The 139,283-nt window shown below is 55.2% G+C and overlaps 3 protein-coding genes across 10 annotated transcripts; all 3 read right to left on the bottom strand.

Annotated features, from left to right (window-relative positions):
• Positions 1-1,549: 1,549 nt before the first annotated feature.
• On the bottom strand, positions 1,550-11,611 carry Inpp5e (inositol polyphosphate-5-phosphatase E). Of its 2 annotated transcripts, none has more exons than XM_020181029.2 (10): positions 10,181-11,610; positions 6,916-7,039; positions 6,280-6,377; positions 5,415-5,539; positions 4,972-5,091; positions 4,590-4,697; positions 4,051-4,212; positions 3,866-3,981; positions 3,166-3,302; positions 1,550-2,709 (listed from the first exon to the last, which is right to left on the bottom strand). In XM_020181029.2, the coding sequence occupies exons 1-10, from the start codon at positions 10,972-10,974 to the stop codon at positions 2,577-2,579; spliced, it is 1,917 nt and encodes a 638-aa protein (XP_020036618.1). In that variant the 5' UTR covers positions 10,975-11,610; the 3' UTR covers positions 1,550-2,576. The 2 variants fall into 2 exon arrangements, 1 of the variants encoding a protein (XP_020036618.1); XR_012440697.1 differs by having other exon boundaries at positions 2,570-2,709; positions 3,866-3,995; positions 10,181-11,611.
• A 194-nt stretch (positions 11,612-11,805) lies between these two features.
• On the bottom strand, positions 11,806-49,026 carry Sec16a (SEC16 homolog A, endoplasmic reticulum export factor). 7 transcript variants are annotated; one of them, XM_074052846.1, is made up of 32 exons: positions 47,686-47,813; positions 40,836-43,372; positions 39,663-40,094; positions 37,343-37,479; positions 34,607-34,704; positions 33,300-33,423; positions 32,532-32,730; positions 32,260-32,407; positions 31,299-31,441; positions 30,432-30,493; positions 30,189-30,327; positions 29,581-29,826; positions 28,010-28,107; positions 27,585-27,666; positions 27,285-27,402; positions 27,004-27,115; positions 26,341-26,446; positions 25,669-25,809; positions 24,587-24,700; positions 24,137-24,320; positions 22,746-22,991; positions 22,161-22,243; positions 21,082-21,234; positions 18,666-18,743; positions 18,405-18,461; positions 18,164-18,275; positions 17,611-17,748; positions 17,294-17,388; positions 16,486-16,557; positions 15,919-15,978; positions 15,047-15,124; positions 11,806-13,278 (listed from the first exon to the last, which is right to left on the bottom strand). In XM_074052846.1, exons 2-32 carry the CDS (start codon positions 43,302-43,304, stop codon positions 13,210-13,212), a joined length of 6,393 nt encoding a protein of 2,130 aa, XP_073908947.1. In that variant the 5' UTR covers positions 43,305-43,372; positions 47,686-47,813; the 3' UTR covers positions 11,806-13,209. The 7 variants fall into 7 exon arrangements, with proteins under 7 accessions (XP_073908947.1, XP_073908943.1, XP_073908942.1 ...); XM_074052842.1 differs by lacking the exon at positions 47,686-47,813 and adding an exon at positions 48,838-49,026 and having other exon boundaries at positions 39,663-43,372; XM_074052841.1 differs by lacking the exon at positions 47,686-47,813 and adding an exon at positions 48,082-48,214 and having other exon boundaries at positions 39,663-43,372.
• An 8,726-nt stretch (positions 49,027-57,752) lies between these two features.
• On the bottom strand, positions 57,753-103,905 carry Notch1 (notch receptor 1). The gene is made up of 34 exons (XM_020183444.2): positions 103,605-103,905; positions 101,930-102,008; positions 84,718-84,980; positions 83,861-84,199; positions 81,228-81,350; positions 80,457-80,690; positions 79,927-80,082; positions 79,572-79,757; positions 79,111-79,224; positions 78,184-78,297; positions 77,673-77,906; positions 77,481-77,591; positions 76,682-76,874; positions 75,864-76,009; positions 75,504-75,617; positions 73,778-73,897; positions 73,329-73,481; positions 72,329-72,557; positions 71,575-71,776; positions 70,790-70,943; positions 70,447-70,631; positions 69,871-70,003; positions 69,315-69,572; positions 69,130-69,242; positions 67,931-68,502; positions 67,295-67,726; positions 65,984-66,132; positions 65,046-65,262; positions 64,761-64,848; positions 64,501-64,666; positions 63,759-64,054; positions 62,323-62,470; positions 62,137-62,234; positions 57,753-61,005 (listed from the first exon to the last, which is right to left on the bottom strand). The coding sequence occupies exons 1-34, from the start codon at positions 103,663-103,665 to the stop codon at positions 59,524-59,526; spliced, it is 7,662 nt and encodes a 2,553-aa protein (XP_020039033.2). The 5' UTR covers positions 103,666-103,905; the 3' UTR covers positions 57,753-59,523.
• Positions 103,906-139,283: the final 35,378 nt, after the last annotated feature.

Raw genomic sequence — 139,283 nt, forward strand, 5'->3', positions numbered from 1 at the left:
TCATTTGTTGTCCTTACTGCTAATGCCTGTTGTGTTTTTGAACACCTGGAGGCATCCACCCCCTGCCTGCTGGTTGCATCCAGTCCACTGGGGCTGGAGCACAGGCAGGCTACTACTTGTGCCTGTGTCCCACCTGCCTGCTGCAGGAGCAGGCTGTTGGGAACCTTCTGGTTACCGTGTGGGAAAGAAGTGACTGCAGCACAGAGAGCTTGAGTCTCACAGCAGATGTTGTGCAAAGGCACAGGTGCCCCAGGCAACACTGGTCGCAACTGGAGCCAGCCAGCTTCCTGAGGTGCCAGGAGGTACAGGCTCTGTCCTCAACTGCTGGGCCATTAGAATGTTCTAGAAACTGTTCTACTTACCACATATTAGTGTTTTGGATTAGCTGATGCTGATCCATGTGTCCTGTAGTTCCGCGCTGTGTGCCCCAGGCTCTGCTCTGCACAGGTCTCTCCCTGCCTTCCCTTAGCCAGGAGCCAGGCTTCCCTATAGCCCCTCCCTGCCCTCATGTCCCTCTTCTTGCCTTCCCTGGCCACACCCCTTCTGTCTTTTCTCTTTCGTAGTAGTGCATACTCCTGTGGCCTTTCCTAGTCTACCTGCCCCATCGGAAAGGACTTCCCGGGGGAGGACTGTGCTGGCCCTTTACTCTTGTTACTGCTGGTGGCCAGCACTTGTTGGATGAAGGACAAGCAACTTGTGTTTGAGAGAATGAGAGTATGAGTTTTATTGATTTATTTTGGGTTTGCGGGGGTTTTTGAGACGGTCTCACCAGGTGCCCAGGCTGGCCTCAATCCTCTAGCCTCAGCCTCCTGAGAGCTGGGGTTACGGGCCTGCGTCACCTTAAACTGACTTTCCAAGTGAGATGCCGTTTGTCTAAAATGTAATGAGTGGCTAGTATCGAGTTCATTTCACTTTTGACCCCAGGACCTTATTAGCTGTAATAAGGTCTCCCCCACTTCCATTCCCCCGCTAAGGAAAAAAAATCCTCTTGGCTCTTTTGATCTCGGGTCAAACTAAGATGCTCCATATCATCGGTCTGGACACAGTGGTCATAGTCATAGCCCACCACTGTCTTCCAAGGCTTGGGGCAGAAAATACCTAGAAAGAGTCTCGCAAACCTGACTCATTGGAACAGAGATCTTCATTTCTTTAAAATGTGGGCACAGTTTTACACCCAGACCATCTGAGTCACCGGTGTACTGAAGTGGTTGCCTCGTTTAAGGCCTCTCCCCTTTGATCAAGAGACTCCATGGCCCTGCTTCAGAGTGTACATCCCATATTTTGGAAGCTGACGTTAACAAAAGTTCACACGTGATGTGCTGGATTTGCTCCGGTTTGCTCCAGTTACCTCTCCCTTTCTGGCAAATGCCTTCTCTTGCCTTCAGCAGGAACGGCCAGGACAGGTGACCTGGGCAAGACTGGTCAGCAGCTGACAGCTGACATCAAACTGCTGCTTTTGTCTTTTACAGCCTTTTAAAATAAGAGCATCCTAAGAATAAGGTAAGCACGCAGGCTTTCTTTCCAAGATTCAATCTTTGGCCAGAAAGAGTTTAGGATTCAATATATGTATTTATTAAAAATATAAATATGAAAAATAAATAAACTTAGAAGACTGGTGAGGAAGTCCCTAGATTTCTGTACATTAAAGGCTACATTCTTCTCAAAGGGTGGGGTAAGACGCAGAAAGTGACAACGAGGTCTAAGCCCTCTTTAAGGACAGGAAGCCAGAAGGAAGTGGAAATGCCTAGCATATAGGTTGGACAACAAACACCACTGCTAACAGCCACATTCTGTGGCTGGTGTCGCAAAAGCAAGTGGTCTGAAATCCCTAAAACAAGGAGTTTCACGTGGCCAGGCCTGGCCTGTGGGGAAGGGAGGCAGGGTGGTCCTTACTCAGTTGCAGGGGTGGTGGGAGCCCATGGGACCGGGACTTAGGATCCTGAGGCCCCCTGAGCTATCAGTCTGGCAGAGGGGAGCCCAGCACATCCCTGAAGCATCTGACTTCGGCCTCTGATGGCTCCTCAGCCCCTGCGTGTCCCAGGGCAGCTGTGCTCTGAGTCCCCAGCTGATGCTTGACATCGACCCCACCCCTCCACAGACACCTGTGGGGAGGGTTCTGAGGGAGACGGGCCTCTAGGAGGCCTTGGGGCCAGACACTTGGGCTCCAGCATGGGGACATGAATATAGGAGGCTGAGGGAGAGGCTGCCAGTGCTGGCCGCAGGAAGCGAGATTGCTCCTCTCCAGAACATGGGAGCTGTTTGAGGCAGACTACTGTTGCTGCTGCATGTGACAAGGTGTGACACTGCCAGGTAGGTGCCTGTGGGGATGTGTCACAAAAAAAGGACAGGCTTGCCTAGCTACACGCAGGTGGCTTCCTTCCTCGGTCTGGACACAGTGGTCATAGCCCACCACTGTCCTGGAGGCTTCTTGGTGAGAAAACATGACAGCCCCTAGCAGCAGTTCATCAGGACCCCAAAAAGGGTGAGAAGTGCCTGAGAGCAAAAGTTGAGTCTTTCCTGCTACTTCTGGTCAAATGCCCTCCCATGCTGCCATGCCACATCCCTGTTGGACAGCTTCAGGAAACAGTACAGATAGTGCTGGAGTTCTGATTCTTCAGCGCTTGCTGTTTCTGAATTTCTTTTGAAATCCGTCTTTTAATTCCTATTAAGTACAGTTCTCGGTCAAACTTGCCAGCAGCTAGTGGAATGCTGTAGAAGGAAGAGCGTCAGCACCCACAATTACCTTCAGCTTCAGGTGGTCCCTTCACCGCACAGGACCAAGTCCAGGGGCGGGCTGCCCTCAGGCTACCTCTGTCCCTCCAGGCCGCCCCAATCCCTAGCCAGCCAGCCAGCTTCCTAGGGCCTGCTCTGGCCCAGCAGAAGAAGCCACAGCCTGGGGAGCACAGCTTGGGGTCACAGAACAGGCCTCTGCATGCAACACTAAGGGTTACGGACGTGGGCTCAGGACGGTGAGTACACACCACTCCAGGGGCTGCTGGCACCCCATCTCTACCTCTGTGTTGCAGGCAGCGTAAGGAGGCAGTGGTGTGCACCTCCACCCTCAAGCCTGTCACCCTAGGAATGTTATCCCACCCAGGGACTGGCAAGAGTCCAGGCCTGGCCCAAGGCTCAGTCAGCGCCGACGGGGAGACATGGGGGACTCACTTGTCTCGTCCTGGTTTCACTTTCACCCGGAACAGGCCGTACACAGGGCGGTGGTCAGACGTTTTGATCCCAGGGCAGGAGGAGTACTTCAAGGGGCTGATATCACCTTTTTGGCGGCTTTTGTACAAGACCCGATCCTTCAGAAGAGAAGGCGAGGCAGGAGCAGAGGTGGAGTACAGTTCTGCTGCAGGGCAAGGGCCTTTGGGCCCTCTGGGCCCAACCCAGGAAGCTCCCCACTGCCTTGCCAGCCTCTAAGAGACCTGTGTGGGTGGAGCCTGCTCTACCCAGCCCTCCGAGAGCAGCGGGGGCTGCCTTGCCCCCATGGCTACCCCAGGGTACCCAGATGGCCATGGTGTGCCCAGAGCCAGGGCTGGGAGAAGGACTCGCCAGTGCAAGTGCCTGCTGTTAGTTCCCTCCTGGAGCGTGGAGCCAGGGCGCGGAGCCGGCCTTGGCCTGGGCACGTGCAGGGCAGGTGCTGTGCCCAGCCTTTCAGGAGGCACTATCCCCAAGCACAGCGTTCAGTGAGGCAGTTGCTGGCTTCAGGCTCGGAGCATGGGCCCATGGGTGTTCCGCCCGTCACGTGCTGGAACACTGCTGGGTGTCAGCTATGGCCGACGGGAGGCCCTGCTCTGGAAACCATCCATCTGGCAGGCGGTGAGCAGCACCAGGGCCACGCAGGGGCTGGGTCGGAGGCACATACCGTGTAGGAGGGGGTCCTCTGCTTCGAGGTACTGTCGTAGGTGTCCTTTCCGATGTCGAACTTGTACGATGGGAGGAAGTGGATGTCCGGCTCCTGGAAGCCCTTGAAGATGGACCCTGCGACACAAAGGCTGGATCAGAGGGGCTCAGGTCAGCATGGGTGCTGGCTGCCCCCAAGCTGCTCACCTTTCTTCATCTCCCGGGTAAGCTGGTCGTGCCGCAGCAGCGCCTGCACGTCCACCTCCACATCCTTCTTCAGGATGGCCTCCACGGCCACACGCCCACCACTTAGGCGGAAGTTGAAGTCTCCAAACCAGAACACCTCATCAAACCGCGTGGTGACATCCGCTGCACATGGGGAAGTGTTCTGGTGCTGGCCTCCCCACACCGGCTATGGCCCCAGTGACAGGGCACAGACCACAAGACAGGGACTCCTTTGTCTGTGTTCCCATCCCTCAAGAACCTTAGCTGGGCAGTAGAGGATTTCCGGTTGTCTGAGCTAGGACTGCTGCAGACAATCCAGAAGACACCCGAGTGTCCAGGTGCACATAGCAGTCCTGATGTGGGCGGTGAGCTGACCGTGTCTCAGCTCCTTGTGGCCCTGACATCTGCACTTTTCTGATCTTGACTGTCAAAAGCCCTAAATGGTTTGCTAAGCCACCCAGAGAACAGGGAGCAGAGGACAGCACGCAGGATGGAGAGGCCGTATGAGCTGCAGCCCTCACCTGCACTGGAGCGGTAGGGGTTGGTGTCTGGCACGTTCCTGGGCAGGGCCAGGGCTTGGATGGTCCTGGTGTAGTCCAGCAGTCGCTCTGTCACCTTTCCATCTCCAGCTGTGGGGACAGAAAGGAGTGGGAGGCACCTGGAGCCTAAAGTATCTGCAGACAGCTCTTGCCCCACTGTGCTCCAACCACCAGCTGTGCAGCTGTCTGCCATGAGGCACCAGGCAGGTCTGCCCCAGAGGACAGAGAGGCCAAGCAGAGCCTGCCATATACTGAGTGACCCCGCAACCCTGAGGGACGGGCAACTATCTGCTGACAGGCCTTCAGGTGGAGAGGAAGCTGCTTCTAAGCTAATGTGTCAGGGTTCCACCTCAGAGTGACTTACAGGTGAAGTGAGAGGTGATAAAGAGGAAGGAGGTGCCAAAGAAGGTGAAGCTGACGCCCAGGGCCCCCTTGGTCTTGATCTGAGACACGATGCGCGTGGTCACGGTAGAGCACTCAACTTCTGCAGAGCGGGGAACCAGGGGTCAGCGGGCCCACGACGCGGCGGGGCTCAGGGGGTGGGGAATTAGGGACAGACTGGACTGAGAAGGCCTGCTAGGACACGGGGGTGGGGAGTGATGGGGGTGACTCGAGGGGCCCACAAGGAGGTGGGGGCAGACTCTGTGGCCCTGCTAGGACACGGGAACTCGGTGGGCCGTGAGGGCCCGACATGGGGCGGAGAGGAGGGGGTCACTGAAGGTGCCTGCTGCATGACGGTGCCGTTCACCCTCTGGCTGCACCTGGCACAGTGTGCCTGGTGGATGTGGCAGCAGTGGTGGCTCCTACCTGAGCAGAACCAGATGAGGTCTCTGCGGATGAACAGGGACATGTACAGTACCCCGTGGGCGGCCGAGGACAGCAGCACGTACCGCGGGCCTAGTGTCTCCTGCAAGCGCGTCTCCCATTCCCGCCTGCAGGGCGAAGAGAGCAGCTGGGGAGTGCAGGCCACTCCAGCTCTGCCGTCCCCAGCCAGACAGCCCCCAAAAGAGCCACTTGGAGAAACCTCACTACTTGGCCTTGTCATCTTGCGCTGAGAGGCGGGCAAGCAAAAAGGAGGCATGTCGTCAGACAGACCAGACTTTGTGGTAGGTTGCAGGCCAAGTCCTTGCTTTAATGGCACAAATGGCCCTGGTCCCCCGGCAGAAACCCTTCTGCCTGCCTGGACCCACAGGCTGGCAGGAGGGAGCCCCACCTCCATTCGGGGACCCTGGGGCAGAGCTCCTTTCCCAGAGTTCCTGCAATAGGCAGGCTGCTTCTCTCTTGACACAGATAAGGACCTCCATGAGCTCAGTGAGGGGCGCCCTGGTGCCTCTCCCCAGGGAACCAGTCAGGATGGGTCAGCAGCATCTTCCAGAGCTCAGCTGAGGGCCCTTGGGAGGGGCCAAGGGGCTTCAGGAAACACCAGTGCTGCTCTTTACTGCCTTTACGCTCTCTTAGATCAACTTTTTACAAAATTTAAAATGTCGTTCCTTTTAGATTCACCATTGGCAAAGAAACTGACTTGCATTTCACCAAGGTGTGGATACCGCCTGTCTGGCACACATGGGGTGTCAGGCTTCTCAGCTTCAGGCTCACAGGCCCATCTCCAAGCACTGTCCACGTGCAACACTGGAAAGCCCAATGCTTGCAAGGGCCTGAGCCCGTACCCTACCTGTCAGAGCAGCCCTCCTGGACCCCGATGACGTACAGGTCCTGGGTGTAGTCAGCCTCGGTGGGCAGCAGGAATTCATCCAGGCTAGGTGGGAGCTCCTGCAGAGAAGAGGCCCGGGATGGTCAAAGCTGTGAGGCTCCTCTCAGGCCAGGAAGGAGGCTGGGGGAGAGTCCCTGGCAGTTGACACAGTTGTGGTTCTGATTTCCCAGGCAGCCTCAACACAGCAGATGCCTCAGGCCTGGGCAGGCTGCCCTGCCTCAGTTTCCCTTCCTGAGCACAAGCCTGTCCCGTTAGCACCACCCCAGCCTATGGCCTAACCCTGCTGTGCACCCCAGGCTGTGCTGCATGCTCCCACATATAATGATCCCCCAGGCACATCCCTGCTGCCCCCTGGGGCGCACACAGAGGCCATTTTTGGTGGGTCTGGTCCCTCATACAGACTTGTGGCCAGGGAGGTGGAAAAGGTACCCTGCTGCCCTTCTTCACACCCAACTGCGGCTGGCAGTGGGCTTTGCTCGGGGGGGATTGGGCCTCCTGTCCCTAGGATGGGGGCCACGCAGGGATCAGGTTCCCCGAAGACACAGACTGTAGTCACCCCTGTTTCGCTGAGCCCCACCTCACTCTGGCACCTCTCACCTTCTGGCCCTGCATGTTCCAGGTGGCCACAAAGAGCACCACATTCCGGTCTGGGAAGTACCTGGCCAGCTCTTCTGCCCCCAGCAGGGCCCCACTGGCCAGGAGACTCCCCTCCATATAGCTCCTGAAAGAGAAGGGATGGAATGAGGGCCCAGCTGGGATGGTGCCGAGACGGCCCAGGAGCCTCCCGGGCAGGTGGCTGCAGAGACACTGTCTGTGGGTCTGTCCTAGAGGCCATGAGGCCAGCAATAGGGCACCTGGGCTCTAAAAGGCAACACTGTTACCCCCACAGAATGTTGGAGTCAGGGTTTCCTGAGCAAGAGTGCAGCCCAGAGACCCCCCACCACGTGTGCTCCCCCACCACGTGTGCTCCCCCACCACGACGGGACATGAAGGTGTCATTTTGGGCTGTGTCGTGGATGAGTTCCTGGAGGCCATGGAGGTGCCTTGAGCAGGGCTCAGTGGGCACAGTGCTTTCCTTCCTGGAAGGGACCTGGCTTTCCTCCAAGACTCCTGTGGGCGCAATGCCTGAGAGACCCCAGGACCGGGAGGTGGAGAAGGCTGCCTGACACCCCAAAGTTCTAACCCATGTTCACTTTTTTTTGTATGAGTGCATGTGTGGAACTAGGGATTGAACCCAGGGCCTGTTCATGCTAGGCAAGTGCTCTGTCCTGTGCCACATCCCCAACACTTTTGTTTTTGCATTTCTGAGATGTAGTCTCACTAACTTTCACCTAGGTTGGTCTTCAACTTGCAATCTGGGATTACAGGTGTGCACCACCATGCCTGGCTCCATCTTCAGATTTCAACAGATTTCAAGCACTGTCAAATTGCAGTGCAATAAATCTCGGACCCTTTCAGGACACACACTTGCCTCATCTGCCACAGAAGCTAGCAGGCTAGCCATGTAGACACTGGACATCTACACAGCTCTGTGGACCATCCAGGTTCTGTCACACTGCCTGGCTCTGCCATGCTGGCACCACGGACCACTTGGAAACCACAGCTGCAGACACTGAACTCTGAACCATGCGGTTCCCATGCACCATGAAATGTTGGAATTGTTCTGATTTTCTTCCAGCCATTTAGAAATGGAAGCTGGCCTTAGCTGGTTGCCTATACACAAACGGGCAGTGGCCAGCCCTGCCAAGTCCTGTCCCACTGGTTCCCTCGACAAACATCTGTGTGACCCCTTCTCAAGATCCTGTTTCATTCACAGTAGCTGAGATGCCAGCTCCTGTCACTGTCCCCCTCCTCATGCTCTTCCTGCAGGACACAGGGTCTGTCTGCAGGGAGTAGGGAGGAGCTGCCATAACTGCATCCTGCTTTCTGCTCTTCTTCTGCCTTGCCAGGTGTTCACTTGCTGAAGCCTCCATCTGCTTGACTGCACTGCCTGTAGGACCCTCTTCTTTCCGGAAGCCTTCCGTCCAGAACGCTGTCCCAATCTAATTCTACTCATTCTGGCCTTGACACAGGGCTAAAGCAGGTGTCTTCTGAATCAGGACCCAGGTGAAGTCCACATTGCATTTGGTTACTTTACCTTTTGTGTCTCTTTAACTCTTATGACGGCCCTATTCTCCCCTCCAGGACACCCGTTTGCTAGCTGGGAGACTACATTGTCTGCCCCATGGAATTCCCACCCCTGCCAAGGCCACTGTCCCGGGCCTGCCGATCCCAGAGACGCCAGGATGGAGGAACAGGTCCTGAGGGTGCCAGCCTGCACCACTCCCCAAGATGTCCCTGTCCCCACAGTTCCTGTGGATTCAGCACCCCCGGCAGTGCTGGGAGCCATTGGTTTTTCAGAATGGCAATGAGTGTTTTCAGAACATCCTTGTTCCCTGAGCAGAGCAGATTCTCAACTCTATTCAAGAGCACGTCTATGGTCACTTTTCCCCGATCACCTTGGTCCTCACTGGTCCTGCTGTAGAAAAAAAGCCATGGAGGTGGAATGGGGCCTGGGACACAACGAGGCTGTGCTGCAGGTGACAGAGAGCAGCTTGGGACGCCAGGGTGTGGATGGCATCTCCCTGATGCTGGACTAATGGGTACAAGTCAGCACTATGGCTGGATGGGCGTCTCCCCTCCTCATGCCTCCAACCGCCTCCACTTCTAGAAGAGGGTGGGACCCTCTGTGCTGACTCCCACACTGTGGGTTTATTGTGTGTGTACTGATTTTTACTGTGTTACTTCTCTTTACTGGGACAGGGACGCATGGAATCAGTCAGTCCAACATCAGCTAAAGGAAATCCAGAGGGTTTTTTTCTTTTGGTGGTACTGGGGATTGAACCCAGGCCCTTGAGCTTACTAGGAGGTGCTTTACCACGAAGCTATGCTCACAGCCCTTATTTATTTTTTATTCTGAGATAGGGTCTTGCCTAAGTTGTCTAGGCTGGGCTCTGGGTTGTGATGTGCTGGGATCACAGGCGTGCGCCACTAGGCTGGCCCCTGACTTAATCCTGCCATCCCAACCTGCCCTTCTTCCTGCCGATGGAAAGCAGGACTCCTCCGAAGGAGTCCAAATTATACAGTGTGTCTCCTGGAGCCACAGCTGAAGCTGAACCCTACAAAGTCCTCACACCCACACAGTGCAGCTCACCAAGCTTCCAGGAGTGGGCGACCTCCTTGGCCTCTCCCCCAAACTGCAGAAAAATCCATAATAGGCTGGATGGGCTCACGCTCCAGTCAGTCAGGGTAGAGCGAGTTCCTGCTTCATACTGATTGGAAATGACCACAGGAGACCACAGGATAAATGGAGGCCAGCCCTTTAGTCACCAGCTTGGAAGTCACTGTCCCCTTGCAGGCTGCGTCTCTCCCTAGGAAGCTGAGTGGTCAGCGTGATTAAGATGGCTGCAGGGTGAACGGCCCAGTCCTTCTGCTCGTTACATCCAGCCTCAGGGGGCACAGCCCTTCCACATCCCTCCAGGACAGAGATCCCAGAAAGCCACCCGACGCAAAACGTGGAGAGGAAAAATACGGGAGCCAGGCGCACAAAGGGTGTGGTTTCATCTGCCTACACAAGGAATGGACGGGCAGAATGATCCACCTGCAGGCCTGCCATGCCCATGGATGGCACCAAGCCACAAAGGAAAGTTCTGGAAGGATACAGAGGAAGTGGAAAGGCAAAACATCCGGGAGGAGCTGGGTGGCCCCTTTATTCTCTGTTCACACGTCTTAGACATTCTTATGAGAATTGTCACATGGTCCCAAAACAGTGACCATGGGTGACCGCTGGGTGAAGCCCGCCCCTCCCTCCAGGAGGCCCTACCTGCTCCTGACGTCCTTGGTGCGGATGGGTGCCAGGAGGCTGAAGGACGATTTGGCTGAGTGAAGGGAGTGGTTGTCACAGGCCAGGGGGCTCTGGGACCGGCCAGGGCCCAGGCTGCTGTTGGCTCGGACAAGCCTGGTCTGTATGCGGAGCTTGTGGTCAGCATACTCTGAGTCCACCTTGCTTGCTGTCCTCAGGGAGTCAGAGGCCACATTCAGGTCGATGGGGGAAGCTGAGGGTGGGTGACGCAGGCCAGGCAGCCTGGGGGAGCTCCGTGCTGGGGTAGCCTCCCTGTGCAGGAGGTCCAGCGAGGTGCTCATCACCCCAGAGAGACAGTTACTCCACAAGGATGGGCTCCCTCCCTCACTGCTTGGGGCCCTGGGGAGCTTGGGGATCTCCTGTAAGGATGTGCTCAGGCAGGGCAGGGTGTGACCGTAGGCGGTGTCCTGCATGGAGCTCCTGCAGGGGCTGGCCCCGTCCTGGGCTGCTAGGTCCTCTTGGCTGCTTTGGAAACGCCTCCTTCTCCAGCCCTTGTCATCCAGGGACAGTGCTCGTTCCAGCCTGGGCCTCATGGGGGGCTGGGGGGCGAGGGGCTTTGCCATTTTTCGTGAGTCCTGGTTGCTGGTTTTTGCTGGAATGCTGAGAGGAGGCATGGGGCTCTTTTCTGGGTCTTGACAGTGGGTGACAGGCAGGGAGCCTGTGCTTGGGACAAGGTCCTTGTCTGTGTTGGGAAGCTGTCCCTGGAGCTGCCCAGGCGCCTCCGTGTGACGCAGGCACGCTGACTTGGACGGCATAATCCGGGCCTGGCCAGCGGTCACCCACGTTGGCCCTACCCTCCAGAGAGAAGCTCCTGCCTGGGCTGCCGGCAACACAGCGACGTCAGGGATGCAAGTCAGAGGTCACCAACTGGGCGCAAAGAGAACCCGGGAGGCTCCCTTCCTGGCTTGGGGTGCTTCTTCGGGGGCAGATCCAGTGGCCGCATGGCTGGAGTCCCGGATTCCCCGGGAACGCCTGGAGGAAGTCCTAAGACCCTGCAGTTAGGGTTCTCTGGGTCTCCTCCCTGAGGTCAGCTTGCCTTCCTAAAGGATGTCCACGTACAGGTGACAACGCGCTTCCTCCTCAGATGCTGGGAAGACTGTCCCCACCCCTGGCGCGCCCAGCTTAGGGCGCTGTAGCCACACCAACCAACCCTGAGCCCCACAGAGGGCCAGGTGGCCGGTGCGCTCCGCCACCCTTGGCTCACCAGCGCCCTCCGCTCGGCCGCACACCGCCACCGGATGCCCGAGGTCCGACCTCGCTGGCCCGGGCGCTGGGGGAGGCGGGGTCGGCCTGGCCACGGAGGCCCGAGCAACGACCGCAGGCCCGCGCCGGGGTCGCCGCGTCCAGGCCCCCGCAGAGGCCGCCCAGTCGGGCTCAGCGGTCGCCCCACCTGCAATCGCGCCACCGCAGCCCGCCGGTCACCCACAGCGGCCCCTGGCGGCCGGAGGACCGCGCGACGCCGGAGAGCCCCGCCCCCCGCGCACAGGCCCCGCCCCCCGGGCAGATCAGGGCATAGAGGTCCTGCTGATCCGGGCACTAACGCACTCTCGCCCCTGAACGCACAAAGGAAACCACAGGGAAGGCACTTGAGAGCCCAAAATATTTTATTTAACAGTTTGCGTTTAGGAAAAATAGCTCCCATCTGGGAGGAAGCTTCTTCAGTCAAGTGGTTGGCAGTGGACAGAGCCAGGGCAGGGCTGGACTGGAGGGGCGAGGGTCCGGCCAGCAAGGACACTAGGAGCTGTCCACCCATAGGAGCGGGCCTTTCTCAGTGACACATGGGAACAGGTGGGTCCAAGCATACTGGTCTACAGAACATTCTGGAAACTATTTTGGGGGTCTTTCCTAGATGCAGTGAAATAAAACTGGGAAGGGCTGAGCTAATTCCACATTCTCTATTTTCTACACTTAAAATACCAAACCGTTTATGTTTCCCCAGCAGAACCTACCCAAATTATTACCTACTGATTTTCATAAATATTTAAATATCTCTTTTTCAGCCTCCTTAGATCAGCAACAGTCAGTGGAGGTGACATATGGCTGAGCCAGCAAGGGGCTGCGGAAGGTCTTGCTTGGTGTTAGAACTAACTCAGGGGCAGAGATGCCCGTTTCCAAAGTGTCTGCCAGAAACTCTTTTAAGCCACTCCCCTTCAAGACACTACCAACTCCTTAAAAGATGTCTGCAGGTGAGAGCCAGCCAGCTGGAGGGGACCACACATGCCCTTCACAGGGCCCGCTGGGCCTCGGGCTGTGCTGGCTCACGTGTCCTGAAACATGTGACAGGAGTTTCAGACCAACTGCCCAGCAGCCACCCTCAGCACTGGTTAACCAGACCAGCCGCTTCACATCAGTTCTTCAGGGTTTTGCCAGCAACTGGGCCATGATGGTCACTCTGAGCGTATGAAATCGCCCACAGTCCTTATCAAGCCATGGAAAGTGAAGTGAGGCTGCAAACATCTTCCTTACCAGAGAGACACACTCCTCAGTAACCAGACCCTCCCTCCCTGGCTGGAGAATGCAACCCCTCTGGCCCATGAACTTTTCCCAGGTCACGGGACAGGCAGTGGTGTGCACTGGCTCAAGCACTCACTCTTTCCTCTAAGTGTCCTGAAGGAACCTAGGATTAGTCTGCACAATTTCTCCTTGGGTTTGAGCAAGGCCCTGGCTTTTGAGGAGCATCTCCCTGCTATGGTCAAGCCCTGTCCAGCCTCACTCCATGCGGCATTCTCCAGTGGTTCAAAGTATTAACATCCATAAGTCATCTTAAGTGAATTTCCTGTAAAAGATTTTGAGTTAGAGTCACTCTATCCAGCATCTGAGAGGGACAGTGGAATTGATTTTGCAGTAATTCATACACATGGGTAAAAAAGGAAGGGATGCACAGTATGACCGGCTCTGAATTACTGCCATGTCCCTTTGGGGACCCCGAGACCCCTCGGCAGTCAGTCCGGTTCCTGGCAGAGAAGAGTCATGAATCCAAAACGATGATTCTAGTTCAACGTCGGGTACTTTCTCTGTCCAGTCCTCCCTGGCCGTGAGCTCCCTGAGGTGATGGAGGCCTGGAACAAAAGGAACAGCACTGACCTCCACATTTTCACCCCAGGGTGGGCAATGCCCAGTAACTCTGTGATAGGATGCATGTTTACAGGATAAATCCCAGAGACTGATAACACAAACAGGCACATTCTTTGTCAGTTTAAAGCTACAAGAACCAAGCAGTCAGCCCCCAGACCTCCCTTTAAGGTACTGAGTTTTCACCACTGTGTTTCTCAGTCAACCAGATGGCAGAGGTGTTTTTGTTTGTTTGTTGTGGTTCTGTAAGCTGTGAGCACTGAGGCTGATTCTGGAAAAGTGGCCCAGCTGAGTGCCTAGTGAGTTCAGGGATGGACAGTGGCCTGTGGCCTGCCTACTGCTCCAGGGCACAGGAGAAGCCAGGTACAAAGGAAGGCCACACACCAGCATTTACTGTTCCTTCCTCTCAAGACCTCGCTGAGATCCAAGCCCAGGTGTGTGGAATGACTACTGAACTATGGAATGGAGGAAAAAGGAGTGAAGAAAACTACCAAATCTTGAAGTGAAAAGATGGACATAGGTGTGACTGGGATGCAACAGTCCTGGGTAAGGGGTCTCACTCCATCTGCACAGGGCCAAAGCAGGGTATGCTGGCACCCCAGGAGTGAGTGAGGCCAAGCTTAGCAGGTGGCTGAGGGCAGGGTCCGCATGACAGCAGGGCTAGATGAACTTCACACTCAGAATGTCAAGATCACCCAGACCTCTTTCCTGACACAGCTCCCTCCAAATGGCAGACTATTCTCTCCCACAGGCAAGAGATTACATAAAGAAGAGACAGCAAGTCGGGCACCTGTGGTTCACGCCTATTAATCCCAGCTATTTGGGAGATTAGGAGGATCATGGTTTGAGGCCCATCCAGGCAAATAGTTCTCAAGATTCCATCTCCAAAATAACCAGCAAGCACAAACTCGGAGTTTAAATCCCAGTTCCACAAAATAAATACATAGAAGTAAAGATGGAAGGAGAGAAACCACGAAGAACATTCCATAATGGTTCCCTAGCAGAAGGGCGGGCAGGCTGGTTGGTGGGGGCACAAACATTGTCCCTGAGGACAGTAACACTCATCCAGGTATCAGGGAGAAAGGATGAGGGGGCCTGGTTTATCACAGCAGGCACCAGAAGATACTTAAAACATCTTTGATTGTGAAGAAAATTCCTGAGAATTCTACCCAGCCCAACCATCAACCCAATAACCAGGGCAACAAAGGAATTTTCAGATGTGAAAGGTCCCTACAATGTCACCACTGTGTCAAGAAGTTACTGGAAGGTGTATCACACCAAGACAAAGGGATTAACAAGAAAAGACAAAAAAGAAAGATCTAAACTAGGAGCTCCAGACTGGGAGAGCGGGTCCCTAGGTCATGGAGAGGAAAGGACCTGGGATGGGAGCCTGTGGCCAGAGACCCAAGGATAGCAGACAATGCAGAACCCAACTTGGAAAAGTCACACCTCACACACTTTCCCTATAGGAAGAAGCAAAGACACTCATTCAGGATCACTCAGTGCTAGAGCAGAAGGCCCAGGGACTGGACCCTCACAAAGCTGGCTGAGAGAACACTAAGGGGGAGAGAATGAGAGAGAGATGGCAGAGAGGGAAGAGGGACCAGCAACCCCCTCTTCACACTCCTGTAGGTGTGCAACTACGGATGAAAAAAGGAAGAGTCTGGGGAGGAGAAGAGACATTCAACGAGTAGTAGAGTCAAAAACCAGTAGGTAAGCTGGGGTCATATTTGGTCAAAAGCAAGGGCCACTCACCTGTGCCAAGTGAGCAGGGTTGTAGAAGGGTATAGCCCCGCTTGGAGGGCCCCCTGCAGAGCGGTGATCACTGGGAGCCTGTGAAGCACAGAAAGGTCATCTCAGCAAGACAGCATGACTCAGTCTTGGCTGTCCCAGCTGCAGATATGGGCCGCTCCTCAGAAAGATGCTAATGTTCCAATAGGCCACAGGAATGGGGCAGAGACATATCTGACAACACTGGATTCCATTATTGGATGGTTCACATTAGAATGGCAAAGATCAAAGCAACATGCAGATTGAAATGCTTTAAATATCACTACATGCACAGACAGCGAGCGTGGGGCACCAGGATGTCCCGTTAGTGTCAGCCCAAGCAGTGAGGAGACCTGGAGTATGTGATTAAATCCGTGTCTCAGTGTGCAGTTGATGGACTAAGCCTGGCTCCACAACACACACAGAAGATGGAGCAGTTCTTTTTCTCTCCCAGATCACCCACAGGATACAATCCAGTCACAATCCTGCTGGCTGCAAGCAGACTTCCTCAAGCCTGTCCTGCAAGAAGAAACCTGTCTTTCTAAGAGAGGTGTTCTGATCTGGGAGACACTGACATGTGGAAACCTACATACTGACGTAGCCATGTGGAAACCAACTCAGAAGAATTATTATAAAACTCTCACAGGTACTCTTAACACCAGGGCCAGTTCCACTGTCAGCATGTCCACACAGTTTAGCTTAGGAGAAGGAACAAAAGCATCTTTGTACAAAGAGGCCTGGGTAAGATAGGGGTGTGACTGGACAGTGACAAAGTGCACAGGACAAGGGACAGCACTCGCAAAGGGACACAGAGGCTACATGCCAGCCATGGAAGGAGAGCCGCCAGCCACAGGTACCTGATGGAAATGCCGGCTCACTTCCTGTGAGAGAGAGCTCATTGAGCTACAGCGCGAGAGCTACGGAACAGCAAGAACACACACAAGAGAGGACATGAAAATGGGCATGCGCAGCACTGCCCCAAGCTGCTAGGTGAGCTCCAAAAAGCTTTACGATGCCATTAGAATCAAGATCATTCATACATGAAGGAGCCGGTTAGCTAAAGGTTCCTACTTTACAAGGTTTTGTTAAGAAACAACCATTAGTCTGCGGGAGGACTGGGGGATCTGTCCAGCCCTTGGCCTACACCACCAGCTTCACCTCTTCACACCTTGAAATTAAAACACATTCATGCCACATTGAGGGGCATGAATCACCTTGACTGAGGGAGGTGATGTCACCCTCACACCCCACTTGGAGCTCCTACAATGGCAATTAAACAAGTATAATGTTCTTCCAGGAGCACGACACTTTTCAGGTGCTTTCCATTCTAAACTGCTCTTCCTACTTATTTGCATATATATTGCCAAGCCTGGGGGTGGGGTGGGGGAGGGTGGGGAACAGGATGCTTGCACAGTGCTTCCTACCTCTCCCTGAGAGCTGTCCAGTGTGGAGGGTGGAAGTTCAGGCCCAGGGGGTGGTGCTGCTGGGCTTAACTCCTGTGAGGAAACAGGCTATGTAGAGACTACCCAACCCCAAGGAATTAAATTCTTTCACGCCAGGCAGAAAAATATCACCTGCTCCTGTGGCACAGGTCGCAGACTGCTCGCAGCACCCAGACTCCTCTGTGATGTCATGTACGGGGCGTTTCCCATAGGACCCCACTGCCCTGCCTGGGGGTGCTGGGCCCCGGCAGCTCCTGGCATGGTCCACAAGGCTGTGTATGAGCCCCACAACAGCCTTCTGATTAGACCCCACTGTCATTCCCATCTCACAGAGGGAAAGTGGAGTGACTATAACGAACCAGGGAGCCAGGCTAACCCCAGGCCTGGCCCACTCCAGAGATCACGCACTGAGCTGTTCTTTATTTAGGTAAAGGTATACTTTAACTTTGTTACTACTAGACAATTTCTTTTTTAGCTTAATTGTTTTTCTGATTTTTAAAGTTGTGGTAAAATATGTATAACATAAAATATACCACCCTAACCATCACAACCATCCATCTCCAGAATGTTCCATCTTCCCAAACTGAAACTGTCCCCATGAAACACCAACTCCAGGTCTTCTCCCCAGTCACTGGAACCCACCTTGCACCTCCTGTCTGTATTACATGTCAGTTTGAAATAATTCAAGCGGAGTATTATCTGTGTGCAAACTAGAAGGAGTTGTCTGGAAAGGTGGGAGGCAGATCTTCCCTGAGAGCTCTTTCTCTTTTTCCTGCCACACTCCACCTACCTTGGATTCCAGGGCAGTCTCTGGCTTGGGCTGAGCCCCAGCTGGCGTCTGTCCCCTGCTGCTAGCCCCATCTGTAAGCTGTGCTTCCTCTGCATCTGTGAATGAGAGGGGCAGGAGGCCATCATCCTGTTCTGACCCCTGGGACATCGTCCCTCACAAAGGAGAGGTCAGAGTCTTCAAGGAAGTGCACACTAGCCTCACTCTTTGGTGCCTTGGCATGGTCACTCTTTTAGAGTGGTATTAGCCAGAGGTTTATAGACGAAGGCTGGTCATAAGCAGAGGGCAGTCATGGCCCTGCACACACACGTGCTGCCTACCTGGGGTTGGTACGAACAAGTTAGAAGGGATGGGGAGTGGGGCCAGTGGAGCAAAGAGATCCGCAGGAGCAAGAGCTGGCTCATTCCTCGGGGTCCCACTTGGGTTTAGAACGTCCACATAGCGAGCTCTGGATCCACCTAAGGGAGTGGGGGGAACCAATTCAGGTGGGCATGCCAAGTGACTTCTAGCATCTAACCTGCTCAGTTCCCACTGTATCAGAAAAGCAAGCAAGGACCCTTCAGTGTCTCCCATGGAGCAGACCTATTTGAGTTTGTGCCCATGGTGGGGATGCTAATTCTACTCCAGTCACATGAGCTGCATTTCTGACTGATGGGACACTTTTGCATCCATGGGGTCATCAATACAGATGTTAAAGAATATCTTAATGTACTGGAGAACTGGACTGTCCCCCCACAAAAGGCCTACCTCCACAAAACTCATTTTCTCCAGTACTGTGACAGATGGCTGCCCAGCACCCAATATGACTCAGCTCTGCACATGTGCAGGACTGTGCAATAGTCAGAAAATTCTGATTTCTGGTATAGCCATTACCTGCTTTTCTAGAAAACACGTTCACGGAGGCTGTGGGAGGCCCTGCAGGCCCAGTGGGAGCAGCCGGCGGAGCTCTGGGGAACGATGTTGGAGGTGGGGGTGGAGCCTTTTTCTGCAGAGGGAAAAACAGCCCTGGAAACCCAGTTCAGACTCTTCACAGGGAGGGCCAAAATGCCCAGATGTTAAGGAGCAAAACAGGCATTCCTTCCCCTTACAGCAAACACCTGAAGGCACAGTTTACCTCCTCTTCTGGCTCATTCAAATTCACCCATTGGTTTTTCTTTTCATCCCAAACAATCTGCCAAGATTTTAAAAGTAAAGAAAAAAATAAGTAGATTGAAGCTAAACAGAAATATGGTTAACGAGGCCACTTTAAAACTTCAGAGAACATCCCCATGTTCAAGTTTTGTTGTGAATCTCAACTACACTGCATGACCAACCACCAACAGGCAATCACTAAAACACCTCAGACTCCCACTGAGCCATAACTGACAATACTCACTGATTTGTTCTTGTCATCTGGCAAATAAGCTTCTGTCCTTTTTTTCCCAGGTAGCCAACGAGAGAACCAGGACTCACTCTAAACATAAAACCACCAGAAGAGTCTTGAAGACTATGCTGAGCAAAATGAGCCCAGCACAAAATTACAAAAAATACTGGGTGATTCTGCTGCAAACAGATGGTCCCCAGAGGAGGCAGATTCATAGAGACAGAAGGTAAAATGCAGGGAGGGGGTAAACATGGTGAACACAGTGTTAGTTTGGGAAGATGAAAGCATTCTGTGAATGGGCGATGACAAGTGTACAGCAAAGAGAATGCACTTAATGCTGCTGAACTATACACTTAAAATGGGTTAAAACTGCACATGCCTGTGATACTAGCTACTTGGGAGACAAAGGCAAGAGATTCATGAGTTTGAGGACAACATGGACAAAGTTAGTGAGACCCTATCTCAAAAACAAAAATAAAAGGTCTGGGGGCACAGCTCAAGTGGTAGAGTACTTGCTAGAGGTCCTGGGTTTAATCTCTAGTACTGTAAAACAAAAAAGGAGGGGGTTTAAAATGCTAAATGATATGTATATATTTTTGCAGTGCTGGGGACTGAACAAACCCTGAATCTGTTGAATGCTTGGCAAGCACTCTACCACTGAGCCACACTCTCAGCCCTACGTGTGTATCTTTAATAAACAAAACCCCAAACAATAATATGCCACCTTCATCTGAACCCTGACAACAATGCTTGGGCTCCTCCTCATGGAGTAGTACAAGGCTGGAAGTCAGTCAGGAGGCCTCAACACAAAGCCCTCTGGTCTCCTGTGTGCAGAGAACCTGGTGACAGGAAGTGCACTGCTTCATGAGCTAGCCTGCTCTACTGAAATGAAGAGCCAAGCAGTGTAGCTACAGGCACCCCCGTCCCCCAGGTCTGTCTCTCCAGAAATCTACCCAGGAGAGGTCTGTAAGTGCTGTTCACTTAAAAACTGAAGGTCTGGAGCCAGGCTCAGTAGCTTATACTTGTAATCCTAGCTACTCAGAAGGTGGAAATCAAGAGGATCACAGTTTGAAGGCCAACCCAGGCAAAAAGTTAGCGAGACCCCATCTCAACCAATAAGCTGAAGTGTGGTAGCCTTTGCCTATTAACTCAACTACACAGTAAGTGTAAACAGAAACATCACAGTCGAGACTGGCCTGGGCAGTTATATAACTGAGGGACTCTACTGGAAAAATAACTAAAGCAAAAAGGGCTGGGGTATGGCTCAAGTAGTAGAGTGCATGCCTAGCAAGTATGAGGCCCTGAGTTCAAACCCTAGTACCACAAAACAAACAAACAAAAAAACCCTGAAGGGCAATGAGCCCTGGCCCTGCATGCCCAATGCCCTGGGTTCACTGCCAGCACTGCAAAACAAACAAGTAAAATAGAAACATTGTGCTTTATCTCATAATTCACACACATTTTAATTAAATTTGTATTTACTTTCAAGATACTCGCCATAAAAGAAAAATCTGATCAACTGAGCCCTCATAAAATGCAGAACTATATTCTTTGTAGGACACCAGTTAAGAGCACATTCACTATACTTCCATCTAACCAAGGACTTGCACCCACAAGGCAAGGACTGCCGCAGATCTTTAAGGTCACCCCGTTAAAAACAGAAAGACTGGAACAAGCATGAGGCAAGGAGCAGAGATGGAAACAGCAAAGGTGCTCAGCACCGCTGCTCATCAGGGAAGCAAGCAAGCCACAGTGGAGCATCACCTCTGCTGGAGTCCAGAGTCCTGGTGAGACTCAGGGCTGGGGAAGCTGCAGTCAGCTGAAAGGCTGCTCTGTGGTTCCAAGTGCAGCTCTGCCAACTACTTAAGAATCTACATAGCCCTGTCACCCCTAAAGCTGAGCACACACCTCCCCTATGACCTACACACTCCTTTCCAAGCAGGTAAGAACGTGCCATCAAGAGATACAGATAGGAATGCTCATATGGCTTTATTTCTAATAACCTCAAACTAAGCGTAATTCAAACATCCACTATTGGGAGCAAGGGTAAACATAACTGCAGCTCATGCACACGCTCAGTTGCTATGACAGCAGGGGTGAGTGCTGCCTGACTCCTCCTGCAGTGCCTGGGACTAGTCTGACTGGGGCCATGAGGGAATATCAGGTGCCTGAGAACATCCTCACTGACCCAGGTGTGCTTATATGCATTACAAACACAAAATATTCACCTAGCTGCTAGATACCTTATCCACTTGGCTGGATGTGTACTACACTTCAAAACATTTGGCTTAATTAAAACATAAACGAACACCTTTTCCTCGCCTCCAATTTACAAGGAGAGCTGCCTCAGGAAGCTGAGCCTCCCCACCTAGTATCTGCCTTGCCTCTCTGCCCAGTTGGACAGGTGTAGTGGGGCTGGGCCCTGTACCTTCTTGGGTTCCTTGACCTCTTTTCTGACATCCTGTGCAGGTCTCTTCACTTCGGGAGCAGGTGTCAGAGATGTAGCAGGCTCTGTTGAACCCGAGCTGCTGCAATCCCATGCTGGGGGCGTCTCCAAGTCCTGTGCCTTCCTGGAGGAGCCCTGTCCCAAGGCAATACAGGAGTTGGCTCTCTTGGGGCTCCTCGTGAAGAGTTGAAGGAGGGTGAGGGAGGGGCTTCCCACCAGTGTCTCCCCAAGGTGAAGACTGTGGGGACCAGGGAGAAGGGAAATGGTGACAGCATTCTGGAGCCCTCTGGAGCCTTCCTGGGTTACTAGAGAAATGTCAGTCACTCCTAACAAGCAACTCTAGCAAGGAGTATCATGGTACTCAGAGAAACAGTGTGCACATGCACTGAGGACAAGACTGGTCACAGATAGTAGTAGCATGTATTAAAAAAACAATAGGATAGAACTCTGGGCTGAGCTGCTACTTTCACAGTTAAATCCTCACTCATGCTTTTCCAGGGACAGGATGTTTGAAATGGCAGAGCTTATAATGCAAGTCCCAAACAGTAGGAATCGCCTCCTGATGGTTCGTCCACCAAGGGCTGGGTATCTGTAAAACGAAGCTTTCAGAACGTAGCTTGTATAAAAGCGTGTGTCCCTCCCAGCTGGGAGTAAACAGAGGAGGTATCTGTAACACATACATCTGCTAAAATAAGTCACCATTTCAGTGAGACCAATAAAAATGTCACATTCTGTGGTACAAAAGGTGCAGAAGTTAGAAGTTTTTCCACTTAACAAAGTTAACTTAGGGGATTTCATTACATTTGGGTATTCTTCTCTTCAGTTAAAGGAACAGCTTTTAAACTACTGAATTCTCTTCCAATGTCTTTTCTTACCAAAGTTTTCACCAGTTCTTCATATGCTAAAGATTAAAGTGACTCTAGGAGTCCTCCCTAAGAAACAACCTAGGAAGTTATCGACCTAATCACCTTTATCACCTCCTGTAACTGAAGAGCAAGGAGTCGGGGCACCTGTTCAGTGGGCTTTACAGAAACTAGTTATAAAAAAGAGTGGGGAAGTACCAGATTAGCAAATTTTCCGCCAAAATCCTCTTCCCTTAACTCTGGAAGCGAGTTTCTGACAGGTGAATCCTGCGGCACCATTCCTGTCAAAGCAAAACAGTGACTGGATCCTGGCCCTGCTGTGGACTTACAGAAGGAAGCAGGACACTGGTGTGGCACTCAATCAAGGACCAAACCAGCTTTCTATTGGGCTCGACCACAGCTAGTGATATTTTCCTAATTAAGACTGAAAATTTTCCCAAATGTTTTCCTTTGTTCAAGCTGACAGAGTGAGGCACAGCCACACACAAGATCCACCAAACCTGACTTCCAAACAGAAGTCTGCCACCTCCGCCTGTACATCTCACAGGGACACAGAAGGACCACTTTGAGACAGACCCTGCAGATGTCTCAAGGCTGTTGTGTCATGCCTGAATAGCCGTTTATACTTCACCTCGTAACACACAGCCAAGTGACAAAAGAATTTAGCATTAGTGTTCCTACTGCAGTGAGACTCTTAACCTATTCACTCTGAAACTTCTAGAATTTTTGGAACACAAAGGTCAACTTATTTCTGCTCTTAAGACAGGACCTCAGCAAACACACCTGGGTCTTGGCTTCTGGTCTCTTGGATCAGGGGACCACTTTCCTGGAGAGCTGGTGCACCAGGTGGCAGGGCAGGTCCCAGGTGTACAGCTCCAGTGTCAGGCCTGGAGTGCTCTGGAAAGCCAAGTAAAGACCCTGGGGGTCCATAGCCAGGACCCAGCTCCTGGGGGCCCCGGGGTGGTGGCACATGAAACATTGGCACCCGGGCAAGCTGGACTGGCTGGCCATCAGGGAGCATCTGTGGAGCTGCAGAACACAGTGGAGAAGAGGAAGTCTAAGGTGACTAAGGCTCAGTGGTCATACAAAGGACAAGAACAGCACATCATAAACACATTTCTCGTAAGATATTTTGCAAAGCCATGCTTCTTTTATCAAAGGGTGGCTGAAAATGCCCCCGTCAGTAGTCTAGAGAAAAGCAGAATACTGACTTTCCAGGGGCCAAAGGCAGGATGGACACTGGTGCCCATCATTAGGTGTGACTTGGGGGTGGGGCTTCAAACTACAGAGTGGCTCAAAGACAGATCAGTGAGTGGCCACTTGGCACAGGGAATTGCTGTGCTCATAGAGCCCCTTCTCCTCTGCCAAGAGTCAAGGGAGTCACCTGGGCACTGGATGCATCATGAATGAAGCAGAGAACTGGGCACAAGGGCATGTGCCTATGGTCCTGCTACTCAGGAAACTGAGGCAGGAAGATCACTTAAATTACAAACTTGAGACCAGCTCGGGCAATGTAGTGAAACCCTTGTCTTCACAAAATAAAACAAAACAGAGTCCTGTGGGATGAACCAAGGAGGAAGAAAATCAGCACTAGGGAGAAGTCTGTGGACATGACAGGGAGGGCAAGTGGGTGGCAGGGTGGTAAGGTTGCTGGCAGCTGAGTCAGGAGTGTGGCTGGAGAGGGCAGTGCATGAAGTCAGGATCTGTGGGCTGCCATGGGCACCTGCCTTTCCTCTGGTGAAATGGGGATCCTTTCAGAGAAGGGCAGAAGCAGGTGGGCAGGAATGGTGGTTGCTCATCCAGGGAAGAACAGGACATGAGAGAGGTGTAGAACCCAACGCCTCTCGAGATGAGGATGGGGAGAAGCAGATTCAGGGTGGGGAGGGGCAGGAGTCTTTGTCGTCTGACACAGCACAGCACAGTAGCAAGGACAGCAGCTGGAGTTCAGGAACAGGGCCAGCCAGGGCAGGGGCACCAGCAATATCAACAGATGGACACCTAAAGCTCTGGTATGTGACAGGTTCACCAAAGCAGGAAGCATAGAAAGAAAGAGACCAAGGGGTCCCCCAAAACTATTCTGGTGGCACATTCAATTCTCCTGGTGCAGAACAAAAACATTCTCTGTTCAAAGGCAGATATCAGAAAGTAGGTGTGCGGGTCACTGAGTGTCCCACCTGATGGCAGGAGCTGCACACCCTGGTTCAAGGGCTCATTGCTTGACAACAGCAGGGGGTTATCAGCTCCCAGCCCCACTGGCTGACCGAGTCCTGTGCTACTCAACTGCTCCACCTCAGATCCTGGCGTGCTGGGACACTGTTGGGGGTCAGCTCCATCCTGGTTCCACAGCACGGCCCCCTCCTAAAGGAGGAGAGAGTTAAGAGACCATAGATGATGTTCTCGAAGCCCAGATCAGCCCTACATGCAGCCTTCTGTCCACTGACCCACTCACTGTCTCCAATTCAGGAGGGTGATTATACCCTCCCTGGGCAATTAGGAAATTCCTACAAAATGCACACTTCTAAAGTTACATTGGTGTAATTGAATACCTTCAGTGTGAAAACGGGCGCAAACCACCTGATCAAATGCCAAGTCCTAGGACAAGGCTATGCTGTCAAAAACCACACCTGGAGTTGCCTTTCCACATGCCGCAGCTGCACCAGCCAGGCAGGCTCCACAAAGGACTCCTCCTCTGGCTTCTCCTTCAGCTGAGGATCGAAGAGGCGTAACTGGGAAGCCATCTAGAACCCCAAAGAACAGACAACCTGTTACTTTCAGGTGACTTAAGCAAAATTGTTTCCAAATGTACCATACTCTGGAACAATGTTGAATGGAGAGAATGTTTTAATTAGCACTATGTGTTTCTTAACTGCATTTGTGTGATGCGTGCAAAACCTAAGAAGCTGGATGATCAGATAGTCTAAAGGGTAGAGCTCTCCACAGACTTATGAGCTCACAGGCACATGGGATCAGCAGAGCCCACATACCCCCTGAATATGTACCTTTGACCACCTTGTCCAAGTGCTCAGCTAACCTGGGAAGGGATGTGTTCTTTGATATGGCACTGGGAGACATGGCTGGGTACAGACGAATGAATGTGGCCTGTGTTACTGAGTACTGAAGCTGGTGACTGCAACTCGTTAATCTTTGTACTTTTGCGTAGACTAAACATTTTCATGACAACAAATTTTCTGAGGTATCACACAGGCATATTTTCGGAAATGGAACTACTGGGGTGGGAAACGCCTTGACACTTCACGCAATGGGGCCACAGCACATGGACAGTGGATTGAATGCTCTCCATATCCACCCTCAGGCAGATGGCCAAACAGCTCCATTGGATAGGCAAGAAATCAATGGGCTTGCAGCCAGGACTCACATCCAGTTGCTGACCAGCACGTGGGAGCTCTTAACCTCAGGTTAAAGCACCTCAAAATGGCTCACCTGGAGATGGGAGCCTACTCATTGTGAAACTTACTGCGAAGTTTGTGTACTGGCACAAGGTACCTGAAGAGCTCCCATGCTAACACTGCAAAACCCAAACCCATCCAAGAGTGTTTAAGTATCTTAGTTCTTCCCAGAAGTAGGTTGCAGCACCTGCTATGAGACCCATAGCACACCATCCCATCCCAAGTCCAGCAATCCTGATGCCCTCCACTTGCTTCACAGTCAGCACAGCACTAGCAGGAAAGGCATCAGGAGACCCCACCTGGACCAGCTGGCTGATGAGCACCAGAGAGTGTGCAGCTGGCTGTGCTAGGATATTCTTGGCGATCACTTCACAGTAGTGGAAAGCCTGTGTGGCAAGCCCCATCTCTGCCAGGCGGCAAGAATAGATGAATTTAAACACCTAAAACAACAAAAACAGCTTCACTGTCTTGGGGCTTTCTTTTCCCCATATTAAAAAGAGACCTTATATGCATGAATTACTCTGGTTGTCTCATTTACTACCAACACCCTCACCCCTCTGCTTGTCAACAGCAGCACTAGTCCCCATCCTCTGAGATACTTTAAGATCAAACAACTAAACTTCTAAGAAGGTTCTCCTCCCTCTGATATGACCAATGGCTCACGAATACAAGTGCCACAGTTCAGCCAAACCCTGAGACAGCCACCTCTCCTATGTACCACAAATGCTCCCTACTATCTCTATTGTGTTTTATAAACACACACATATAGAACCCTGGGGAATATCACACAGTCCTCTAAAAACAGCTGATACAAAAGTGCTCGAATTCAAGTATTTAAGTTTTAATACTGAAAATATTAACCAAAATGTTTCCCCAAGAGGATGTCTCAAAAAATCTCATTATTACTTGCGTAAGAAATTGGCACTGTTCACCCCCAACACATGAAAACCATGCCACATTCTCCCACTTACCTGGAAATTAGGTAAGGAGCAGGTCTGGGCCCCAAGGGACTGAGCATATTCGTAGGCCTCTGTCCTCTGAATCGCTTCATTGGTGGCAAACTTTAAAAATGGCAAACTGTGGAGGAAGTGAATGATGCTGACTTGGAAAGTGGCCAATCGCTGGCACCATCAGTTTTAGAGCAGTCACCCAGAAGTGAGTCCACCACATGACACTGTCGTGGACATTTCTGAATTAACAAAACAACAGGAATCTTTTCCTTTTTTTTTTTTTTCCTGCAGTACTGGGGTTTGAGCTTAGGGCTTTGCTAGGCAGGTGCTCTACCACTTAAGCCATGCCTCCAGTCCATTATGACCTTGCTTTCTTTGGTGGGATTGGGGTTTGAACTCAGGGCCTATACCTTGAGCCACTCCACCATCACTTTTTAGTGATGGGTTTTTTTTGAGACGGGGTCTCGAGAACTATTTGCCCAGGCTGGCTTTGAACCACAATCCTCCTGATCTCTGCCTCCTGAGTTGCTAGGATTTACAGGCATGAGCCACCGGCACCCGACTCTAAATCGTTTTTTTGGGCAATATGGGGATTGATCTCAGGGCCTCCTGCTCCCTAGGTAGGTACTCTGTCACTTGAGCCATGCTCCAGCCTAATCTTTTTCTTCCTAAAGGATTCCTCACCTGTGATTTGATCCAATCAGGACCAGTTTTGTCGTTTTCTTTGTATAAACCCCCAGTCCAACCTGGGCCATCAGGTAGCAGAAGTGCGCTGCATCTAAGAGGCCTTTGGAGGCTAAGGAGAGAGGAAGCAGTGCGTCTCTGTCCCTGGAGGCTCTGCTCGTCCAGGGGTGTGACCAAAGACACTTGGATGACTGAAGCAGTGGCTCTGATGGGTACTGACACAGCCAGGCTGCTGGGGTTCTCCATATGATAACCAACAGCCCACCCCACACCTTACCCACCTAGGGTATCGCCCATCGTAGCCATAGTCCTGGACTCCACATCCATATTGTTGTTCAGGTTGGACAAAACCATAGCGAGATGGGGTCTCCAATCTCCCCACTTCTCATCTCCACAACACTATAATTAGAAGAGCGCAAAACAAACCCACATCCTCAGAAGACTGTCACTTTAATTTCCTAATAGTCAAGCCTGGTAAGAAATTTTCACAAGTGCAAGAGACGCGGGTTTCAGACCTTTAATGAGAGCAAAGCCCAATAGAGTGTGGGACCTACTATGAACAGGAGAACCTGCACACTCACCGTGGATGCAGCAGGCATCCGCCCAGACATGAGCTGGTAGACCGTCTGCAAAGGGTCATTGATTGGAAGACTGTTGGCAAACCTAGGCAGACACAAGAATAAAAAGATCTAACGCTGGCTCAGTTTAAGAGAAAAAACCTAGAAGCCTAACCTCAGCCCTTGTCTTTAATGGTCAGACCAAACCATTATCCTGTGAAGGGTGAAGAATGAGGTCTCCACTAATATTTTATGGAAAATATTAAAAACTATCAGCCAATACTAATAAAAAAAAAAAAAACCCTAAAAATCCCTCAGCAGCATAACCCAAGAAAGGCCAAGTAAACCTCTGAGTCCAAGTTCAGCAGCCCTAGAGCACAACAGGACACCTGGGTGCTGCAGAGTAGCAGGCTCAGCAAGTTGGATGGGTCTGTAATAAGCTTTCTTACCTGGTCATGACACGAGCATGTGTCCGGCTATCCATCTTACTTGCAAGTAGCAGAGCGTGACCCCACAAGCCATTTTTCATGGCAGACTCCAAAGCATCCTGCAATGCATTTCAGGGTTCATGTGAATAACCCAGTGCTATAAACATATAACAAACAGACAACAATGAAAAAGAAGAAAAGGCCGATAGCAGGTTGAGAGACAGATGCTCAGAGTTTGGAGATTTAAAAAACTTCACTTTTCCTCATTCTCCCTAGTTTCAAAGTCCCTGTGGTCCTAGGGATTCACACTGCTTTTGCTGCGCACTTTGGTATAAAGTAACAACTGGGGACAAGTGGGCAGCACCATCCCCACACTGCCCCGTCTACTTCGAGGAATGCCACAAGTATCAATTCCCTAACGCAGATGACACATGAGCCTCCAGGAATATCCTCTCAACATACACAGTGCCTTTAGTTATCAATCCCTGTGCCCAAAGGTAAACACTGACAAATGCTAAAAGGTTCTGATTTCCATCAGCTGTGAAATGTCCTTGTTAAAATCCTGTTAATTGTTATGCGCTTTCACTGGGCATGGTGGAGCACTCCTGTAGTCCCAGTGAGGTGGGATGATCACTTGAGCCCAGCAGTTCAAGGCCAGCCTGTGCAACATGGGAAGACCCCATTCCCCCCCCCGCCCCAAAAAAAGCTTCCTTCCTAGCCCAGTGTGGTGGTACACACCTGTAATCATAGCACTCAGGAGGCTGAGGCAGGAGGATTACAAGTTTGAGGCCAGCATGGGCAACACAGCCAGACCTTGTCAAAAAAAGAAGCAAAAAAGAAAAAGAAAAAGAGATTTGTAGGCTGCGGGTGTCGCTCAGAGGCAGAAAGCATACTGAGCATGTGCAGTGCTCTGGAGTCAATCCCTAGAACCAACCAAACCCACGAGCTTCGTGCTCCTGTGTAGACCACAATACAGAAAGACAGAACTCTGGACCGATCAGAAACCTCTGCCACACAGAACTCCAGGGACCAGTGTGATGCAGCTCTCAGCCGCAGCACAACAGCACAGGTGGACTCCGCCCTTGCCCCAACACTCCTGTGCACTGTCTCAGCTACGATCATTCTGCCCAGAGTGAATGGCCGTGGTGCAAATGCCTGTGCAGACCTCTGCAATCTGATACCTGCCCCCACTCAGCACATCCTCCCAACTCCCAGAGCCCATCAAATTTATAGGGATGTGAACCAAGGCCTCATTTTGCAAGAACAGATTTAATCTGCCTCACACAATCTGCCCCAAGACCCTGCCATACAGCAGGGAGGAGCCATGTTCAGTACACACTCCTATTGACAAAATAACTGAAAACTGAGCTTGCTAGTTTTCAACACAGGCACAGGCACTGTTTATAAAGAAACATTACTGATACCTGTAAAGACAACAGGAAAGTTACCATTCTCCCTGAAGACAGCAAGACACAGAATGCTGGACAACATCAGACCTGCAGATGTTCTCAGGAGGAGGACTGGCCTCTTTTGAGTACCCAGCACCTGGGACAACAGGTGGACCTGTGGGTTTCATGAGTGTGAGGACTTACTTTCTTTCGGCCGTAGAGCAGAAGCTCTCGGAATCTCTCAGTTTCCTTCTCAGTCATGTTGGTGGTGGCTGACTGACTGTCTGTGAGAAATGAGAGCTGGGCCTCGCCGGACTCCTCCTTCTCCACCTGCTCCACAGCTTCATTAGTAAAATCTATTAGGTTTGCCTCATTGGGTGACTTTCCAGGAAGCCACACCGTTCTGTGGTCTCGTAACAAAAGCTCTGCGATGTCTGTCCCCACCACAGTCTACAAGGTCAACAGGGATGGGATGGAGAACAACAAAAGGCTTTAATATGAACAGGAATGCCAGCAGGATAACAAGACAGGCCCTATATGGTCAGGTATGAGTCCGGATCAGGTCTCTGCGGGTGGCACATGTTAGAACACCAAAGGCACAGAGCCTGACCCTTGTGGCTAGGGGAAAAACAGACCCACAGCCTCCCAGAACGTCTGAGACCTCTCAATTCACCCTTAATCACATTTTCCCAGGTTGCTGCTGTGATTCTGTGACAGGGCTGACACTGGCCACAACTCAGGACATAGATGGGGGCAGATCCTCAAACCAAAGGCTAACAGGGAGAACGCTCTAGAACTAAAACGGAACATACCCCATTCTGTCTGCATAACAGAATAATAAAATTCCACAGAAGACTTGCAGACTCTTTGTCAATTAAGTTTTCGTTCTGCAAACATTTGGTAGCTTTGTTCTGTGCAAAATTAATAACGTCCACTTTATGGGTGTCATCTCTGGAAGAAGAACAAGTGTTCGGTGAATGGTAGCACCTGGACTGTGAGACCAAACTCAGAAGCGCCACCATGCAAATATCAAAGGCGCCCAACAAGGAACTCACTTGCCAAGAGGTCCTGGGAATGAGCGCATCTCATCCTGCTCTGGTGTATGATGCAGCAAGGTCTGCAAGGAAAGGGCACAGACAGCAGTTTAGGTGGGCAGCCCAGGCCCCAAGTGCTGCCTACACCAGCAGACATCCTCCCTGAAACCATGCCTATCCTTTCCATATGCATAGCAAAAGTGGTACTGCCACAGTGGTTACAGAGGTTTTCAAGCTTTTAGCAGATTTGTTTGGGTCCCAATATGTGCAACAGAAAAGCCCCCTGGAGCTGCAGAGCAGGTGCTCTATCTCCACCCCAGACTCCCTCACAGCAGCCCTCTTCAATCCCTGTCCATAACTGAAAATCACTGACAAATCGCACACCCCCAAAGTCAAAAGATATGAATAAAGACAGAAAATACTTCCAGAAATGCCAAATCTAACACCCACAGCTGCTGCTAAAAAGGCTGACTTCTGGAAGAAAAACCATCCACCAAACAGAAAAACCTTCCAGGTTGAAACTTCACAGGAATAAACATTTCCTAGGGGACCAGGCACAATCTCACGCCTATAATTCCAGACACTCAGGAGACAGAGGGAGTAGGTAGGTAGCAAGACCCCATCTCAACAAATAAACCCAGCATGGTAGTATGCACTTGTGATCCCAGCTACAAGGGAAGCCATAGGTAGAAGAAACACGGTCCAAGGTCAGCCCTGGACAAAAATACATGAGACCCTATCTGAAAAATAACTAAAGCAAAAACGGGCTGGGTACACCTGCCTAACAAACACGAGGCACTGAATTCAATCCCCAGTACCACACCACCCCAAACCCTGGCCAAAAAAATACACACATGGAGTGAGGGCTGGCCAGGCCCCTGGCATTACCTCCAGGCTGTGGATTTCAACCAGTGCAGGCTGTCCTTCTGAAGGCAGGTTAGGAATCACTTTAATGAGCTGACCACCAGGGCCAAATCTGGCACAGATATGAGGCACTGAAAACTTTTCAGGAGAAGTTGGTCTTGATGGAACTGCATTTAAATAAGGAGGAAAAAAAACAATCAGTTTGTAGCTTCTTGGTAATTCTGAACTAGATTCTCAGATTTTCCTTTCCTGAGCAACCTGACCAGCTCAGCTTGACTGAAAATCACAGAGAACCGACAACAGTGACATAGTCAAGCAACTCACTCAGGAAAGTGGGACTTCAGACTGACGGTAAAGCTAGGAAAAAAGACCACTAGGAGGAAAAAAGACCACTGCTGTACCCTCTGACTTCCCTTACATTCCGACAGCCTTCCAGGAAACAACAGTACTTGCTTAAGCAAGTCAGATGGACACATGGCACAAGTCTGGGAAAAGAGTATTTCAAGAGAACTAGAAGTTTCCTCCAACTGCTCATTCACATGGCCAGTGCTAGGGACATAGAGAGGTACCACCAAGGGCCTGGCTAGGACAAGGACTGTCCTCAGAGTTAATACTTTAGTAACGCATGTGTGGACAAGCAGGCAGCTCTCAGACCAAGCCACACTGCCATCAAAGTGACAACACTGGTCTATATTGAAAAACTGCCACTCAGGCTAGTGGGGAGCCATCCTTAGGTTGCACTGAGGAGCCAAACCAGTCCCTCACAATCAAGAACTGACTCCCACAGGGCATGGTGGCACACGATTGTAATCTCAGCACTAGGGAGGCTGAGGCAGGAGGATCTTGACTTAAAGGCCCATCTGGGTTATGTGGTGAGTTCAAGGCCAGCCTGCACTATAGTGAGACCCTGTGTCAAAAACCCAAACAACAGATTCTCTTGTTCTGACCCCAGCTGGTCAGAACCCTCTGCACTGCTGAGATGTACCTTGCTCCACGGCAGGCCAGGTGCTATCCGCAGGGTAGCCATACTCTGGAAAGCCATAGGTGCCATAGGCATAATCACCGTGAACTGAGCTCGGAGGAGGTGGTTCAAAGGAACCAGCAGTTACATTCTGGCTTCTGTAAATCTGACTCTTGGGAAAGAAAGCAAGCAGGAAAAGTGAGCTCCCATGAGCATGAGGAATGCTGTTCCTACTGGAACAGAAAGTACTCGACAAAGCTGCTCACATGGCTCCTCCGCCTGCCCAACTTGCGCACCTGGTGTGAGTGGGAGCTGAGGCTGCTGCGGCGGCTGGGCAGACTATGGGCACTGCGCAGGCTCCGTGCTGAGTGCTCACTGTGGACGCTGCGCCTGTCCACTTCCTCCCCGTAAAGGTCCCTGTGGGGCTCAGTGTCGTCATCAAAGCTTCCCGTGATACGAGGGTCATACTTCCAATGGTCATCACATTTCTCAGTCCTAGAAGAAGCAAGGGCCCAAGGCAAAGAACAAGAGGCAGGAGGGCAACCCCTGGGAATGACACGCATCTACCAGGTAACTCCCAAGGCTGTAGCTGACAGTCACTGCTCACCACCACCCTCTCCATCCTGAGAAACAGTCTTCAGACTGAAGGATGTTAGTTACAGCTGACACTGTGAGCCAAGAACAAGAAACCAGACTCAAGGTTCAGACTCAGGTGATCTCAGAACAGACTTGCAGGCGCACCACCAGAGCAGTGCCTCCTCTAGGCTGTGGGCAGGACAAAGGGGACGGGACAGACAGGAAAGAGGGAGCCAGACCCAACATGCTACCAGAGCTGCTGGCTCGGCCCTCATCTGAGACCCGTTCTCTCCCCTACAGCCTGGAGCTGGAAACACTACAGGGGCCATCAGTCCTTCCTCCTTCAGACAGTAGCTGAAGTATCAGGCAGCTGCACCCCAGAAACCTGAGAAGTACAGCTCTCTACCTCCAAAGACCAGAGGGTGGATAAGCAAGTGCACAGCTTAGCTTAGTGCAGCCTCCTTCATCCTTGTGCATGTTATACCAACCTGTCGACGTAAGCAAAGTTTTCCTTCCTGTATAGGTCATGCTCAGTGTCATACCAAGACCTCCGGTCCCAGGTGCGGGCGTCCCTGTATCTAGAACTATAGTAGCGATCCCAGTGACCTGGGTCTGTAAGCATGGAACAAAGGGATCAATGTAAACCAACAAAGAAGAACCACACCATCTCCTGAAGCAGCTGCACTGACCCCAAGGGGGAAGATGCCATGACTCCCAAGAAACAGATGGCTCAGGAGGGACAAGCCTGGACCAAGTGCAGATCCTCACACTGGAGGGACAAGCTGCACCCTGCCTGTCCACAACACTCCACAGCACCCAGTCAGCTCTTCTCTCAATGTTACTGTTTTTGATTTAAAAGACTTCTATATGAAGTTCTTTTTCATATGTTTTTAATGTTTTGTTTGTGGTGCTGGGGATGGAACCCAGGGCTTCATACTTACCAGGAAGGCACTCTGCCACTGAGTTATGTCCCCAGCCCCAACTACTACATCTTAATATTTACTCCCCTAAGTTTTCCTAATATTTCTTCTTCCTAAGGGGTCCCAGAAGGCTATAAAAAATAATTTCAATATTTAAAAGGGGATATTAACATTATGCATAAACAGGAGGCATCATTTTTGGTAAGTGTGTGCAGATTTCTATTTAAAATTGTATAAATATTCAAGGAGAAAAGAGCCCCCTGGAAAGTAGAGGCTTTCCAGAGGTTCAGCCTATGTGGGCATGTCAGGAGTTGTGGGCCATGAGAACACATGGCCAGGGCAGATATAACCAGCAGGGTCCCTGAGGGACTTCCTAGCTCTTCCCAGGCCTTGGTGTGCTGCCCACACTGCATGGAAGGCAGGCATGGAGGCTGGCTGTGAAGCACTGGGAATGCCACAGATGGATGAGCAGGTGCTATTTGGCCTCAGGTGGGTTCTGAGCATGCAAACGTGACCAGTGTAACCCAAGAGCCAGCTTTTCATTTTATTTAATTTCATCAGCTCACACTTGAGTAGTCATACAGCCCCAGAACCTCTGACCATTATACTTTGTTAGAAAATCAAGACAAACACCAGTATGACAGAGACACACCACGCTATAGGTTAAGATATAATTTCTCAATGGAAATCATCAATATGATTATTCTTACATGCAAAGAATTTTCAACTACTTTGGTTCTTCAATAAAAACACAGAGACTAGTGAGGGAGTGTTCGTTGGAATCACCCAGCAGAGCATGACTTGCACACTGCTGCAAGTTCACAAGCAGTGTTGTGGACACTGCACCTACTAATGGCTGTAATTCCTGAACATACCTCCATAATCGTATCGGCCAGAGTAGTAATTTGCATAGTAATCACTCTGACTGCTCCATCCACTCTTGGAATTATAGTATCCTTCAGGATACCCTTGCCTGAAAAAAACATACAGAGCTGTTAAAAACATATTACCTATTTCTTAAAGTGTGGCAAGACATTAGCAGCACAAATTACACCCACAGCATCAGGCATTCATCAAAACACTTTGGTTGTGAAAAAACTCTTAATTAGAAGATCCAAAATCGTAACAAAGAAGATAGCATGGCATTCCCCACCATGCAGTTAGCTGAAATTTAGCTCAGAAAAATCACTATTTGAGAGGACTCAGCAATAGTGCTATATCCTATGCAAGTTTTTATATTATGCTTAGCAGAAGAAAAAAAAGCACTGAGCCTACAATCAACCTAAAATACCAATTTTAACAGCCATTAGGGGCAGACCACTAGCCATGTGTGCTGGGCATTACCTTGGGAGAGCAGGCCTTTGAGGGTGGGCCAGGCCTCCTGAGCCTGACAAGGAGTCAGCCTGCTAAATGCCTGAAAGACCTACCCATGATCTTGACTTGTACCAAAGAAAAGGTGGAATTTAGCAAAATGACCTAGTGTAAAGAGCTTCTGGTACTCTCGAGACTCTTTTTGAACTCACTTGCAAAGCAGGTGCTCTACTGCTTGAGCCACACCTCCACTCCACTTTGCTCTGGTTAGTTTGGAGATGGAGTGTGGAGAACTATTTGCCTGCGGTGGCCTCAAATCTTGATCCTCCTGATCTCAGCCTCCCAAGTAGCTAGGATTACAGGCGTGAGCTACTGGCACCTGGCTTCAAGATTCTTGAAAGTACTGAACAGCACTTAAAAGTTTCTAACAGCAAGTTTTACACAAAATCTGATTTTTACATGTGGCTTTTCTCATGCTGCTTCAGGAAATGTCAGTTGAGTCTGGGTGCTTGCCTGGCACAGCCCTTGTGAGAAAGTCCATCCACTCCTGCTGCCTACCTGGCTGCTCGGCCACAGTAACTATCTGGCCTGGCCCAAAGGCCTTGGGGTTCACCATTCCAGACCACATTTGTCTGCATGGCAGCATTTCAGAAAAACACCCAGACACAGAGCCAAATCAAGAGCACACCACCTACTCAGTTTACTTCACCAACCTTCCTGCCATTCACTGATGACACAATCACAAACTTGAAAAAAAGAGTTCTATCTTAAGCAGGTCCTGCATGACCTGACTATATTGGACACATGGAGACCACCAACACTAAGCATCATGTTAACACTAAGTGCAGGACATGTGGCTATGGGAGAACAGAGGGAGAGTAAGACTACCTTCCAGGTTGTGACAAATAAGTACCGAAGACAGCCCAACAGCTGAAGGAAGTGACAAATCACCCCTGTATAAGTTGATCTAGCCTTGCCTGGGGCCTACTCAGTGTCACACAGCCATACTGGGCCTCTTAAAGTTAATTCCCAGGTGAAGCTGCATGTAGGCAAGCAGAAGGAAACTGGAACAGTGACAAGACCTGCCTGGGAATTTTCTCACAATTAAGTCTATCTGTCTCTGTCTCTCTCAAACTCAGAGCCTCATGCATGCTAGGAAGGTGGTCCACCACTGAGCTGCAGTCCAGGTCCACGGTAAGCCTCTTGAGAGGCAAAGCCTTAGTGTCTGTGAGCTTCACAGAGTGCCCACAATGATCTGCTACGCAAACCTACACGTGGGTTCAGTGTTATGCCTTTGGAGGAAGGTAAATGGGCCAGCTAAATGGGCAAGGATGTACAGGTAGAGCATTCTGTGTTCAGATAAGCCACCAAAACTCTCAAAGAACCAGCACACAGAGCCTTCTGAAAGCAAGCATGGGTACAAAGCACTTAGGCCTGTGTGCATTAGTGACTAGGCATTTCTACACTGCTGAGCTGAAGAGTGATGTAAGCCTACTCCTGTGAGCAAACACTCCCTGGGCTCTGAGAAGTAATGACTATAGGAACTGAGGGGTCAAGAGTCCACAGTGACCATGCCTCATGCCCCACTGCTTTGGCCAACACCACCAATGGCGCTGAGTGAACATAAGATCAAAAGCAGCTTCTGGTGCTCTGAGACAAAGGTGAACTTTGACATGGCTTACAGGCTTACTCAGAGGGCACAGTGCCATGGTTCTTTCCAAATATCTCCTCCATGACCACAAAATAAGGCAGGGAGAGCAGTGGGGAGACACAGGCCAGAGATGAGTGCAGACCTTCTGGCAGAGGAAGCAGAGCCAGACCTAGAATGGAGGCTTTCAGGCCCTGTATTTGGAGCCAGTGTAACGGGTCTATCCACAGATTATGCAGTCTCTGTGTCAAGTCCTCTCAGCATCTAGAGACTGTGGAAAAGTCTGCACTGGTTAAAAATGGCCACATTTCTAAGGGCCCCAAATATACATGAGCAAACTTCCAGAACAACAGACGTACCTGGTGACAGAACAACGGTCTGTGCACTAGTTCCTTTGTGGCTCTGTATAAGGTCCGGCCTGATCAGGAGTGGGACCAAATGCTAACTGACCAGCTCTGCCGGGAATGCATGTGACAGTGTGCTTAATTCAATTTAAAACCATGATCTGTCATTTGGCCCATGCTGACAAAATATAAACATACTTTAAGTCGATTTGCGTAATTCTTTACCGACAAAGAATTTTTCCAATCACAGTTACCATCACAAATATCTGGGTACGAGAGTGAAGGACTGAATGGAATGCAGTTCCCACCTGGGTGTGGGGCGATCCGAGCAGTGACTTGCTCGGGAGCTGGGCCTCTCAGGCTCTGGGTGGCGGTAATTCTCAGAGTAAGCAGACGCTGAGCTGTCATAGGGCCTATATCGAGGATCACACAGGCCATAGATTTCCTACGGAAAGAAGGTTTGGGCAGTCAGATTCCATCATGAGCAGTAAGTCATTGAGCAGCCGGCTCTAGCTCTACACATCCCAGAGACCAGTCTCCAAAAGCAGGACTAAAGGCAGGCTTCCTTCATGCAAACAAAAACCTACATGGTGAAGTCACATGGACAGACAGGTAGGAGGGTTTTGCTCAGAAGACTGCCCAGATGGGCCCAGAAGGCCAACATATTACCAGGCAGCCACAGGGGACCATGGTGACTTCTCGAGGGCACTGTGCGTTTCTGCCTCCTGAGGGCTCCAATGTGGAGGTGCTGTATCTAAGCAATACATATGTGTCCTGCCTCAGCCACCACCTAGTTAAACAATAGGACCAGGGATCATCTGAATGGTCTCAAAGCCATCAGCAATTTCACACAAAAAAAATCATTCCTATTCTTCCTTTTTTTTTTTCTTTCTCTCTTTTTGTGGTATCGGGGTTTGAACTCAGAGCTTCACACTTGCAAGACAGGCGCTCTACTACTTGAGCCACTCTGCCAGCCCAACTTGTACCTATTCCTTTTTTTTTTTTTCAGTACTGGGGTTTGAACTCAGGGCCTACACTTTGAGCCACTCCACCAGCCCTTTATTGTAATGCTTTTTTTCGAAATAGGGTCTCACAAACTATTTGCCTGGGCTGACTTCGAACTGCCACCCTCCTGATCTCTGCCTCCTGAGTAGTTAGGATTACAGACATGAGGCACCACCGCCTGGCTCATACTTATAAGGCTTTTCAACTACATTACATAACAAATCGTGGCCTCAGCCTGTTTCTGAAGGGGGGCCCAATGGGCATGTGACAATCTGGAGAGAGGTGAGGTGATGCAGGTGTGAGCCAGAACTCATTCTTCCAAGCATAAAAGCCCCAACCCTGTCATTACCTGGCAGATACCATAAAATCATGGAAAAAGGGACTCGCTTTGACCACCACTGGATATTACAGCAACAAAAGAAATGTGCTCACACTGAAGTGTCGCCAAGCTTGGGAGTGCATGGTAGGCCTAGGGATCTCCTCACTCTGCTGTCCCCATGTCAAGCAGAGTTGAACTCCCTCCCTTATACAGAAATAAAATCTATAGCTCCTTCCTTCCAAAATAGGATTCCCAGATCTCAGGAGCAGGATATGTAACTGCTCACACATATATGAGTGACAACGTTCCAGGCCAGGAGAAAGGCACAGGCCTGTTGCCATAGGCAGCGTCTGACCTAGCCACCATAGCCCCGTTCCTAAGCTGACCTTCTTGCACAGCCCCAGGGCTGTTTTCAGGCAGCATAAGAATTTAATACCACCTGGCCCCACAAGCATTGGGGACCATGGTTTTCAAACTTTCTGTAATATAACCCTCTACCTTGGGTGATGCTGAGTCTGGGCCAGAGGTGGGAAAACCAGATAATGATCAAGGATAGACCACACTGTTTTCAAACTACTGCAGGGATAAGCAAGAGTCCAAGCTAAACAGCAGCTGTAAGCTGGCCACACTGTGAAAGAGGCAAGAAAACGACACAGCAGGGCCTCCGACCCTGCTGGGACATCGGCTCCCATTTGCGAGAAATTTATGGAATCTCACCTCTTTTCTTATTGCACATGAATAATACTGCAAACCTAATTTTTTCCTACGATATTTTTATTTCCAATGAGAGATTTAAAAGTCTCCTACAATTATCCCTGTTGTTTCTTATTGTTGGTTGGTTTTTGTGATTAAAAAATCATAAAAAAGCCAAGCATGGCAGTGCACACCTATAATTCAGCATTTGGGAGGCTGACCTGGGCTACACAGAGGGATTCTATCTCACAACAAACAACAACATAAATGTAAGAGCTCTCAAGAGGCTAAATCAGTTTCCCAAACTGTGCAACACAGGGCTGTAATTCTGCAGCAAGTGTACAGGTATTTGAAACAAGGGCCCTTTTTGTCACATAAAATTAGGGACGCTAGGTTACACAAAAATGGCACCAGTATTACAAGCAATTCAATAGGCTACCACTGATACAAACCTCTGAGGACGGACCCGTGCTCGGGACTAGGGAAGGCTCTTCTCAGGTGCACTGTGTAGGTCCAAAAATAAGTCACTCCCATGGAACACACCATGACAAAAGAAACACACTGGCCAAAGTGAGTAGAGACAGACGGCTAAACAACACTGGTACACTCACCTGGTAATAGAGGGCCATCCCAGGATCCAATAGGTACGGTGAGGGGTACTGAGATTGGTAGCCATCATACAGGGGTCTGTAATAGTAGGACCCTAAGTCCTGAAGTGGTGGGCCATATGCATTCAGAGGTGGTGGGTGAAGCCATGGCTGCTCTGACCGTGTGGCTGCATGGCTGGAGGTGGTAGATATAACTGAAGCACTGGAGGACTGAGGTGGCTGAGGCAGCAGCTGCTGGCCTGTGTCAGCTGGAGCTGGATTTGCTGGTGGTTGGGCCGAGCTGTGGGACCGTCCTTGAGTGGGTGGACTTTCTGGATTTGAAGCTTCCGGAGATGCTGCTAGGTGCACTTGTGGGAGAGAAGTCTGTGGCTGAGGAGACACCAGCTTTGGCTGGGCTCTTTCTAGGCCACAGTGGTCCTGTGCATCGTTTGTCACCTGCTGGTAGAAACGGTCTGGGTTATGCCTCCCAGACCCAGATTGTCTGGGATGATTAGCAACAGCCTGCTGAGAAGCTGTGCTGTCCGAATGGGAAGGGCTATACATTCTCCCAGGATTTTCCAAAGTTTTATTTAATGTGAAGTCTAGAGCGCCAACAATTTCCTCCTGGTTATTGGAGTGTTCTGCCTTATCACTAGTAGCTACTAAGGTACTGTTTGTGGGTGGAACTAACATCACACCTGTGCTTCCAGCAGGGCTATTAACAAACTCAGGAAGGACCTCTCCTGCATTGTGATTCTTTTGACTTTCTGGAAGAGGGTTCTTTGGAACTGGATGGGATAGCGACTGAACCAGCAAACTGGCAGGCTGGCTAGAAACCATTTCAGAAGACCCAGAACCTCTCAGGGCATTACTCTGGGCAACGCTGCTGGGCAGAGACAAGCCAGTGACAGTGCTGGCTGGGACACCAGACAAAGTTGCATGCTCTCCAGAATCACCACCAAGAGCCCAGCTGCTGTTCCTTGTAGCTTTATCCCCCACAACAGCATCTCCCCAGGACTGATTCTTCTCATCAGGATTCATTAAGGACACAGGAAGATTAGTGGGGTGAGCCAAATTATAGCTTTGATCAGGCTGGGCAATCAAGACAGACTGATTCTGTAAAGATTCAGCAGGCAGTGGGGATAGCAAACTTGCATAACCAGAACTGGCCTGTGTCAGGTCTTCCTCTTCACCCACCTCAGGAGGGTTCTCCAGGTTCTCAGAAGCACCCAGGCCATCTTGGTTCTGCAGCAGGGGGACAGAGCTTGGCTTCTGCAACTGCTGCCCAGACACCCCTCTTCCTTGAGGCTGAACATCTGATGGCTGAGGTTTTGCGGGAACATAAAGTGCAGGAGCAGCAGGGGCTAGAAGGACATTGCCACCAAAATCTGGTAGCTCATTTTGTGCCCAAAGAGTTGTTGCTGGGCTCTCACACTTAACAGCCCCCTGTGTCCTGGCTGAGGGCCTCTTTTCAGGTGTTGGGCGCACAGTATCCAAGGGTAGCCCTGCTGGATACGGAAGTGAATGCCCAGCTTCTGCAGTGGTGGTAAGTGGCAGAGGGCAGGTCTGGGGTGTGAACAGGGTCTCCATGTTGTCTGGCGGCTGTTCTAAGTTGCCTGGGGAGGTGTCAGGCAGTGCAGTAGCTGGTGTGCATTTACTCTGGTGGTCACGGGTCCCCCTCACTTCAACCACCACATTGGCGCGATCTGCCTCCACTGGTTTTACTCCAACTAAGTGGGATTTTACTGGTTCAAAAGAACTGTTTGCACTTGTCTGAAATATCCCTGTAGGTTTCGGGGGACTTGGGGTTGAGGGTTGGGACAAGCTGCTGCAGTAATTCTGACTTGCCGTAGTCTCATCTGTCTCGCCTCCCACAGGTGAAGAGTCAATTTGCTTAAAAAAACTGCCCGAGGCATCATCCTCAGGTTTTCCAACTTCTTGCTGAATAAATGTGCCCACCAATTCTTGGGGCCTGGCAGACCCTGGAGGACTTCTGTGGCTGTGGTTGCTATAGCTGGATGACACACTGTCAGATGGTGTAAGATGCAGTGGCACATCAGCAGCCTCAAGATTCAGCCCCCCACCTCTGGTGAGGCCCACAGCACTGGGCCTAGGGACAGGTGGCCCAGGAAGGGGTCCATATCGGAACTGTTCGCTTGGGGAAGAGGGGTCCAAACTCAGGGGCTCACTTGGTGGGACTTCTTGATTCTGAATAAATTCTAAGTTCTCCACATTCTCATACTGTGATCCATGAGTGTCATGAGTTCCTGTGCTGGCTGTATCACTCCACACATCACCGGCAGTGATTTTACTGGTTTGTTTATCATGCTGGATGCCTACAGACTGAGAAAGGTAAATCTGTGTACTTCCTTCCTGCTGTGCAGTCTCGTTGTTGGAGCCTTTGAGAAAGGCCTGGCAGACACCAGTAGCTCCATGTACAGGTGGGGGCAGATGGCCCAATCCAGGGCTAAAGGAGAAACTATCAAAGTCCATTCTGCCAGCAAAGCCTGCTTTTTCAGATGAAAGATTCTCCTCGTTTTCTGTCTCTTCCCCTTGGAAAAACATTGAGAGAGCTCTTGAGGCTGCTTCCAGTGGGGTCCGGCTAGTCCCTGCCCCTGGGGGATAGTGCACCTGGTTTTCTGGGCTATTTCCCTGAGTGAGGGGATTCATAAGGGCGGGGTCTGGCAAATGCTCTTTATTCACTCTTGGGTTCTGCCTGAACTCCTGGCTTGCCCACATACTCCCAATTCTGGAGTTTTGCCCAAATGTGTGTTTAGGGTGGTAGTTACTCACAAAATGGTTTCCACTTTGCAGGTGGGCTGCCTCGTTTCCTTCACCACCCACCAAGGGTACTGGAGGAGACACTAGTGGGCTGTGAGGCTCACGGCCAGGACCATGGTGCAGGTTGGATGGAGAGGGGAAATGGGAAGAGTTGGTGGCCTGGTGCCCCACACTCTGAACGGTTCCTTCTGGGCAGGACGCGTGGTGCTGATGGGAAGACTGTGGGCCTCCCTGCGCTGGCCCCCACTGACCTGGCATCTGTTCGCTAGACTGGGAAAAGAAAGGGGATACTGCTGGGGCTACCACACCATCATGTGCGGAGTGCCTCAGGGGTCTATCGGGCCCAGACCCACTCTCATGCAGATGGCCCTCATGAGATTGGTCAGGACCCACTCCTGGAATGTAGTGAGGTGGATGTGGTGGATTCTGAACTTCAGGCCCTGAACCAGAACCGACCTCGGTGCTCCTATGCATCTCAGGACCAGGCAATAATGAAGGGATGGACACAGTAGGAAATGGACTGGCATCTGTTCTAGACTGTGACACGGATCCTGGCAGAGGCTCATGGGGTCCTTGCAAACTATCCCCAGCATTTGTGTGGGGCACAGGCAAACCAGGCCACTGAGGAAACACCGGAAGGGCCGGGCCAGGCAAAACGGGAAGGCTGCTCTTGGATGAAGTACTCAACGGTGTATTTTGGAGCGAGTGTCTATTAAAAGCAAACGGATCTGTTACCGGCTGCAAGGGGCAAGTAATTGGAGCTACTGGTGCATTACTACTGGCAGGTCTCCTATAAGGACCGTTGCCCCAGAACATGCTTCGAGGATTCCCAGTCGGAGGGGGTCCAGCCATGCCAGATGGGATTGCTTGGGGTGGCGGCTGCATGTTGGATCTTTCACACAAGGAGATGCTTCTTACAGAGGAGGCAGGGAAGAGCTTTTCCTTAATTTGAGCTGCAAAAGAAAAAGAAAAGATAAACATAAAATCCGTATATTCATAGTCCTGACTGTAATAAAGAAAATTATGAAAAAAGAGACTCAATATGATGCCAAGTCATTTAAATCCTAAGGACTACCTCTCTCTGATCCTGCTACCCCAACAGAGAACTCAGTCCTTGGGAGCTGTTCTGGGAGGGAGTGGATGAAGCAAGGACACTGACAGTTTGGCCATCAGCTAGCTGAGTAGGTACAGACAGCCTGTACCCACTTCGGGATTCCCTACTCAGACTGCTCCTGGAACCTCCCCCCCACCCCCTGCCACTTCCCACATTGGTAGGGATGAGGAGCAATCTAACCACCATGCTGACACATTACCAGAAAATGCCTATTAGTTCTTTATACTTCTCTTTAAACCACCACCAAATCCAGAAAGAGCCACCTCTGCTATTAAGAAAGAAAAATTGGGGCTATGAACATGGTTCAAGTGGTTACTTGCCTATAATGCACAAAACCCAGAGTTCAAACACTAGTCTTGTGAAGAAAGAAAAGAAAAATTGCATTGGGTATGGTAGTACATCCCTGCGATCCCAGCACTGGGGAGGCAGAAACAGGAGTGTTGTGAGCGCAAGGCCATTGAACTACATAAGAAGACCCTGTCTCAAAAACACAAACAGAACTGGAGGAGTGACTCAGGTGGTAGAGCACGTGCCTAGTAAGTGTGAGTTCAAACCCTACTATTGCCAAAAAGCAAAACAAAAAACCCAACACACAAAACAACAAAAAAACACTGCATACCATACTTTTCGTATCTGCTAATTTTAAATCTGGAAAAGAAAACATATCTGTTCTTCAGTTTTCTTTCCTGAGAAGTAGTTACAAAAGCTACTAAATGCCTTTTATCTCAGCATGTAAAATGTCTTATTTTTTTGTATGTGACTGGTTTTCATCTGAAAACAGTGAAACAAAATTGCTTCTGACCCCTGGAGTTGTAGCTATGCTCAGAATAAAAATCCTAAGGAAATTTACAAGAGCTTTACAACCAGGGGACTAGCTGAATTTACACATTTCCAATGGGCAGAATGCCAATGAACCTCTACCAGAAAAGAAAGGGGCAAAACCCTCCGATCCGTTTTCTGTTGCTGTTTGTTGTTTTTCAGTAAGACAGTGAGTACCATCTTGACAAGCTAACCTGTCCTTTCAAGTTCTACACCTTGTATGTCCTTTTCTTTGCATCTGTCCTCCCCAGCACCACCCTCAAGAACAGATGTTTAGCTAATACAAGAGAAAACTAAATCAAAGGGAGAGCTCTTGGTAGGCCTCTAAAGTTTAATCCACACATCTCTGCAGATGTGTACTGTTTTCATCCTCAGAAATCTTTCTGATATTCAGGTAAAAGAAAACAGTGACAGATGTATTTTAAGTAAAGCCATTTACAAATGAAAGCTTCTAACCCCTACCTGAACACTACCCTATAAATCTATTATTCATCATTATCACTACCCACACATGCTCCTACCTATGTCAACACGGGAGACCCTTTCCAACTGGCAAGTACCCAGAAACCCACTTGACTTCAACAGAACTTTTAGAATTAGAACAATACCAGAGTTCACGTGACACCAAGCTGTCATTTTAAAAGAATGTTTGCAGCTTCACTTTACATGAACCAAAAGCAGAAGTAGCTTCCCCTCCCCTGTCTCCCCTCCCCTCCCTGTGAGCTGGGACTCTCCTCCATTTCTGCAGCCACCTGTGGAGCCACCACAGATGCAGAAATCCTGCACCCAAACACAGGATGCACAGGACTTCCAAACCCTTCTGAACCTTGGCTGCCAAGAGAAACAGGCATTCTAGGCTGTCCTACAACACAAGACCTTCAACCACTCTAAATAGTTTAAAAAAAAAAACCTAAAATAAAATAAAATAAAATACACAACACAGGCCTACAGGGTTGATTTATCAAGGTGTCACTGTGACAGCAAGACTAAGTTTCTACAGAGTGGCTCAGGACAGCCATCTCTCTTTCTGCAACAAGTCTCCACTTACAAAATGAGAGAGTATGATTTCCCCCACCCAACCCACACACCAAGGTCTCTTCCGGATTTACACTTAGGAGATTCTACTCACGGTAGATTCTGAGATGGCCTAATCCTCATCACTTTTTAAAACTGAAGTCTTATCAGAATCTAAGTTGCACAGGTTTATGTGTGAACATTTTCTTAGCAGAAACTTAAAAAATTATTTTCTCAACTCTAATGGACTAAGAATCGTTTTATAAGCAAACACTATCACTTACAAGGGAGCACTCCCAGAGCCCCACACTCAACTGAGAGCTTTTTAGCAATATACCAATTTAATGTGAACAAGCTTATGACCTGAACATTATCTTTTAATCTTCTTTAATAATAGAAAATAAACTGCTTACCATTTATCTAGGGTTATAGAAAGTTTTATTCTGTTCAGCAAGTCATCTAACTTTCAAAACTCTGTTTCAGAGACCTGCTCATCTTCTTCCAGATGCATTATTCATAAACCCAGCTCTTCAGCTCAGCTGCCTTGTACCTAACAGGAGTACTTCTGTGGGACTGGGGTATTTATTTTGGAGGTACTGGGGTTTGAACTCAGGGGGGTATTTATTCATTTCTTTTGGTGGTACTCAAGTTTGAACTCAGGGCTTTGTGCTTGGGAGACAGGCGCTCTACTGCTTCTGAGATAGGGTCTAGCTTTTTGCTAGATCCTCTTATTTTAGGCTTCCTCATCATAGCTGGAATGAGAGGCATGCACCACCATGACCAGCTTTTTTCTTCGGATTGATCTGGAACTGAGATCTTCCTGATCTCAGCCTCCCATCTAGAGTATACCACCTCACCTAGCTATTGGTTAAGATGGGGTCTTAGTACTTTTTGTTGGTGCTGGCTTTGAACCACAATCCTCCCGATCTCCCAAGTAGCTACGATTATAGGCATGAGCCAAAGGCACCCGGCTGGATGTGGGTATTTAGCGCGCGCGCGCGCACACACACACACACACACACACACACACACACACACACACTCACTCTCTCTCTCTCACTCACTCTCACTCTACACTGGCCTCTGGTGTAAGTGTAAACCAAAAGGAGCACCAAGAAATACAATCTCCTTCATGGTGACTGCTAGTTACACTCCTATCACACCTGACACAGACATGATAAATTCTACCTGTTCTGAGTTAGAATCTAAACCAAAGACACTTAGATGCTGAAGAAGGCAGTGTCAGAGGGGGTAGAGGACCCTGAACGAAGCTAAAAGTGAGGAAGACCTGCAAGGACACTCTGACATTCATGAATGATGTTTACAGAGCAAGAAGGAATCATTTGAAAATCTACACAGTATCCCAGGGTAGTCTGGAGGTTCACGGAGGTAAATGCCCTGAGGGTAGCCAAGGCACAAAACATGAACTGCAAGATACCAACATGGAAACCCTAAGTAAGGGGATGGGGTAAACAAAACAAAACAAAACAAAAAAAAACTGCAGGAAGGCTGTGTGCTGAAAGTTACAAAAGTATCACTCAAGGACAGCCGTCTGTGAATCTGCTGCTTCTTACTACCCTGTCTGGAGATGGACAATACTGATTAACACCTGCATCGCAAGTATTTGAAATGAAATCTTGAGCAGTCCACGCCCACTCTACAACCCGCTTAAAAACGTTTGTAAGTGAAGCAGCATAAACTGACTCTACGTGGATTCGATGTCTAATATCCAGACTCCTCTAGCCCTTGATACAAAGCACAGCCCTCACCTCCCTTGCGACACCCTCATCACCCTGCCAAGAAATTGCAAATGAACAACACCGCGGCTCTTGGGTTCACATGTAAATGTGTCCCATCCTCAGCCTGAAGTCTTCAAACCAACAAGGACCAAACCCCTTCAGAGCCTTAGACACACAGACGCGCTCCGCCGCCAGGAAAACCTCCTAGGCGTCCTTCGTTTTAAAGAGTTGAAGGCTTCTTCTCAGGCGTCCCCGTCCGGCCATGCTAACGCACCCGCCCAAGCGGCCGCCCGACCGGTCCACGCAGCCCAGCCCGGAGAGCGCCGGCCAGGACTGGTCGGCTCGAGTCCACGTCGGCCCGCGGCTCCCGGGACCGCCCATCAAGGCGACCCGGTCCGCGCCCCCCCCCACCACCCGTGGCGGCCAGAGTTTGTCGCTCTCACCGGCCCCAGCGGCGTCTCGGTCTGGAGACGCACCGCCCGCTCGGGGCTGGGCCCGGTACCCACCGCCCCCTTCCCGGCCCTCGGCAGCCTCGCCCCGCCGGCTGGCCTCTGCCTTCTTCCGCACGCTCGCCCCTCACCCGCGCGGCTGAGACCGGCCCCTCAGGCGCCGCGGGCAAAAGCCCACCCGGCAGCAGCGACGAACACAGACATGGCAGCACCCGCAGCCATCTTGGCACATCCGGCTCCGGTCGCCGCGCCGCCGACGTGTCCGAGACGACGTCAGCGCGCGCTCCGCCCTGTCCCCGCCCCTTTTATCTCGCCGTCGTCCAGTCTTTCACCGCCTCATTCCCTTGGCCCCGCCCCCATCTGCGCCTGTCCTTCATGCCGCATCCTTCACCACGCCCCCCTGGTCCCGCCTCTCGCCTTCATCCAGTCTTTTGCCGCCTCATCCCTTCGTCCCGCCCCCTAAGCCCCGCCTCTCGCCCGCGTCTGTCCTTCACCGCCCCACCCCCGTGGCCCCGCCCCTCACCCACCTGCCGGGGTCGGGCGCACCAGCCCCGCCACGGGACATTGCCTTGGTTACGCTGGCTCTAGCTCCCATTCTTCTAGTTTTAAACACAGGATTCTTCAATCGAGTTTGAAACACTGAAGTCAGCAGCTTCAGCCATCAAGAACGGCTATTCCGCGAAACCGAGAGTCCGAGGGGGCCTGGCTACCGGCGCGCTCCTCCCATTTTTTTCCGTTGGAGTCGGCTGGATGCCGTCGGGACGACTGCGCATGCGCCACAGTCACCAACCCCTTCACCCCACTCCCCCGCTCTTGGGCAGCCGGGCGGGTGCTAACGTCTGGTGCGCACGCGCACGCTCCGGCCCCGCGTTCGTTGCCTGGTTACGGTTTGCGGACTCCGCGGGCTCCGCCAGCGCAGTGGGGTTAGCTGAACGCACCGGGGCTGCCTTCCTTGGCGCTGGTCGGACCACACTCGGAAGCCCCAGCTTCCGGCTGCCGGGTCCGCCAGACTCCTCCTCTGCGCCAGAGGCCGCAGCCCCTGGACGGTGCGCGGGACCTGGCCGCCTCAACGTCCCCTACTGGGGGGCACCTAGATCGGAGGCAGGTAGGGACAAAGCTAGGTTGCCGAACTGGCGGTCCGCGGCCGCCCCTCCCATCGCCCGCCTGGTGCCCAGTGCCGGCCCTCGGTGAGGATCTCGGGAAGAGGTGGGTGCTGTCATCTTGTCCTCACCTCCGTGATGAGGTCGGCAGGGCGGAAGCGCCACCAGGCCCGGCACACTCACCTGTGCACCCCTGTCTGGAGGCCCAGGTCACCAACCCCTCGGCACCTTCCAGAGGTGTGCCGGCCTTCCATTCGCCCAGCGCCCGCGGCCTAGCCCGATGGCAGCTACTGCTTCAGTAGCTGAGGCCGCCCGGGGTGGGAAGCCACCTGGTTCCCGGTGCACCTGGAAGCAGGGAAGGAGGAGGGAACGTGGTGACGCTGAGCAGCCACGCAGGCAGAACTGTGGGTGCTGCGGGCGGTTTCAGCCCATCTGACGTGGCACTGTGGGCCACTACCTAAGCTAACATTTGCCTTTCAGGAGGCAGGTTCCCAGCCTGTTTCAACACAGTGGGGGCACGTGATAGACTCCACCCTGTGCCCCTAGGAGAGGCAGCAGCACCCATCCCCACTGCCTTGATCTGCTTCTTCCCCACTGTGGTCAAAGTTCTCTGAGTCAATTTGTCCCACCGGACTCCTCAACAGAGAGGTGTCACTGTCAACTTCCCCAGGTGAGGGGAAGCAGAGGTGAAACTGATGCTCTTAATCTGGGGCTCACTCCTCTCCCCCCTCCTTCTCCTCAGCTTGTATTCAGACAACCCAAGACTGGCCGGTGTCCCACCCTGGTGGCTCTAACCTAGAGAGGTCATAAGCTGCAGAAGGCAAACAGTTCTGGGTGTGAAATGCAAGGTCTCCCTACCCCAGCAGGGCAGGGATGTTAGGCAGCTGAGCTGACTACTGTCTAGTTCCTGCAGTGGCCTTAGGGCTGCTCTTTCTTCCCCTTCTCCTTTCTCCTAAGTTGAGGTGTGCATTCTCTATTCATACCCTGGCTTGCCCATCTGGCTTCCGAGCCACAGGGCTACGGCTCTGGGGTCACAGACCCTCCATTTAAGTCCCAGCCTGAACCTAGATGCTGTGCATCCTTCATTCCTTAACCTCTGAAATGGAGTTTAACTGATAAATATAGGCATGAACTGAGACCATCTGGGCAGACGGCATAGGATGATTTGACAGCAGAGCATGCAGGGGCCTGTGCCTAGGAAGTGCCTGCCCACCACAGCCATTGGTACTCCTGGTGACACCACCTTCCCTGCCTTCAGTGTTCCCTGGACTCTCCTCCCAGCCTCTTCCCTTGCTCATGCTCAGAGGCTGGACACAAATGTCTTCTGCTCCCTGCAGCCCCCTAGACGGACAGGAACCAGAACCTGGTGTGAAGCTGTGACCATGCTGAGCCGAAGTGTGCAGAGCATCCAGGACACAGGACTTTTGTACCTGGAAGCTGTGGCAGAAATCTGTCCTTCCTGTCAACACAGCACTTGGTCACATTGTGTTCTCAGTAGCTCCTGCTAACTGTGCTGTCTGGTGTGGTGGCCATTGGGCACTTGCCATATAGCTGGTCTGCACTGAGCTGGGCTCTTAATGTAACACCCACAGTGGAGTGTGAAGAACTCACAGTATTTCTTTGCTGGGTTTTTACTGCATGTTGAAATGGCAGCATTCTGGATATTTTGTATTAAAATACACCAAAGTTATTTCACCTGTTTTTTCTTTAAGTAGAAAATGTAAAATTCCATGTGTGGCTGGCTTTACATTCCTACTAGACAGTGCTGGCTTAGATGGTGTGCAGATGGGGTTGGAGGGTGGGGTTCCTGCTTGACATTCCCAGCCTCATAGTCTCCTAGACTCAAGCTTGAAAGGGTGGAGGCTGCCACATGGAGCCAGGAGGCCGAGGCAGGCTTCCCAAGGAGTGCTGGAAGGGGACAGCAGGGAAAGCTGGGCCTCTGCCCCTCCCTCTCCTGGCACAAAGTTGCAGCACCAAGTGTGCTTCGTGGTGTGTGCCTGCTTTGTGCCTGGTGTTGTGCTCAGCCCCTGCCTCAAACCCTTATCCCGACACCAAGGCTGAGGGTGAGAGGAGAGGGAGGGGTAGCCTCCAGATGCAAGACAGCATCAACTAAGTGGTTTAGGCCAAAACATGTTGGGTCCAGGGGTGGAAAGGCAGGTGGTGGTCATGCCTCATGCTGGGCCTCCTCTAAGGGCCTTCTGGAACTGTCACTAGGCCACCCTGTCACATTATTGTACTGCCATCAGCCTCATGGTGGCTGACCATCCTACACTCTGCATCTCCAGCATCTTGAAGCAGGCTTGGTCATTGGCAGGTCTCAGAATGTTTTTCTTGAATTATGAAGGCAAGTACTAACCATATAAAGCCATATGTAAGCAAAAGGGACAGAGTAGAAAGCATAAAGCAGACATTGATCTCACACCAGCCCAGGGCCACTGGCCATCAGAAGCACAGGGAAAACAGCCTGGAATCCCTTAGCTGTAGTGGGGCTGGAAAAAGCAGGGAGATCTCCTTCCTAACATGGCAACAACAGCTTGCTGAGCCTCTTCTTTTTGCCAGATACTGCTGGGGCTGAGCTGGGGCTGGGGGACTGGCAGGCCCAGCCTCTGGCCCTGGGGGTAGGGTGTGCACAAGACATCTGTGGATGTAGGGGGTGGGGGCATCATGAGGTACTTCACAGAGGAGGCGCTGAATTAGTCTGTGTGGAGCTTCTGCAAGGCCAGTGGGGTGGGGCTCTGCTGAGCACTTTATATGAGATATCTGGAAGAAAGGGGGGCTTCTGGGAGATTTGCAGCCAGGAATGATTCAGTTCAGCCTGCCGCACTGAGAGTTCAGGCTCTCTGGTGATGTGTTAGAAAGCCAGGGCCCAACACAACAAGGGGATTGGACTTTGAGCACATGATAAAAGCACACAAGGGAAGGGTGAGGATAGGTAAGACACCTAAAAAACTAGCTAGCATTTGTTGCCCTTAATGCAGAGAAACTAAAGCAGATACCATAAAAGCAACTGAGGCCAATAGGAGAAGGGGACCAGGAACTAGAGAAAAGGTTAGATCAAAAAGAATGAACCTAGAAGGTAACACCCACGCACAGGAAATCAATGTGAGTCAATGCCCTGTATAGCTATCCTTATCTCAACCAGCAAAAACCCTTGTTCCTTCCTATTATTGCTTATACTCTCTCTACAACAAAATTAGAAATAAGGGCAAAATAGTTTCTGCTGGGTATCGAGGGGGTGGGAGGGAGAGGGAGGGGGTGGAGTGGGTGGTAAGGGAGGAGGTGGGGGCAGGGGGGAGAAATGACCCAAGCCTTGTATGCACATATGAATAATAAAAGAAAAAAAAAAACTGAAAAAAGAAAAAAAAAGCCAGGGCCCAGCATTAGTTCAGGCTCCCTAGGTGAGGGCAGAGCTGCTGGGGCAGACTGATCAGTAAAGCCAACCCCAGGTGATCCCCTGGACTGGGATCTGGCTCTCTCACTGTAACTGCTTGTGCAGCCCCTCGGTCAGTGCCACCAGTCACACACACCAGTCATGTAAGTAGGCACAGCAGCAGGGTGAGAGCCTGAAGCATTGGGATTTAAAATTGCAGTGGGTAGGGAAGGGACAGGGCCTTGGCAGAGCTGGGAGGAGTGCTGATGTCTGAAGGATGCATGGGCTGGGCTGGCTGTGGCCTGGACTCCTGGCCACCTGGCAAAGTGGCCTCCTTGAGCATCAGTTTCCTCATCTGAAGTGACTGCTGAGTGACGTGACCCTATAGGTCCCCTTAGTCCTGTGAAGGAAGGTGTTCCCTTTTTGGACCCATATAGCACTGGCTCGAATAGGTGAGCTTGGTCAGTCATCCATCTCTTCTTTTTTTCCCAGGACTGAGGCTTGAACTCAGGGCCTGCACCTTGAGTCACCCTGCCAGACCTCGTTGTGATGAGTTTTTTCGAGATGGGGGCTTGCAAACTATTTGGGCTGGCTTCGAACCTCCATCCTCCTGATCTCTGCCACCTGAGTAGCTAAGATTACAGGGGTGAGCCGCCAGTGCCCAGCTCTCATCCGTCTGTTTGAGCCTCAGTTTCCTCATGTGAAATGCGGGTGATAACACTGTTGGGGGATGGTCATGGGTAACATGGTGAAAGTCCCCATCAGGAGGATCACCTGCTGGCCAAAAGGGCACTGGCGGGATGTGGTCAGCAGGGGGAGGCAGAGAGCCACCTCCAACTCAGCCCTCCAGGAAGCTCAAGGTGTTGGCCTCAGGGTGGGTCTGAGCTCATTCCACATCTGCCCCCACTGCGGCCAGAGGAAGGTGTGGGCCCTCAAAACCCCAGACACAGCCCCCTCCAGGGGATCACTCACCTATGGACTCCCTGGGAGTGGTTGGTGCTGCATAAATGCTCCTGGAGTTGAGTATGATAGAATAACAGGAAATGGTTATGTTTCAAGCTGAGCCCAGTGGTTTAATCCTCAAGTCCCATAGCGTTGCTTTTAAGTACCAAAGATCTAGTTCCTCTCATCCCGCCCCACGGGCACCGCCAATGCCTGGCAAGCAACCTGGCCTGATGTGGCCAGGCAGGCCGGCCATCCACATCTCCCCTTTCCTTTCTCAGACAAGGAAACAGGGGTTAACAGAAAATAAGTAACTTAGGTAGGTCACACTTTTCCCATGGCTTGGCTTGCTTTTTTCAGTGCCAGAGTGACAAACCCTCTAGTGGAGGGTGTGTTTACATACACAGCCACTGGAGAACACTTTCATCCAGAAACAATGCGGTGAAAGACATCCAGAGTCATAGGAACAGGACGGTGCTTTAGAGAATTATAGATTCATAATGTTTATTGATCACACATCACGTGCTCTGAGGCCCAGGAACGAGCTGCAAGGTCAAGGTTATGTGAAGACTGCTGCAAGTCTACCTCAGAGGACTTCCCACCAGTACCTGCATGGGGCGGGCAAATGAATCTCCAGTGCGCAGACTCACCAGCCTCTTTGAGCCAGGGTGTCTCCACCTTGCTGTGTGGATGGTAGCCGGGGCTGCTGCAGGCTTGAATGATCCTGGTGTATGTGCACAGGTAGAGCACAAAGACCCCCATGGTGATAACAACGACCGCACTATGTTGGAGTCCTCGCCACACACCACTTGGTATGACGGGACCTTTGTATTGGCTGTGAACTGTCCACACATAAGCCCAAGAGGCCAGCTCTATACCCATGGGGACACTCTGGGGACCTCCAGTCCCACAGCTGCCAAGTGCGAAGTGGGAACACAATACCACAGCAGTCAGGACTCATGCAGGATGGACAGTGAGAGGCCACTCAAGATATCCTTAAAGCCTACACCTGGGACAGCATTTCCCCAGAGCAGCCCCACTGAGCCTGTACCTAAGACTCCCTAGATACAAGAGTCCTTAGGGAGGGGGTTTCTTTACACACCCCTCCTAGAGACCCACAGTGCACACAGTACTTCCTGGCCTCCTTCAACAAATCCTGTTTTCCCTGACTGGGATTTCCCACCCGCTGGCCTCCTGCCAGATGCCATCTGGGATTATTGCTGTGGTCTCAACTTGCTGGGGCCACATTGGATCACCCCGTTCAGGTACAGTGTCAAAATACCTTGACAGAAAAGCAAAACATTGCATAGTGTCGGGGTCATGTACCGCCAGGAGCGCTCCACTGTCTGTCTGTGCTGGCGGTGTCGTCCCCTCCAGCACAGGTCCTTGTGTGGTTGTGGATTGGGCTGGGCTACCACTGCTCCATGATGAGCTGCAGCAGTGAAAAGCAATGCCATCTCTCAGCACCTCTGATGTTTTGGGGGAGCAAGACTTTCTGGGTAAGGAAAGAAGTGGCCGTTGGCCATTTGAGTAGCTGGAGGGCTGTGATACTCCACTTCTTGGTCTTGGGGTAACCTTGGTTTGTAGTAACTGATGCCCTTGGGGGTCCCCTCTTTGCCCAGCCACATTTGGGGTTCACTCGGACAATAAGAAGCAAGTCACCAATGCCACAGCTTGTTTCTCTGGGCTGGTGACAGGGGTGCCTGGCTCACCTTGGTCTTCTTTTGAAGTCTAGTCTGCATTGTCCAGGACAGTAGCCACAAGCCACGTGCAGCACAGTCAGTCCATCCTGAAGCGGGAGGTGTCACAAAACGCAGGCTAGATTTTAGGCATCATACCAAAGTCTCTCATGAGCTGTTATCAATTATTTGTTGAAAGATAATATTGTAGATCAATATTGTAGATCAATATCTGAGATGTGTTATTAAAATACACTTTCCCTGTTTCCTTTAACCTTTTACATGTGGCTACCGAAATATTTCAAATGGCCTGTGTGGCTTTGATTGTGTTTCTGTGGGCCAGCGTTGCTCTGAGGAAGCCCTTCTCCTTGGAGAGGTAGGAACTCCACCTGGCACTGCACAGACCGTGATGGAGGGAGGAAGCCTGAGGGGGTGAAGGACCACTCTTGGATTGACTTACTGCCTCCTTGAGTATTGAAAATTGTAAGCTGCCAGATCCCTGGGGGTGTGACACCCCTCCAGCAGGAACCCGGGGCAGGTGTCCAGATGAGCAGACGGGTGCCGCTAGGCTACAGGGGATGTGTCGCTGGGAGATGTATTTGGCTCTTGAAAGGTGACCTGAGGTCTTGGATCCATCTTCTGGGGCTGCTGCAACAGAACACCAAGGACCAGGCAGCATAAGCAACAGACATTTACTCTCTCGGTCCTGTAGGCTGGAGTCCAAGGTCAAGGTGTCACAGGGCTGGTTCCTCCTTAGGCCTTGCTCCTCCCAAAGCCTCTGTCTGTGGCCTGCAGAAGCCATCTTCTCTCCGTGACCTCTGTGCCTGACTGTGTCCTGATCCAGCACCCATGCTGGATTAGCGTCCATCTTAATGACCTCTGTAAGGCCCCTTGTAGTGTCCTCTGACTCCCAGCCAGTGCAACACCATCTTGCAGCAAGCGTCTTTGTTCTCTGTGCCAGACTGTGGCATACAAGTTGTCCTTCCCATGGTGGGATGGTGTCTGCCCAGGTCAGCCAGACCCTGATAAGAGCAAGGAGCCCACATAAACATGCCATTTCCATCTCAACAAACAAGCCAGGCATGGTGGTGTATGACTGTAATCCCAGCACTTGGGAAGCTGAGGCAGGAGGATGGAGAGTTTGATGACAACCTGGCCACATAGCGAGACCCTATCTAAAAAAAAAGAGCAGTGGTTCCCCTGCAGCCTGTCCTTGCATCTGTGGGGATGGACTTTACAAGGTTGACACACTAGTTCTTTCTCTCTTTTTAGAAGTAATGTATTATGGCGAGACTCACAGATCATAAATGAACCATTTTAGCATTCACAGCTCCCTCTGCTAGTAGCACCTAGTGCCAGAATGTCCTGCTGTCATGCCCAGTCCTCCCCAGCACAGGGGACGGGCCAGTCTGCTTTCTGCCTACGGATTTAATTATTGAGGACATTTCATAAGAATGGAATCACAACTCATGGTCTTTTGTGACTGGCTTCTTTGAGCCCAGTGCTCTGCAGATCATCAACATTGTAGCAGGCATCAGAGCTCTGGTCCTTTTCGTGGCTGAGTAATATTCCATTGTGTGTGCTTTAGTCAGGGTTCTGCAGAGAAACAACCAATGGGATATACATGCAGACAGAGGCTGATCCTGGGCAATTGATGAACATGGCTGTGGAGGCTGTCACAGCCTGAGAGCTACAGTCAGCAAGCTGGAGACCCAGGAGAGCCAAGGGGGTAAGTTCTGATCCAAAAGCCAGCAGGCTAGAGACTCAGGAAAGGCCAGGCCGATGTCTCAGGCTGGGTGTGAAGGTAGAAAAGGCCAGTGTTGTAGCTCCAGCTCCACAGCAGGCAAGGGTACTCCGCCCAGGCCTTTCACTGATTGGACAAGGCCCACTCACATGGGGAGGGCTGTCTGCTTTGCTCCTCCATGATTCAAGTGTTCAATATACCCAGACCCACTCTGGATGTGTGCCAGGTGGTGCAGCCAAGGTGACAATTTCCTGTCACACGCGAGTCATCCATCAGCTGAGGGATGTCCAGCTGCTTGTGTTGTTGGGAGCCATGTTGCAGGACGCACACAGACACATGGACCTGTTTGAGTCTGCAGTCCACTGTCTTCACTGCCAAGTGGAGTTTTGGGGTTCTGGGAGTTCTTCAGGCAGAAGTCAGGCTTAATCCTCCCGCCTCTGAAGCAGAGAATCAGCCCACTTACCCTAATTGGAGTGTGGGCTCCCTCCTGGGACCTCCCGCCTCTCCACTGTCCCGGTGTGCAGCTCTATGCCCTGCAGGGACACAGTACAGGCCTCACGTAGTGTCCTCTGCCTCCCAACACAGGGGAGAAATCTTGGGTTCACATTTGTTCTTGGATGGTCAGACCTGGGGCAGACAGCACTTTGCAGTCAAACAGGGACATCAGCCTCCTTCCTGTCACTCTGATGTGAGGCCCTGGTGTGCCCTGAAGTGACAGGCCAGGTGGAGAGGCCCAGTAGGAGAAAGAGAAGGTGACCCACACCTACACTGAGCTGCTTGGTGCTTGAACTCCTGGGTGACCAGCCTCAGGACCACACTGGCTTTGTTCCACTCAGCCCACTTTGTCCCCTGGAAAGCACTCTGGTTCCCAGTACCTTCCAGACTCACCATGCAGTGCCCCACTCCGCCCTGCTTAGTCAGGCCTGTGGCTCCCTTTGTCCTCCCAAGTGGCTGCAGTCCTCACTGCCTACCAAGGGGTCTTGTCACTACCCTGAGGCCCCTTCCCACCTTTCTGGGTCTTGGCTACCAGCAGCAAGGTGTCCCTCTGTGGCTATAAGAGATGGGAGAACACCAAGCTAACGGGATGGGGGCAGCCGCTGTCCTGGGGTTCTTCCAAATCTAAGGCCCTCTCCTCAGGCTGCAGCAGCCTTGCTTTGCAGCTGGGTTCCCACCTCCCTGCTCAGTGCCTGGCTCAGGTGGGCTGTAGACACCTATGGGACTTCTGAAATGGTGTGATCCCCAGCACCCTGGATGGGGACCAGCAACCCCTCCATTGCTCTCCTGCCCGGAGAGGCCCAAAGACTCCAGCAGTCTCAAGGCAAGATGGTCTCCCACCCCCAGAGATGAGCCAAACACTGCCAAATTTAGCAAAATCCAGAGGATTATTTTTATTGCAAATTAGTTAACAAAAAAGATGAAAAAAATACATCATTTCTATTATCTACAGTTTTGCATGTAGATAACTTTTTTTTTTTTTGTTTCCTTTTTCTGTAAACTACACTCTATTTTATAAAACACAGTAAGAATCAACATCTTAGAGGTGTCTGGTCATACCACTGGGGATGGCACAACATTGCCTCCCAGTAAAGCCGGGAGGAGCTGCCCTGAGGAGATGGGCACCTGCCCTTGAGCGGCGCCCCCCCCTCCCCCAGCACATGGGGGACTGCGGGGACTTGGCAGGTGGGCGGGCAGCAGCAAGGCCGTCCCTGGGTTGTGCTCTTAGGAGCTATGGTTCTGGCAGCTGCAGGCAGGTCACAAGGCCTGGGCCTCACTGAGTCACATTCTGACATCCCTCATCAGCCTGACACAGGACAGACTTGTTCATTTAGATTTTTTAAACAAAATCCATCTTTAAAACCATATTTACAGACATTTACTCCGCCACAGGCTTATACTTGATGCTGTAGGAGCCTGCTGCTCCACTGGGCAAGCACCCCCTGAACTAGGAGGGCAGCCCGAGGACAGGCCCAGGCCACCCTCCAGCGGGTGCACTGAGGCTGGACACGGCACCCGGCAGAGACGGGCTGCTGGGAGAGGACCAAAGGACCCAGCCCTCGCTTCTCTAAAATCTCGGGCAGGTTGCTCTGCCGAGTCTGCTCTACACACAAGAGCCCTTCAGCAGTCAGGTCCGGGGAGCCCAGACCCAGGCTGCAACAGTCCATCCTCTGTCGAATTTGGACGATGCTGTCTATTCGAGGAGTGGTGCTGGGCCCCAGTAGGGATGGCCCAGGCAGGGTCCTTCCCCAGAAGAGGGCAGGGCTCCTCCCCGTGGCAGCACCTTGCACGCACACTCACTGCAAGAAAAGCTTAAATGTAACGTCAGGGGGCGGGGGTGGGTGCGGGGCGGGAGGGAAGAAGTTGCGATACCAGTGAACACTACGTAACACTGAATCCGAAACAAAGACTCATGATTGGTACCATGGAGCGTACTCTCGGTACTGCCAAGAACACATCTTTCAAAGCACATTTTAGGAACACCCAAACATACAAACCACATCATTTAACTTAAATTTCCTGTTTTAGACACAAATTAGCCCGTGTGCCCAAGGTGTGAAGGTTTTGCCCACCTCTAGAAGCATCTTCTACAAAACACAGGTGAGGCTGGGAGGAAGGGCAGCCGGCATCTGGGGAGAGGCCGGGCACCAGGGGATGTGGGGCGGTGGGGGGGGCGGGGAACAGACTTGAGGGGGGGTGGCTTCTGAGCAGCGCAGGTTCAAATGTCCCTTCCCCAACATTAGTTCTTTTTGGATTGCAAAAACAAGGAATCAATAAATAAATGGCATTTATAAATCATGAATCTTTGTTCATATTTTACAAACATGTAAAGAATCTTCACCCTAAGTAGGAAAATCATAACCTTGAGAACTAGCTGTTTTTTTTTTTTTTCTTGGAACAGATAAAAAAGTTTTTACCTGGTGTCATAGGAAACAGTACATATAAATAAAAAGGCAGTGTGTAAAATAAAAGTACATAAATAAATACTAAAAAAAAAAGTCAAAATCCTTCTCCTCTTATTTTGTATAAAAACATTTCTTTTTTTAAAGGCTCCTTTGGTCGCCCCTGCATCCTGGAGCACTGGAAACGCCCACCCTGTAGGGCCTGGGAACGGAAGCTAGGGTCCCTCGGGCAGCTGTTTACTTGAACGCCTCTGGAATGTGGGCGATCTGCGACTGCATGCTGGTGGGCGGGCTGGAGACGCCCTCGGACCAATCGGAGATGTTGGAATGTGGGGAGGAGCTGGACCACTGGTCAGGCGACTCAGGCGATGGGGTGAGGAAGGGATGCTCGGGCACCTGCAGTTGGTGGTTGGGGGTGTTGTCCACAGGCGAGGAGGAGTAGCTGTGCTGGGAGGGTGGAGTCAGGAACTGGGCAGTGGTCATGGATGGGACCAGTGAGGATGACAGTGACGTGGGCAGGGCCTGGCTCTCCGGGGGCAAGATGGTGTGCACGGTCAGGCTGCTGGGACCCAGCGGCTGCACATCTGCCTGGCTGGGCTCCCCGCCCAGGAAGCTCCGGCTCAGGTGCCCGTTGCCCGCTGCAGTCACTCCGAGGTGCGCCTGTGATGGCGGCTGCAGGTTCTGGGTCTGTGGGATGTTTGGAGGGGGCAGGTTCTGCTGCTGTATCTGCAGGCTCTGCTGTGGTACCTGCTGGGTCTGCACCAGGTGGGGCTGGGTGGCCAGCCGCGTGTTGGGCAGGCCTTGATAGCTTATCATCTGAGATAGCGTGCTGGCAGAGAGGCTCCCGTGCAGCGGGGCCATCACGCCGTGCTGGAGGGCGGGCGCCTGCGCGCTCAGGGAGCCGGGGGCCACGCCCCCTCGCAGCGGGTTGTACTGGCTTGTCACCATGCCATTCTGCAGCCGGGTCAGCCACTCACACTGGCCATTCAAGCTCGTGGCTGCACCCACAGTGAAATTCACGGCCCCTCCGCTGCTGGTGCCCAGGACGGTGCCGGTGCTGGAGGCCACGGGCAAATGGGAGAGGCGTGGGGGGCCAGGCTCAAAGGCCATCCGGCTGCCCCCACCCAGCGCTGCCATCTCTGGCTTGGCTGCCACGTTCAGGTGACCAAGGCCCAAGTGGGCATCAGGCATGCCAGGCAGGTGGTTGAGAGACATGGATGGAGACTGTTGGAACGGGGAAGGCAGAAGCGGTGGCGAGGCCACATCTGACAAGTAACCGTGGGGTGACTCCAGGGAGTCCACAGGCGACAGCATGCTTGAGCTGTCCAGCAAGCAGCCCTTGCCATCCTGGGGCTTCTTTCTCCGTGCCTTGAGGTCCTTGGCTTCCTTGCTGCCACAGGCCAGGCCTTTGGTGCTGGGCTTTCGGGCCTTCTTACCCTGTGCAGCAGGCTTGAGATTGCCTAGGTAGCCATTGGGCGAGCAGAGTGTAGGTGACAGGGTGGGCGTGCCACCCAGGGTGGCGCCATGCAGCTGGGGGCTGCGCACCAGGTTGTACTCGTCCAGTAGCCTCACGATGTCATGATGCATGCGCTCCTGTGCAATGTCACGTGGCAGGCGGTCCATGTGGTCTGTGATGTCCCGGTTGGCAAAGTGGTCCAGCAGCACCTTGGCAGTCTCGTAGCTGCCCTCCCGGGCGGCCAGGAACAGGGGTGTCTCTTCCTGGGGAACATGGGCATGGGGCATGGGGCAGGTGAAGGGCTGGGCCTGGCATGGGGACCTGCCGGGTCACCCGCCCCCCCCCACCTTGGTGGGAGGTGCGGGGGCAGTAGTTCCACTCCCTCCTCCCTCAGGACGGACCCTATATCATCTGACACCCAACCAGAGGGTTTGGTGGGACCCTTTATGCTAAATCCAGAGGGCTTTACTTGTGTGTGGTCATAGACACCACTGAAAAGGGTCTGAACTGCAGGCCGTTTACTCTCCTCCCCAAAATGCACAGATGCAAAATACTGCAGCAATTTCAGGGCTCAGGGCTCTCTAGAAGACATCTATGGACACACAGGGAAGGAACTTTCTGTCTAGAGGGTCACCAGTGGCCCTGGAATTTTGGCTCCTTCCCAGATTGGCTCTGCCTAGCAGACATGCTACATGCTCTGGTGAGGCTTCTGGGTGTGAGAAGAACCTCCAAGGTGTAGGGACCCATCAGCCTGTCCCTGAGTTTCTGAGGCTCTGTCTCTCCCACAGGATGGACACGATCATGCCCCAGGCCTCGTGCTGGACCTAAGTCCAACAGCACCCCCTAATGTCTGACACCTGCACGCAGCTCCGGCTATGTGCAATGTGGGGTGAGGGAGTTGGAAACTCTGTACCTCAGAACCCAAGTGCCAGAGGAACCCAATCACAGGCAGTGGATCACAATCCACCTCATCCAGTGAGGCAGGAGAAGCACAGCCCCGATCAGCAAACCATTTCCTTTTCTCTCAGGGAAATGGATGGCCGTGGGCTGGACCAGGGAGCAGGTTCCTCAGCTTTGCAGGAGGGTACAGAACCACCCCACCCCAGCCTTCTGGCTGAACCTGCACCACCTGAGCCATCATTTGGTAGGGAACAGAAGGTGAGATCTGGGTAACGGTGCCAGAGGACAGCTGCAACTGCCCCAGCTCCTGGTCAGGGCAAAGGGAGTCTTCTGTGCTGCAGCCCCAGGTCCCAGGCTTGCCTGCACTTGGGGGGGGGGTCAGGAGAGCTAGCAGTGTCCAGGATGTCCTGCTGGCAGCCTACACATATGTGCCCAGGAATGCCCACCACCACTCTGTGGGCGAGGTGACGCCTCAGCCCCAGCCCTCAGCTCACCTTGTTGTTCTGCATATCCTTGTTCGCGCCATTCTTCAGGAGCACAACGGCGGCATCCACGTTGTTCACAGCAGCTGCCCAGTGCAGGGCCGACTTGCCTGGAGGGGAAGTGGATATAGAGTGGGTCAGGGGCAGACCAGGCAGCCGTCACACATCCCTGCCAGCTGGGCTGCATCCTGGGCCTACCCAGGTCGTCCACGGCATTGACATCAGCATGCGAGTTGATTAGGTCCTCTAACATCCCTTCCACGGCCAGGCGGGCAGCCAGGATCAGCGGTGTCGTGCCATCGTGCATGCGGGCATCCAGGTCTGTGGCTCGGTTCCGGATCAGGATCTGGACAGGGAAGGACCCAGTGAGGGGGCAGCAAACATAAGCCCCATGCCTCCAGCCAAAACTGGTGTCTGGACCGGAGCCCAGCTTTACCCTGTCCCCTCTGTATCTGAACAGCTTCAGCAAGATGAGCACTCATGGTGCAGGAGGAGCCAGAGCCCACACAGCCCAGTCCAGCCCATTGGTGTCGGTGGAGGTCCATTTGTGGCCTCATCTAATGGTTCTGGCTGCCACGACCACCTCCAAAACAGGAGTGAAGCTCCTGCCCACCACCGTGCATGCAGCTGGGTTGTAACCCCAGCTCATAGCACTCCACCATACTCAGGACCGCTGAGCTAGGCTGCATCCATCTAGGTTCCTGCAAAAAGGATAGGGTGTGCCTTGCCCTGAGTCACAGGCAGGAATCTTAGTCACTATATGCTTGCTGGTGAGAAACACATACGCACAGCAACCTGCAGCACTGCCTGGACTCCTGCAGAGTGACCTCCGATCTTTGTCTCCATGTGCAAAGTGAGCCGTTTGGACAGGCACACACCAAGCATGGACAGGGCCTCCCCTGGGGCTCATTTTGATTTTCCTCTTGTGCCTCAGTTTCTCATTTCTGCAGAATGACAGTGTGTCACTCCAGCTAAGAGATTATTAAGTGCAAGCTTTGTGGTGATGTCTGGTTTGTGCCCCACCTGAGCCTGCTCCAGGGCAGAATGAAGCCTGGGGACTGGTAGCGGTGGTCACCAGCTGGCAGCGTGCAGAAAGAGCCACTGCTAAGGATGATCTCTGGAGACCCAGCATCCAAATCCCTAAATCTATCCTGACTGGTCCCAGGCTCCCCAGCAAGGCCAGAGCCCTGGTTGGCAGGCCTTAAGCAGCACCCCTAAAGACCTCTTCTTATTGCCATGGGTTATGCCTATGGCCATGGCTGAATGGGTTATGCCTATGGCCATGGCTGAAAAGAAGGGGAGAGGCTGGCAGGCCAGCAGCACTGGGACTGGGACCTCCAGCAGGACCCGTGACCCTGAGACAGGAGCCTGTGTTGGGTGGGGGTAAAGAAGACACACTGCCTCACCCTGCAGCTTCCCTACACTTCCCACTTGGCCACCTCTGGCTTCCCCAGGGGGTAACAGAGGAGCTCGACTCCCTCCCAGCATGCTTCTTTCAGCATGCAAAGGTCCAGGGTGGGGATATCAGCTGCCTCTGCCTAAGGTACACTCAGAATCAAGACTCACAGAGCCACAAAAGTCAGGTTGCTGCCCCAGACCAGGGTGGTGGCCCTGTATGGGCAGCCGTTCCCTACCTGGAAGACGCCCTGTGCGTCAGCAGAGACAGCCGCGTGCAGCGGGGTGCGCCCCATGTTGTCCTGGATATTGGCGTCTGCACTGGCCTCCAGCAGGCGCTTGGCAGCATCGGAACGTGAGTAGCGGGCAGCCAGGTGCAAGGCGGTCTCGCCAGTGCGGTCTGTCTGGTTGTGCAGGCTGGCACCCTGGTAGATGAAGTCTGAGATGACCGCTGGTGCGTCCTCCTCCTCTTCGCTGTTGCCTGTCTCCAAGCCCCCGCCGCTGCAGGAGGCAATCATGAGGGGAGTGAAGCCGTCTGTAGAAACAAGCAAAGGAGGTTCAGTCAGGGAGAGCCAGTCCCCAGCCATGACTCCGGTGTGCTGTGGCCCTGCCATGCCACCAAGGGCTGCTGAAGTCACCCTGAGTTTCTCAAGCACGGAGCCCAAGTCTAGTTGTCAACTTGCCAGTGGGCGATGAAGACCTCTCCAGTTTTGCTGTCTCTCCTGCCCAAGACCTCACACCAAAACCCACCCAAGAAAAAGATACAAAATGTGCTCTTAGAAAATCAACACTTTGCTATCTCACAAAGCAGCCTTTCAGGGGCAAGGGTGAAATTACAGGAGCAGAGGGAGCCTGGAGGATCAACTCAGAAAGGGAGCCTACTTCCTGGGCTCCTCACCCTTCTCCTGGCTGGAAGCTCTCCTCCTCCCCTGCCAGCCTCTCAGTCCACACTGGGTAAGGGGGATGATCAGGTGGCCTTACCGGGCCCACGGACATTGACATCCATGCAGTCGGCGTCCACTTCGCCCTGGGGTGGCGTGGGGGCCATGGCAGACATGCGCAGGTCGGCGGCGTCCAGGTGCTGCTGCGTCCACTGCCGGTGGTCTGTCTGATCATCTAGGTCAGGAAGAACCACTGGCTCCTCGAACTAAGTTTGGAGGGGATGAGCAGAGAACCACATCACACAGAGCCCCAGGCACTGGACGCTCTTCTGGGATAGCCCAGAATCCCGCTGGACTCACCCGGAACTTCTTGGTCTCCAGGTCTTCGTCCCCCCACTCGTTCTGGTTGTCATCCATGAGGGCACCATCTGAGGCATTCTTCAGAGGCCTGGGCGAGGGGGGTCACAGGCAAGACTGAGTGGGCTCCCCAAGAAATACCCTGCAGCCATGGCTTAGGTGTCCACCTGTCTGTCACCCATGCACCTGGCTCAATGTCGGGGCAGGGCCCAGAGGCCAACCCCCAGAAGGATGCCCAGCCGGGCCATGCTTTCCCCTCCCCGGGGGCTGGGGGCAGTGTCCACTCACTTGAGGCCCACAGAGTCCTCGCCGAGGGGCTCCCGCCGCTTCTTCTTGCTGGCCTCTGACACCTTGAAGCCCTCGGGGAACCAGAGCTGGCCATGCTGCCGCCGACGCTTGCGGGACAGCAGAACCCCACAGCCCACGAAGAACAGCAGCACAAAGGCGGCTGCGGCCACATACATGAGGTGCAGCTGCGAGGGTGGCGGTGGCTCCACGGTCTCACCTGCAGGCAGGGGACCCGGGCGGGCGCCCACGTCAGGCGCAGCTATGCAGCGGACCGGTGGCCGGGGGGCGGCAGACTGGCTCTGCGGCCGGCGCCTCCTCACCCACTCTCCTCCATCCCGCCCCCCAAAATAAGGTCATTTTCTACGCGATTAATCAGAATTGCAAACTATCACTAAATTCTCTCCAGCAGCAGCCGACTCTGTCTGGAGACGGCTTTCACTTTTTCCCTTTCAGGGAGGAGGATTAGCCAACTTCAAATCACTGCACTCACATTGAGCTGCTAAGACAAAGGATTTAGGGGGATTTTCAAGATACAAACTTCAACACTTCACATGACACCGATCAATTCTCTCTCTCTTTCTCTCTCTCTTTTTTTTTTTTTAAAAGCTGTAATGATTTTGAAATAATACCCAACAAAGAAAAATCAGGGGGAAGGGATAGGGAGAGAAAAAGGCTCCCACTTTCTGGTGGGGGTGCTCATCCCCTGAGGCAGCTCTGCCGACAGCTGTCACCACTGGCAAGGAGGTGTGCCATCCAGAAAATTCCAGAAGCACTTCCTGAACTGTAGATTGCAGGACCCACACCCGTGGTGGCAACTGGCACAAGAAGGGAGAGAGCCTTAGGAATGGTGTGGGGGGGAGATAAACAGGCTGAGCCCCTCCTAGGTAGATTTTCCCTCCATGCAAGCCATCTGTGGAGTTAGGCTGCCGGCCACTCACTCTGCACAGCCTCGATCTTGTAGGGGATGTTGAGGCTGCCAAGCGAGGCCAGCGCCCCCAGGAACGCAGCCACATCGGTGGCGCTCTGGAAGCACTGTGAGGACGACTGCATGCACTGTCGATTGTCAATCTCCAGGTAGACGATGGACCTGTGGACACACCAGTCAGGGCTGGGTCCAGATGCTTCCTGTGCCAGCCAGCCCAGTTCCCCAGTGCCAGCCAGCCCAGTTCAGTGCCTGGGCATCAGCTCTGACCTCTACACCTATCCTGAGGGCAGGGAACAGGTCTGATAGCAACAACCCTGGAAGTAGCCTGTCTCCCTGAGCCCACCAGTGAAGCCTCCAGTACTCAGCCTGGACACAACACAGCAGGTGCTCACCACACAACGTGCTCCCCCTGCTCTGTTGTCCCTGTGGCTTCCTTACATGCCACAAATACTCCTTTTCTTCATCTTGGGAGACAAAGAATGTTCTCAGGGGCCCAGGGCCTTTCCAGGAGCTGTGCCTGGGCCCCACAGAAGCAGCACAGGAGGAGGAAACACAAGGTAGCAGACAAGAAGCTGGTAGGGACGAGGTTTACACACCAGCCAGGGTGCCCATCTGAGGATTCTAATGTGGCCTCCTTGTGACAATATGCTTCTGCCCATTACGGCTGGAAAAGCCACGAATGGGAACTGCTGAAGCCTTGATACTCCAAGGTACCAGCTTCCCTAGCTCAAGAAGGACCAGGAGGGAGGCTACAGGGCCCCCCAGAAGCAGGATATGTGGGCCAATGAGCTGAGCCAGAGATTTTGCCCCGGGTGACTCTGCACAGCATCCATGAGCTGCTCTCGCTGTGCTCCCCCCACATGGCCTGTGCTCAACTCCTCAGCCTTCTGGGTCCAGCTGTAGCACTCCTCTGAGAGGGCCCCCAGCCTGCCTCTCCTCAGTGAGGACACAGTGGTCACAGGCACTGAGCTGCACTCTTGTCTAGGGTAGAATCGGCCCTGTTGGAGCCTCTGGAGGCTTCAGTCAGCTCTGTCCCCAATGCCCGGTGCATAGCAGAACCTCAAAACCACCTTCCAGGTGAAGGAGTAAAGCCTCCCAGGCACCAGGAAAAGGGTGGACTGCAGTAAGAACATGGGCTGTGGGGCCGAAAGCCCTGCTTGGGAATGCTGCCTCTGCTCTGACTGTGCCAGCCCTAAAGTCCCAGGTCTTCCTGGGACCTCTGTCTCGTCTCGTATAAATGGGGTGAGCACCGCGTGACCAGGGGCAGCCTAGAGGATCAAGCAGAGCTCGCAAGAGGCCCTGGAGATGGAGCTGATTTACTCACCCACGGATGTCCATGGGGTCCAGCTCCCTGCGTTGGCGCCCACCGCTGCCACCAGGGAGCAGTGCGGGCGTGGCCTGGCTGAGCCGGGAGCCGGGCGCGGCCCAGCCCGCCGTGGAGCGTTTGTTGATGGGATGTTTTCGCAGCTCCTCCTCGCGCCCATAGTAGGGGAAGATCATCTGCTGGCCCTGCGCGTCTCGCTTGAAGACCACGTTGGTGTGTAGCACGTGGCTGAGCTCGCGCAGGAAGTGGAAGGAGTTGTTGCGTAACTGCTCGGGGGGAAGTAATACCACCACCACCAGCGTGCCGGCCGCCAGCCGCTCGGGCACGTGCTCTGCACAGTCCAGCCCGTCCCACTCGCACTCGGCACTGTTGCAGCCCTGGTCGCAGTGACCGTCACTGAAGTGGTCTTTGCAGTACTGGTCGTACAGGGGGCTGTGGGGAACAGGATATGCTCAGGCTGCCTTCCAGCCTGGAGCCTTTTCCCACCATTGCCAGCCTTGCGGATGCCCCCCACTCCCTGGGCCAGACCTGCCCCTTGTCCCCGTGTTGTCATGTTCAAGCCTGGTCCTTCCTCCACTGGCCCAGCTATCCCTATGAGTCCATGAGCCCCGGGACACCAAGACAATTCTGCCTTACTTGCACTGGCTTTCTGTGCGCTGGCAGTCAAAGCCGTCGAAGAGACAGCCAGCTGAGTTGCACTGGCTGTCACAGTGGCCATTGCTAAAGTACTTCCAGCACTGCAGGGACTGTGTACAGTTCTTCCAGGGGTCGTTGAAGTTGAGGGAGCAGTCACCGCCGTCCCATCCGCACGCATGGTTGTTGCACTGCAGGCTGCAGACCTTGTTGCCGGCGTCCTCCTGGCACTCGGGCAGCTCACAGGCCTCCTCGATCTGTGGTGGGGGAATGTCCCGCCCTGCGCCACCCGTGAAGCTGTAGTCCAGGATGTGACACAGGAGTCCATTGAACTTGGCGGGGCACAGGCAGCGGTAGAAAGGGCTCTCGGACATGGGCTCACAAGTGCCTTGGTTGTAGCAGGGGTTGCCACCCACGCAGGGACTGCTGGCCGGGAATTGGCACTCAGGGCCCGTGAAGGGACCCTGGCACAAACAGGTAGGGCTTCGAGGGCCCGAGACGCACGTGCCACCGTTGAGGCAGTGCAGGCTGCCACAGGTGCGGGCATCGTTCTCACACGTGGCACCTTCAAAGCCCTGTTGGGAGGGAAGGCAGCTGACCACCAGACACATGCACCCTAGTGTAGGCCTGGCCCAGTCCCTTATCTGGGAGAGGGGACTGCGGCCTGCCCCGAGCAGCACAGCCCTGAAAATATATTCTCTCCACAGTGAGTAACAATATATTGGTGTCCCTTTCACTGTGACCCACTTCCAAGGCAAGATGGTAACCAAGATGGGGTGGGGGAGTTTGGACACTTCTGCACTTGCCCTCAATTTTTCTGTAAGCCTAAAACTGCTTAAAACTAAAGTTTACTAAATTTTTTTTTTTTTGATAGTGGGGTTTGAACTCAGGGCCTCATGCTTGCTAGGCAGACTAATTTTTTAAAATGAAGGGCTGGGGTGCTGAGTGATAGAATGCTTGCCTAACATGTGTGAGACCCCCGAGTTTCATCTCAGCATAGCAAGGAAGAAAAACTTAAAATGAGCTCAGAGCAGTGAGGATGAGGAGGCCCAGGGCTCCACCCCCAGCCTCTGCCTGAGGCTCTTGGGCTGACTGGAGATGGGTGAGGGTGTGCACGGAACAGGTCCAACTGAGGCAAGAGCATGGGGCAAAGGGCCTCCCCACCTCCCCTCTTCCCGCCCTCCTGCAGAGGCTGTACCTACCGCAGGACACCTGCAGATGAATCCGCGGGCAGTGTTGGCGGCCACGGCGCAGGTGCCCCCGTTCTTGCATGGCTTGCCCTTACAGCCATTGATGACAGACTCACAGCGGCGCCCTGCGTGAGTGGACGGTGAGGCGCCAGACCCTGCCTGACCCCAGGCCAGCCCCACCAGCCCACAGCACTCACCAGTGTGGCCGGCACGGCACTCGCAGTGGAAGTCATTGATGCGTTGCACACAGTTCTGGGTACCGCGTGGATCGCAGGGGTTAGACAGGCACTCGTTGACGTCACCCTCGCACCGCTCTCCTACGAAGCCGGGCGGGCAGGTGCAACTGTAGCCACCCACCTGGTCCACACAGGTGCCATTGTTGAAGCACTTGGGGCTGCGGGAGGTGGGGTCAAGAGGGGGGTTGCAGTCGTCCACATTGATTTCGCAGTGCACACCTGCAGAACAAAGGATGCCATCAGGGGCTGACACTGGCCACACCCCAGCCCCACCTTGTCGTGTGTCTCCTGGCCCCACAGGCAGTCAGGACTGGGAGCACACAGGTGGGACAGTGCAGGTACAGGCCTCCTGCTGGGACACTCCATGTGGACCCCTTCCTTGGTTGGCTCTGCAGCTGCCCTTGGCTCCACAAGGCAAAATGGGGTTTCTGACTGATTCCAGGACACCTCTGGCCAGTCACTGGGTGACTTGTTTGCTTTTCCCTCTCTGGACCCAGCGCTCTGGTGGTGGCCTTACCCTGTGTACCCCGGGGGCAGGAGCACTTGTAGGTGTTTGTGAGATCGATGCAGGTGCCTCCATTCTGGCAGGGGTGGGACAGGCACTCGTTGATCTCCTCAGAGCAGTTGGTCCCATGGTAGCCTGCCATGCACTGTGCAGGGAGACAGAGCACAGGGCAGGATAGCAGCTCAGTTGGAGCTGTAACAGGATAATCTTCCCACACCACCGTGCAGGCTGACAGGGCCACATAAAGGGTGTTTGTGCCCAGTGATACCTCCAGCCTCCCTGCCCAGCAGCCCTGGAGGAAGACACCTGACCAGCATACCCAGAGCAGAGTTCATAGTCACTGCCCAGTTGTCCCATAGCAGAGGCGAGGGCCTCAGGGAAGCTATCAGCAGAGCCCAGACACAAACTGGGGGAAAGGGTGCCCTTCTTTTCCTCCTCCAGGCAACCTTCCCTGATTACGCAGCCCTCCCTTAATTGTGCACAGGTCAGTCAGGTTCAGTCTGCCCAGCTGTGCCAGCTCCCAGTTCAATCAAAGCCCCTGTGTGGCAACACTCATGCCACATACCCCCACCTCGGGACGGCCCACACCTTGCAAGAGTAGCCGCCCAGATAGTCGGTGCAGGTGGCCCCATTTTGGCAGGGGCTGGGTGAGCACTCATCCACTTCATCCTCACAGTAGCTGCCTGTGTAGCCAGCCTGGCAGCGGCAGTGATGTGTGTTGTTTGTGTCCACACAGAGCCCTCCATGCTGGCACAGGTGAGCTATGTCAATGCCTGTGGGGGGACATGACAGGAGGCAGGTGAGGCCTGGGCTCCCTTCCCGAGGACAACCACGGGCCTGGCCCATGCCATTCTGACCTGGTGGGTGTTGGGGGATCCTGGGCCTGGGCTAGGCCAGGACAAGGGCCTGTGGGGTTGGTTGTGACAGTTACCTCGCCGCCGTGCAGCCACCTCGCAGGACACACTGGGCACGTCACAGTAGAGGCCTGTCCAGCCGCTGTGGCACTCGCAGCGGTACAGAGTATTAGTCTGCCAGCACTTGCCACCATTCTTGCAAGGGGAGGAGTCACACCAGCGCACGAGGTTCTGAGGACAGGTTGAGGTCAGTGGCCTCACCCCTGACAGCTGTCAATTGGGGTGCCTTCCTGCTGCCCACCCTCCAGCCAGCTAACAATTGGGGCATCCACCTGTTGTCCCAATCCCCCAGCAGCTCAGAAAGGATGTTAGCCAAAGATCCCCTGCAATGGGAGATGGTGTCCCCATCCTACAGGGAATAGGCAGTAAGGATGGAGACCTCTAGGCTGCTCACAGGGCTCACAGCCCCCTCCCCCGAGTCCCCCGCCTCCTGCCCCAGGAGCAGTTGAACTCCTCCTCTCTCGCCTTCACTCAGGGCCTCAGCAAACCCAGACCCACTGGACGTAGTCTGGACGCCTTTTCTAACTGATAGATATGATGTCCACGAGCACCAGCACATCGTCCACACGCCTGCCTATCTCCTCCAAAGCACCAGCTTTCCCAGTTCCTGCCACGGAACCTGGAGGGTCTCAGTTGCACCTCCCTGAGCCCCTGAAGGGCAGCCTGGCCCAGGGCCTGGGCACCACTGACCATTCAGATCCCCAGGGACCATGTGTCCCACCGGAGTCTGACTCTCCTTTTCCCCAGTGGCTACACAGGCCTCTCAGGTCCTCTTGCCCACACCTGCGCAGTCACAGCTCACCTGGCAGTTGAGGCCAGTGTAGCCCTGGGGACAGGTGCACTTGTAGGTGCCATAGCTGTCCTGGCAGGTGCCACCGTGCAGGCAGGGCCTTGAGTCGCACTCATTGACATCATATTGGCAGTAGCTGCCCGTGAAGCCAGGTGGACACAGGCAGGTGAAGGAGTTGATGCCGTCCACACAGGTACCCCCGTTGAAGCAGGAGCTGAAGGCAGGTGAGCAGCAGGGCAGGGGGTGAGTGGGTGCAGGGAGATTCTCACTGGAAGGAAGCACCTCCCCAGCAGACACATGTCATGCCATGCCTCCCTCCTCTACCGTTTTTCTGAGAAGGGCTTTACAATACACAGAGGCGTGTGGTGGTTAAAAGAAAAACAAGGGAAAAATCAGAAAACTATGGGAAACAGGTATGTCACTTGGCTTCCTGACAACCAAGGCACAAAGGAAACAAGCTCTTGTCTGATAGAAGGAGACACACGGATTCTGCTGTATAAACTATGGGGTTTCCTGGTTCTAGATCACAGAAAGGGTCACAATGGCCCTTTCAGGAGGAGCACTGCAATACAATGAACAATGTCAGACTCAATTCAATCAGTGTTGAGTGCCCATTGGGTCTGGCAGACACCTGCTTGGGGTGCCAGGTTGTCAGACACTGTTCCCCCCCCGGCTCTGCTGAGGCTAGGCCAGGTCCCCCACGGTGGCCCCTTGTGAGGTCTGCATCTAGAACAGTCCATGCAGCCCTGCCTGCAGCCCCACACACCTCTCGGTGCAGTCGGGAGTGTTGTTCTCACAGTGGATCCCGTTGAACCCCGCAGGGCAAGTGCAGGTGTAGCTGTTCACACAGTCGGTGCAGTTGGCGCCATGGCGACAGGGGTTGCTGGCACACTCGTTGATGTCCTCTTCGCAGAAGGCACCCTGGAAGCCGGGCAGGCAGTCGCAGAAGGCCATGTTGATGCCATCCGTGCAGGAGCCCCCATTGTGACATGGGTCTGCAGGGGATTGGAGGGCAAGCCTAAGCATGGGCACCAACCCATGCTGCAGGGGATAAGGTTGGAAGAGTGGCACAGCACTTCCAGGGCTTGTGACAAACCTCCAAGGTACTGACTGGGGCCCCTCTACCCTAGGCTACACCCGCTCTTGTGCTTGGGTTCTGTGCTCCCACTCCCTGCTCACTCCCCCACTCAGGCTCCACGGTGAGATGGACAAGCCATATCCGTCTCACACTCGATGGACCAATCAAAGGTGAGTGGCGGTCTCTGCAACCCTCCCCTCCAGTGGATGGCGCCAGGCAGGCCCTCGGATTCTCCAAGCCTTGGCTGTGACCCATGATGGGGGCAGCGTGAGAGTCCTGCCCCTCAGTGGGCCTGACAAGGACTGAGAAAGCCAGAGTGCAGCACGGTCATGGAGAATCGGTCTCATCACATAAGCACGCGTGAGGCTCCTGATGCCTCTGCCCCATGTCACTGCCAGCTGGAGGGGCTGGGCTGGCTGGGCAGGCTGCCTGCAGAGCTTTCCAGAGCCACTTTGGTCAGCCCATGTGAGGCCTGCAGTGGTGCTCCACAGGTGGCAGCCACCTTCTAGCATGTCCCTATTAGCTACAGGTGGATCCAGGTGAGAGCTCAGCCTGTCTGGGCCAGCTGACACCACCTGGGTGGGCACTGACAGCCATTCTCCCATCTGAAAGCAAGGAGCTCCCTGTCTGTGACCTCCGAGAGGACAGACGCCTGAGCACAGAGGTGACAGAGCTGGGCACCACTCACTGGGCCGGCAGTCATCGATGTCACTCTCGCAGTTGTGGCCTGTGTAACCAGCCTGGCAGAGACAGCGGTAGCCCCCATTGGTGTTCTGGCAGGAAGCGCCGTTCCGGCACGGGTTCTTCACACACTCGTTGATGTCAACCTCACAGGTCTGCCCTGCAAGGTGAGGAGGACAGTTGGTCACCACAACCTTTACCTCCTGGCCTTTGTTCCAGCCGACCCCCCAGGGCAGGCCTCCTCAGCCCAGCACTGTCCTCTGTTCCCAGCTTTGTGCCAAGTAAGTCAGGTCTGTTCCTGCTTATAAAATCTCCCAAATATGAGGCTTCTGCGCACCCATGTGCTCGCTCATCTCTAAAGATGGGTGCCAACTCCCTCCTGCCTGGAACTGACCCAGGACCCTTGGACCTCCTGGACTCCCTGTCCCAGTCCAGTCAGGACAAGGTCAGCCTCACCCTGCCAGCCTGTGGGGCAGATGCAGGAAAAGCTCTCGTAGTCCTCAGATTCCTTGCATACCCCACTGTTTTTGCAGGGGCTGGGGACACACGGAGCCAGCACCACCTCACAAGTCGCCCCTGGGGAAGAAAGACACTCAGTGAAACCCAGGGCCCCTAGGTTCCATGGCTCCTCCTGGTCATCCACCATCAGCAACCTCAGCTGGTCCTGTAGCAGGCAAATATGCCAGGGACCCCGTGTTCTCTGGCCAAGCCCAGACCCTAACCCTGGGGGAGGAGTGGGCCAAGGGCAAATGCCTGAAGCTGAAGACGAACTAGAGAATGGCCTCACCCTGAAGCCAGGTCCTGTCTCCCACAGGCTGTGGGGCACAGCCTGGGCCTCACCTGGCGGAGGACCCAGAAGCAAGAACGGCACAGGCGGCCTCAGCCTATGGGGACCTTCAGCTCGCTCCCACCTGAGTCCCTCGTCTCCCAGTGACAAGGAAAAAGCTCCCGAGCTGGTCCTGGGGCTCTGGGTCACAGAGGGCTATTGACAAGGCTGTGACAGAGGGACAGGTCTGTCACCACCCTAGAGGAGTTGCCAAGCCACTTGTCAGGGAGCATGAACACAGCTTCAGGGCCTCAGGCTGGGTTGGGAAGCCTGGTGAGCCACCAAGGGAACTGTGCACCCTGGGGGTGACGCTCCCCACAGCCTAGGCTGCTTTTCCTGTTTATAGCCATTGGCTGGCCGCCAAGAAGAAGGAAGTGCTCTCTTCCCCGCCTCTCACAGTGTCCCCTGCCCGATGCTGTGACTTTCCAGGGCCTCTCTTTCTATCGGTTTCCATGGTGACCTGGGCAGGCAGGAACTTCGCCAGAGTTTCCGGCAATTGTACAAAGGGAAGCAGGAAGCGGGCAGACAGGAAGCGGGTCAGCACAGGCCGGCTCCTCCCGCCAGGCCCGATATCAACGAGTCCGAGAGGGACACAGGGTGCTCCCAGCTGCTGACAGTTTCCTCACTGACCGACATGGGAGACAAAATCCAGGCCTCTAACTTTGGTGAAAGAAAACACCATCCTGACCATGGGCCGCCGAGTGTCATGGGAACACAGGCGTGGACCCCCACCCTGCCCAGGCCCTCTCAGGACGCCCAGGGCCTGTCAGCAGCATGGGGCCCAACCATCCCCTCTGGCCGTTCCCAGGGGGCGGTGCAAGGCCCTGGACTTTCATGTTCAACGCTTTGCGTATCTCTCCAACAGGGGGCCTATTTCCCGCCATCCCCCTGGCAGGGCTCACAGTAAGGGCTGGACACTCAGGGAGATGTATCTCGCCTCTGCTCACCAGAACAGAGAGCTCCTTGTCCCCTCAAACAAAGAGGCCGCCATCAAAAGAATCCTTAGGCCCAGCCAGTGGAGGAGACTCACCCAGCCCCCAGAGGCCCATGCAGAGTGGACGCCAGGCCATGGAGGTCAATAGCCTAGCTCCCAATCCTGCCTGCAGAGGATTCTACCATGCTAATTCCCATAAAGAGTACGAAAGGATAAAACACCAGGACCCATCGATACCAAAAACTCCCCTCCAGGCATCCGCGACATCTGCTTACACTACAGGGCTATGACTAAGTGCTGTGGGGCGTAAGACCCTCGCTGAACAGCTGAACCTTCCAGAATGCCTAGTGAGCAACAGATAAGCCCAGCCCGAGAAAGTCACCACTGCAGATTGTGGCTGGAGTGTCCCCAGCCTTCCATACCTGTGTAGGGCAATGGGCAGTTACACTTGTACCCAGCGACATCGTCAATGCAGGTGCCCTGGTTCAGGCATGGGTTGGATGCACACTCATTGATGTTGGTCTGGCAGTTGGGGCCTGGAGGGAGAGGGGCAGCAGCGGGTGGTCAGTGCCCAGGCATCGCCACAGGGCTCCACTGCAGGAGCCCAGGGCCTGTCCCTTTCCGGTGCCCCCCACCCCCTCCTTGGCAAGCCAGGGCCCAACCCAGAAGAGGATGCTATGCGCTGTGCTGGTTGCAACCCCGGGCCCTGAACTCCCTGCCAGCTGCCAGTCCTGGGCCACCTGGGAGGACACTCTCTGCTGTGACAGCCCAGCCCTACTCACCACTGAAGCCTCCCCGGCAGGTGCACACATAGCCGCTGGTCATGTCTTTGCAGGTGCCACCATTGACACAAGGGTTCGACTCACACTCATTGTTGTTGATGTCACAGTTTGTCCCACTCCACCCGGGGTCACAGTCACACTTGTACCTGGAAAAGTGACAACACTGCAGGTCAGCATGGCCTAGGTGGTGCAGGCCTGAACTCTGGGCCCTCCCGGCTCTTCCATGGTCTCATGGTTTGATGTCAGGGAGATGACCATTCACGTGGACACTCGAAGTCCTTTAAAGTGAGGGTGGTGGCACCCACCTTGCCCAACACCATGGCAAGGGTTTCATTACACCAGATCGGAGACTGTGCAGTGCAGACGGTGCAATCAGTATTACTGATGAAGGGTCCAGAGCCAGAGGCCCACCTCTGCTGCCCGGCTGTGTGACCCTGACAATGTATTGACCTCCTCTGTTCAAAATGACTTAAATGGCCCCTTCCAAGCAAAGTGGTGCCACACATATCACAAATGTCAGAAACGCTCCTTGTGGCTGCTACACAAGAGGATGTTTTGGGATCCCTTAGGACCTATGTCCTGAGATGACAATGGCTGTAAGGACATACAACTCAGGGCCGCAAGGAGGAGACCAGGCGGACAGAGGACCGGGACAGCTGTCTGGGTATGATGGCCCTCTGTCCTTACAGGAACATCCACCCACCCACCCGGGCAGCCAAGGCCACCTGCAGGCACCTTGAGCTTCAGGCAGGTGCCTCCCTGACACCCAATATGGTGGTGTGTGGGGGTCTACACAAGAGCCCCCGCCTGCCTCGTACCCGTTGAGGCTGTCTCGGCAGGTCCCGTGGATGCAGGGGTTGCTGTTGCATTCGTTGACCTCAGACAGGCACGTGGGGTCATGGTAGCCCTCGGGACAGCGGCAGGTGAAGCCAGCGATGCCGTCCTCACAGGTGCCCCCGTTGTGGCAGGGGTTGCCAGCACACTCATCAATGTTGATACTGCACATGCTCCCTGCAGTCAGGGTGGGGACTCAGACACTGAGCACAGCACCCAGGGCCCACCCCTCCAGGGACCTGAGATCTCCCCATCTGGGCCTCAGCTTCCCTGTCTGCTAATCTGATAACCTTCCTCCCAGTCATTCCGAGATGGGGCAAACTGCTTTACATAGCAGTGACCGTGTGGCTGCTGTGCCAGTGTCTACTTCCTCCTGTTGTCTTCCCAGGAGCTCCCGGGGCAGGAGTTGCTGAAATCCCCTATGACTGATGACAGCCTGGAGCCTGCAGGGGCCGAGGATTTGCTCAAGGGCAGATGGTGGGTGGCAGAGGCAGAATGGCTGCCCAGCAGCCTGGCCTCAGAGAGCTGACCACTACTTCTTGGCCTGCTAAGCTGTCATGTTTGACATGGCCAGGGCCAGCACTGACCAGGATAAGAGTGTGGGGGCATTCCCAGCCTGTCTGTGGTTTTCACTCATGGCCCAGGCTGTCACCTTGACACCTGAGCTTGGCTGCCCTATGCCATCTCAGCCCTGGGACCCCCAACTAGCCCCAGAATCCCCCCAGGCCTGACCTCCTCCTCTGACCTCAGGCTGGACTGTCCTTATCCCTTGAGGAAACGCACCTGTGTAGCCTGGCTCACAGGCACACTCATAGCCATCAATCTTGTCCAGACATGTGCCCGCCTCGCAGGGGTTACTAGCACAGTCGTCCAGGTTAATTTCACAGTTGGGTCCTGGGGAGCAGGTGGCATGGGGTGGTCAGCTCCCAAGCTACACCTTGCCCCACCCACCAGTCACCAGCCCTGGCCAGGCACCTGTGGTCCCCTTGAGGCAGAAGCAGAGGTAGGCATTGTCGCGGTCCTGGCAGGTGCCTCCATGGCGGCAGGGCTGGCTATGGCACTCATTGATGTTGGTCTCACAGTGGTGGCCTGTGTAGCCTGGCTGGCAGAGGCAGGTGAAGGTGGCAACACCGTCCTTACAGGAGCCATAATGACAGGGGTCAGGGTCACACTCGTCAATGTCCACCTCACAGTGGGTCCCTGTGTAACCTGGATCAGGGGAGGGAAGGCACAAGAGGGCTTAGGGCCAGTGGTTCTCTAGACACTCAGCTGTCCCCATCCAAGGAATGGCTAACCAGATCCAAGCTCATGTGTCAAATCAGTGACCGACGTGGGTGTGTCATATTTTGAGGTGTTCTCACCACCCCCACCTGGGCCCAGAGCTGAACTGAACTGTGCTCTTGTTCCCAAACCAAGGCCTCACCAATCTCCTTTTCCCAGCCGACTGCCCCGTCCCCTGGACCCCACACTGCCTCTCCTCCCTTACCTTCCGTGCACACGCAGGTGTAGGTGTTGGGCCCATCCAGGCACTTGGCGCCGTTCTTACAGGGTGTACTGGCACACTCATCCACGTCATACTGGCACAGATGCCCACTGAAGCCTGTGGCCAGGGAGGAGGTGGGAGTCACACCATAGTGGCATGGCCCCTCTTGCGCTTCTCAGCCACACCCTAGCAGGGAGTGCCCAACTGGGCTTCCAGAGGTGCTCTCACCCCAGGCTTGGCCGATCCTGGGGTTTCTCCCTGCTCCTTTGACCTGCCCCTCTGATCAAAGCCCCTGCTCGCTTGCTCGCTCGGCAGTGTCCGCCAGCTGCCTCCCCTGGCTCAACAGAGGGGCTTTTTTCCCAAACCAACTCTGGTTGCTATGGCTACAGTCAGGCTCGGCTGTGAATGGGGTTCCCCTTGCTCTCCCGTGTCTGGGATGGCTGATTTGCATCAGGAAGGCCCGAAGTCTGGCCCTCCCCTGGGGCAGGCAGACACCTTTCCAAGAACCTTCCATGACTCCTCCAAGCCCTCCCTGGCCATCACAGCTATGCAAACCAGCTCTCCCCACTGTGTTCTCACCTTCCCATGACTGTCAGGTGGAGATGCGGGGAAGGCAGGGCAGGTGATATGGTCCCTCCCAGCCTGGGGTGTCCTCCTCTCCAGGCAAAAGCAAGGAGAGACTCTTGGCACCGAGCTCCCCATACTCAGCACACCAAGCAAGGTGGATCCAATGCACACTGCCTGGCCTGGTCTTGCCCTCTGGGGGCAAAACCACACCCATCCACTCTAAGACTAAGTCCTTGCTCTTCTGGTAGCCTGATCCCCCTTTCCCCCCAGAAAAGTGGGATGGCTCATGCCTGGCCAGATCCAGCCCGGGTGCAGACAACACAAGTGGGGTACCAGGATGTGAGCCCTGAAGGGCAGACTCACCCGTAGGGCATTCACACAGGAACTCATTGATCTTGTCCAGGCAGCGGCCACCATGCAGGCAGGGGCTGCTGGCACACTCATCTGTGTTGACCTCACAGTACACACCCTCATAACCTGTGGATAGGGGACGGTGAAGCCATAAACTTGTGATGGTCCCCTATACTCCCCAGCTGGGGACTTGAGACAGAAATGACCCAGTTCCACCATACTTGCCTCCATACCTGCTCTGCAGGCTTACCTCTCTCTGAGCTGACCCAACCACCTGGCGCTACCCCATTATTTGCTGTGTCCTGTGAGCCTAGCTTCAGTTTCCCCAGATAGCCCATGAAGACTGTGGCCTTAGCATGGAGGTCCCAGGAAGGGGAGACATGGCCAGGTGTGCCCCAGGGGCTGCCCCTCTAACGCTGTCCAGCCTTGACTCTCAACAGTACTGCCCAGGTGTGGAGGGGGCACAGACGCACCAGGCATACAGATGCACTGGAACTCCCCGATTTGGTCCAGGCAAGTGGCATCATTCTGGCACGGGTTCGAGATGCACTCGTTGACATCAATCTCACAGCGAGGCCCAGCATAGCCCTGCAGACACCGGCACTCAAAGGAGCCCAGCGTGTTGAGGCACTTGCCCGCATGCTCACAGGGGTTGGCACCTGGTGGGGAGGGTACTGGTGAGGGGCTGTTCCAGGATCCCCAGCCTCTGGACCATCCAGGGCACCCTGGCCTCCCCTATCAGACTGCTGGTCCTTTAGGGCAGGTCACACCTCCCATCCAACAGGCCGGGCTGTCCCCTGCTCTCCACACCACCACATCTGCACCTACCCAATGCGCACTCATCCACATCCTGGCTGCAGGCTGGCCCCGTGTATCCCGAGGGGCAGGTGCAGATGGCCTTGCCATTGACAGGGTTGGTGTCACAGTTGGAGCCCTCATTGCAGGGGTTACTGATGCAAGCGTCATTAAGGTGGCACAACAGACCTGGGCAGGGCAGCAGCAGTCAGTGGGCATTGCCCTTCCATGGCCTGGGAACCGTGGACTACCTGCAGTAGGGGTCCATCCCCACCCAACACCCTGAGAGAAACCTCTGACCATGACCCTGTTGAGTATCCCGTGACAACTGGGTGATTCTGGGAGATTTGTCACCAACAGGCCCAACTGCTGGCCTTCCAGTGCCTCCTCAGCCCAGCAAGACCCTATTGGGTCATCCTGGAGGCAGACAGTCACAGGATGACTGAGGAAGACTGGTGCCACTGCTTCACTCATGGCCACCCTGGAGTGTGCTCGGCTAGGGCCAGGGAGGTCAGCAGAATCCACTCCTCAAGACCTGTGGCCACTAGGCCACGCGCTCTCACCTGTGCGGCCATGGGGACATTCGCAGTAGAAGGAGGCCACACGGTCATGGCAGGTAGCACCATGGAAGCAAGCGGCACTGGCACAGTCATCAATGTTCTCGCTGCAATCCTCCCCAGTCCAGCCATTGACGCACACACAGTTGTAGCCCCCGTGGGTGTTGTGGCAGGTTCCCCCATTCTGGCAGGCATTGGGCATGAGCTGGCACTCATCCACATCCTCTGTGCAGTACTGACCTGTGAGGGATGGGTGACCGTCAACCCCAGGGGGTGCCACACACAGAGATCCTCACTCCCTGGTGCAGGGCTGTAAGGCCTCCTTCAGGAAGCCTTCCTGGGCTCACTCTTCCACTCACGGCCCACACAAGTCACTCTTCCCCTGTCTGCAGCCCCAGCAGGGCTGTGTTGCAGAAGACAGAGCCTGCATCTGTCCACCCTGGTAGCTCTGCATTCAGCCCAGCAGGCCTGCCCTGGATGGTCAGACTGTGGCCCAGCTGAACTCTGGGACCTGGTGCTGGACATGGGCCACTAGTGGGCTACGAGGACCAGCTGATGCTACAATTGTGCTGACCCTTGGGTTGGGGCTTCAGACCTGGTCCTAGGCAGAAAATATGCCACCCCCCCCACCATGTCGTCCTTCTAGGCTCTCCTTGGCTCTCCTCTGCCCCAGCCTGGAATGAGGCCCAGGAAGGCTTCTCCCCCTCCCTCCGGCCCTATGTGTGCAGTTTAGTGAGTTGACGGCTGCCGCACCCAGACCACATGCCCCATACGCACCTGTCCACTCTGGCGGGCAGCGACAGTTGTAGGTGTTCACGCCATCCACACAGGCACCCCCGTTCTTGCAATTGTTTCCTGGACAGTCGTCCACATTTTCCTCACAATTCTGGCCAGCAAAGCCTGCAGGACAGTGGCCAGGCAGGGTCAGCTTCTACCCTAGGCTCCCCCTGCTCCATGCTGGACTCCAGCTGTGTCCAGGCCCTGTCTCCAGGACCCTCGATACCCTGCTCTGGATGGAAGCAGAGCCTGCCCTCTATGGCCTGGCCCGAACCCCTGGGGTCCTCCTGGCTCCCATGACCAATCCTTGCCCAGTGCCCACAGGGGACATACTCCCCTCTAGAGTTACTGTATAAGGGCCAGCTGAACAGACAGGGGCCCAGGAACACAGAGTTCTAGAAGGTTCTGCCAGAAACCCCTCAGCGCTCTTAATGGCTCCAATAAATGGTGCTGCCTGCACACTGGGGCTCTACACTGCCCTGGTGGGGTAACCATGGACATCCATATGACAGGGGCCGACACTGGGGCTTAGGGAAACCTCTGAGCTAGGAACTGGGGGAGAGGGGACCCATGTGGGCCTGCTTGGTTAGGATGCCATGGGCCCTTCCCATCAGGACCTAGAAGCACAGCCTCCTAGGAACAGCAGTGAGGAGCCCACCTCTTGCCTCACAGGCTGAGGCAGCGCCTCTCGCCTGGGGCCAGCCCCTGAGACATGGCCCTGCAGCGAGGCCCTGAGTGCCTCCTTGGCAGCCAGTTAGCCATTAATCCGCTCAACTCCCGTTGGTTCAATGATCAACCCAGAAAGGCGAGTCTGGCAACAGCCAAACCTGCAGCCAGTTACTAATTAACGCCCCTCCCGGGATGCCTTTGAACCCCTCCTGCCCTTGGAAAACCCACCTGTTTGGCTCCCACCTCTGAGAACGCCACCCACCCCCCCCCACACACACACATACTCCACCAGCTGCACTGGGGCAAAAACTGGAGGCTAGGAAAAGCCAAAAATGCAAATCACACACGGTTTGTGGGGAGCACCCTGAACTGAAGCCTGGTGCCCAAGTTCTGGTTCCCATTTAGGTGGGGTCCCTGGCCACTAGAAGTGGACACGAGCCCCTAGGGACCTGACATGGGAGCCACCTGGGAGTCTGAATGTGGGTCTGGGTGAACCCAGGCTAAGTGGCTTCCATAGCTCCCTGGGTAGTTGACTCTCACCTGTTCCTACCCTGAAACCACCAGTGCCAATACCTGGTAGTGGCATCCTCATCCAAGGGGAGGCTCAGTCCCTATACACTGACCTTGAGAATCACCCAGTCCCAGAGCCCACTGGTCCTTTCTTCCTTCCCATCCATTTCCTAGCACCCTAGGCTGCCCTGTACCTGGGCAGCAGGCTCAGCAGGTCCAAGGCACGTGGCAAGTTAGCGGCTATGGCCCTGCCTGGAGGGCCCTGCCCAGAAGATCACACTCTACCAAGGCAGCCCATTAACACAGGTGGCCTCATGGCCACCAAGAAGAATCTGAACCCAGAGCTCCAGGGTCCTACAAAGTATGAGGGCTCTGTCCCAGCTATCTGTCACCCCTTCAAGCTCGCCCAGTGACTTTCAGGAAATGTGTAACCCAGTGTCTGCACGCACAGCCCTCTGTAGACCATGGGCAGCAGGGAGCTTCCCCTTTGCAGGGACAGAGGCAGCCCTGGGGTGGTGGAGGGGATGGGACAGCCCTGGGGTCACCCCCAGGTCAGCTGAGGCCCTGTGCACCCTCGGCACCCAAGCACGTTCCCATTTCCTGAACCTCTCCCCTTCCTCCTAACTGTCACGGTGTGCAGTCGACAGACAGGTTTTCACACTCTACGTTATTATTTTAGAGCTGCAGCAGAATTTACAGAATTTACTCACACAAGAACTGCAATACTAAGGGCTATAGCTGCAGGACGGGGCTGTGCCTGCTGTTCCACCCCCACAGAAGAGACAACAGAGCCAGCAGGAAGGACCACTGCTGGGAAAGTGACAAGCAACGGGAGGCCACCTCTGCTCTACCGCCAGAGACAAGGGGATACCCCAGAGGCTACACACGCCAGGTACTCCCCCACCTCGCAGTGACTCACACGTGGCTCAGGGGACTCAAAAGACGAGAGGACACCTTGTGAGCAGCTGTAGAGGCTCACACTGTACACGGGAGGCTTGGGGCTGGGTGCCACTGGCTGCCTGTGGGGAACTCCCAGGGAGAGAACACCCAGGAAGGGCACTGCTGTCTCAGGGCATCGTGTACTCTGCTGTCCACATCACAGCAGTCCTTACCCCTGGGCAGAAATGGGCTGGTGGGGGCCTTTGGGGAATAGCAACATGGTGGTGGGTAACTGCCTGGCTTCTAGGCTGGCCCCTGGTCCCTGTGCAAACTTCCTAATGGGCCCCCTATCCATACCTGCCCTATACCACATGGGGGTTCCCTCTACACAATTTCACCTGCCTAGCTCTCTGAGGCTGGCCTTCTCTGAGCTTCCTCCCTGGGCTCTGCCACGAGCCCTGAGTCCCTCCACACTGGGCACCCTTTTCCTGAATCCCTCGTGCCTTACAGTGACAAAACAGGCACAGGTGTGTGCATCCAGGAAGGAGGCTGGTGTGCAGCAGGGCAGGACCTACCTGGCAGGCAGGCACACTCGTGGGTGGTGTCCCCCGTGGGGCGGCAGGTGCCCCCATTCTGGCAGGGTGAGGGGCTGCAGGGCACATAGGGCAGCTCGCAGTGGGGGCCGGTGTGGGTGGCACGGCAGGCACAGCGGTAGGAGCCAACCTCGTTGTGGCAAGTGCCTCCGTGGCGGCACAGTCCAGGGTTCTGGCTACACTCATTGACGTCCTGCCTGCAGGTGGGGCCATGGAAGCCAGGTGGGCAGCCACAAATGTACGAGGCCTCGAAGGGCAGGCACTGGCCGCCGTTGGCACAGGGGTTGGAGGCACATGGGTCAGCCTGCTGGCACGACTTCCCTGAAGGGGAGCAGGGAGAGAGGGTCAAGCTGGCTTCCCAGGGAACCCCGGACAGCTTCAGGCACTATGGAGGCACTGATCTGGAATCAGCCTAAGATTTTATCTCTATATTTCTGCAGACAGGGACCACCCAAGGACAGCTGGTAAGTGGGGAGGGGCAGCTTTGAGTTCCGAGCTCAGCCAGTCTTCTCCCAGAGAAGAGCAGATACAACTGCCAGAAGTCCAGGGAGCCCAGAGAGAGGGGAACAGCAGGGCTGCACATGGAGCACCTTGTTTGCCACAGAAGCAGGGGCAGTGAGGGTTTGGGGCCCCAGAGTGGAGCAGCAGAAACCAGATAAGTGCAAGGCTGGAAAGGGCAGGGGGCTCTGGAGGGACCTGAATCACAACCCCCAGAGCTCTCTGACACAGTGAATGGCTTGGCTTTCCAGGAGAACCCAGATGGGGCAGGCCTGGGTCTGCCCACTCCTGGGACAGAGGGTCCTAGCCACAGAAATCCACAGCATTCCCACCATCCTCACCTGACCAGCCAGGAGGGCAGCGGCACTTGTACTCTGTGAGCGTGAGCAGGTCACAGGTGCCCCCGTTGCGGCAGGGGTTGGCCAGGCAGGCGTTGTCCAGGGGTGTCAGGCAAAGGGGCCCAGAGAAGCCCAGGGGGCAGCTGCAGGCATAGTCCACTGTGCCACTGTGGTCCACCACGTGGCATGTCCCAGCATTCTTGCAGGGGGTACTGAGGCACGGGTTGGGGTCCTGGCATTGTTGTCCCACAAAGGCCCCGCTACAGCTGTTGGCAGACACACAGGCAGTTAGCTCCCCTTGGCCCACCTATCACGGCCACCACTGCCCCCCACCTGGGCAGTGCATATAGCAGGTTCAGGCTCCAGAGCTGAGGTGTAAAGGCAGCTTGGTGGGCAGAGTTTCCTTTGGGGTGTTGAAACGCTCTAGAACTAGACAGTGCTGGGGTTCCACAAGAGTACAGATGGATCAAATGCCACTGTTCACTTTAAAGTGGTTAGTTTCATGTTAAGCGAATGTTGCCTCAATAAAAAGAAATAATGACGATTATTAATTGAGGGACAGGCTAGAGAATAAACCATTCAGGCAAGTCAGGTGTGGATTTCAACCCCAGGCAGGCATGTGGATCTACACTGAGGCACAGAGAAGCCCCTCCAACACCCGCCCGAAGAGCAGGCAGAGCCCTGGGGCGGGGGAGGGGAACGAGCGCTGAGAAACTCTCCTTTGGGAGGCTGTCTGACTTTCTCTTCCAGCTTCTCTGTAATGAATATGCATCATTTGGGTAATAAAAGAGTTCATGGTTTCTTCGACTTTCAAACATCAATAGCCCAGCAAACGCGGGAAGTGGTGCAGACACGCGCACGGATTGGCTGCCCGTTTTCTTTCTGTTGGGCTCCCTTCCACCAGGGAGTCTCAGGCAGGGCCAGGGGCTGGTACTCACAAGCTGCATGCCCAGCATCCAGACACACGGTCCCCCTCTGCCATCGAGGCTGCGTGACACACACCAGCCCAAGCCGAGAGCAGAAGTACCCATTTCACGTCTGGGGATACCAAGGTGCTGTGAGAGGCCATCCCTTAGCTCTGGGTGAACATCCCAGTGGGCCCACCTCTCTCAGGCCTGTCCCTTCCTGGACACTCAGATAGCAGTAGGTGGGGGAGGGGCATCTTGCCTCCAGGATTGGTCTCACTTGTTCCCTGCAGGGACAGGGTCAGTGTCTGCCACACCCAGCCAGAAGCCTGCTTAGCCACCTGCAGGCCTAGCTTTTAGAGACTGTGCCATAAATTGCCCACCCATCACTTCCAGGCCTCCCACTCCCAGGGAGACTCTGGGAGCAGCCTGGGTGGCTCTTCCCAGTGTCTGAGCCAGTGAGGCAGAACGAGCTGCCATGCTAGCTGGCACAGCAGTTCTCATGCTGGGTCGTAGCTGGGTATTGGACGGGCACGGCCTCCTCCCACCTGGAGGCCTCGTGATTGTGCTGGCCATCCTGCCTTCCAGATCCACCTGGACTGAGGGCTGCCTCTCGGCTGGCCCCAAAACTGGGGCTACAACCTGCACACAGGGACCCCGACCCCCCCCCAACATATGCCAGCATGTGGGTCCTTGCTTACCCCTGTTGTGGTGGCTAAAATCAAACCCACAAGTGAAGGGACCCCAGGAGGAGTCTCTCCCCATAGAGCCGGTGGGGGAGGTTTGGGAGCTGGGCAGTGTTCTCAGCAACAGGGCTGCTCTCCTGCCCCAGGGCCTGTCCTCCCTGGTCTTTCATCTGTAACCACAGCTTGGGTAGAGAGGACACAAAATGGCCACTCCAGCTGACCATCTGTTGCCAGAAGCCAAAAGTCCCAAACCAACTGGCTTAAAGAAAACAAATCATCCCCCAGGCACGCCAGGGAGCTAACTCAGGCCTTCACGATGGCTCCTGCCCAGCATGGAAGGCAGTGCGGCAGCTGGCCCCTCCCACACATGGGGCAGGGCTGGAGTGAGCCCCCACACCTGCCTCTCTGGGGCACTACAGGTCCAGGCATGGCCTTCACTGTACATGGATCCAGTTACCAGCTGGCCTGAGTGGCCACTGGGAACCTGGGATCGCGCAGGCCAGGCTGGCCAGACAGAATCAGCCCTCCTCCTACCAACGCCCCTCGATCAGTCAGGAGCTGGTCTCAGCCCACTTGGAGAAAAGGCTTTTTTCTTTCCCAGCCATTGGGTGGGGGGAGGGGACAGAGGAAGCTTGATCATCAAAGCTAAGCTGGAGCCAGCCATCCATGCACACTTTGGGCCCCTGGGCCAGGCAGATGGGGGCTCCAAGGGGCGGGAAGGCAGTCAGGGTGGGTAAGATGGGATAGGTCCATCCCCATCTCTGGGGGACCCCCACACAGTGCCACTCCTCACATGGGTTAGGTCTCTGACACTGGTCCCAGTAGGGACACTGGGGCCCCTAGCTCCTGAGCATCTTAAGGTGAGGACACTGCACAATGGCAAGTGGTCCAGAAGGCCCTGCCCACATACTTCTCACCTCCCCCTACACCCTGAATGGGGACCCGAATGAAAACCGTGGGAGAACCTGCCTTGACTGGACACACCCTCACTAACACGGCTGCCTTCACTGGACCAGCAAGGGGAAAATATGCCCAATAAATCAGGCGTCAGCAGCACGGACAAAGGGCGGCTGGGAGCAGGTGCGCTTGTGGAGGGGACAGCTGCTCATGCCGGGTGTGGCCAGCCGCCAACCCTGGCGGGTGGGGCAGGAGCCGGGCAGCCGGTGGCCTGAGGAAGCTCTTCCGTGGGGGAATGTGCAGCTGAGAAGGCCCTTTGTCCTCCCCACTGCCGTCTTGGGCTCTGGGACACCACAGTGAAGGCATGCTGTCCGCCTGGACAGCCTCAGGTGCAGTTGTCATCCACCACCAGCACCCCACAGCTACAGGTCAGGCAGGGCCACGAGAGAGGGGCCGCCCCTAAGGTGCCTAGAGCCAGGTGGAGTTATCTGGCTGAAAGGCGCAGTTTGGGAGCCAGTCTTCCTGCTCCAGCTCGAGGTAGGCAGCCTCTAGCCAGTGCCCACCTATCTGACCTCTCCACCACCTGGCCACAGAACAGGGACTGCCTGGGAACAGACACCTGTCACCTCCTCTCCTATGGACCTTGAGGCTGTAGCTTGGGCCATGGCCAGGGCCACCAACCCCCAAGACCAAGACCCCCATTGTCCTCCAGCTACTTTCCCATTTGGTCCTCGACACCTGGGCTCAGCTAAGGATATCACACCCAACAGCAGCCTCACCTGGCAGGGAGTCTCTGATCCAGCCCAGATAGGGACATTCCCCCATTGCCCGAGTCACCTTCTATCAGGGCAGTGGGAAGAGACTGGACTTCTCTAAAGTAGGACTTCTAAGATGGGAGTCTTGACTCTCCCTCGATGGGACAAGAACTGTCCATCCATGTGCCCTCAGTGCCCTGGGGCTCTCGGCCTCCCACGGTGGGAACCCATCCTGTGTCACGTGTGCCCTTCACAGGCTCCCTCTCCTTGCCTCCTCCTTAAGACAGCTGATCATCCACTTTGTCTTCTTTCCCACACCCTACTCAAGGGGGCCTGGCAGGTGCAGGGTGACCTGCCGGTCTTGGCTGGTGGCAGGTGAGTGGTAGGCAGGCTGGGGCCCCAGGAGGGGCTGTGGATGGGGTGGGCTTTTGCCAGCGACGCGCAGAGGAGCACAAACGGCCCCTGTGCCTGTCGTCCCACAACTGCCGCCTCTCGCTTTGTTCCTGGCTTCAATATTTCCACTGTGCCGCCTCCCGCCTCCCCGGCAGTGCAGCTCCATAGAAATGTGACTCCCCAAAGCATCCGGAGGCAGATGTTGGCGTGACCTTTCACCCGGGACTAATTCTAAATTGTGCTGTTTTCCTTTCCAAACTAAATGGCCATCTGCCACCCCCAGGGGACAGATGACAGCTCCCTCCGCTCCAAAATGATGAGGAGGGGGCAGAGGGAGAAGGGGGGACTTACTCAGCTCCTGTCCTCATTGAGTTTATGATCAAGTGGGACTCATGGGGGTGGGGGGGGGTGTCAGTACAGTCAAAGATGGGAGTGGGAAAACTGCCGTAACCGAGGCATCTGGGGGGTTGGTGCTGGGGCCCCTCTTGGGGTGCTTCCCAGGACTACACACCAACAGAGGCCAGAGGAACTTGGGATGGGGAGGAGCTCCTGGGCCTTCCCAGCTCTATCCAGCTGCTACATGGGGCTGTGTGGGGCACTTAGTTTGGCCTCAGTTTCCCAGGAGTGTAGAGAGGGGTTGCGTGGGTGCAGCACATTTCAGCTGTCACCAGCTGGGCAGAGAGGACTCTCATTCTGGTCATATCTGGATTTGATTCAAAGAGTTGAGATCTGGAGGTACATCTCAAGAACACATTCATTGTACAGGCAAGGACACCTGTCCAAGGAAAACTGTGGAGAGCCACAAGCCCCCACAAAACCTACCCCACCCTGCTCTGTTCTAGTGGCAGGGACCTGCAGTCTGAACCCCAGATCTTGTGGTCCAAAGGGTGGGGGGGGACCGCAACCCTCTGTGTAGAAGGAGCAGCTTGCACACCCCAGGTCCACCTCATCCGGGTCCCCAGGAATGGCGGTGGAGGGAGGCACCTAGCTTTGACCCCTTAACCTGCTTCACCTGTCGTCAGCAGAGCTACCCAGGTGTAGCAGGGAGGACAGATTGCCTGCTTCCAGAGAGATCAAGCAACATCTTGCCAGGAGTCACACCCTCCCCAAGCCCCAGTGGGCTTTCGGTCCAGGAAGGGGAGTCTGGGGTCTGAGGTGCCTGCTCTGCAAGTTCTGGCTCAACAGGGGTTGGTCACATCCACATTCCTCAGTGTAGCACCCCCAGCCAATCCTGTCCCCAGGGATGTCTATGTCCCCAGGGATGTCCAGTGCAGCCTCCCCTATCCGAGCCTGATACTGCCACATACGTGTCCCCAGGGATGGCTCAGGACAGCGTCCTCCAGTCTGATCCTATCCAACATCCAAACCCTGGACACTAGCCACTAAGCCAGTGCCCCCTGCCACCCAGGCAGCCGGCCCACCTAGCCATCCCTGCCCAGGCCAATGGACCGTGTATGATCTGAGCAAGGGGGCTATCATGACTCCCTGCCGAAGAGGGAGACACAGGCCAGTCCTGAGTAGAATGGGGGTGAGAACAGACCTGTGGTTGGTCCCCTCCCAGGGCCTACATGGAGTCAACAATCCCAGTCCTCCCCCAAGGCTTCTACGGGGAGAGGGAGTCCTGGGACCTTAGCACCTCCACTGCACAGAGGCCAGTCCAAGCCCCCCAAATCCTAGTAGGTACCCTCACTTTCCAGGAGGCAGGTATTCACACCAGGCTGGGCAGGGGGTCAGTGACCTGTGTGCCCCCTTGTGATCCATGTAGGTTATTTCCTATTGGAACAGCAGGAGCGTTCAATAGGAGAGGGGACAAAGCCCAGGAGAGTGGAAACCCTTACTGCCTACAATCCTAGGCCCTGGCCTCCCCAGAGCACCCAGACGAAGAGCTACAACAGGCAAGGTCCCAGACTCCTGCTGGGACCCTTTTCCAAACACCTGTCTAAGGACAAGTTACAGCATGTGTGTGTGGGGGTGGGGGGAGAAAGTCCCTTGCAGCCTCCTGTTCTCCCATTTTGCTTCCAGCTTCCTTCCCCACCTTGGATGGGAGAGAGGCATGCAGGCACACAGGTGACCGTGCAAGCCCAGAGTGTGGCTGGCTCCCAGTGGAGACAAGAACACAAGTTTGGAGCCTGCAGTGTGGGACTGCTAACTACAGCCATCACCTGTGGTCCCATCTGTCCCAGCAGTGATGACAGGCAAGGACAACTGAACTGTGGTCTCCCCTAGCCTCTGTGGCTATTGGGTTGGGGCTGCTCAAGGACTCAGGGGCCCTGCCACTGGGTCCCAGGACCTTGGGGAGGTAAAAGGGGGAGTGACGGATGCAATGAGGCTGGGCCCCAGATAAGGGACCAGGCAGGTGCAGACAACCCCTGGCACAAACATCAGCCAGTGATCAAATGGAAGGGCAGTGGTGGGCAGAGGAGGAAACTGAGAACCACTAGGGCAGGTGTAGCATGCCCACAGGCGGTCACAGGGGCCAGCCTAGGTCTCAACAGGGTTGAGCAGCTTTCCGGCCCAAAGAGCTGTTCCCAGCACTCTCAGCTCTTTTGTCTTCAAATCTTTCCCCCCAGTTGCATCCTCGGGTGGTTTAAAATATGCTGGAAGAGGAAGTGCAGGAAAGGCAACCACTTCCTTGCCTGGCTCAGGGAAGCCCTTTGTGTGGGAGACGGATGGGGACGGAACCTGCCGTCCCCGTCCCGGGAAGCCTCCTTTCCCACTGCAGGGAAAACAATATCCCACTAGGCTTGCTGTCTCTGCTATTGCCGCCGTGGGAAGTGCTGTGTCTCTCTAAGGGGACACAAAGGCCCCTGCAGGGGTCAAGCAACTTCCCGGACTTAGCCCAGCTGGAGTGGGCAGTAGCAACCCATTGTCGGGGGGGGGGCAGGGGTGGGGACCCTGTCCAGCCACCCCCTCCCAGCACTGCTGGAGGCATGGCCTCCATGGCAAGCTTGGATCACCAGGAACCAGCAGTTACTACTGGAGTATGAATAGGCCTGTTTGAGCCACCTTGCTCTGCTGGAGCTCATTTTCCCGCTTGGTCTCGCCCGCAAGACAGAGCCCCAAGCTGCAAGTAAGACTAGGCACATGTGTCCTTCCCTAGGAACTCCCAAATGCCAGGACCCGCGGGGACAAGCCTTTTGAGCTAGTGCCTGCAGGACCAGGGAGGCCAGGGTGCCTCTGCTCCCACAAGGAGTGGAGTCCAGCCCTGCACCCAAAACTGCTCAGATGCAGCAAACAAAGACAATCGATAGGCACAAGAGGGCTGGCGCTGCCAGGAGGGCTTAATTCAAAACTCGGTTAATTAAGCCAGCAATCGCAGATCGAGCTCCACGCCAAAGCCAAAAATGACCTGGCAACTTCCCACCTCAGCATCCCCAAGCAGATGCCGTTAGGGTCAGCAGAGGGGGCTGTCTAGGGGCTGCGGGTTCGGGGCAGACACTCATAGGTGCTTATGTCAGCATCTAGCCATCCCTGCCGAGGATGACACTAAGTACCCCTGACACTTGCCCAGCACACTCCTCACCTTCACAAGGAAACAGATCTCACCCCTCCTGGCATTACATGCACTCAGAAGCTATCAGCCTTACCTCACTGGACCTCTGAATAGCTCTGAGGATGTACCGGGCCCATTTTACAGATGAGAAAACCACAGCTTGGGCAGTCCCTGTCCTGGCCCCTGCCAACACAGGCCACTGTGCACTCCACAGCTCCTGGATTTTGCAGGGTTTAACCTATTCTGCTAACCACAGCTGACCTCTCCTGCTTCTCATGGCAGACCAGCCACCAGCCCTGGTAGTTGTTAGAGGGCTGAGCAGCTTTCTTGGAGGCCAGCACTTGGGAAAGAGGAGGGAGGGGTGCCCCCAGCACCCCACGCTGCCCCACCCCTCAGCCTGGATTTCAGCCTGACCACCTGATCTCCCCAGCCTGGGACAATGTGTTCTTACATGGAGGAGCTCTACTGAAACACAAAACCCCTGGGGGTGGGGGCGGGTTCTGAGTGAGAGGCCTGGGAAGCAGGCACCCCAGCCTCCACCTCTGTCCTCTTCAAAGGACTCCCTGGGCCCTGACACCTACTAATCGTTCTGTCCAGCAGGAGGGTCACCTGATGCCACTGTGTGGTGGCCATCCTGCTTGTTGGCACCAGCACCAGTAGATATGGGGATGAAACCCATGTCCACCCACTCTACCTGATGGAGCACAGCTATTGACCACTGGGAAGACAAAGGGAACGACGAGCCTCGGCTACATTCTTCCATGCACCATGGGGATGCCGGCAGTGTCTTGGCTACCTCCTGACTCTGAAATGTAGGCAGGGGCTTCAGTGGTTGTTCGAGAAGTCCCCCTACCCCACAACACTCAGTAGCCCCCATCTCTTTGGCCAAAGTACAGAAGGGTTTTTCCCAACAGAGAAGCCTCTCTGGGGCCAACTGGGCCTTCACACTCAAGAGCCAGGTCCCATCCCAGCCTCTGCCACACACAGGGCTACTGTACACTGGGCTATCCACCCTCTGGCCTGGGTCACCAAGGTATCTCAGGACACAATAAATGCCATTAATAAAGAGCCAGTCAACTGCACCCCACCCTGGAAGGGCTCAATGAGGAGGGGACTTCTGGGGAAGGGCCTAACGCGTTACTACACCTGGGAGGACAACCAGGGTGGCTCAGGCTAGCTGGCCAAGGATGGCCTAGGAGGCTTCTCTCTGTGGGAAGAGTCGGGGAGTCTTGGCCTGGACCCGTAGGTTCTGGGCCCACTACCCTGCAGGACACTGAGTAACACACAAACCCCTCACACCATGGCATGTATACTCCAGGAGACCTTGCCCAATCCCCACACTTCACCCCAATCCCACAATGGGGCTGATTTCTAGAGAGACCTTTTCTGCTACTCCAGGAAGGGGCTTCAATATGGATTGAAAGGAAACCCCCACTGGAGGCAGCCAAAGACTGATCCATCACTCTTCACAGCCTCATGCAGATCTACAGTGATCTCAAAATGACACCTCAACAAGCCAGCGGTGAGGATGGCCAGGCACCACTAACTGTCAGCAGTCCTTGGGTCCTCCACTCACCTGGGGAGGCTGGTCCTGTCATCTAAGGGGAAGGCGAGCTCTGCAGCAAGCTTAAGGTTGAAGTGACAAAGCCCACATGTGGAGATGGACAGTCCTTGGTTTGTCTGCTGACCAGGGCACCTTCCCAGCCTGATGGGAACAGGGGCTGGAAGGAAGCATGTCTGGGCCCGAGGCCAAATCCAGCTGGGCGTGGCGGGTATCCAGTCTGAACTGTGAGCCCTGCAGACTAGAAACCAAGCCTTCCAGAAACTCGAAGCTGCTCAGGACTAAGTCCTGCCCCAGCTGCCCAAGTGCACACCACAGAGAGCCAGCTGCTGGACGACAGGGTGAAGAAAGGTGCTGCCGTGGCCTCAGCCCCTGTCCCAGCACGGTTGCTGGGACACACAGCCCCACCCGGTCTCTGCTGCCTGGCTCTCAGATAGGGCTGAGGCCACTCTCATCTGACCCCTGGAGGAGGAGCCCTACCCTGTTGGGCCAGCTCCTAGAAGCAAGGACCAACCAGGGCCCTCCATCTAAGGATGGGGAGACAGAGGCCAAGAGGGGCAGAAGCGTAGCTGATTCCTCACTGCAGCATCTGGGCTGCCCCGTCTGCCCCCCACCCTGGCTCAGTACCTCTCTTGCCTTTTTACCGAAAGCTGTCAGGGAAAAACACACACCCTCGAAGCCCTGGCTTCTCCCCACAACCTCACTTCCAGTAACTGTGTCATTTCCGCTCATCAACAACCGAAACTGAGAGGAACTGGTGGGAGGCAGGACGACGAGCCGCGACAGGTCCCTGCCACTGAGCCCTAAATGATCTTTCCAGCCCTTACCATCCATATTCCTTCCCAAGAAGGCTCAACAATGGTAGCCGCTGGACAGTGCTGGCCCCAGCAGCCTGAAAAGGGCAGGGCCTAGGGATGGTGTGAGCTATTTGCTCACAGGGTCTGATGCCCAATGGAGCCATTCTAGGCCAAAAGCTCCACCCATTACAAGGGCTCCTTAAAGCTGAACGTAGGGAAACCCTGCTACAGGGACGGAGACTGATGTGCACCTTGGTTAAGCATGGATGTTTCTCTAGGATGACCTAAGTTCCCCCTGCTGGCGGCTCCCTGTGTTCCTTGCTACAACTCACACAGGGTGACCAGCATGGGATGAAGGCAGAAGGCCCTAAGCCAAGCTACAGCTTCAGCGCCCAAGCGTCATCTTGCAGGGGGACAACAGTCCCATGTCCTCCTTACCCTCTGGCTGCGTCCCCTGTCTGCTTCAAGGTGGAAGTGTCTATCCCTCTCAAACACCAGTCCATCTCCTGGACTGCTGCACTCACACAAGATTGACAGGGCACCACACCACTCACCTTCCCCAAGCCTGGGCTAGGCAGGGGGCAGGAGTGGAGGCTGGCCTTTTGTGCTACCTGGGAGTTGAGTTTGCTCAGCAAATTAGCAGTCTCACCAGATGATAAGGGGCTCATTTACCCAGTTCAAAAGAACAACCACTTCAGTTGCACAAGTGACACCCAGGCCAGGTGATAGGGTAAGCCGGGACAAGCCTGTGACAAATTCATTTATCTACCAGTTAGGGCAAAGCCAAGTACGGTTGCCAGCCTCCATCTGGGCCCAGTGGAAGTAACCATCTCAGCTCCCAGGATCTGGGCTGCCTTCTGATGGTGAAACCGTATCCCTTCACACCCACCCCAGCAATGCGTGCAGCACAGGTGAGGCCAGGTGAGTTGGCTGAGGCAGGGGGAGGGTGCTGTGGTCGGTGGCCCCCACCTTGGAAGGGCCAACTCTAGAAGTAGATGCTCCGGGCAGTATATAGGCCTGGTCTCATCCTGAGCTGGCCCGAGGTCACCCGCTAGGGCGGGGCAGTGTCTGGGAGGGAGGCCTGAGTATTTGGGGGCCAACAGGTGTAGCTGTTGAAGTATGGCTTTGGTAGAGCACCAATGACTTCCCTTCACCACCACCCCTGCCCCTGCCAAGGTCCCCTCAGAACCAAGACTCTAGACACTCCTTCCAAGAGACCACGAGACCCATGGCGGGGGTCCCTGAAGCTAGGTGGAAGGGGGCTCCATGTGAGTCCCAGCTCAGCAGGGTTTCCAAAGGTCCCAGCTATAGCCAAGGGGTGGGGGCTCTGCTAGGATGTGACCTTCACCTGAGATGGGGACATGGACTACGTAGTGGAAGACACCTTGGAGGTGTCCACACCCACCTGGTGGGCACCCACTCTGCATGGAGGGGAGGGACTGGGAGAGGACAATGTTGAACCTAGCTAATTCACTCGAGCGTGACAGCATGTTCCAATTTGTGCCCCTAAGCACAGGGGAAGCTAGGGAGAAATTTGGAGGCCATCTGTTCAGAGCACTTCCAAGCCAGGAGCAATGGATGTGACAGGGCTCATGGAGGTGAAGCAATTGGGAGGTGCTTCTATTCCCAGAATTCCACAGGTCTCAGAGACACACAGAAAGCAAGCCCATCCATTGTGTCCCCCATCACCACTGGGAAACTGGCAGTCTGAATGCTAAACTTGAACACCCACCTAGCCAGGGGAGAAGGGTGCCCTGCAGGAGGTACAGCGAGGGTCAGCCTCTCTCTGTATCACAGGGCATAGCCAGTGAGCTGACCCCGAGGGCTAGCCTCATGGCTCCCAGGGCAGGGAGGGAAGACAATGAAGCAAACACATAGGCAGGCAGGGCCAAGAGCCCTGGACACATCCACAGCCTCACCTTGCACTGCCCCACACAGTGCCCTTCTTCCTGGGGCTCCCCTGCTTGCTGATGGGCTGACCACTCTAATGCTACTCCATGGTGGACCTCACCCCAAGGCCACAGGAGGCCTGAGTGTACAGCTCTGCCTCCTGCAGCTCTGTCCTTAGGTGACTAAAGCTGAACCCAGTAGTCCTCCTCCCACAGCCAGGCCCATCTTCTTGAAGCCTGGTGCTTAACTGGCATGACTCCTCTCCTGCCTAGGTGGGATGGTGGCTGTCTTGTCCGCCCCACACACCAGGCACCAGCACATACTAAGTACTCAGCGAAGCCCTTTCCCTGAATTGTCCCAGTGCTGGGGGAGGCTGATAGGAGCTGAGATGGGAATGGCTATGCACCTGCTGTGGATCCTAAGCAGGGTGGGGCCGTGGGCATGCCAGGCACCCCTCACTGACTCACTGGAGAGCACACCAGGCCCCACTCCAGTGGTTCTGTGGCTGCAGGTGGCCAAAGAGGCCTAGAGATGAGTGGGAGTTCTTCCAGGAAGCCATCACAGATGTCTGTCAACCCCTCATCCACCCCTCTGGGCGGTGTCAGTTAGCTACACGAGGACTTGGGATACTTGTGTCTACCACTGACCAGTCCCTGATGGCTTCAGGCAGTTATAATCTATCCTCACAAGAGTGAACTTCCCACCCACGTTACAACAGGGACAGACCTTGAAAACACTGTTCAGTGAGAGCAGCCAGACATGAAAGGCCGTAGACTGTGTAGTTTCATTCATAGGCAATGTCAGAACAGGCAAATCCACAGGCTAGAAGGCAGCTTAGTGGTGCCAGGACCTGAGGGAGGAAGCTTAGTGAGTGCCTGCTTCGGGATGATAAGATTCCCGGGGTACACCTATAATCACAGCTTCCTGGGAGGTAGAGATTGGGAGGATCATGGTTCAGAGCCAGCCTGGGCAAAAATCTAGACTCTAACTGAAAAATAACTAAAGCAAAACATGGCTGAGGGTGTGACTCAAGTAGCAGAGAGCCTGCCTCGAAAGAGCAAGGCCCTGAGTTCAAACCCCGGTACTGAAAAAAAGATAGGTGACAGTGGCAGTTACATCATCTTGGGAAAGCAGCAAATGTGGCTGAATTACGCATTTTCAATATTAGAATGGCAAATTTTGCAGTATGTGTCATTCACTATCCAAATCAGTCCTCGGCACCCTGGGGCTCTCAGAGAACAGGGCAGGGTGGGGTGAGGCAGATTTAGAGGCCATTTTGGAGAAGGGCATCTCACTGCCCCCACCCAGCTCAATCAGTCACATCCCTCCCCACAGTCCCTGGCAGGGGCAGTCCCAGACCGAGAGGCCAAGGGTTTGGACACACCAAGCCCAGAGCCCAGAGCAGGCCCCAGCCTGCAGAACCTGCTTTGCCACATGGCTGGGCCTGACTCTTGGGCACTGCTGCCTGCCACTACCACCATCACACCTGGCGGCTGTCCTGGGGTCGGGCCTGCATACAGCTAGACGCGGGCTCCAGGGCTACCTAACCTAAGCCCCTCATGTACAGGGGGGAAACTGAGGCCAGGAAGTGGGGCAGGGTGCAGCTAATCAGAGCCAGAGGGCTCTGTATCCCCCAGCCAGTATGTGCCAGGATGTGCCCTGCCCCGTCATGATGCCCCGAAGCCACTCGCTCGTTAAAGAGGGTGCTGCTTTCCCCTCAGCCTCTGGGAAAGATCTGGAAAGTTCTGGATATGCCTGCACATGAAGGCAAAAGCTGACGCAAGCTGGCCTTGGGTTGCCACCCCCTCAGTCCAGCGTCCTCACCACCCAGCCTCAGTTTTTCCCACCTGTAAAGTGGGGATAAAACAAATAGCACCAGCCAGCTGGTCCCCGTGGGGAAGACCCAGCACACCACTGTGTTTACAAGGCTGATAAAAGCAGCTCCTTGTGTGGGGTGCTGTTACCTTCTTGTTTTTGAGGAAAGCACCATCGACGCGCAGTCAACTCTGTCCAGGCCACATCCTCTCACTATTTATAGACAAGACACAAGGCAGGAAAGGTCCCTTCCCACAGCAGGCAGTGCAGCCCTTTGACCCAGCCTGGCACTGCCTGCTTTGGCCTCCACTGCCCTCCACAGGCCTATGAGTGAGGACTGAAACCAGCCCAGGCCCATGGGAGGCTTCTGTCTGCAACCCAGGCTATGACGTCCTATACAGATCCCTTTGTGGCCACTCCAACCTCTGTAGGCTCTGCACCCAGCTCTGCACCCCTAGCTTCCCGCACCCTGCTCAGCACCTTGAAATAGGGCTTCCCCTCTCCCCCGCCCCACCCTCTTCCTGCTGAGGTCACAGCTCTCTCTCTCTCTCTCTCCTTTTAATATTATTTGTTCAGTGGAAACTGTTGGCTGCCCTCCAGAGGCAAGGCTGCCCACGGAGGCACCTTCCTTCACGGAGGCCAGGCTCCTGCCAGACAGCCCTCCGCCCAGGCCTTCCGGTGCCTGGATGTCTCCCCACAGGTTCCGTGACAGGTGAGACTTTGTGACGCAGCTTCTCAGCCTGTTTTTCTAACCCTGTGTCCTTGAAGACCAGACATTGTACAGATGGGATGGCCTAGGACAATCTTTGCTCTCACCCTGCGGGAGGATGGGACTAACCCAAGACAGTAGGTGACTCAATGGAACAGCAGTAGGACCAGGTGACAGAGATGTACAATGTTCTGTTCCACTCTTCCCCAGCCCACCAAGTCACTTCCCCCCAAGGTCACACCCCAGCCCTGTTTCCTCACAGAGGAGCCGGGAAGTGACAGGGTAGCTGGGCAGGGCGGGCAGTGGTTAGAATACACACTCTGGAGGGAGACAGAGGCAGGGCAATGGGAAGCTGCACCAGACAGGGCACAAGGCCAAGTATGACTTCTCTGGGTCTCTCCTCTCTTACTTTCTCATGCCTGACCCAGTGGGCATCGCAGGGCTGCTGGGAGCTATGTTAGGCCACATCAGTGTAGGCCCACCTTCCACCAATTGCACCCATGTGCTGGTTGCCTCTTTTGTCCCTAGCTGGCCATGTCTTGGCTCTGGGCCACACCTGGAGTGGAACCCAGCACACAGCAGGTACTCAAAAGTGTCCCTTGAAGGCAGTAAAGAGAGGACTGCCAATTGCGGCCACCTCTAGGGACAGAATCCTCACAATCTCCAGCCCCAAATGCTGGGCTGTCCAAAGCTAGAGTCCAGCCCCTGCCAGCCCCCAGTCATTCCTCCCAAGGGTCACGCACATTTGTGACGACCTGGAAGATGATCAAAGCATTCTGACCTCACTACTGGTGGGGCAGCATCTTAGTTCTCTCTGGACCTCTCCCCAGCCCTCAGCCAGGCAGCTCTCATAAGCATTTTGGCCGGTGAGTAGACCCACCCAGACAAGGGTCCCCCCCACCTCCATCTAAAGAAAGAAGGTGGAGCCCACTTCAGCATTTCCCTCAGCACTCACGGGGCCAAGCATCACAGTGATCCCAAGGTCTCTCCAAAGAACCACCAACCTCCCACCACCACATGCACCAGCATCCCAGAGACTGTGCCCAGCCCACAAGGTGCACAGCCAAACCTTTTCCATCTGGCCACTGTCCAACCAGGCCTCAGTGGCACTGGGATCCCCTGGAAAGCACCCAGCACCAAAAGAATACATACAGTCCCAAGCCCTATAGCCCCACTGGTGGCTCCTGGGGAGGCTACTTCTCCTGGGGTGGAAGAGATGAGTCATGAAGCACTAACATGCTGGCATGTGACCCCACGTCCCCTAGGCCCTTCTTCAGGGTGGCCAGCACCAGAAGTCAACAACTGTGCAGGGTCACAGCTGGATGCCACAGAGAGATGTGAGGGGTTCCAGACGCCTTGGATTCTCCCCTCAGTCAGGCCCCCTGCCTTGCTCTGGAAGGTGGGAATGGAAAGGCAGACACCCCAAGAGGAGTGTGGGGACTCTCAAATCCAGTGTAGGATCTGGGTACTGCCAAAGAGTACTACAATCCCCGCAGACTGCAGTGAGTCCCAGACCTGCTCCTGTCCACAGCTAGGCATGGCTGTGGCCTTGGCCTCCAGCAGTCCTGGCCACAGGTCCACATATCTATCCCATCTTCTAATTGGATTTGTGGGATGCACACAATGAGGCCTCTGTGACAAAGCTCGGCCAAGCTACAGGCCAAACTGAGGCAAGTTTCCCGCCAAAAAGGGTGCATTAGGCTGCAATGGAAACAAGGCCAGGCCCCAAAACCCTTACGTAGGCCTGCAAACAACCTCCCCAAGTTTAGGAAGTGGGAGAGGGCACCCCCAGCACCACTGCTCTGTTGGTTTGAAAGGTCTTAGGCCAGATGCTAGGGGGTGGGCTACTGGAGAGAGGCTGTGACAGTCTGCAGTCCCAGGCACAGTCCTGGTAGCACATGGACCTGGCATGCAGCAGGCTAGGCTGTGACCATGCTCTGATGGGGCCGAGAACAGACCAGCCCCACCTTCCCCCATGCGGCAGCCCTCCTGCCCATCCCCAAGTCCTGGGCAGAAGTCAGATTCTCAGCCCTGTCCTGCTTGGGCATGAGGCAGCGAGGCAGGCAGCATGAGGAGCACCACGGCAGGGAAGGGGGCTGCACGTCTGGGAAGCCACGCATAATTAATCACACCGCATTAATAGCCTCCCAACAATAGCCGCTGCACTTCCACTGAATCCCAGCTGTCGGCCTCTGAATGGAAGGAAATAAGATTTAGAGCATCAAGCGTCTGTGAAGCCTCTGCAGGGAGAGAAAGGGGCCCCAAAAAAAGCAAAAAAAAAAAAAAAGTAGTGTGCATTCATTAGCGTCTGACAAAGACACAATCGGCTTTGTCCAATAAACTGCTCACAGACCTGCTTAATTGGCTTCAGTGTGGGGAGGGCGGGGGTAGAGGAGGGGCTGCCTGCCTACAGGCTGGGCACAGGAGGCAGGAGCGCTGGGGTTGTCAAGGGGATGGGCCCTTCAGCAGTTGGAATGAGGGCGCGCCAAGCGGGCTGGAGCCGTTTCTGTCTGCAGCCTCTAGGGGAGGGGAGGCCTCCACCCTCATTATTCCCATCAGGGATGAACTCAAGTTGAAGGGCATTGGCCACAGCAGAGAAACTTCCCGCAGCTGGCTGGTGCTTGCAGGCAGCCAGGGTCCCAAAAGGATTTTCCAACCTGCGGCAGATAACCCCTTCCAGTCACACCCATTTTACAGTTGAGGACTAGAGGCAGGAAGCCTAAGGCTACAGGCAGGAGGTGGAGCTGCAGCTGCCAGGACAGAAGCCAGACTCCCAGCACTGCCCATCCCCACAACCCAGGCAGGCAGAGCCAACAGGGACAGTTCTACTTCTCCCAACCTTACTGCGAGCCCCAGGAGTGAGAAGAGGTGGGTTTTGCTTTGAAAAACTTTCCTGCCCAGCAATCACCTGCCCAGAGAAGGGATCTGCTACTGCAGGAGGGTCCCCAGATGACAGGTGGTGGGGGCCTGACTTCTCGGTAAATGCTCTGACCCACCCACCACCAAGGTCACCTGTTTCTCAGGGGCTTTAAGAAGAAATGAGATACAGGGGAGTCCCTCCTAGGACCTTATGAGCCTGAGGGGGGCCCACGAAAGAGTGCGCTAACCCCCAGTGGCCAGAGCTGCTAGCTCCACAAGGCAGCATAATTGGTGGTGATTAAGTAATTGCCAGACTTTGTCCAATAAAAATCAGCACGTGACAACCAAGCCTCTGGGCCGTCTCCAGAAGACAATGGCCCAGTGTTCTGTCCCCAGAAGGCAGGGGCTCTCCTCCGACAAAAGCAACAGGTCCCCAAGAGGGGCTCAATACTCACACACAAGCCTCAGTGCCGTTGGTCACTTCGCACCTCCCGCCATTGAGGCAGGTCCCACCCGGCTGGGAGCACCGCAGACCTGGGGAAGGAGCAGGAGAGAGAGGTCAGCCTGGGCTCCAAAACCACCCACTCTCTGTCACCCAGGCCACGGGATGTGCCACCAGCCCCAGGTCCTTGGAGACAGGAAGCACTGTGCTATGTCCTGGGGTTGCTGAGAGCAAGGGGCACGGGAAGCCCCTCTCAAAACCTAAGGAACTTCAACATTCTGCCCAGAGTGCAGCAGTCAGAAGTGGGAGCAGGAGGAACAGGTTGGCAAGGTGGCAGGTGAACAGGTCACGCTGACAGTGGGGAGGGGTGGATGGCAATGGAAACAGCTGAGATGATTTGGGCCACTCTCCCAAACTTCGCAGTCCCCTTTCCCCCACCAAGGTGGCTGTTCATTAGGGAGTCCGGCAGGACCGGGCCCCCAACCAGCCACCAGATCCCCTCACAGTTCAAACACAGAAAAGCGAGGGGGGGCCGAGAGAGGGGGGTGGCCACATTCAGCTCCCCCGTTCGTGGGAAAATGCGACAGCTGCGGAGCCCGCCGCCCCGCCCGCCAACAAAGCGCCGGCCGAGGAATCAGAGCGGCCCATTGTCGCGCCAGGGCCGCCTCCTGGGGCAGCGGGCTGCACCCGGGGACCTGCCCCGCCTCCGCTGACACCCAATACCTGCTCCCAGCCATCTCCAGGGACAGCCCCCGCCGCACCCACGGAGGGGGACTTAGGGCTTCTTCCCTCATTTGGAAGGAATTCGACCCCGTTCTCAGGAAGGGGCCACTAATCAGGCTCCCCCCCGCCCCAACTTACGGGGTGCAGAAATTAAGCCCCTGTGTGGGGGCGGGGAAAGGGTGTCACAAGGAACCCTACTTTCTGGAAGAAGACAGACAATTCTCCCCTCCAACTTTTGAGGGAAGAGTGAGATTAATCACCATTAGACTCCCCAAGAGCCCCTCCCTGTGAAGCAGGCAGAGAAATAAACGTGTCTCACCCTCTGCCCCCACCCCACCCCCGCAAGATCCCCAAACTTCAATTCCGCAAAGTGAAAGTCAGCCCGACAGACGCGGCAAATCTTTTGCAGACCGTCCCTCCCTCTTATTGTCTGGGAACCGGGCTGGAGGGGGAGAAGTCGGGGACGCAGTCGTCCGCCCCCGCCTCGCCCGCCCCGCGCTGGTCCAAGCGAGCGCGGGGCCCGAACCCCACACTCCGCGCCCCGACATCCGCCCCGGCGCAGGCTGGAGGCGAAGAAGGAGGAAAATAAATGGCCCCAAGAAGCAACAGGAAACCAAAACCGACTTGATTCAAATCGAAAAGCAGTAGGCAGCCCGCCCGCTCCCGCGGCGAGCCCCACGCGCGGCTGCTGAAGGGCGAGCTGGGGTTGGGCCTCCCGCGCCCCCAGCGTACCACGCCAGCTTCGAGCACCGCACCAGGCGCGGACAGTGCGAGTCCGTCCTGAAAGGGGACCGAGGAAGAGGGTCCGTACTCCTCGTCGGATCCCTGTTCCCCATACCCAGTTCGCTCACTCCCTACTCCCCACCCCGGCCACTGGTCCCCTCACTCCCAGCCACCCCGGGCGCGCACCGAGCACTGCCAAAGTTTCGAAGAGCGCGGGAAGTTGCGGGCTCGCGGGCGCCTACCTCTTGCGGCGAGCGCGGGCAGCAGCGCCAGGCAGAGCAGGGGCGCCAGGAGCGGCGGCATGCCTGCCTGCCCGCTGCCCGTTGCCCGGGCGGCGGCCTCCTGCGATGGGCTGGTGGGATTCCGGCGCACACGAGCGCGCCGGGCTGTCCCGCGGGCGGCGGCCCACTACTGCCCTTTCTTTCCTGGTTGGCGGGCGGCTTTGGGTTCCCGGGGTCTCCTTGATGCCCCAGCTCGTTCCTTCACTGCGCTCGCACCCGCGCCCCGCGCCCGCGCCCGGTGCCCCGCGCCCCTGCGCTCCCTCCCGCGGCCGAGGCACTAGTGAGACTCAGGGCGACCGTGCGCTCCGCCCCCGCGGGGCCCGCCCGCCCCGGCCCCGCCCCCGCCCCGCCCCCGATCCCTCCGCACTCTTCGCCCCCTCGTCAGCGGTGTCCCTCCCAGTGCCCCGGTGCGCCCTGTGCCTCCTCGGCCTGTGGCAGGCGTCCCGAGCCAGTACCCTCCGGAGTTGGGGGCCACGGAAGCGTGGAGGAGTGTCGGGAATGGGCGCCTAGGGACTACTTCTTGTTCGAAAGTTTTCAGAAGCCAAAAGTTTGAGTCAGGACTGCGGAAGGATCCGGTTCTGGTTGTCGCTGCCCTTGGCGACATTTGGGACGGTTTGCATCTCAATAGCAGAGGAGGCGCAGGCGAAGTGGGAAAGGCCAATTAGCCGAGAGCCGTGTCCAGCGGGGCCTCCAGGAGCAGTGTCCAGCGGGACCTCGGGTCTGGGGATGTGGGCGGGAGTAGCCGAGGCCAAGTTTGGGGGATTCCGTGGTAGCGAGCTCTGGATAAGTCGCGTCTTGGGCAGGGGTATAAATGCGTCTCTGGCCTAGCGTCTGCACTCCCAGAAACTCCGTAACCGCAGCTTTAAGCGTCGGGAAGATCGAGGCCAGACACCCCTAGTCGTAACTTCCGGAGCACTTGACCCTGAGGGATGGTGGCGCCGCGCGTACGGCCTCTCCAGAGGGAGCTCGGGGCGCCCCAAAGGAACAGCCCAGGACCGGTGCCTCGCTTGATGGATTGCGCACCCGCTTCCCCAGGAGGGACTGCGTCTAGATGCGACTTGGTCCTTGTTCTATCCCTGACCCTGGCTCTAAGGTTGGCCCCGGAAAGCGCGCTGATCAGAGAGACCCGTTGCTAGCGCCGGCGCAGCCTCTCCCACGTGCTCTTTCCGGATGAGTTATTTCTCCATCGCGATGCCAGATTTGAGCGCCCTGTGCCAAGTCTGGTTAACCGCCCGGCGTCCAAAATGCCTGCCCTGGTCCCTGAGCAATCACAGTGCACAAAAGTCTGGGATGGACAGCGCCCTGTCCTCATCCAACCCGGGTTGGTCCCAGGAGGCATCTGACCCAGCCCCATATCCTAGGGTCCTCCTGGAACAAGGGGAGAGGGATACAGAAGGGGAACCTTAACGGCTGACCTAGCAGAGAAGGCCCTGAAGAAGGAGAGCCATAAAGACTGCAGAAATCCGTGAGGCCTATGGGAGGCAGCCCTTTGCCCCAGATAGCACAGAAAGGTGGGCAGACTTAACATGCCCTCAGCTTCCTCTCTTGGCACACCTGTTCCCCACAATAGTGTGTACTCCAAAAAGCCCGTGCAGGCAGCCTGTCCAGGCCCCAGCACAGGCTGCCAGAGCCCCTCTCCCCTGCTCCTCCCAGAAGCTGGCCTCACTTCTCCCAGCCTGGGGTAGGAAGCAGCTCGGGGGTCACTGCCTGGGAGAGGAGGCATCCAGAGGCAGCAGAGATGTTTATATAACAGCCAGCAGTCCTGGGGAGCAGCTTCCATAGAAGGAAGGGCTGGCTGGCTATGTAGTTTGCAAGTTCACAACTGTGCACAGCACCCCCCTCATCTCCTGGGGCAGGGACCTCCAGCTACTTGGGGTGCTACTGCCTGAGTGCCTTTGTCCCAGCCCTTCATTAGGCCTGTGGGTCCCAGACCAAAAGTACCTGCCATCTAGCCTGACTTGGGGACAATGTCTCAGCCAGCAGTCCTCCTTCCCTGTCTGTCCAGTGGTACATATAGCACCTCTACTCTACTCTGGGCCCTGTCCCCTGCCAGCAAAGAGAGTTCATGCGTTCTGATGGCTGCCTGTCAGACCAACAGGTGCTGGGCACTAATTAGCCAGGGTTACAAATAGGGTGCTGGCCACAGGCCTCTTCTTCCCACCCCTACAGACTCACAGTTAGAGCACTGAGCCTCAGAGAGGCAGGGCACAGCCTCCCCACCACTCCCTGGGAAAGGGATGGGCCCTGGCAGGTGGGTATGAAACTTTTTCATTCACAAATTAGGCTGGAGATTTTTGGTCTCCCCTAGCTCTCCAACAGGCCTGCCTGGGAGGTGGGGAAAGATCAGCAACCCCCTCCCCCCCCCCACACACACACGTACACACCACCACCACCACCAACAAGGGGCAAGACCTTTTCCTATGGGTCAAGTGGCCTGGGACAGCCCTGGCAGTGGGCACTGGAGGAGCAAGAAACAAGGGAGGCAGATGCCTCCAGAAGCCCATGGGAAGGTGAGGACAGTGGGACTAGGACTCCAAAGATGCCTAGTGGGGGTGCTGTGTGGTATCAAGGCCTCCTCAGTGGGGATCAAGTCTGGTTCCTTGTCCCAGCCTATGATGAACTGAACTAGGACAAGTCCCCAGGATACACCACTGGCAGGGCACATCCCTGGTAAGTCACTGAATACTGACTCCTGGACTGGCTGTGGAGCTGTGAGCCAAGGGGAGAAGTGGAACATCCAGTAGCCACCTCTTCTCCAGGGGCCACTTGCAGGTGCTGATGGAGAGAGAATTGGCAGTGGCTTGGTCTATGTGTCTGAGGGGTCCCCATTAGCCTCCTCCCCCCAAACACACACCTTGGCATTCCCTGGAGCAGCTAGGGCTGGGCTTCCTCCTTTGGGCTGCCAATCCCTTTTCCTCAGGAGTCATCTTGGCACTTGTTCCCTGGATATGGTGCTTCCTATTCTTCAGGGGGGAAGTTGAGGCTCAGACACGTCCTCAGTACTCTGGCACCAGGTCAGGCCAGGAGCAGAGCACAGGAAGGGCTGCTTGGCATTGCCTGGCTCTACTGACTTGAGAGAGCTCAGGCTGGGCTGAGCATGAGGGTGGCCCACAGTGGGTGCCCTGGGCTGCTCTGGGTGGAGTGCCAGTGGGGCAGGCAGCCATGCTAACATTCCAGACCACCACCTGTGGAAGCCGACTGAAAAATATTCCAGTTGCTTATAGAGCTTGAGCCGCAAGGGTGCCTCCTGCTAACATCTGTGTCCACCACAGCCTGACCGGGCCCAGACCTGTCTGTCAGCCTCTAAGGACTCATGCACTGGACTCCAAGTCAGGCCACTGGCCATCTGGTCCCCCTTGGGCCTTCACTGCCACCAGGCCTCAGTTTCACCATCTACTAAGTGACTTTTAGGGTCCTGTCTGCCTTTTCCATTTTAACATGACTCTGAACAGTTCCTAGTGGTTCGAACAACTTTCCAGACGTGATTTCAGTAGTCTGTAGCGTTGATCCAGACAGGCAGACCAGAGGTCATCCCCAGTGACCTTTGCTGGGCTGTGCCCAGGGTTAAAGCCACACCCAGTCTTCTTGTCCTGCAGGAAGCCATCCCAGAGCCCCTCAGCCTCCTACCACTACCCTGACTGCACAGTCTTGCTGAGACTTTGTCTCTTTGGGCCTCTACCTGCTGGATCCTAGGATCCTCACACAGATGTTCTTGAAGTCGTCACAGTGGAGGGAGGGTGGAGGGTGAAGGGATGTGGGTGCAGGGTCACTAGGAGCAGGCTCAGGGTCTCCTTGGTATAGTCACCTGGCCTCCTGAGGAAGCTGCTGGGTTGCTTTGACTGGCCTTTGGGCCAGGGGCCAGAGTCCTCCCTTAGCCCAGCTGCAAAGTGCAGTGTGACTCTGCCAGGGCCCTGTCTACTCATGGTCCCCAGCAGTTGCCACTCAGTAGCTGTCTGCTGCCCAGGAGGCCCAAGAAGAAGGACAGCATCCCAGAGGCCGGCTCCACTGCTCTCCACCACACAAAGCCCAGGGAGCGCGCTGCCCGGGCAAGTCCTCAGCCAGGTACTGGGCTGCAGAGCAGGTGAGCTGAGGCTCAGCTGGGGTGGGCTCTGAGGCTGCAGGACTGGCCTGCTGAGCAGGCTTGGCATTGCTTCTCTGAGATGGGCTGTAGGCCAGGCAGCACAGTACAGGCTTTGGATGGAGGCCTTTGCCTGTCCTTTCTTGGTGTCTCAGGCCTTAGACCCACTTGCCTGTTCCCAGAAGTCCCCAAACCACTCAGACCATAGCCCCTGACTGTAGGTTCAGAAAAGACAGCAGGTGGCCTTGAGCACATTCTGAGCAGTCAGGCCTCATTTGGACTTTTCCAGGCCCTGGGGTTCCCTCAGCTGCTCACAGAGCCTATTGTGGGGTCCTTTGCCTGTCATGGGCCCAGTTGTGCTTCCTGGGAGCCCCAGGGAGATGGCGTTGGACCCTGAGTATCATGTAGGGTGCACTGAGAGGCTGGCCAGGGAGGGCAGGAGCACTGGCAGGGCAAGTGTGGAAGGCCTGAACTCAGAAGCCAGTACCTCCAGGCAGGGGCTGGACAGACAGGGAAGTCATCCCCATACCCACCTTGTGGAGGGGATACAGGCTGAGTAAGGTTGTGGACCCTGGCCAACCCTCAGGTCTGCCTACACCCCTGCGTCCCACATCCAGAGCAGCTGGGGCCCAAGGACCCCTGCAGAGATTAAGGGAGAGGAGCTTCCCCCAGCCTGGCTTCCTGCCTGCTGCAGCTCAGAACTTTCTCCAAAAAGAAAAGGCCCCAGGGGACGAAACTGTGAGGCCCCGCCCCCCAGGCTCGGCACCAACCCAGCCTCCAAGCTGAGTCATTGGAAAAGCCGAGTCCTTCCTTCCCCATCACCTCCCTGCTCCCCCCTTCCTTCCTCCCTCCCTTCCTCTTTCCTTCCTTCCTTCCCTCGTCTTTCTTCCCCTCCCTTCTAGAGGTAACAATGTCTGGAAAGCTACCTTTAAAAAACTTAAAGTCCATTTTTATCTTTCCAGGGGCAGATCAGCTTCCCAGAAAGTCCTCTGCCCCAGCAGGATTCTTGGGAGAGGAGCCCTGAGCCCCTGAGCACCTTTGCTGCCCCTGCTAGAAGTGGGCCTGGGTCCTAGCCATCAGCCATCCTCCTTCGAGAAGCCCCAGCACTGGCCAGCGTTTCTCACGGGCTGGGTTTCCTGGAATTTGCTCCAGACACATTTAGACATGTTTAGAGCTTCCGTCCCCCACTCTCCCTCCACAGCCCCCTCTTAAAAAGAAAATGGGCCTGGAAATTGGGGTTTGGGTTACAGGGAGTGCAGGAGTTATGTTGGTGAAGTAACTTGGAACGCAAACATTAGCAGGTACAGCACATCTGCGAACTATTTCCAGGTCTCCCGGGGCAGGGGTCGGGGTGGGGGGGGGGGAGGAAAAACCCCCAACAATCCTTAAGTAAGACCAGAATTCCTCTATATTTTTGCCTTGACAGCTAAGGAAAAAATTTGCCAAAAACCAGAGGCAGTGCTGAGTTGGCGTGGGAATGTTAACTTTAGTCAAAGACTTGCTCTGGGCCATTTAAATAAAAACAGACACTTTGGTGGCAAATGCCACTCCAATGTGCAAGCGCCTGTCGCTTCTGGACTGGACCCAGAAGGATTTGCAATCCCTCTTCTCTCTCTTTCTCTTGGCCCCTCTGCTCCTTATCACAGTCAGCATCTCGCTGGTGAGCATTTTGTTCAACAACCCTCAAAACCAGCAAGGAAGGTCCAGGCTTTGAGGAGGGCACTTCCCCAGCTCCAAGGGCTGCTGCAGCCTCTTGAGGTTTTTGCACCACATAACTCAGGAACTATCGCTGGAGCTGGAGGGAGGACCAGCATCCTCACAGAGATGTAGGAGCCAGCATGCTATGAGGGGATTCTGTTGCGTGTTCCTGGGGGGGCCTGGGTGGATCTGTCCTGGTTCCCATCCCCGGGAGCCAGGATGCCAGGCAGACCCACAGAAGGGGCCAAGGATGCAGGGCCTGCACCGGGGATGGCGAGCACATGACAAGCACCCACTATGCAAGCTGGATGCCAACTTCTGTGAGCTCCCTCAGGAACGGCAGTGTCTCTGAGGAGCCTTATAGAATTTATTGGTTTCCACTGTTTGGTTCCTGCCCATCACAGGAATGCTGGTTCGCATTGACTGGGGGGGGGGGGCTGGTGGGGGTGGTGGACTTAAGGCCTTCTGGTAAATGCAAGTGGGGGGAGGGGCTCTGCTCTGCCACCACCCCTCAGTGACATGGGTAAGTTCCTCCAGGCCTAGGTGATGCTAGGGAAGGAGTGGGGAAGGGATATGAATCCCACTCAGTCACATGTTCAGTCCCCAGGGCTCTCACTCATACATAGCTGGGGTCCTGACTGAGGTGGTCATAATGTCTGCTCCTAACCTAAAACAGTCTTGGAGTTCCTTCCAGAAAACAGTGAAGCAAAGCAGATGCCATCTAAGCTGAGACCCCCAGAGCCTGGGAGCCTGTGGAGCTGAAGGAGGAGGACTAGGAGAGCCCTGTAAGGGCCTTGTCCCTCCAACCAGGCTGCTGTTGGGGACAGGGAGGGCTGCCAGACCCAGGGAACTTTGGGCAGGCCATTCATTCTTCAGTCTGTCCATCTGTTGGTCGGTGTAGGTGAGCCAGACTCAGTGTAGCTGGGCTGCAGACTTGGTGCCTGTGGTAAGAGGCCACTGAGCACAGCCTCTCCCACCAACTGAGGCTGGTGAGGGGATCCACTCAGCAGGTACCTGAGCCAAGGGCCAATGTCAGAGGGTTTGAGGGGTTCGTGCGTGCGTGTGTATCATCTTGGCTTTTGAGATGAGCCAAAAGGGCACAACTAGGCAGCAGGGATGGGCTCCAGTGAGGGTGTCTCGAATCTTCCAAGGATTCAGAGTCTATTTATTGAGCCCCTTCCCACTGAGCTGGGCTCTGGGTACTAGTGACCAAGACAGAGTCCCTTCTTGGTGGAACTTAGTGAGTTGAAGGAGGAAGACAGGAAACAGGTGTGTCTAGGGCACAAGGGGCTGTGGGGGACACAGGGTCAGGAATGGGGCAGGGGAGGCAGAGCACTGGCGCCATGGGGGAGCGGGGTCAACAGGAGGTTTCTCTGGGGAGGTGACGTATGAGTAGAGACCCAAGGAATGAGGGCAGGGGCTGTACCTGAGAAAAAGGCTCAGCAGATGGCTTTAGGCACACTGTCCTCTGCTGTCCTTGACCCCTCATCTGCATCTATGTAATGGACCACTGAGCCCAAAGGGACTGATGGCAATGAGTGATTGCGAGTGCCTTGAGCCTGGGCTGGGCCCTGGGCAGCACAGCCTGTGGAGTTGGCCACACTGTGCTACAGCAAAGCTGTACTCCCTCACTGCGCTCTGCTCTTCTGCCAGGAGAGGGTCTCCAGTTTGTCACCTGCCCCCTCTTGGGGGGTGTTAAGGACTAAAGTATCCCCCTAAAAAGATAAATTGCGTATGTTCCTCCAGAATCTATGAATTTATGTAATCATACTTGGAAGTAAGGTCTTTGCAGACACAATCAACTAAAATGAGGTCTTAGAGCATTAGGGTGGCCCTAACCCAAGGGCTGGTGTCCTTAGAGGAGGGAAATCTGAATGCAGAGAAGGCTGCTTGGAGACAAGCCAGGCATGACATGGACACAAGCCAAGGAATGAGAGACAAGGGAGGCCAGCAACCTGCAGGAGCTGGAAGAAACTAGAAGGACCTCACTTTGGAACCTTCTTCAGATGAGTGTGGTCCTGCCACACCTTGGTGTAGACCAGAACTGAGGGAGCATAGATTTCCATGGTTTAAAGCCACCAAGTTCATGACAATTTGTTATCCAGAGAGCTGGGTACAGGGGTGAGGCATTTTCATGCAGACAAAGGTAGTTTTTGAGTTTCACAGCTTTGCCCATGGCTGGCTGGGGGTAGGACAAGGTAGTAGAGGGAAGGTTTGGAGGGCACCTGTCTCCACCACACCTGCTCGTGGCTTACCAGGCCGCTCTTCAGGTGAAACAACACACAAAGATGCCTTTGTGTCTGTGAACCACAAAAGCTCACCATGGCTCCTGCAACAGGCAGGACCGAGCACTCCAGGCCTGGCACATTCTGCATCCCATGACTGATGCAGGCCCAGAAGCGTTCCCCAAAATGCACAGAAGACCTGCACTGGCAGCTTGCGTCTTTGGACTTTGGGGTTTGTCCGGCTTTATCCATCCAACCCATTAGCCAACCCTACCCGATGAAGGAAGAAGATGGCAGGATGGGATTTGCTTGGGTTTAAGATGGCCACTAAACAAGGGCAGATTCATTCAGTGGGATTCAGGGAAGGAGCCAGGATGGGACCTCTCCCTGCTTTGCCTGAGAGAGACTCTGTTCGGAGGGGAGGCCGAGGGGGCAGCAGCAGGCAGAAAATGGAAGCACAGCCTGGGCCAGGCCTAGTGTCCCCAAGGCCGATAGCTGCGACCTGCCTTCGCACCTTGGTCTAAGAGAGAAGTGAGACTCCGGGCCTTGGCTCTCTGCACAGCTCCCTGATGGGAGAAGCTAAGTCTTGAGTCTGCCCTTCAGCCTGTAAGTTACACAAATGGCAGCATGAGTCATCACTAAGACCCCCTCGGAATGTGAGGTCTTCCAGGCCAGGCATCTGGCCTGGAATCACAGGGTCCCACCCCGAGGAAGAGCAGAGTTTTACAGAAGGAATGGCAAGCTGATAGAGACTTTTCGTGACCCAGCAAGTAGAACCACCTCAGCCCTCCGGGCTCCAGGAGTCAGTTCATCTTTTCGTACAAAAGCTGGGGGTGGGGGCTTCTGACACTGTGAGGTGACAACGAGTCCTGGTCCAGCTGAGGGAACTGGGATTGTCTAGGCTTCTGATCACCACTGGGGGCCCTGGCTGAGAGGCCATCCCTCTCCTCACAGAAAGCAACCATCACAGGGCTGCTGGGAGCCTATAGGTACAGGGTGGCTCTGGGGCGGATCATGGGGGACAGCCAGCAGGACTTAGCTCAGCGGGATTGTGTTTCTGGGTCCTTCGCCCTCTAGAGTCAGAGAGACAAGGGTGAGGCTCAGACCAGCTTCCTCACTGGACAGGGAAGAGGAGCCAGTGCCCATCTCCTGTCAGGCACCTGCCAACCTCCACCATGCTTGCAGGAAGCACAGACCCCAGCAGGCTGGAGTGAAGCAGATGGGGCCTGTGTACTCCGGGTGCTCTCTGGGGAAGGAGGACCTGTGAGATTTGGGGGTCTGTCCTGCTAGCACTGCACCTGGGTCAGCCTTCTGCCCTTGCCACTCACGGGTGGTCCCAGCACTTCAGGAACCGAGAGTTCAGGGACTGGGCTCTGCTCGAACCCTCTCAATGGATGGACCCCCAGTAGGGACTCTCTGCTCAGATACTAAGGAGCAGGAAGGTTGGCCACTTTGAGAGGCAGGGCCCAGAGGAAGGTGTGGAGGACGGTGAGAGAAACACGAACCCATGAGGGACATAGCCTTCTGATGGGTCACTGCCCTCCTGGCCACAGCATCGACAGGGGCTTCCTGAATGGAGAAACTGACGCAGAGAACCCACAGCTGGGCCCTGGCTCATGGTCAGCAGGTCTCCCAGGCTTCGAGCTTCCAGCTCTTCCTCTGTGGGAAGCAATGTATTTTTTTCACTTCAAGGCCAACTTAGGGGAAAAAAATGTTTATATTTACTGGTTCCTTTTTTTTCCTTCACACAAATGAAAAAGACTCCCCCTGATTATAAGAACTCAAGTGAGCTACAGAGAGAGCATCACTCTGAGTGGAGCAGCAATGGCTCCCCACTTTGCTGGTGCAGAGGGGGTAGCAGGATATGTGCCCTGGACATCCAGCCCCAGCCCACTTCCTCATCTTAGGGCCCCTCCTCTGGAGCCTCCTCCAATACCCCGCTGGTTCAAATCAGTAACTTTCACAATTCTTCATTCAGCCCCTCACTCCAGTGTGTCGGGATTTGCAAAACACGGGGCAGAGGGGGTGGGGACTGATCCAGCTTGCCTGGACCGGGTAGATGTCAACCCACATATGAACAGGTCTTGCTCATATGTGCCAGCATGGCCAGCTTCCCATCTTCCATCCCAGAATTCCCTCTCTGCATCCCTGTCGTCACACCCCTCCAGTGACGGGGAGCTCACTCTTTTGCAGCCCAGGGTCCTTGTCATCTCAAGGAACAGCTTGAGTTCTCGGTGGGCTGGGAGACTCAATGGAACCAAATGAGATGGAATTTGAGCTCAGAGGAGCTGTGCTCCGAAAGTTACTGGAGGCCCCTGTGACCTGGCAGTGGCCCTGGCCAGGGTCATCAAGGGCATGTGTGGACGAGAAGTGTCTGGAGCATTTCTGAGTTCTGTGGCTATTTGGAAAAAGCCCAAGCCAATGAATTCCATGGCAGGTGGGCTGGAGGGGAGCCCAGGGCACACAGCATCTCCACTCTCTCCTGGTCATCTATTCTGGTTTTTCCAGAATAGCTTGCACCCCAGGAGCTGGGGGAGGACCCCAGCAAGAGTGTCGCCAGAGGTGTCCTGGGCACTGGGACCCCTCTGGGGCTTGGCCCAGCCAAATATACCTTAATAGTTCCCACTGTACTGACTGTGTGCTCATAAGTTTTTTCTTTCCTTTTTTTTTTTCTTGGTGGTACTGGAACTTGAACTCAGAGCCTTCAGTTTGCTAGACAAATGCTTTACCACTTGAGCCATGACCCTGCTCCCCCCGCCACACTTTTTTTTTTTTTTTGCTTTAGTTATTTTTCAGACAGGGTCTTGTGTTTCTGTCTGCACCAGCCTTAGACCTTGGTCTTTCTACCTATGTCTCCCACATAGCTGGTAGGACAAATATGTGCCACCATACCTACCTTATTGGTTAAGATGCAGTCTTGTTAACTTTTTGTCTGGGCTGGCCTCAAACCTCAATCTTCCCAATCTTCATCTCCTGAATAGCTGAGATTATAGGTGTGAGCTACTGAGTTGGCCTGTGGGCTCATGTTTTTAAAACTCAATTCACATTTGTTTTAGAACAAAAACACTGTTTGCCCCCAAGAAAGATCCAGCTATAGAGTAAAGATGCTGTGTTCTTTCTTGTGCATTTGCTTTCTACCTGTAATCCACCCCACCCCCCCAGGTCCCAGTTCTGGAATCTTCATTCACACTTCAGCCACAGGACTCACCTCATGCTGTAGAATTTCTGGAATACTGCTGGAACTGCCCTGGAATTGGCCCTGGGGCTTCAGAGCAGGACCCTGGTCATCGGTTCTCCAGCATGATCTGGCAAGTGGGTGGCTGTCCTGCTCTGTCCTCAGGCTCCCACCGATAGATTGGACTCCCTTCTGCCTCCTGTGGGGGTAAACTGGGTTAAGTGGATGCTCAGTGTGTGGCCGTAGGCCTGCTGTGGTCAGCCCTTGCTGTAGGTAGCTGTGATGAGGACCTGCTGCCCTGGTCCTCTGCCCCTGTGCTTGGACTGTGTCCAGAGGTGGCCTGGGCTGTCCAGCATGGGAACCCATCTTCCAGGGCAGGAGCTGAGTGGGGTATGTGGGAGGGGCCTTGGCCCAAAGCCTGTCACAACAGACACTGCGTCCACCCCTTCCTCACCAGGTCACCAAGGCTGTACCACTGGCTGTACTGCTTTGGCCTTGGATCCCCTTCCCACCTGGCCCCTCCCTCCAGCTGAGTACCCCTACCCGCCCTGGACCCACTTCCTCAATCCAGACCAGCTGGGCTGTGGCCGGGTGGCAGGTTGGGGGGAGGCGTTGGCTCTGGCGGGAACCGTCTGGCCGACGTTCTCCCATGTGCTGGGCTGTGCCCGCCGCCTTGGTCCCAGGCAGGCAGGTGTTTCCGCACCCAGGCGCTCTGGGGACCTCGGAGCGTCGTAGCGGGGTCAGAGGTGCGGGGGCCCACCACCAGGCACAGATCCTGTTTTCTCTTGGAAGAAGAGTTTCCTCTGGGTGTAGGGAGCGAGCCTGCCCAGGGACAAACACTGCACCCCGCCCCCGCCCTCTCTCCTCCCTCCTCATGGTCAAGTCCTTGGACCTTCAGACAACACCAGGCTTGAGGCTCCATGCTGGGGCTGTGCTCAGGGGAGGGGCTCAGGGTACCATGTCAACTAAGAGGTAGGCAGAACATGAGTGACGGGGACTGGCGATAGGACCCCCACCTTACTGTGGACTATGACCTGCCATGACCAAGCATGTGCCGTGACCCCTCAGGGGTCGTGGCAGAGGGGCTACTGCTCAGACCTGGGTTCAAGAGGTGGCATGTCGTCTGGCTCTGAGGACAGGCTGTGACCCTGAACAGAACGAGGAACTGCCAACCTCACCAAGAGGCACCCTGCTCCTGGGACTGCCCAGCACGGGGTGGGGTAGGGATGGGGTCCACCTCCTATGTGGGTCCCTTGTGCCCCAGCCAACAGCTTCCTGCTTCCTGCGTCTGGCCTCCTGCCTCCTACTTTTCCCCAGGAAGATGACCACTGTCCTCAACAGTGTCGTGTCTCCTTTGGGCTGCAGAAGGGAAGGTTTTTCCCAGGATGGTGGGCCCAGCCAGGAAGACCTGAGCTCCTGGGTGGGAAGTGGGCACTGGGGACCGTCCCCTGCCCTGCTGGCAAGAAAAGGCCTCATAGGCATTTACCTTCCTCAACTTTCTCAGCTGGACATGGCCACATTTCTTCCTACTCCACACATCCTATGGGATGAGCCAAGGATTGAAAAAGTTGTGGGCAGAAAATTGTGGGTAAACGATGGAAATTTAGACTATCCGGTCCTAGAACGCTCTCTGTACTGCCCAGGACCACAGACTACCTTGGGAAACAGCCCAAAGCTGACTTGGGCACATGGTAATTCACAGGGAAAAGCAGGAACTTTATAGTTTGTTCTTCCTATTTGAAAGAACATGGAAACTTTTCCCTGAAGAACTGAGTGGCTCCTCTTCAACACCATCTCCCAGCCTGAAGTTTACTATAGGGCTCGGCTGGCCTGGGGAGCCTGTCCCTAAACCAAGTTGACTGTTCAAGACGTGTGTTTCAGGATGGGGTGCTCACAGTTCCTCGAGCTTCAGCTCTTAGGGGCCATACCTCTCTGGGGCACGGGCAGGTGGACTGCCCACTGTAGCTCAGAGAGCAGGCCCTGGCAGGAGGCAGCCAGGGACTTCCAAGCTCACAGTAGGGCCACTTCTCTACTGCTGTGGGCTTGAGAACAGCTTACTACCCCAGGGTGGGGACAGAGCTGCCTGTGGGACGAGCCCACCTCAGCCAGCCCCATGGCCCCTAGGTGATGTACTAGGATCCAACACCAGCTCCAAGATCTAGGCCCAGGCCAGCCTCTGGGGTGCAGTAAACAGGAAAGTCCACAGGGGTCGGAGGCCCTGCGAGAAAGGAAAGAGCCAGGTCAAAGGCGTCAGAAAATGTTTAAAGTTGGCAGGAAATGGTGACTTCTCCATGCCATGACCACCGCCTTGCTGGCCAGCTGTCAGGCCAATGGATCTGCCCATGTGAACTCAGGAGCCCATGGCTGGGCTACAGATCAGGGCCCACTCAGTGCCCCAGAGGACACGTAAGCTCCCTCGCCGTTCTTGGAGCTCTGTACTTGGCCCTCATGCCAACTTAACACTGTCCCTTCAGCAAGTGCTATGACCTTGGCCAGGCCTGTCCAGCTGGAGCTGTGGTGGGGGAAAACTGAGGCCTGGTGGGGAAAGTGCAGTAGGAGGTCACCCTGGGGTTGGTGGCAGGTCTCTGCCTCTCTCTGACAAGAACCTGTCATGGATGAAGAAGCCCTAGGACATCCTTGGGCCTTGTGAATCGTTTCCCCAAAGCACAAACCTGGCCTGTGCATCTGACGGTGTGAGAACTACTCAGAACCAAGCAAGTCATGGACCAAAGGCCGGCACAGCACGGCCCCCCATGGCAGAAAGCTTCACTCCTGAGCGCCACATCAGGCAGGTGCCTCCGCTCTGTGGGAAGGTCCCAGCTCTAGCCAGGATCCGCAGTCTCCTCTGTCTCAAATGCGTCCTCGATTCACTGACAAGCTGTGTAGTGAGAGGCATTAGAAGATCAGGCTTGTGGCCTGGTGACTCTACTCCTGGAGCTGCTGCTGAGGAAATAACGTGAGATCTGGAAAAGCCCACTGCTGGAAGACACCCCTCCCTTGAATTATTTATAACCCAAGGTCTGGAAACTGCCCAAGTGTGCGGGGAGCCGGCAGGGAGCCGGTGGGGTCTGTCTGAGTGAGTGATGTGCAGTTGAGAGGAAGGCCTGGGGAAAGTCCTGACGTCGTGGGAAATGCTCCCACCGACGGGAGGTGAAGAACGAGCAGTACAGCCGAGGACTCCCAGCTGGCAAGGCAACCGGAGCGCACATGTGCGTGGGCGGGCGGATATGCCCCATCCAGTAGGCTGAGCTGAGGGTGGGAAGCAGTGGTTTGGGCCCCTGCCGCCTTCTGTTCTTGCTCGTCCCTGTGATGGTCTGTCTGGAGACCACTTCCAACACCAGTGTGATTTATGAGACTTGGTTTCCACACCCGGACGCAGGGGGGCAGAATTCCAGGGTCTGTCTCAGGGTCACTGAGTGGGCTGGAGTGAGTGGGCAGCTGGGCAGAGGGTCAGTTCCCACTACCTGGCCAGCCAACCCCTTTTCCCTGGGTAGAGAAGCCCCTGGTACCTGTTCCAACCCCTGTGGGATGCACAGAGCCAGACCGGCTGTGCAGTCAGCCCCGACCAAAGAAGAATTGGTCAGTCAATGTAGTCCTGAGCCCCTCCCTCCAGGTCTCCCAAACCTCTGTCCCTCACTGGACTAGCCAGTGCCCGAGGACAGAGGCAGGGTATGGATGCCAAAGGCAGGATGAGTGGGAATCAAAGTGTAACAGGGTGGGATTTCCCCTCCCCCCCAACCATGGGCTGACCCTGGGATGAGACCAGACTTAGGATGGGAAGATTAGGAGCCAAAATCTGAGCCCCTGAGGGCTGGGGGTCCCCAAGGAGCACTGGCCTTGACCCGTGGAGCCTGAGGAGTGGCCATCTCTGGCCAGCTGTGACTGGGCCTGCCAGGGCCTAAAGGCTGCCCTTGGCTACTCAGGACAGCACAGCTCTGCTCTGCTGTCCCTGTCTAGCCTGGGTACAGAGCTGGTCTCAGGGAGAGCAGTGCAGGCTCCTACCCTGCACAGCGGGCCTGGTTGCGTGGAGGTTCTGCTGCTGGATGTGATGAACAGCCATCCAAGTTCATGGTGGCCCCCGGCCCTGGACTGAGGGTGGCAATTACTTTCATTTTTTTCTGATATGTTATCACTATGAGTCGTGAGCCAGGCCCATTTTAAAGATGAGAAACTGAGTCATGTGGTGAAGAAAGGCAGAGGCAGGATCAGGACCAGACCACCCAAGCAGCCACCTCAGTGCAGCTCAGAGACTCCAGGCTGGGAAAGGCTGCCCACCACCGCGGACAGACGGCCGGCATGCTGGGTGCAACTCAGTGTTTCTCACCATTAATCACCTTACTGCTTCCCACAAGAGGCAAGCAATTACGGGGCTCAGTGGGGCGTTTATCTCCTCCCTGAGGGGTGGGTGGGCAGGGCTGGCCTCTTCCAGTGCTCCCTGGTCCCTTTCCCAAGGAAGAGGCACATCCTCAGGGCCACCAGAGCCCTCCTTCTGGGCAGGGAGAGGCAGCACCCCAAGGTTAATGTGCCCCTCCAGATGTGGACAAGTCCTGGAGACCGGCAGAAAAGCCTTGGGCTGTGACTTCAGACTGGTCCACCTCACCTCCTGGGCTTAGAAGACTAAAGTCTGCTCACCAGAAAATGGAGATGGCACTGGCTTCTTCCCAGGGCTGTGTGAGGCCTGAGAGGACTCTGCTGCCAGGGCCAACTGGGCTGTTCTGAGAACAGGCCGAGGCCACAGGCCGCAGGTCTTCCTGTGGCATGGAGGAGGAACACGGGATGAACAGAGGCGAGGGAACAAAGAAGAGGAAATGGGGGCAAAGGAGAGGTGATGGGGAAAAGGGATGAAGGCTTCAGTGGGATGGGCGTCCCACTGTGCAGTGAGGGAAGCCATGCACACAAGACCACATGCCACATGACTTTGTTCATGTAAACTGCCCAGAACAGGAAACCCATGGAGACACGAAGCAGCAGAGGCAGGGGACAGGATGGTGACTGCTTCAGGGGTGTGGGTACCTGAGCAGAGGTGAAGATGCTGTGGAACCAGAGGCGGTGGTCTCAGCAGTGTGAGTGCAGGATTGTCCAGGCTAAAAAGGCCTCTGTATTCTGGGAAACAAGAGTGTGTGGCCAGTTTGCTCCTGACATGCAGGGTTTGCAGGCCCCGCCCCAGCTCTGAACTGCCCCATCCCAGGGTTGGGAGGGTGGAGGTGAGCATAGGCTCAGAGAGGAAGTGACCTGTCCAGGGTAGAGGTGGGACTGCTGCCGTGCTCTCTACCTGCAAAGCACATGAGCGGAGGAGGCACCCTGACTCAGTTTCCCCTTCTGAAATGCAGGTCTGTGTTGTGGGGAAGGGTCAGGTCTGTTTCTGGGGACCAAAGCTCTGAGTTCCCCAAGGGCATCTTCAGAGGCAGAAGAGGCTGGACTAGGTCTGAGTGCACAGGCCCTGTGTGAGGCAGGCTCAGAGCTGACCGAGGGACATCTCTCCAGCCCACATCCGGGGTGGCTGGTGGCTCCAGTCCGGCCTGAACCTGAGTACAAACAGTTCCTGTCCCCTTCCTGTCCCTGAGGCCCCTCACCCTGGGGCCAGACCTCCCTTTTGCTCTGTGCCCAGCCAGGGGCAGGGAGCTGAGCCAGGGCACGATAGAGGTGAGGAGACCAAGCAAGTAGAGCCCAGAGCCAGGGCCAGAGCTGGGTTGAGACCCACTGCCTGTGGGGCCGACCTGCACTTGGACTGCACCCAACATAGACCAGCCTGCACCTTCACAGGGCACAAGAGAGTCAACATGCACGCTTTGTGGTTCCCACAGTCCTCTTCACAGCAGGGACCCCAGGTTCAGGCCCCAGAGGCAACTCTTCTCTGTCCCCCACCCTCTAATTCTCCAGAGACCCTTCCTCTGCCCTTGTATCTCCTCTCTCTTCCTTCCTCACCTCCCTGCCCAGCATTGGTGGGAAGTAACAGACTGTCAGAGAGAGGGGGATCCTAGGGCTGGAGTGTGAGCTCTGCCCTCCTCCTGCTCAGCCTGACCCTGCAGCTGCATTCAGAGCCCTGGGCCCAGGCTTCCTCCCCAGGTAATGGTGGCACCCCTTCCCTCTGCTCCCCAGCCTGTGACATGGGAGGCTCAAAGCAGCCCAGAATGAGGGGAGTCAAATGCCCCACGTGAGACACAGGCCAGGTGCTGGGAGGCTCCTTGGCCGCAGGTGGCCCTATGGCTGCCTTGGCCCCTGGCCACAGTCATGCTGCCCACCAGGTCAGGGCCAGGCTCTTGTAGCAAGTGTGGCCACCGGTGGCTTCACTGGCCTGCGGTGGATAGGCAGACATGCTCTTGGCTGTTGTCATGGGCTGACTCCTCCTCCTCTGTTATCTGCCCAGGGCTGTGCCCCAGATATCCTCAGGCGTCCCAGAAGTTGGGAAGGCTGAGCAGGCCTGTTGGTCAGGTATGGGTCTCTTCTGGGCCTCATTGTCCTTCATCTGTCCTCTGCTGTCCCCATGACAGGATTGCTTCCCCCCCCCCCCCGCCCATCCTGAACATCTCTCTCCCCCTTGCTCCTGTCTTTGGCAAGCCCCCAGATGGCCATGCTCCCCCTGGAAGGGCCTCCACGATGGTGCCCTTCAGGCATGTTCCAACATGAACAGGACTGACAGCTGCCACCCGCCTGGCCAGCTCCCTCAGAGTCCTCACCTTGGCGCCAGCAGGTGAACAGGTGCCAAACCTACTTTACAGGCAGGGAAACTGAGGCTGGGAGCAGGGAGTTTCTGGCTGAAGATCAAGCAGCGAATCTGCGGCTGGGTGGGGATAGAATCTGGACTCTTAGCAGCTGTGGGTTTGGGTGGCCCATGTCCCCTCAGTCGGTCCCCCTTTATCCAGTCCCCAGGGGAGCCAGCCAGGCTGGTGCTGCTCTCCACTGAGAGGAGGAGGAGGAGCTGTTCACAAAGATCCTCCAACCTTCTGGTCCAGGCTGGCTTTCTGTCTGTTAGCACCCATCTGCCAAGCCTTGAGGCTCCTCTGCAGCCTCCTCCCAACATCTCCAGGCTTCCACAACAGCACGAGGTCTTGCAGCTGGGCCATCCGGCTGCTCTGTGGCCTTTCTCCCCAAATTCCAGCCTCAGCACCCACCCGTGACTGACCTGCCTTGACACTGTTCTCCCCTGTCCTGCCATCAGCCCATGTTGGTTCCTGCCTCCTGGCCTTGCCAGACCAGGTCCTTCTGCCCAGTGGCCTAGCTCTATGTCCACTTCTGTGAGCACAGGGCTCATGGTGGGCAGTCTGGCTGCTCTTTCTGGGTGCTGGCTCCAGCTCTTTCCACCTAACGCTTATCAGCCTGCTGGCTTCCTGCACCCAGGAGACTGGAACCTCCCCCATGCTGCCCAGTGTTACAGTGAAGATCGGGGAGGGAGGTCAGAGCCCCACACTCGGGCTCGGTGGGGCCCAGGAGGCCTGGCATCAGGCCCTGTGTCCTGGCACAGGGCTAAGCCATTCCACACCCCTCTGTACCTGTTGTGTAGACCAGCAGGGTCAGCACTTGGGGTGCCAAAGGGACCTTCACCACTAAGTCCTCAGTGGCCGTGGAGATGGTCCATGTGGTCTGTCCATGGAGGAGTTGGATGCTGGGGTGAGGGTGCTGCTGAAAGCTGGGGGTCATTTGACCTCGGAGCCCTGCAGTCACCCCTGGACACCTCAATCTCAGCCTCCTGGGGTCTCTGCACCCTGGGGCATCTGAAAGGCCTGGGAGGGGCAAGACCCAGGCCTTGAGGCCACAGGACTTCTGGGATGACTTCTGCCTCCCCTGAGCCTAGCTGGCATGAGGAAGTCTGCAGGCCGAGTCCCTCAGCGGACTGTGGCCTCTCAGACAAGAGCTTTTCTCTGCCTCTCTCCCCTTCATCCCCACATCCTCTCACCACGGGTGGAAAGCAGATGCTCTGTCTCCTGTTTCATTTTACTGCCGAGATGACTGAGGCCAACGGGAAGCCATGGGGCTGCGGAGAGTTGTGACTGTCCAGGTCAGTGGCACTCCCTGGAGGTGCACAGGGCACAACCTGCACCCCTGTGCTGGGCAGCCCTGGGTCACTCCTACCCGGTGGTTACATTTCCCCTCCCTGTGCCCTGACAGGAGGGACAGGAGGACTGAGGAGTTGGCAAGGCTGTGCAGCACTGGGCTGGCCCCTGGGAGGGGGGTCAGGCAGCCCCAGTGCCTCTGAAGCATTCTTGGGATGCTTGTGCCCCATTCAGGACCACGACACTAGCTGTGCAAACACTGGGGCCCCACACACAATGGTTCCAGCCAGCCCTGCTGTCCAGACCCTGCCTCAGATGGACCCCCATTGTCCCTCCCTCTGGGGCGGGGGCAGCAAATGGGCCATGGGCCTCCCTCCCCTGCTGGGGTGCAGGCAGGGACGGGGTGGGGGAGCAGTTACACAGATGAGATGCTGAAGAATGTGCTCAAGGAGACCATCCCTGCAGCTGCTCCAGACCAGGGGGCTGTCCCGTGGGTGGAGGAGCCATTGCCTTGATCTCACTCCTTCCCTTTTGGTACAAAGGACTGTCACCACTCATCCATGACTTGTTAGCCTGAGTTTGAGAAGACAGGGCTGAACTCTGCCTGCCTAGCACAGTAGTGTTTGATGAGTGAATAAACAATGTCATCCTTCTCTATCTCCTCCCTCAGGGCCCAAAGCCCTGACCCAGTTCTGGAACAGACAGACTGGCTTTGGGGGAACGCTGATCCCTCCTTTCCCTCTCCTAGGTGTGTTTTGAAGGAATTCATCCTTTGTGTGTTTCAGAATTCAAGAGTACTGAGAAAGAGTACTGTCACTTGTGGAGGCAGCTAAGGTGACCAGGGTCTCGTGGGCCCTTCCAGATAAGACCCCACAATGCACTTCTCTCTTTGTGCCCCCATTCTCTGACTCTGTCCCCTGATGACAGGAACCTACCTGGAAAGCCTTCCTCACCCTGTTCTTTCCTGTGTAATATTCCACTGTGGTCTTCACGGTCCATGGAGGGGGCTTCAGGTTTTCTCTGCTGCAGTGTTGCTGCGGGCAGGACACCTTCCTAGAAGTGGGGTCAGAGGATGAGCATCTGAGGGCCTGGGACACACTGTCCTCTACAGAGGCTGTGACCATCGACGGCAGTGTTCGAGTCCCTGTGTCAGGGGGATCAAAGCCACTGCTTGCCAGGTGTCTGTCACCTGTGCAGATTTACTTCACGTTCCTCTCACAAGTCTGGGTGTGAGTGTTGCTTCACACTTCCTGAACTGCTTGTTTTTCTCCACTCGTATCCCTGACTTTTTAAAAATTCCTCCCCCCGACTGGATTGTGAACCTTTTATTGATTTGTTGGAGCTCTTTTTATGCGAAAGCCCTTCCTGATTAAGCTTGCAAATATTTCTCCATTTTGCTCAGCAGTGGCCCTTGTAGTTTTTTTTTTTTTTTTGCTGTGTAAAACCTTTATTGTATGCAGTTGGAGATCAAAAGTAATCTTGCATATTGGATTTTGCGTCAGGCGCAGGAAGTTCTCGACTTGGTAGAGAAATTTCCTCTTCCTGCTCCCTCCCATCCCAGGACTTTGTGGCTTGATTTTTTTACAATGAAATCTCAGGTCTGTCCTGAAACCATGCTGCTGTGAGGTGTGAGATGTTGGGAGGTAGGTTTGACTTCATTGCTCTCCCAGGTGGACGGGCTCCTGGTGACTCATCTTTTCTCACGGCTTTGATGTCTGTCCTCGTCACCTGCTAAGTTTCCCCGAGTCTGTCTGTGGGTGTCCGCCTGCTGACGCACTGTTTTAGTTGCTGTCGCTTTACAACGTGCTTTGGTGCCTGGGGCAGCTGCTCTCCCCTCCTCACTTAGGCAGGGACTGTAGGACCCCACATAGGACCCTCTGCCGTTTCTCTTCCTGTTTTATAACTTAATTTTACTTGAGATAGCAAAGCATCAGGGGTCTGTATTCCCCAGCCTCTGTTGCACAGAGATGTGGCCATGGGACAATCCCAACCAGTGAGAGGGAAGTGGATGTGTTGACATGAGCGCTTCTACTTCTTCCAGCTGCCTAGAATGCCAGGGTGATGCCTGGGACTCCAGCAGCCCCTTGGACCACTGTGCAAACTTGGAGCGGAAACACTCAGCAGGAGGGTTGCGCAGACAGGTGGGAGGACCCCAAATCCTGAGCACCTCAGTGTTGCCACAGCCTGCTGCCCGGCTCCCCAAGGGACCTCCTTACAGGAGAGAGAAATGACGCCTGCCTGCTTCAGCTTCTGAGGCTGGGTTCCTGTGGTACACACCACATGTAATCCTCATGGAGACACACTTGTCCTGGCACTCAGAAGGCTCAGGCAGGAGGATCATGAGTTCAAGGTCAGCCTGAGCTACGTCGTGACACCTTGTCTCCAAACACCTATGTAAACAAATAAAGCTGGGCGCCAGTGGCTCACGCCTGTAATCCCAGCTACTCAGGAGGCAGAGATCAGGAGGATTGTGGTTTGAAGCCAGCCCAGGCAAATAGTTCATGAGACCCTATCTCGAAAAAACCTAACACAAAAGGGGCTGGTAGAGTGGCTCAAGTGGTAGACTGCCTGCCTAGCAAGCTTAAAGCCCTGAGTTCAAACCCGAGTGCCACCAAAACAATAAATAAAAAGTTAAAAGTTATGCCTTTCTGTCTGGATATGAAAGCTTTCTTAATATGGGCCTGGCATAGTTCTTTCTCTTTCTTCCTTTTTCTTCCTAGCTGCCAAGCACTGGCTAGCACCTAGTGCCCCACTCTAATCCCTGTGACTGTAGCTGGGGTCACTGAGGCTCAGAGGGCCTTGGAGCAGTCAGTGGACATGAGCCAACTCAGGGCTACCACTCCTCCCTGCTGTCCCTCTTCACACGGCTGGGCGTTCCCTTGACCTGGGACCCTCATTTGGGGAGATGGGAGCTTGGCCTGAGTGGGTTTTCCACAGTGGATGAAACATGTCCCCTGTCAACAACCCCTGCAGGAGGGTATTATGGGCCAAGAAGAGGCCCCAGCTCAGACCTCAGCCCCAGCGTCAAGGAGGGCAGACCCTGGCTCCACAGTTGTCCCTGGCTCCCGGCACCTGTCATCAGGTGGAAGGGCTGTTTTTGATGGAAAAGTAATCATCTCCAGATTCAGCCACCGGGGCCAATTTCAGAGCCTGCCAGGGGCTGAAGCCTGCACTCAAGGACTGGGGCAAGGAATGAGGTGATGATCACTCCTAATGGAGTCACTGTTATGCCAAAAAATGCTTGCATGAAAGTTAGGGGGAGGGTGACAGCAGACCGTGATCACGGGCAACCAGGGAAAGGGAAGGACGGGAGGGTAAGGACCCCTAGGAGCCATGGGCTGGCCTTTGGGGGCAAAGAAGGAGGCTCCACATGACATGACAGGATTTCTGGTGGTCCCAGGACTACCCGCCTGGGGCCAGGGCTCAGCCTCAGCAGGAGAGTGGGAGCCATGGGACCCTCAGCTGCCACCTGAGCTGACAGCTCAGCCTGGTCCCCAAGCACAGCCTCCAGCCTCAAACCCATCCATCCAGCAGGGTGAGCTAATGCTGGATGACCTCTCCCTCCTGTCCTGTGGCCTGGGGGACCCAACCCCTTCCCTGAGCAACTGAGGCGTTTGCTGGGCCACTTGCTGTCCAAGTGGGTGAACGGCAGGCCAGGCACCTCTTCCCCCTCCCACTTCACTTGCGGGTTTGTTCTTTCTTCAGCAGATTCTCCTGAGCCCCAAGGCATGAGATGCAGACACAGGCAGAGGCAGGAGGGAAGAAGGAGCTTCCAAGGCCCTGTGGGCCAACCGAGGCACAAGGTCCACCTGAGACCTGCTGGGAGGTATGTAGGGCCAGGCTTTGTGTGCGGCCAACTGACTGCTGCCACTGTCCTGCTCTGGGGTCTGTCCTGCTTGTCACCGCCCACTGTGGAGATCTGAGGGGGCTCCTGGTATGGCAGGACTGGGGCCTCGTTCTCATGGTGTCCAGTCTTTTGCTTTGTCTGCTGAGAGACCAAGGGTGCCATCAGTAGGGGAGGAGTCTCACCACCATCCCAGTCCAGCTCCTGGAAGTCCGTCTATGCCCACCCCTCCCTGTCCACTTGTGTGTGTCTGAGCTCATCTGTGTCTGCCTGGGGCCTTATCTTAGGCATTGCTGTACCTCTCCTGAGAGCGTGTGTTCGTAGGTAGAGGGAGGTGAGAGGGCCCCCTTCTCCCTTCCCCCAGCCCCTTCCGGCAGCCTTCCTCTGCCTCCCCTGGCTTGGGGGCACCCATCCAGGCTGGCCAGCCAGCTCCCACCTGGATCCATGGTGTTCCATCTCACCATGGCCTGAGATAAGGGCCTGGCTCAAAGCTGCTTTGTTTAACTAACAAAAGGACATTTCTGCAGCGCCCTGGGAGCTGGCCGTGGGTTGGCCCACTCTGGGGAGGACCTGGCCCAGCGCTGGCACCTCCTTGGGAAACCCTAGCCTGGCCCTAGCTGGGCCTCAGGGACTGGGGACACACCTGCCACAGGCTTCCCAGGCCCTCAGGCCAACAGGAGACATCTCCTTTCTGTACCCTGGCCTGGCCCTGCCTGTGGCCACTGCTGCCCACTGCTCAGTTCCTGGCTTTGGGGCTCAGAGCCTCCCATGTCCACTGCAAGGAGGCAGACAGGCCACCGTGGGGAGCAGGTGCAGCCTGCAGCAAACAAGGCCTGAACCTTCAGCACCCTTCCTATCTCCTGGGCTTTGCCCTTGCCGGCCTCTTTCTCAGGAGCTCCACCCCACAATCTCCTTAGCAAGCTGGCTGGTGGACCCGAAGCCTGGAGTGGCCTGTGGAGGGACGGTTCTCATACAGGTGGCCTGTGCTGGGTCGAGGGTCCGTGGTATTTGTAATGGGTTTCATTGTGGCCCACCTGGAACATCAGGGTGGGACCTTACTTGGTTAAAGTGTCTTCAGATGTGATTGGTTAAGGATATTGAGATGAGGCTGTCCTGGATTAAAGTGGCTCCAATCCATGATGAGACAGGGGAGGGACAGAGACACAGAGGGCGCCCAAGGGCAGGAGGGCAAAGGCAGGTGGCTCTGCAGCCAGGGATTTGGACTCCCAGGAAGCTGGCCCTGCCACACGTGGATTCCTTCTCTGGCCTCCAGACCCAGGAGAGGAGAACTGTTATTTTAAGCCCCAGTCTGTGGTTATCTGCCATGACAGCCCCAAGACACTCAGAGAGGCCATCAGGTTTTCCACAGGGATGTGATAAAACAAGGACATAAGCCAGGTGTCCTGGGGATGCCCCACTCTCCACAGCACAGCCTGGCCAGGAGCTTCCTGCTTCCCTCAACAAAACAAATCCTCAGGCCCCCATCCCAGGCTGGTCAGTGGCCTGGCTGGAGTCTCCTGCACTGACTGGGTGGGTGGGTCCCCTCAGTTGGACGCAGTGTCCAGCATACAATAAGATCTCTGCTGCTGTCCTGACTACCACCCTGACTGCCGCCAGGCTCACAGCAGACCTGACTGAGCCAGGGAGGGGCTGTCTCCAGGAGTGGCTCTGGTGGATGGAGGAGCCTGGCCTGGCCCCACCAGCCCTGCTCCCCTCCCCCTGCTTGGGTACTGGGCTCCCCCACTTCCTCCCTCCTCCCAAGCTGTCCTCGCACAATGAACAGCCCCCAGGGGCCGTCCCTATTCACCCTTGTCCTGGGCTGTCTGGAGCCGGCCTTCCTTCCACCTCACGGCTGCTTCCCACGGGCCAGCAAGCTGCTTGCCACCCAGCCGGTGCACCTCAGGTCCCAGGGTCATGGCCCTCCATGCTCACAAACCCATGCACAGTAGGGAAGCCCAGAGAGGGCAAGTGAGGAACCTGCTTAAGGTCACACCACTCCCTGGCAGGGCCAGACAGCCCTGTTCCATCGCTATCCCTCCATCTCTGGTCCTCTCCCACTGGTGCCAGCTGACCCCATTCCCATCCTCCAGGGACCAGCAAATGCAGCGTCTGGAAGTGGCAGCATCCACTGACACCCCATCTCTTCTCCCACAGCGGCTAAAGGTTTGGCCAGATGCCTGCATGACTTTCAGCACATGTTCCAGTTTGCAGGACAGGAGGTGGGAGCAGAGGGTGGAGACCCTTGCCCTACCATGTCCTGTGCCCTGGGGTGGCGTGGGATGGGGCAGAGGCAGGAGCCCTGGGAGGAGCCCTGGGGAGAAGCAGGGGTGCAGGGTGCCTTCCCCACTTCCTCCTGCCCTTCCCAGCCCAGCATATCTGCTCATTCATTCATTCCTCCTGAGTCTGTAATGCTCCCCAAGTTGGTCCATGTGAAACCCCGAGAGTGGAGGCATCTATCCCTGTGGGTGGCAAGGAGACTTTGGAGACCCCTGAGGTTTCATCTGAGATGGGGGGTGGTGATCAGGGGTTACATAAACCAACTAGGGAGGTGTCCCAGGTAGACAAATGCATCTGTTCATCGGCCAAATCGGGTGACTTGGAGAAGGTGACTGAGCCCCTGGTGGCCAGAGAGCCCAGATGCCAAGGCGAGGGAGCCAGCAAGGCTCCCTTCTCCCCAAGGGGAGGCAGGGGAAATCCGAACTTGGCTTCCCAAAGATGCTTTGGTTGCAAGGAGTAGCAGGAGGACTTGAGGGGAAGGAATCCTTGTCACTTCACCCCTGAAGAGCCAAGTGGCTTTAGAGGCCACAGAGAGAGGGCCAGGCCCCACCCAGGACTCACTCTCCAAACTGGTAAGAGGGAGGCAATGCCCAGGCTGTAGGCTCGCTCACAGTCATCCTCCCCACCATGCTGACACACAGTAATGGTGGGCGGGTGCCCCGAGGGGCTGGAGCGAGCAGGAAGTATTCAGGAAGTGTTTTTCCTGAGATATAATGGGCCCGGGGCCCCATTCTCAAGACTCCCACCCAGGGGCCCCACCCAGGGGCCCGTGGGGATGAAGCTCTTCCCAGTGATGGGAGCCAGACCTGGAAGATCAGCCAATTCATCCGTCCATTCATCCACTCACGTGGTGAAAGGCTTGACCAGTTCCCAAGGCCCCCAAGGTGGCGGTCATCATCCTCTCTGTGCAGGGGGCAGGCTGGGGTCAGTCCTGGTGCTACCTTTGCTAAGGCTGAGTCACCTCAAACTTCAGCAGGTGCCTGTTTTCTGGGAAGAAGGCCACCTCCCCTCTGCCCAGGCCTGCTCATCTCAGCTGTGTGGTCTCACTTGGATGGCTGTGGTTTCCTGACTCGGGTCTCTGGCCAGTTCTCTCAGGGCCTGACAGAGATATGCTGGGAAAAGGCCTGGGGTGGACAGTGTGTAGAGGTGAGCTGGGTGTCCCGTGTCACAGGAGCTGAGCTGGTGGGATGCTCCTGGGAGAAGAACTTTCAGGTGTGCACATGTGTGTATGTGTAGGCATGATTGCTTGTTCACATGTGTGTCCAAACGCAGGTGCACATGTGTGCATGCCTGGAGTCCTTGTTCACACGTGTGAGTGTTGGCACATGAGTGTGTGTGCACATGTGTAGTGTGCCTGAGTGCTCGTTCACGTGTGTGGTGTCCCCATGTCTGTGTGCTTGCACGAATTCCTGCTTGCACATGTGTGTACCCACACATATGAATGCTAGTGTGAGTGCATGTATAAACCTCATGGTGTATGTTGCCTGAAAGTTTGTGCTCCAGGTGTGTACTTCCCGTCTGGAAGTTTGTGCTCTGGGTGTGTACTCCCGTCTGCACCTGACGTGTGCGGATGTGTGTGCACTTCATATGCATGCATACACATTGCCACTGGGGTCTATGCCAAGTTCCCTGGCAGAAGCTGGTGCTCCATGGTGACTCACAGGTCAAGCCAGGCCTGTGAAGCACAGCCTCCTCTGTGTGACCCTGCCATGCTGACCTGTGCAGCTCCTGCATACTCTGACTGGCATCAGAGTGACCAGCAGGGTCAGGGGCTGAGGTATGACCTGAGAGCGCAATGCTGGGCAGAGTTGAACAGAGGCCAGGCTGAGACCTGTGCTCCCATCTCCAGGTGGGGAGGCTCCCAGGCCTCGGTCTCCCATCCTAGCCATTGGGAAGGCTCAGGTCTTTTTAGCTCAGATGGCCTTGACTGTGTGCCCAGCCCCAGTACAGATCTGCACCCTGCCAGGTCTGGCCCTCTCTCACTGGGCTTCCCAGAGGAGTTGCTTCCTCCCACCCCCCCATGGCGACAGTCCCAACATCTGGTTGGCGTTTTCAGCAAGCTGGAGGCGGGAGTGAGGCCCAGCAGGAGCCAGCAGGAGCCAGGAGGAGCCGCTATGGGAAGGGAGCAGTGTGGGAGTCACGGTCCTGCCTCTGGGCTGTGAGAACCAGCCTGTGGGGGGCGGGGTCCTGACGGTCACACTGCCGGCCACATTTCCTGCTGCAGCCCCTGCTGGGGTGGGGGGGGCGGCGATGAGGCAGACCAAAGAGCTTGGTGACCAAGGAGAGCCAGCGCCTTTTCCAGACAAGGATGTGCAGGAGGAACTGTGAGGCACACTCCAGCCTCTGCACAGCACCAGGAGGAGCAGGGTCTCGAAGGGCTTGGAGCCCTGCCTCCCACAGCTGGCCTGCCCTGCTCCCTGGAGCAGCTGTGGGTCCAGCCCCAGCCTGCTTTCCCCTCTATGTGGTGGGGCAGTCCTGATGCTGCCATCCCAGGCTGTGGGGAGGAGTCCAGGAGATCATGAGTGTGACACTCAGTGTTGTGGAGTGGCCTCCCCATGGCCCATGCTCCTGGCGTGTAGGTTCATCCATTTCTACAGCCAGGAGCTGTAGAGACACGAGGCAGGCCTGGGGTCAGAGGAAAGAGGAGGAAACTCAAGGCTGTGCCAGCAGGCAAGCACTGCCTGAGTCCAGGCTGAACTGCTGGCTGGCAAGTGGGCATAAAGGAGGTACAAGGACCTTTGGGTCCTGTGGGTCCTGAGCCTCGGTGATTCCCCTCTCTCCACTGTGCCCGAGCATGGCCTTGGCTGGAAGGGGATTGAGGGACTCTGGCTTGGGGGGCACAGCTGCAGTGGGTGACTCAGGCCAGACCATCAGCCCACTGTGAGCCTCCCCCGCTCTGCCCTTCCGGTGAGGTAATGGGAAAAACTTGCTGTGGATGCAGCCCCTCCCCCAGCCTGCAGAGGATCCCCAAAGCAGCTTGTGGGGTCACCAGGCTCCTCCCAGCCTAGGGGGCCAGGGTCCCCTCCCCACCCCCAGCCCAGCCCAGCCTGGTCCATCAGGTGTGTTGTCTTCCCTCAGGTCCCAGCGTCACATCCCAGGTTATAGGGCCAGGGGAGGCTGTTTCCTGGCTCTCAGACTCCACACTCCAGAGACTTATTTTGCTGAGCCTTTGTTTTTGTTGTGTTTTTTTCATTCCCCCCCCACCCCAACTTCAGGAAAGTGTCCCAGGCGCCAGGAGCTTGGAGGAGCCTGGCGGAAGGGACAATTAAATTCAGAGGAGAAAGAGTTAACACCACCCCCCAGCCACTTTCCCACCCCTCCACAATTCCCCAGGAAGTAAACAAGAAGTTTGCTTCTGTTCCCCTGGAAAATTCAAGGATTTCCTCTGGGGCTGGTCCCGACTGTCCCCAGGGGCCCTGAGACCCCAGAGGGGCTGGGCAGGAAGGGGACCCTGGGCAGGCAGGGGCTCCCTTGAGCAGCCCTTCATTGGTGACAAACTCTGCCAGTCATCTGGTCCTGAGCCTGCATCAGGCAGGGGTTCCTCAGGGCTCCTGGAGACACAGAGGCCTGTGGGAATTCAGCTCACCCTGGGTCATGGAGGGTGGTGACCCAGAGCCAATCACTCCCTCACTCCCTCACTCCCTATTTCAGAGGACCTGCCGTGTGGCTCGCAGAGGCCCAGAAAGCCATCCTTCAGCCCATCAACGCACCTGCGTTAAAGCAATGAACTCTCAGCTGCAAGGAGCCCCGTGTCTGTGCACCTGGGTACTGGAGAAGTGTTCTCAAGGCCCAAGGGACCAAAAGAAGGGCTGAGCATTCCTGGAAAAGGCAACAGCTGTGCCAGGGCTCTGTGGCAGGAAGCCACTTGCTGCCTCTGAGAAACAGAGCAGGGCAGCAAGGAGAGCAGAGCCCATGAGCAGCAGAACCATCAAGTTGGCCTCAGGGGGCTTCCTAGGGAAAGGCCTGGGAGGGCTTTGCACAAGATTTGCTACGACTCATGACTCCATTTTCAAAGCTCTGGACGTGGGAGTTGAGGGAGGAGAGGGGTCAGCAGGCCCAGAGGCTCCGGCCTGGGTGGGCCAGCGGGTGGGCATCGCCTGCTGAGTTGTGTACACCGGAGGAGGTAGGCTGTTGGGAGAGGAATGGTGGTGGACACGCCCAGAAGCCAGCTTTCTCCCTGCAGGAATGAGGACATGGCAGGGTAGCCACAGATCTAGGAGTTTGGTGCAGGGTGGCCTTTGAAACCAGGGCTCGAGGTGGCCACCTGCGAGAGTGGTAGGAAGAGGGCGGTGGACCCAGGGGCAGACAGGGGCACTGAGCACCCCCAGTATGGACAGAACCCCTGTTTTCCTGGCTCTGTTTCCTCCTCTTTGCAGGGGAGTTGTTGTGACATGAAATAAGATAGCAAGTGTGAGCGACACTCAAAGAGTCTGCTCAAGGTGAGAATGGGGCCGCCTCCAGAAAGTCTTTCTGAATTTCCCCCTGGCTGCTCTTGCTCTACCTGACATACTCTCCCTGTCCCACCCCCACCTGAGCTGCCTGATGAGGCAAATCTATGGACACACAGATCCCATCTAGCTGGCTCCTTCCAGGGACTGGTGCCTGACTATAAATCCCCTTGGCCTCACCCAGGCCAGAAGTACTGAGGAGGACCGTTGTCCAGGGCAGGGCATCGTTAACCGTGCCTGGAGGTGTGTGCATGTGGGAAATCCCCAGCTCCCTCTCTGGGGTCCCAGCTCTGGACAAGCCCTGGCCCCAGCCAGGGAGCTGGCATACACCTTACGCCTTGCTAACTGCCCCGCCCTCGCTTCAACTCCTGATCTGTTACCTGCCCATCCAGAACGCATAGCTGTCCTGTGAATCGTCATATTCCAGTCCACTTCCCAGAGAACTCGAGCTAAGTCAGGTGGGGCAGGAGGTGATCTGGGAGTGGGAGGCTCTCTAGCCAGATGACTGAAAAAACCCACATCCAGGGCCAGTGGAGGGGGACAGCCCCGTGTGCATCCCACCCCCATTTGATTGGGGTAATGGGATGCTCAATCCACATGGTACCCCCAGCCTTTGGGAGTGCTTTGGGAGGCACTGGTGGCCTCGAGGAAGGGGCTGGCTGGCTTTCACCTGGCCTCTCCTCTGGCTGTGGGAGATTATGAGGGCTCTTTACAGACTGTCACCCAGACCTTCTGGTCTTGTCCTTTGGCCAGATTTGGCAGTCGACAAACCCAGGCCTTCCCTTTTGTCCACTGAGGCCTTGTTAGAAGTGACAGGACTTCAGAGGAGGCCCCCATCACAGCCCCAGCAGCCTCCTGGACTGAGCTCAGGGCTTCAAAGTGGGAGCTGAGTCCCAGCAGAGTTGCCTGGGTGGTGATAACAGATGAGGCCCCCAGAGGCACCTGGTCTGCCTAGCTGGGGGGATAGGGACCACTGGCCCAGACATAGGCACTGGCCTGCATGGCACATGTCCCCTCAAGGATGGCCTCTCTTCCTCAGGCCCAGGCTGAGACATTGGGAGAACACCTGGGAGCACATGGAGCGATGGGGGTCAGGGCTGTGGGATGAAGGCAGTGTTGACATCCCTGTCATAATTAGGCACTCAGCCCAGCAGTAGGCTGTAACTCGCAGCTGGCAAATGTCCCAGTAGCCATGGGGCAGAGGATGGAAAGAGGCGGGAGGATGAGTGTGCTGGCAGGACCACAGTCTCCTCATCCATCTCGGCTTCCTCAGAGGCCTCCAGGATACTTTCAAGTGTGTAGCTGGGAAAGTGCCAGCAAGGATGCATGGCATGGAGGAGGTGTCCAGGGTGGCTGTTGGCAGGTCCCCGCACCCCCAAACTCCTCTGATAAGTGATGTCCCAGGTCAGAGGCCTGTAGGGGACAGCTGAAACAGAACACATAACTAGCTAATTCACAAAGAAAAGTTTATTTCTCACAGTTCTGGAGGCTGGCACGGCCAAGATCAATCAAGGTGTACTGAAGTTTTCTTTTTTTTTGGCTTTGAACTCAGGGCTTCATGCTTACAAAGCAGGTGCTCCAGTCCATTTTGGAGATGGGGGGGTGGTCTCCCTGACTGTTTGCCTGGGTCCCAGCCTAGCACCATCTTCAGTGGGGCCCTTGGCTGAGTGACCACTGGACTGGCCAGCTGCTGGCAAGATCTTTCTCTTAGCTCCTCCTCTGTACAGTGGAGCCCAAGTGGTGGGCAAGACCAAGTTGAAACCCTGAAGCTGCACTTTCCCCTGGAGATGGCAGATGGGAAGTTGACTCCTTCCTGAGATGGTGCTGACATGTGCCACCCAGAGTCCAAAAGCATCCACAGGAAATGCTGCCTGGTTCTCATTTAGCTCCTACAAACCAGGGTAGATCGACTTCTGTCAATGTGACAAGGTGGTGGCCTGACTACAGCCAACCTGCCACAGGTGGCGTCATTGGCAGAGCTGGTGCACACAGCGTCAATGCTTGGTGTGTGCTTCACGTGGCCAGTCTGGAACATGCGTGGCTCTGTCCCTGTCAAGATGAGGGAGCACAGAGGTGGTCTGCACACATGGGGCAGGCCACAGTGCCATCACAGCCACCCCAAGGCTGTGGGAGCCTCATGGCCTGCTCGATGCCTGGGCTTCTTGGTCCATCCAGCCACTTATTGGAGCAATTAGGAGCTTACTATCCTGTGGTCATCAACCAATCCCTGGAGGAGCTGGAGCCATAGGTACCTTTTGAAGCCTTGCCCTTGCCCCCCAGGGTAGAGGACGGGTGGGTGGGAAGCTCTACTGAGGTTCAGTGGTCTGGAATATGTTGGCAGAAACCAGTGCAACTTCAAAGACTGAAAGGAGGCAGGCTGCTCCTAAGGAGAGTGAGTTACTACAATACCTGCTTCCTGCCACTGAAAGAACAGTGCTAGGCTTGGTGGCCTCTTTGGCTTGGGCACAGCTCCTGGAGACCCAGGGAACAGTTCCAGTTCCTTCATCAGGCAGCTCAGAGGACCATCAACTCTGAGAGGAGCCCAGAGCAAGAGCGCCCAGCTGTAAGCTCAGACTGCAGCACTAGCTGCCTGCCCCAGGGACTTGTGACCAGAAAGACTCATGATGCCAGAGGTGCTCTCAGCAGACGTAGACACTGATAAGCCCAGCTGGAGGGCTGCAGCAGACCCCAGGACTTTGGAGCAAGTGTGTGGTATCTGCTGGCAGCCAGCCCAGCATCCTTGGAGAGATTCATGGGATGCTGGGTCTTGGCAGAGATGGGGCACCTGCAGTGGGGTGAGAAGAGTCCCCTCAAAACTTATATCCAGCCAGAACCTCAGACCATGATCTTACTTGAAATTATGGTCTTTGTCTAAGTAATTAGTTAAGGGTCTGGAGATGAGGTCATTCCTGCTTTGGGGTGGGCTTCAGCTTCAGTAAGTGGGGTCCACATGAAAGGAGAGGACCCAGGGAGACAGAGGAGAGGCAATGTGAAGACAGAGGCAGAGGTTACACTGGTGTGGCCAGGAGCCAGAGGCACCCACAAGCCACCAGAATCCAGAAGAGGCAGGAAGAATCCTCCCCCTGGAGCCTCCGGAGGCAGCATGGCCTGAGCCACCCCATTCCTCACTTCTGACCTCCAGAACTGGCAGAGAAGGTGTCCCTGTGGCTCCAAGCCTCCTGGTGGTGCCGTTACAATAGCCCAGGGCACAGTAGTGACTCAGGGACCAGAGCTGCCCTTCTAGCCTGAGTCTGATGCTCAGGCACTAATGTGCCTGGGTGGACATCCAGTGACTAACCAAAACCCACCCCAGAGTTGCCTGCCTCAGTTTCCTCAGCATGGGAGAGGTCTTAGGAGGAGGCCAGTGGGTGTGGTGGTGGGAGAGACACACCTGTGCGATCTGAGAGTCTCACACTGGTGCTCAGCAAAGCAGAGCAGTTGTGGCATTGCTCCATCTCTGAGTCCCATATAGGAAGAACTTCAGGCCCAATGTGGGCAGGGCCCCAGAGTCATCAAACACACAGAGATAAGAAGTAGGCCAGGGGCAGGGGAGTCAGCATTGGTGGGGACTGAGCTTTGGTTGGGGTAGGCTAGTGAGCTCTGTGGACAGACGGTGGTGCCAGCTGCACAACACCGAATGAGCTCAACAATCGGCACTGTGCCAGGAGAGATGGTCAGAGTGGGGACCTCTGTGTCGTGTGGATTTTATCACTATTTAGAAATCTCAGGGCATTCAAGAGGCACCGTGGGGAGGAATCATGCCCTACAGGACAGCAGCAAGTGTCCTGAGTGGGGGTCCTGTCGCCTGCTTCCTGAGGTCAGCATGGCTCCACTAGGAGGCCCTTGCAGTGGGGAAAAGGCAAACATGATTCAGTCCCCGCACTATCCTTTAGGGGAGCAAGCATGAGCTGGGGACAGAGCCAGGGTGGGGGTGACATGCAGCCCCGCTTCAGCCAGATCCCAGAGCTGTTTGCTGGGCACGGCCCCCTCTTCTATTTGCTGGGCCTGGTGGTCCTGGTGCAACCTTTCAAAGGCCTGGGAAGATGTTGAGCAGATGATATCATGGTGTTGAGGAAAGTCCCACCCAGGCCATGGCCTCAGGATGGCATCCCTAATTAGGTCTCAAAAAGCTGGCAGGAGGGACCTCTCAGATAAGGTCATCCGCCCCCACAGGATGCTGTGAAGTCAAACGGACCCAGTGTTCTCACCAGCAGGCACTGCTGGGCATCCCGTCCAGCCCTCAACCTCCTCATCTGAACAGTGGCTAACAACAGTGGGCACCGTAGGCTGGTTCCGTGCAGCCATGCTCACAGGGATCCTATCACTTAGAATGCAGCTGAAGAGTCGAGCTGCATGGGGAGCAGGTATAATAAGCCACGGAGAGACTTCCCCAAGAGCCAGCGTGACCATGGAGAGTGTGTCGTAGGGCGCGTCAAATGCCCAAAGAACCCAGGACATGCCACGTGAAGTGGCTCACGCCTGGAATCCTAGCTACTTGCGAGGATGAGATGGGGAGAATTGAGGTTCGAGAGCAGCTTGGGCAAATAGTTCACAAGCCCCCATCACCAACATAACCAGAGCAAAATGGACTGGAGGTGTGGTTCAGGTGGTGGGGTGCCTGCTTTGCAAACATGAAGCCTTGAGTTCAAATCCCCAATCCAAAAAAAAAGAAGAAGAAGAAGAAAAGAAGAGGCAGTTTGCAGAGTGGCTGGACAAAGACCCTGTGTTTATGGGATGTTGTCTGGCTTCTAAAGGGTGAGGCCAGCCACCCTCCAGCTCATTCAGGGGCAGCCCTGGGACAGGCAGAGCCCCAGGCGGGAGGAGCTGAACAATTGCTTGTGGAAGGGTGGAGGAATGAAAGACGAGTGCCTGGGAATTCGTGGGGCAGGGTGTAAAGTACCAACGTATAGAAAGAAACGCTAGAAAGGCAGGTCCCAGAGGACAGGGCGCCCCAGCTGGAGGGTTATCCTCACTGGCGTGTATCTGTGTGTCTGTGCACAGGTGTGCATGTGCGCCTGTGTGCGTGGGGGGAGGCGTGTGCAAGCCTGTGTGTTTGCATGTTTGTGTCTGTGTGTGCGAGTGTGTGTGTGTCCTTTTCTCTTTCGCAGTGATGGTGAGGGCTTTTGCAGTCACAGGGAAGCTCCGAGCTGATGAATGTTTAATGGCTCTTGTTGGTGGGTATGGAGTGCAGGGTCCACAGGCTCTGCCCCCAGCCCTGCCAGGCTGGATGGTAACAGGGACATTCTTAACTCAAAGATGGCTGCCCCCCCCTCCTTCTAAGCCCCTCGCTTGGTGTGCGGCATTTTGCAAGGATGAGAAGGGAGAAGAAAGGCCCTACCAGCCGCCATGTGCTGGCCCTCTGTCACAAAAGTGGCCCTGTGCTGGGGAGAGGGAAAAGCCCCTGTTGCAGCAGCTTGCATTTGGAGGGAGAAGACCGCCTTGCTGGGTCCGACGGCGGGGCCTGCACAAAGCGTCTTTGTTCCCCCAGTGCCTTACGATGGCAAAAAGAAATTATCTTTTCAGCAGAAGATTAAGCAGGCGTCCGAGCCCAGGCTGGCCCGTCTCCATGTGGCTGAGGCGGGGAACCCTCTCTGGGCCCCTGCCCCAGTGCCTTCTCCTGCCCAGTTCCTAGTGGGCAACTCAGAGGACGTGGCAGTGTTGCCAGGGAGCTGCAGTGAAGCTGGGCAGAGGAGGGGACCTGACGAGGGGACATCCTGCTCATTGCAGAGTGCTATGAACTCAGCTCAGCCACTGTAGCCAGAGACAGGGGAGGAAACTGAGGCAGACAGGCAGCTGCCCTGGTGGAACTGGCTCCCTGGAATCCCTGAGTCGGGGCAGGGATGATATCCCTGGCTTGGGAAAGGAATGATATCAGAGGGTGGGGCTCAGCCACCCAGGAGGCAC

The sequence above is a fragment of the Castor canadensis genome, chromosome 13 (genome assembly GCF_047511655.1).
Source record: "Castor canadensis chromosome 13, mCasCan1.hap1v2, whole genome shotgun sequence".
Lineage (NCBI taxonomy): Eukaryota > Metazoa > Chordata > Mammalia > Rodentia > Castoridae > Castor > Castor canadensis.

What these genes read in the sequence shown, in the direction of transcription:
- Inpp5e (XM_020181029.2), bottom strand. Translation starts at nt 10,974, where the DNA reads ATGCCGTCCAAGTCAGCGTGCCTGCGTCACACGGAGGCGCCTGGGCAG. An exon ending in GGAACATGCAGGGCCAGAAG is followed by an intron (nt 6,378 to 6,915) that starts GTGAGAGGTGCC and finishes TCTTCTCTGCAG; the next exon opens with GAGCTCCCACCTAGCCTGGA. An exon ending in TATCACCTCTCACTTCACCT is followed by an intron (nt 4,698 to 4,971) that starts GTAAGTCACTCT and finishes CTGTCCCCACAG; the next exon opens with CTGGAGATGGAAAGGTGACA.
- Notch1 (XM_020183444.2), bottom strand. Translation starts at nt 103,665, where the DNA reads ATGCCGCCGCTCCTGGCGCCCCTGCTCTGCCTGGCGCTGCTGCCCGCG. An exon ending in CGAGTGTGCCTGCCTGCCAG is followed by an intron (nt 81,351 to 83,860) that starts GTAGGTCCTGCC and finishes ACTGTCCTGCAG; the next exon opens with GCTTTGCTGGCCAGAATTGT. An exon ending in CTGTGAGCCAGGCTACACAG is followed by an intron (nt 76,875 to 77,480) that starts GTGCGTTTCCTC and finishes CCCTGACTGCAG; the next exon opens with GGAGCATGTGCAGTATCAAC.
- Sec16a (XM_074052842.1), bottom strand. Translation starts at nt 43,304, where the DNA reads ATGCAGCCGCCACCCCAAGCAATCCCATCTGGCATGGCTGGACCCCCT. An exon ending in TGGCCGATACGATTATGGAG is followed by an intron (nt 33,424 to 34,606) that starts GTATGTTCAGGA and finishes CCATGCTTACAG; the next exon opens with ACCCAGGTCACTGGGATCGC. An exon ending in ATGTGGAAAGGCAACTCCAG is followed by an intron (nt 24,321 to 24,586) that starts GTGTGGTTTTTG and finishes CTCCTCCTTTAG; the next exon opens with GAGGGGGCCGTGCTGTGGAA.